A 119,769-nucleotide genomic window follows, 5' to 3' on the forward strand; every position below is an offset into this window, starting at 1 on the left:
GCTGAGAGATGAAGTGTAGAATCGTCTAGCTATTCAGTGAACCATATTATTCGCCGTTTGAGAGCATCTATAGTTTGATAATTAAAGAAAGTCCCCTGTGGGCGTGGCTTGAGACTCAAGGCCAGATAAGGCCCAACTTTCATACCCGAATATCTCCAAAACTATCAGCTTCAGAATAATCATTTCTGATACTTTTGTACTCAGAATTCATTCCTCTGTCACATTCCACCACAAAAAGAACTATTTTAGACTAACAAAGTCGTTCAATAATAACACCAACGACAAAAAGTGCTCGAGATAGAAAGAACGGATAACGTAGTTATGGTTTTGCAAGGTACCGATGGCAGCCACGCGGCGCGAGTGAAAGCGAGCCGCATTCTCTGTAAAAAGAGTATAAGCTGGCGGGTGCGGTACGGTCGGCGCGGTAAACAAAGCCAGCACGTGGTCGATCACCGATCAAAGGGATTCCTGCGACCGATCGAACGGTCCCGGGTCGATAATTCAGCGGCAACTTTTCCAATAGCTCAATTACGTCTGCATCGATGGATTTCCGCGGGATATGCATAATTCAACGTGGAAAGTCGAACCGGCCGCGGTTCCGCCAAAACAGGCAGAAACAGGTGAACCGTGCTCGAATTGAGATCGATAGACCTGGTCGCGGCGATTATTGGGAGAAATTGCCGCGCGACAAGAAGGCGTTCCACTTTTGGATCGACGTCCTGCAAAATGGCGCCTTTCGTGGGATTAGAAATAATCGGGGCTAGGTTTTACGGCGAATACCGATCAAGAAACACTTTCCTTTCCGTTGGGTGAATGAGACATTTTGATGCGTGTTTCGTCTGATGATTCTTTGTGATAAAGTCGAATAGATAGCTTTGCAAAAATGAAAGTAGGTAGAAGAAGAAGCCAAACTGATCTACCAGTAACAGTTGATGATTTCTATTTTCAACTTCCACTGAGATGCTGAGGAAGATATCTATGAGCTCAGACTAATTTATAACCAGATGGGATTTATAGATATCTGTAACTTGTTTAATTTATCACACCAGGTTTTCCAGGACAGGTGCCAAGCGATACACCTGATTTACTGATTTCGCAAATGGTAGAGGAAAAATTGTGTTGTTTTTAGAGTAGAACCTGCTGGTGACGGGAATTTTTAAATCCCGTTCACGAGCAAGTGTGTCCGAAACTGGAACAGTTGGGCGCGCGATAGAAGCACGTCTAGTGAATCCAATTACGTCATGTGACCTATAAATATAAACAGTGGAATCGATCATGAAAACGTGCATTTCACGGACAATAGGATTTAGAAATATTGTGACTGTCCACTAGTAGTTTCGATAGGGAAACGTTAAGCTACACGATCCATGTCTAAAAATGGCGTTAATCCCTAACCTAGGATCTAAATATTTGGATTAGATTGTCCACCATAAAATCATAACTAGCATATCCCCAGGTAGAATATATAGATTCACTAATAGTCCTGTGTCATTCAAATGTCAGAAATAATTTTTCTTAGGCTAACTCCGATAATATTGACGATGAAATATTCCCTAGGTAGTAGAGGATTGAAAGGGTTCACTGAACACTCTCACGTGTCTTTCAAGTGGCTTTGATAAATAATCACCTACAGTCAAAGGGACTGTCTATTGAACCTCGCGACTCTGCCTCCTTCAGTCTTGAATATAACTGACCTGGCTAATCTATCCTCGGGTGGTCGATGTAGAGGCTTCCTTGCGATCTTCTCGTGTTGTCCAAGTGTCTCTGACAAGGAACAGTCATCTTCAGCCCAGAGAATATGCTCTGAACTCCCAAACTTTAACTTTGACTCCTTCGATCCTGAATGTAACTGACCTCGTTACCCATTCTTCACTTGAGGATCCGGAGTCTACTCGATAGAAGACCCCTACGACGATCTTCCACACAATTGTCTACGACGAAAGACAGTCCGGCACATTCAGTAATTGGCTTTCAAACATCTCGCTCATCTCGACTACCAGCTGTGACTACCTCGTCCGTCCTATTCTAGGTTGAGGGGAGGGAGTCTCACTTACCAAATCCCCGTGTCGTCCACGGAAACTATTGATTTTAACGTGCTCTCGCACTTAAGCGCGTCGGAAACCGGAGAACCGTAGCGTAACACCCTTCCGAGCGTCACGGGTTCATCCGTACACCGACGATGTACACTCAGCCTCTCCATCTTTCTCTTTCCATCGGTCTCTTTCTCACCGTCGCCCCTCTCTGTCACTCTTTCGGCTTCTCTCTTTCTATCTTGTCGTCGTTTTGTTTTCCCTGCGTCGGTGCATTGATCGCATTACACAGCATTAAGGTATCAGTAAGCCTCTCGTTACGTCCGGCTCTCGAATGGCCCTAGCCAGTCTTACACGATGCTTAGATTTGCTCGCCGCGGTGTTGAAATACGTCGATTTGTTTCGTTCTGTTTCCCCCCCTGTGAATCCTCTGGCTACCCACTGGGACGCCCTTCGTCGCGGATAATTAGTTTCGCGGCGGGACGAATTCGTTGATGAGACAGTGCTGTTCTTCAATCACGGAGACATCTTGGTAGGCTCGGAGTGGATACCTTTGGAACTAGCTCGGTTGGTTAGGATTGGCGTGACTGGTGGTTGGGATATCGTCGTTATTAGGTATGTTGGATTTAGATGTCCGAGACTCGACCCAGGTTCATCAATCCCTCAAATCACCTCCAGATCGTGATCCTCAGCCACTTGAAGAAGGTTCTCTCTGAAGACACCCAGATTTGGACGTTCTTAATCCCTCGCTTCCTGAAACAAAAGAATCCAAGGGTAACATTGATGTTTATCCGAGGGTCCATTGGGTTAGGTCTTAAGGGCTACCGGAAGTAAGTGGGCCAGAGAATTGGACTCGAACTAGATCAATTTCGGAGCTTGCAAACAGAGGTTTTGGGAGAAGATTCCAAGTTTGCAAGACGAGTCTCCCAGCCAGTGTCTTCCCAAATAGACCTCTGATTTTCATACCCCACACTTTGACCACAGCCATGTCCACCTAGACACCCAAAACGTAATCGATCTAATCACACGTCATGGGATCAGCGCCAAATAGCGGCGCATTGCAGCGATCAAACATTGGTGACGTCTGTAATTTGGAAAATCCCCAAACCAACGTCGATCGAGTGACTCCCCTCGCGGAACTTCGTATAGCAATTATCCGATCCTGCTGACAGAGCAAGCTTTCGTTTCATCTTCGACGTTCGCAAAAATTCTAAAGCTGCGGAATCCTATAATGAAACTTCGCGGTTGAGGAAACAGACGCAGGCGTTATTGCTGGACGCCGCGGTCTTTCAAAGAGGAGGCGAAGCGTAAACGATAACGAACCGTTTCGCGCTGAACATATTTAACGCTACCGTGGCGTCGTAAACTTTTATTGCGACGGTGGATTTCGTCCGACATTAAGCGCAGATATTTGCGAGCATTAACGCCGGCCGTTCTCGCACGGACGAGTTCTCGTGCGCTCGATCCACTCGACAGCCATTTTTTCGAGCCCTCTATTCCTGCTCATCATTTTTTCTCTCGATGAGATACGTCGGAGAATCAGCGGGGATAAAGCGGAACGATATTAAATGAATTAGAACTAGGGATTAAAGTAGAAATGGAAGAAACGGTCGGACGCATTTCGGATTTAACGCCGCTGGCCTCGAATGTAGTTAGAATAAATTGTTGAGGATTCCCGTTACTTCTGGAATCACGAATTGCGGGATTTTTGTTCTTCTGACGATTTAGTTTTAATTTAGTATAAGAGGGGAAGGACTACTAACCTAGTTTAGCTTAACTAAAGACATCTATTCTATTTAAGTGATCAAAAATAATTAGATGACTCCTAAGTCACGCGACCCTATAAGATTGCTAACTCGGAGTCGTTGTTGCAGAAGACAGGCGGTATTGACAGTATCAGGAGGCGGTTCCCGGCTGACGGCAGGTGGTCCGGCGTCTCCCGAGAAACGACGCTCTTCGAACTCCGTCAACGACCTCCTCGACGACGACGACAAGCTTCTAGATGTCGTGGGACCGGACACGCCCCACCCTGGCCACCATCAACGCGAACGCGAGCACTCTCGGGACAGGGACGACAGGACCAGTGAAAGAGAAGGCAGCGAGTCCTCGGGCTCCGAGAGCGGGGGTGGGCCAGGTCCAACGAGTTCGGAGGGGCCAAGACCCGAGGTGTCGGTGGGCCTGCCGCTTCATCCGCCTCTGCTACCATACCTCTATCCGCCAGTACCCGGTCTGTATCCCGGTCCAGGTCCCCTAATACCCCCCAGTCACCTGGGTATCCACGGCGGAGTGTCGCCAGGCATGTTGTTCAACGCGCAGCTGGCCCTGGCCGCGTCTCAGCACCCGGCATTATTCGCGCACTACCATCACCCACTGGCCAGTCCGTTGCATCAGCTGAAGGGACATCGATACGCGCCGTACACCTTGCCAGCGCCATCTCACGGCTCGGCGTTCGAGACCGTCACCCCTGGCAGCAGGACCCTTAGTCCCAGGTCACCACCGCCCAGGCCCCCAACCGGCTCACCAACGCCAGCGGCGGGCCTGACGTCCAGCAGCAGCTCCGCGGGCGAGCTCAAGTCCATCGAGAACATGGTGAACGGGCTCCAGGAGAAGAGGAGACGCAGTCCCAGTTTGACGCCAGGGCACAGGGGCGACGCGGACGCTGGAGGGGGGAGTCCGTGACAGGAGAACGAGCCCGTGACCAGCACGAACGGCGACCCAGAAGACAAGCAGTTGGCTGAATCCTGTGACCCTGAGGAACTCTACGGCGACGAGAGGGAGCCGGACTCGACCTCCGAGCTGTCGTAGCAGGGAAGAGGGTCGATGGTTCGACCCGGGACCCTCTGTGCCCCATTCTGGGACGCTTCACGGCGCCCTGGGCCCCTCTGCGTCCCTCTGGGGGACAGGCGGCGACCTGGACGAGGGACGCTCGAGACTACGAAGTGCAATTTTACCCCGCGGACTGGGGACGCGTTCTCCATCGGTTTCTGGGACTCGGCGCTGGGCCTGGTTCCCTGTGAGTGTATATAAAATGGCCGGGGGTGGATCGCGCGGGGCCCGGGGTCCACGGACGCTGCATGGATTGCGAGAGTTGGTGGTGTATATTACTCCGGGGCACGGAAGGGCGGGACGAGCGTGGCTGGGGGAAGAGGGGAGTCAGTGGTGGGCAGGAAGTTACCCGTTCGAATCACTTGGGTCACCTAGCGATACAGGATTCGTTAATAATGACGACGATCTCGTGTCATTCGCCTCGAAGACTATCGGATGTCTCGTCTGTCTTGGGAGTCTTGGATGTCTCTTAACATTTCGCTACTTTTTCGGTTCTTTCGTTACGTTCGTCTACGTTCCTGTCGCTTCCTGGCTCCCAATGCCAGAGACTCGTCCAATTCTGTTCGTATAGTTGACCGAGAAATTGTCGGATAACACTCGAAGTGTTTCGAATTTTCAAATTATTGAGGAGCTTGCGAGAGTGGGGGTGAAGTGTCCCACGCTAGTGACAACGGCACGGCTGCGTTCTGCCCGCGTGCGTTTTAGGTGTAAGAGAGGGAGACGTTGCAATACAAGAGCACCTCCTAACTATTTGCAGCCCCTGTACATATGTACCCTAGTGATATTATATTATATTATATTATATATATATATTATATATATATAAATAACTACTCTCTGTATTAATTATTGAATATAATATTATATTAATTATTAGAGAGACGTAAACGACGCATAAACGCACGTTGCCTGATCACGCCACGACGCCCTCGATAAACGAGAATAAGGCGAGGAAACGACAAAAATAACCTCGACAGACGGCAAACTCAGTCCGATTCGGTCCACCGACCCGCCTTTCGGTTTCGAAATCACACCGTCGCGCGTTTTATAGGTTAACAAAGCAGGGAGTTGAGCGTCGTTCTTCGGTCCTGTGCCTGCGCGGATGGCGCCACCGTCACCGACGCCGTTTCTCAGCAGGCTCCCATGGACCAGACATCTCGAACGATCTCTCTCGTGGTGTTCATCGACACCAGAGCTGGATGCAACGACCGTCTCAGCGCCAGAGAAGTTATATAGATAGAGTAGGCAAGCCAGGCGCAAAAGTGTAACCGCGAACCTAGGAGAAGTGTCAGCGTCAGCTGTTAAATGCTCCTTAAGTCCTATGACTCCCCTCGCCAAGCAGTGCTGTCTTAATGTATGGACTCGCTGGTCACTTGCCCCATAAATTAAGGGGCTCCATGCTAATGCGTGCAACGGTGAACACATTTATGGTAGCATTGATCACTGAAATTTATCACTGCCTGTCTTGGCAGCCGTTAGATACTTTTTTTTTTAAATCTACGATATCTGAACGAAATAAATTTAAATAGAACCACAGATACTCTCGCGATTTGTTCTCTTTTTCTTCACGTTTTGCATTTCCACTACAGGAGCTCTGCTCTATCTATATCTCTTTGCTCGGTGCGCAAAAGACGCGCAAACTAGTGGCGCCTCGAGAAGACGCGGTGGCGCCACCGGTCCGGGCGCCAAGATGGCCGCGGCGCTCAGCTCTTGTCTCTCGACGTTGTCGCTTCGGAATATCAACACCGTACATCCCGATCCGGCGCCCCTCGGTACTGTATTTGTATAAAAGTTAGCGATCGATGTAGATAATTGCAGAAAACGCAGATGGAACGACGAATAGTCGACTTTTTCGGAAACGTAGAGGTTAAGTTTTAAGAAATCGGAGATTCGTGACTCCGTCGTTCTTCAAAGTCGAGGGTGCTTGACCCTGCGTCACAGCTGGACCCATCAGTCCCATTTGTCCTCGTGAATAACCCTTCGAACATTGAATACTTTGAACTCTGCTGATAGTTCTGAAAGCCCGAACGGAATTACAGTTATAGAAAAATTCATTTGGTCGATGATAGCCATAAGTGACGCTTGTGAATAAGGGTTGGAGTGCGACTTGCGTTCGTAGAGCTTGTTCTCAGCTGTGCTTGAAATTCTGGCCACGTTCGAAGGCTGTTCTTCGGTTAACTTTTCCCCCCTGCTAATCGATACTGATTTGTTTTAATGAATTTCATTTTTAATATTTTATTTTATCGTCGAATTGTTGCAATGAGACAAATCGTAGAATCCGCTATGCAAGTTTATCGTTTATTGTACAAATTGTAACTACGTCTGTCCAGTTCTGTTGTAGTTATTAGTGTCACTTTCAGCTGTAAACTTTCGTTAACATTGAATTTTTTTTTTTATATTCTCCTTGTGTAAATGTTAGATCACCGTGTTTTGTAATATTTTCTATGCAATGTTGTTCTGATTGTACAAACTACGAAATTGTAATGCCTTGATGGTTCTAATGTGTCAACACGATTATTATTAAACAAATTCCTTTTTTATTCGTGATACCTTCGGTACTGTCATTTTTATTGTATAAAAATGTGAATATACATAACTCTATCTGTTCCTACTATTTTTTTTTTTTTTAAATAATTGATGCTACTCTGCCAGTTGCAAATTGTCATTATAATGATTTTTTAAACTATTTTTTCCTATTTAAAATTTTAAATAAATACGATGTCTGTTAAACATGCCTCGGTATTATTTGTTTTATTTTTCGTTCTCCTCATTCTCTCATCCATTATTCTCTCGGCTCTACGGACTCGAATAGCACTTGAAAAATGATCTAGTTATCAAACGCGAAGTTAAATAAAATCAAAAGTCGAAGGGTCAAAAGCGTTAAAATCGTCAGATTTGAACTGTTGCTTTCTCCTTTCGAGAAAGGGACTCGGTCAATTCGAATCAACTGCTGTAAATGATTGAAATCATGTCGCGATCATGTCACAAAAACTCAAAACGGTTTCTAACTGAGATGGGCAGACATTCGTTAAAATAATAGATCACGAATACAAATTTTATTTGATCAAACATAAAGTATAATTTCATTCCACGAGTCATATATTAATTTTTATGCACCGAGTAACGTGTAAAAGGTTGCTCATAGTTTATTCCTTGTTCGAATTTTGTATCAAGATAAGAACTCTGTCCATCTCGCCCGAAATTAGTGATCGTTCGAGGAAAACCGCGGGGGTTCCCGACGAGACGCATCCACCTCCATCGATTCGAGCGAAAACGACGCCGCGCGGACGATTTTATAAGAGAGAACGTCGCTTCTTTTTGGCTCGAAACTCGAGAAAGGTCCAGACACACAAAATAAGTAGAAACGCCGGGCGATCGTGTAAAATACAACGGCAGAACGTGCGCTACGAGACTCGATAAGCGATACGACTGGGACGCGCAGCTCTCGGCGCGCAGACCCAGCCTCGTGTCGTCGAGTAACAGGGCCCTATTCAAGCGCGGCGAAGAAAACGACACGATTTTTTCTTCCCTACGTACCAAGAATCTTGCTCAATCCTCGAACTTTTCTGTTTTTCTTCGTTCTTCCTCCCCTCAACTCCCTCCAGTCTTCGTTGCGATTAATTTTCGAAGCGCGCTGCGTACGGTCCTGCGCTCGGAGAGGAGAACATGTTGTCGAGAGAAAAGCAATAAAGATTAAAATTAAAAAAAAAAAAAAAAAAAAAAAAATGTAACGCGGCGAAAATCGAAACGTTCGAAACTAACACGAGAATCCGTGATATTCCGTGGCTTGTATTGTATATTGTACACCCACCCAGCCTCCCACTCCTCCGCCCCTACCTCCCATAAACGCCCTCCGAGATCCACGTGACTAAGAATTATATATATATATTAATTTAAAAATATCAAACTGTCTTTTTTCTCTACCAGATCACATCAATCGCCTTTCTCATTCGTGTAAAAAGCTTCCAACAAGCGTACAAGTATTTTAATAAACAGTAGAAGTTCGTAGTTATGGTACGTCATCTAGTAGAGAGTAAAATGGGGCACTTCAGTAGTTCAAGCCAGCCCTGTTGAAAATAGGTTTAAGGAGATCAAGCACACAAGCTCGAGGTAGGCGTTACGAGTGGCCTCGTACCTAGAGGACTCTCGATCGAACAGTGCTATCGATGCGTCTGTTAGTTTCATCGACTTCTCAAGGTAAGTGAGCAACACCTGCTTCTTAGTGAAAAACGAAAAGATAATCGAACTCTTTGTAGACGTAAGATTTAATCCAATTCGAAAACAAAGAATGGTAACACGTCTATACTTTGAGTAAAGGAAACATACGTTACGTACCTAACCTTCAAAGCAACATAATAGTACAGAAAATAAAACGAATAACATAAAATACTTTGTACAGAATTTTCATTCTTTTTAATGAGCGATAAACATTACTTTTTCATTTTATTCGATGCTAAGGAACATGTATAGTTTGATAGCTTGGAAAAATCCTCTGTGGGCGTGGCCATAAAGTAGTGGGGGGTGGGTTGAGTTAATAAGAACTAGAATGAACGTGGAAGATGAAACGTAAAATTATCTACCTGTTCAGTGAACTATTTCATTCGCTGCTGGAGAGCATCTATAGTTTGACAATTAAAAAAAGTCCTCTGTGGGCGTGGCCTGAGACTCAAGGCCAGACAAGGCCCAACTTTCATACCCGAATATCTCTAAAACTACTAGCTTCAGAATAATCATTTCTGGTACTTTTATACACGGAATTCATTACGTTATCAAATAATTCATAATAATCGTAATATAAAATAAGTGACCAAAAGGGTATGTAAAAATTATTTCCCATTGCACTCATCGCTGGAAGATCGAATAGAGGAACCTGCGCCACCTGGTGTCGATCCTAGTAATCACGTGGTTAACCACGGGATCGATTCTCGAAATAATTACCGTAATAATCGTTGTGGCGCCGTGGACAGGGCCATTTGGGCCCGACGCGTTCGTTAAATAAACAAAATCCGTCAGGGCCTTCTCAAGGCGAGTCTCTCAATTTTTCCGGTCGCGTCCGCCATAAAGGCTAACGACTTAATCGCACGTGAACGTACAAATTGCATGATTGTATAATTAAAATCGGTCGGGCGTCGTGTATGCCCCACGCTTTTAGTCTTTTTTATCGGAAACGAGACGTTCTGCGGTTCCTTTTTCCCTCCTCGCCGCGAAATATATCGCGACGCTGCAAACAAGCGGCATAACGTGAGCATAAATAATTCATGCGCGCGCGACGAGACTCGTTAGCGCGCTTGGTTTTGAGGGTAGTTCGGCGGGAGTTATTAATTTCGAGGTTAGGCTTGCAAGATAGCCCTTTACGCATTTGTATATTTCATGTTTGTTTGTTTAATGTATTTATTATGCAGTTTGCAGTAGGGATAACGTTGAGAAAATATCATTTGAGAATTAATCAAGTTAAAATTTACATAGAGGATCACTTAGAATACTTGCCCTCCTTTCCAAAGGAGGGAGGAAAAAAGTCTGTCACGCGCGAGGAGCAATTATGAGCCTTTTCTGCGGCAACACGATGTATCTGTTAAGCGTAATCGCGAAATCTGCAAGCCGTTCACTCGTTCACCTGGGTGTTCCCCATTATGTTCGTAATTTTGGCGGAACAGCCTCCACCGGTAATCGATGTTGAAATTTTTAATGGTTTCCTCTCTTTCTCCCTGGCCATCGACGCAGGCTTCGGATAAAACACCAAAATGTACAAGAAAAATAAAATTTTAAATGTTAATAAGCAACGAGAAGAAGCTACAACTACAGGATACAAAACTTAACCTCAATCATATGATATAAAATTAGAGGAACGAGACAAACATGACACTCAAGATTCAAGTTACCCCCAATCGAGTAAAAATTTCAATTAGAAACTAAACGAGAGTGTTTACGGGTACATATATTTTCCGCTTTAGCAGCGCAAGTAACGCATCAACCAGGCACCATCGGGAAAAATATGGCGACGCGTTCGCGGATAGAAACGAGCGGCAGTCACGGCAATGCCTAATCTGGAAAATCTACGAGCCGTGACATTCCATTTTCATGGTCAATTAATGCAACGCAATCGATCCAACGTCGCTGACACCGTTCCGATCCTTTCACTCGCGTCTCGTGGCGATTTTGTATCGCCGCTGGACGATAATTGCTCGCCCGCGTCGTTGGCGCGCGTTTCCAACTAAATGGAATTAATTAATCGATGACTAAGCGAATGAGGGAATCGTGGATTAAGTAATTTCGTATTCCTTAGGCGGCACGCTGAGAGTTAGATCTAGGTTATGTTTGAAATGGGACTTGGTTAGATTCAAGAGATACATGATATTAGGACTGGGTTAGGTTAGGATACCTCTGCTGTAAGTAAGAATTATTTATAGCCTATAATATAAGTTATGAAAACATGAATACTGTCTGGACATGTTTATTTTATCTTCAGTAGAATAGGATTGGTAGAAAGACGAGAAATAAATGGGAACAAGTGAAAAATGAATGATAAATTTCACTTTTTCTACATCTACTCGAACAAATGGACAGATGAAGTAGATTCGACTATAACAAACGCAACCAATCGCCTAACCTTACATATCGGCATCGTTATTTACCTTTCTCCTGGTTCCACATTGTACGTCCCTACTTTTTACTTTGCAAGCCGCATACTGCGACCGAAACCATATTTATAGTCCGCAATAAATAGTCGGCACTATTCTTTCGCGAAGATATAAATCACTACCATAGAAGAATCAGGATCGAGGCAGCCTCGAGCAAATTGACGGACTTCGAGAATAGATACGTATCGGTCGACTTTTATGCCGCTCGTTTTTTCGATTTTATTCCGCGAGCAAGCAGCCGGTCTCGCGGTAATCGATTCGATCACGAAAGCTGCTCGTCTTTTCGTTGTCTTTAAACGCGATAGAGCCACGGCTCAGCCGATATTAGCATACCCCCTTGAGAGTGGATTAGTGCCTCCTTAAAAAGTCATTCGCGGAACGAACGAATCCCAGGGCGCTCGACGTTCTTTCCGTATCAAAACCTGCGTGGAAATTGTTAAATAGAAAATTCTTTATGCAAGAAGTTACCGCACAGATACATAAATATATAAAAGAATATGTTGGAAGGGGGGCACATGATTCAGCAATAACGTTGCCATCAATCTAACCTCAATTCTGAATCGTCATCTGCTATTTCTCGGGAATCAAATATAATTTGGAATAGACTCAGTTTCACCTTTGTTCACTTTCTATAATGATAAGAATATAAATTAAACATATAAGAAGTGAAAAATAATAGTGTTACAGTGAACGAAAGATGCGAGGTGGTGTACTTTTATAATTTAACCTCAAATGTTGAAGTAATTGGAATGAAAATCCTTTGGAAATGTGGCAGCCGTATTAATTTTCGCATTTCTGCGGTCTGGCAGGATTGGATAGACGTTTGGGTGGAAAAAGGAACCGCGTTCGAAGGGAATCGAAGGAAACACGCGGGTCGCCCCGAGGTCCTCGCCGAACCAATTTGTATGCTGATGGCTATCTCCGCGGAATAATTTATAAACGATATTAAACCGTGCTCTTTGGCCGGGGCACGCTACACGCTTGGTACCGGGCAGCCCGCCCCTTTAGAAGAGGGTGGAAGGGTGGACGTGAATTTATAGTCGGGAATGCAATCTGTCATCGCGTATCGGCGACGAGGATACGACTTCTGCGACTATTAAACGTGAAACCGTCTCGATCGATCGATCGCCGACGGAAAACGGTGCCCGAACTGACAGAAAAATAAACCTAACCGATGGAATTCAAACTCTATGAAACGAAGAAGCTCTTCTTATAGTGAAAAATTAAAAGACGAACATAAAGATAGCTTTTTCGAAAATTGTCAGTTTAAAAATGCCATGAGAATAAATTAAATAACCTATAGAGATCTAATAAATGATAGAATCGAGCATGGCTGAGCTAATGCGTTTCTGGTACACCGAAAATTTCCACCACAGGTTTCGTGAATATCAACGTCGGCGACTCCGGTGACTGGTCGCGAACGCCTCGAGCTAAAAGGATCAATTAAAAACCGTCGAACGAGCCCGAGAGGCTTCGCGGACGATCGGCTGGAACGAAGATTAGGAAGCGATCGGAATGCCCGGTGGCCTTTGATCGGCGTCGAAACGTGTCCGTGGGATCCGCCAGAGGGTTCGGAAGGGGCGGGAGGGGGCATCCGAGAGCCGAGGAGGACCCGGGCGGGGGCCACTCGACAGGCCGATAGCGACGAGGATTTAATTGACACCGGGAGGTGTCGCAGCACTAAACTATGCAAAGTGGCCGACTTGGCGGTCGGCTTTTGCCTTCTGAAGCGGTCCGAGCGGCCCCGGGAACCGCTCCGGAACGCGAAGGACCGTCGAAGATGCCGATCGAGCCGAGAAATTAAGGCTACGCGTCCGTGAAGACGTGTTCCTGGCCTGATCGATCGATCTGTCGCCGACGTCTGAAGCTGGCAGCTGGGTTACGATGGATTCACGGAGCACGGCGGAGATGGACCGTTTTTCTACTTGGATTTTTGAGTTATCGTGAACGTGGGAAGGAGAAAGGAGGAGGGGTGTTTTTTGACTGGTCATCGAAGAGTTTTGTGACCGAAGGTCGACACGAGTACATAAACCACTATCAATTGGACGGTCAAGGTCTCCGGCACCTAGAATACCGAACAACGCCTTGAATTTCAAATGCTACAACACAACCGACCCAAAGCACTCTGCGTCACGGACCAACAACTAGCGCCTCCATGCACCTAAAGCGCAAAAGACAATCACCCAGCCCCGTGGACCCATCGGATTCCCTTGATTCTCGGCAGCGTTCAGAGTGCTCTCCCGCGGGCCAAGACGCAGCGAAAGCGAAAGTAAAGGTTGGGGAGGGGGAGGGGAAGGAGGACGGCGAAAAAAATCCGACGAAACGACGGAGACCGCGAAACGGCGGCGGTCTGGAAAAAAATGGCGAAAAATGCGAACTTCTCACCGCGGTCGGCGACAAAGGGCTTCTCTCGGCTCGCAGATAAATCTTTCCGTCTCTCTTCCTCCTTTCTCGTTTAGTTGGAAGCCCCCTGGTCGGAGCCCCTTTCTGGTCCAGAGTAGAGCCCGGCCCCCCTCTTGCTTCCCCGCCACGGTTGGCTCTCATTTACACTACGAGCAGCAGGATTTACTGGCCGTAGAATACAATGCGGACCTGTCCGTGTCCATCCAGCGAGACCGGGAGCCATCCTCTAGTCGTGTACCTCTTCGCCGTGGCTATAGATATCCTGCACCGCTGGCCAGCGTCTTCGTCGTCGCCCGATGGAAAGAGGTATAATGGGAGCGGAGAGTGTCGGCCGCTGTATTTCGAGCGGATTTACGACGCCACCGACGCGAGATTGATGCTTGTCGCTGCTTCTTGCCGCTCGTTTTTCGGTTATGAACGAACGAAGAGGGAACCACCCCGGGTGATTAATTGAACCCCGTTGGGGATGTTAATTGACACCGTCAGGCACCTGGTCTCCGGCCAGGGTTCGGAGACGCTGGAGTTTCTAACGAGGTGGCACGCTAGTTGCCCACGCTTGTCGAGGGAATCCTCGCGGAGATGGGTAGATATTCTCAGAGTAGATAGGTCAGGAAGCTTCGAAGTGGAAGTGCTCTTAAGAGTTGGACGTCCACTCGAAGGAAAGCTGGCATCGCTGACATGGGTAGAGATAGATGGCACCAATGTTCTCGATTAACCTTTGGCGTGTATTCGAAGGCTAAAGCCTAGATCTGCATTCATAGCATCTAGATTCTCAAGGAGTCCAGTCTACATCTGTGTATTCTATGATGGTACCTAGATGCTCATTGTTTCGAGCGCTAGAACTGTAGAAGCCTAGAATAGATTTGCAGAGGCATTCACAATCTCCAGTTAACGATGCCTTGCACTACCCTGATAGATTTCATTTGAAGACACTGGAGTCCTCGGAGTCCCTTCTACCTATTAAGGATCTCCAAAATCCAAGCACCTGTTCTATGATGGTAGCTAGATGCTCATTGGTTCGAGCGCTAGAACTGTAGAAGCCTAGAATCGATTTGCAGAGGCATCCACAATCTCCAGTTAACGATGCCTTGCACTACCCTGATAGATTTCATTTGAAGACACTGGAGTCCTCAGAGTCCCTTCTACCTGCAAACCATCTCCAGAATTCGAGCAGCCATTCTCACCTGGACGCCAAAGTCACCTTCCTCCCAGGATGAGAGAACTGTACCGACGCAATCGGTGCCAGAAATGTAACAGTTTGGGCTCTTTGAGCAGGACGGCGGCACGGGCGCCCTCAAACGCACCGACAAACGTTGTCCCGCTAGAAACCCCTCCTTCTGCCAACCCTTTCTGCAGCCGCGGCGTACAAGCGGTCAGCCCGGGTCTCCCTGTGAAACTGCTATCGGGTTGGGTCGACAGGACCGTTTTCAGGACCAGGTGCAGATAGAGAATTGTGGTGCCTTGTCCTTGTTAGGTTCTCCTCGGATGAGGTCTTTCTTGTGGAGAGGGTAGCGAGATAAGGAGCCATGAACATGATTTCTGCAATCCTGTTGGCAACTTTGTTGTTGAGTTGGAAAGGTAGAGGGCATAAGGTGACGACGACCGGATTGTTCTAGCTGGTGATTTTCAGGTCTAGGATGGCTAAGAGGACCTAGCTTAATAGTGTCCTTCAGGAACTGATAGAAACCTGTTGAGAGAAGTGTTTTTGAGACCTGTTGCACATGGGGACATGAAACGTTGGATCCTCATTTGACGATGTTGGATTTTCTCTTCTTAAAAGAGAAAGTATTCGTTACAAAAACCATCTCTGCGCGTTTGGGTTTCTTTCCTAGACACAAGTCAAGAGGGTGCGTCCCATCTAGGCTTGTTTAGACAAAGTATGGGACCGATAGGGTCTATAGTTCAGTAACGAAATTCTTCGTTACTGACCTCGCTTTCATTCATTAGAGCTGCTTCTAGCGAACAGAACAGACGTGCTCTTTCGTGTGTTTCGAATAAAGTTTTTAAAGTCAAGTTAAATAAAAGTCTACTCATTCATCCCACCGCCTATATTCCAATAGACGAGTTTGCCTTCTCACATATGTCTATAGCTGTACACAAATTAAACTGGTACTCGAACCACCAGGACTTGCTAGGACTCCAACGACAAGATTCTCCATCTCCAAGCTTCCAGATCTCGCGAGATTCTCCATCTTCACCTCGATCCTCCAGCGAGGCTCCTCAAACCTCTCGCCGGGGCCTCGATTTCCCTCAGGAATAATCACCCGGCGAGTGCAGGCGACATTCCCTGAAATACCGGTGCCAATCCTGAACGAATTTACCACGGCGAGGATTTACCGACCCTCGAACAACTCCGAACGAAGGTGGCCAATAAAACCGCGAGTCGCCAGGCATTACTTTTCATCGTCGTTCGTGGCCCTCGCGTACAAAGTCCGCCTCGGTGTTTCTCTTCCCCTTTCACGGACGGATCGTGTGGGAGTGACTCTCCGCCGCGGCTGATTTGCGATCAATTTGCCCTAATTTACAATCGGTGCCCTCGGCGCCGCGGTGCCTTCAGCGTCCCCCTGGCCATGAAAGGCACGTCGGAGCGGGCCTTATGTTCCCCCGTGGAACTAAAGATTCATCCTGGCCGACGAGAAATTAATCGGATGGCTTGTAAACGTCGCTCGGCCTTTGCTGGCTCTACTCGAACGGGTTCGAGGCACTCCTCGTCGGTTCTGGGGGATCCTGATGGACGATACTGCTAGAAAAAGGTTGCTGGTGTTCTGCGTCTACGGCAAAGAGCCTGGGGAAGCCTCTGAAACCTCGACAGCAACATTGGGGAATCCCATGGGAGGATTACTTGCAGGAAGGCAAACTTATTTGGAAAAGAGCTACTAGGACATCTTTGTCTAGGCGTCACGAGATTCTACATTCTTTCAAAATTAGCCCTAAGGAGGAGAGGAGGAATTAATTCCAGGACGAGATCTAGTTCACACTCACAGGAACTCTAGCTTAACCTACATCAAACTTACACTTCGATTTACCTACTCGGACACCTGACCAATTAAACTTTAATGACACTATCACTCATGAATGAGGATTTTAACAGTTCCAAGGGTAATTAAATTAAACTCCGATCCCCGACACTTCGCTAATTAATTCTCCAGTAGATTCACTTTAATTTAAATGCTCCTGGAATTCATGGAAGAACTTCCACGATTCTAGAAATTTGTGTTCCACTCGATTTTTATAAAATAAGCAACAAGGAAAATACGATTTAAACGCAGAATAAGCGAACAGCGATTCCTCTTTCCTGCGATTCTGAACACGCACCGCAGGAAAGTGGCTTAAACCTTTCCCAAGGCCGTAAGAACGCTCCTAGGCTTGATTAATTCCCAATTTATCGCTCAATCAGCAGACCCACGGGGTCTCGAGACGTTTTTCACACCTCGAACCAGACGGTCGGCTTATTAAAAACGGCGTGGATTTACGACTAACGGTATCCTATCTGCCTCGTGGCGGTTTTATACGTTTCCAGGTCTGCTAGAATCTGCGCAAAAAAATAACGACAGGAAATATAAATTTCGCCGCGCGCGGTGATCGCCGGATAACCGGGAGACTGGTTTCGAGCGGCGATTCGGAATCTCCACTGTTTTAATTACTTCGTTATTTGTTTGACCGACTGAAGGCGAGCACGGGGACCCGTGAAAACCGCGCGAGAGTCTTTTCGGTGGTGAAAGGGAGATAAGAATTCGGGAGGACACGTAACGGAAGTAACTGTCGTTGACAGCACTTGGTAGCCTAAACGGACATCTGACAACCAACACTGCTCACGATTCTCACGTCTCTGCTTTCGAGATAGAATTTTTGCCACGGATTCAAGTAATGTAGTCATCCTTATTATTTACGTTTATTTTGCATACTTATGGCTTATGGATGTTTATTAGAATCAGATAGATATAAAAATCGATACTTTTCATGCTTTCAAGAACGAAGTCTTACTCCGGATTCAAGTGACGTAAATGAAAAATGGTTACTATCCCGCTTTCAAGTGATTATAGCTAAAAAAAATTCCAAATAGGAAAGTTTCAGTTCGAAGAGGTCATCCCGCCCGGAAAAGAGGTTAACCCCCATCTCCCTGGTTGATGTTCTTTGTATGGATCGTACCGGCGCACGTGACACCGGCTCTCGTTGGTCTACGTCGTAAAAGGAGCCGTAGAAGGCGCACTAATAAACGTTGCTGGGTTTAGTGCTCACTTTTCATATTTCTGTGTGCGATTTACATCCGACTTTTATCGCCTTTCTCCCTTCTCCTCAACTTCGTTTGCGAGCATCGTCTCTACTGATGAATTTTAATTTTTTGTTGCGTAAACGCCAATAGTAGATGCAACTAAGTGCGTATATTTACAATGCTCTAGCTTCTCGTACACTTCTTCGTTCCTCTTATGCATTGAACTTCCAAAAAATGAATAATCACGCTTCGAAATGGTTCAAATAGCGGCACCAAGGTTCGCATCTCAAACATCGACCCTCTATCCAACCAGACACAGGTCCCAAGAAGAAGCAGCACACCAAAATCTCTAATCGTCATCTGACTCGATCAGCCACCGGCTGCCGGGGGTCCCTATTAATGCCCATTTCGCCTCTAATCCGAGCCCTGATCTTTCAGAACGCGAATGCTTGCGCGGGCCCCGCAGACGAGGCAGGAGATAGAGCGCGAAAAGCGATGAGAAGCGTGTAGATAAAGGCGAAGAGAAACGGGAGAGATGGGATGAAGATGACGCCTCGTCGGCCGAGCGAGAGGGACGCAGGAAAACCGGGCGGCGGTGGGGGTAGGGCCCCGTAGTCGGCGGGACCGTCGCTGCGGGGGAGCCTCACACGCACGGGCAAACACAGCGGTCCGAAAAACCAACATCGGCGCCGACAAATAACTACCCATATTATCCGATCTTGTAGGCTACCATCTCGCCACGAGTCCTTTGTGAGGGGCCCTACGTTATGTATGGCGGGTCTCGTGGAACCGAGACGGTGAAATACAGCCGTCCCCCCTCCATGGATTTCCTCCTGGCCCGAGCGATACTCTGTCTTTCTCTCGCGCTTTCGGGGGAAAAGCTTCGGCGCAGACACGTCGAACGCGACGCGGGGACCGATTCATCGGATTTCGCGGTCCACTGGGCCTTTTCGTCGCCGTTTGTTTCGAGCACACGGTCTTGAGTAACGACGGCATCGAGAGAAAGTGAAAGAACGTGGTTCGAAACTGCAAGAATCGAGAGACATGTTTTTTTTTTTAATGCTACTTCTGATGCTAATTCTGAAGAAAAATATGAAATATCCCCAGAAGTCTCTAGACGCGTTCCTCTAGGGAGCTCGATCGCTATTAACTCGGCCGTCCTTCGGTTTTTCCACGCACTTATCTCATCCGTTTCGTCTAATCGCAATAAACCGAGAAAGGCGAGAGCCGTTAAGCACAAAAATATGGACACCGGCTCGGAGGGGTGCAAACGACGTGCAACGGCGGCGGATGGCGAGGGGGGATCGCGCCGCCACACACATGCTGCGCCGAGGCGTCCGTAACGTCTTTTAATCACGAAATGAGCCGGCTCTCTTCAAACGCCGAGGGGCCCGCGGTCCTCCGTTGGCCGAATTAAGTAAATCAATAAATAACGAGGATACCTCGGCAACACCTGCGCGCGCTCTCCTCGTCGGCACCGAGTAACAGGATTTACGGCGCAAGGCGCCGCGTCGCCGATTCTTTCCTCCCCGCCAGCCTCCCTAACCCCGTCCCGCCCCTACTATCCTTTTGCTGTGAGACAATTTTAAGAAACGCAAAATTCGGGAGTCCCGGTAGATGGTCTAGGAGAACTACGCCACGAAATCAAAACTATTTGATTAGGTATGCCACCAGTAGTAAATCCTAGTGTGACGGCAACGTAGCTGCATCGTCACTGACCTCATCAACTAACCCCAACATTGCCAATTAACAAGTACGGGGCACGGATTTGCTGCTTTTTTCCTCAAACGAATGAAGTTATCTTTCTTAAAAGAAACACAGTCCCACCGGTATGAAAACTGAAACACCTTGACTAATTGAAGTTAGGTTTAATAACATCGCAGCACCACGGCTTCTCATGCAATTATACACGCGTTGTACTTCGTTACATACTGTGATTTCATGCGAAATAAATGCACCAGCTTCAATTCGGACACATTGTAGCTGTAAGGGTGTTCCAATGAATTACGAAATTCATCGAGTGGAAAGAAGGGAAAATCATATGTACAGGTTTCTCACTCGGTACGTTGAACTTGCGATATAGTTGAAAATTTCTGAGGGAGAGAAGAAAATTATGCTAGAAAGGAAACGTTTCTCAAGTGAAAAATGGTTCGTTGATTTACAGAACGCCTATCATTATACTTGCATCATCCATTACGCTCCCGTTTAATTATTTAACCGTATCCCCGTACGCAAACGCGACGTTATTAGTATCGACATCAACATCGCTATCATTCGTATTATGACCATTACCGCCGTCATCATCATTACCAACATTCTCATCGCTATTAGAACTACTATCCCTGGCATTAACAGTGCCATCTGGGTGATTATCATTGACGTTATATCGACTCTATTATCGCGGCGATTATCGTCGAGGTTGTCGTCGTTGTAGCAGTTCGATGGAAACTTCGTGATTCGTTTTCGCGTGGAAGCCATCTTGGGGAAGGTTCGAGTTCGTTTCGAATAACGGTGTGAATTTTAGTTTCTTGAATTAACGTCCTTTAATGTCGCGACGTTTAGTGTCACGGCTTTAAGAATCTTTACGTCACGTGAAAACGGAATCTTAGGCCGCGACGATAATCAGGCCGTGACAATGAGCATCCCGATGCCTCAAGAAGGGCACGAGCGTTGCCGTTTTTCCTGCCATTTCCGCTGTCGGTTCCCGCGCTATTCCTCGACAATGGGACATAAAATGCCCGACAATGTAGTGGCCACGTTATTAAATTATGCTAGTTAGGATGTTTCCAGGCCGAAGCGGCGCGTTTAACATTCTGTTCATAGCTGCGTTTTGTCTCATCGAGGATCGCGATGCGTTGAGCCTAGAAACTTTTTTCCACGTGGAGAATTTCCCTCCTTTCTCCATCTTACCATCGTTGTTATACTGTCTCTGAGTACTGTTACTGTCTTAAATAATATTCAAAATTCAAGACAGCCAATTATCAATATGTGAGGCAGTCTAAAATTTACACACGTTTAAAGATCTTTGATCTTTCTAGCATCCTCTGCAGATGAGACAAAGAATAGGATAACTTGGTTTCCCATCTTTCCAGACCAATCAAGGTCCATTGTGAACGCCAGGACGTAAATCGCGATGATCGAAAGCTCCTTCCGCGAGATCCAAGTTTTCCTCGATAATTCTCATGATAATTATTATTTATGCGATCCGTGGTAGCCACCAACGCTATTCCTCGATCATTTTTTCACTCTTATCTTTATGTGTCCTCTTTGGCGGCGCCTTCTCAGCGACGACTTCCTGTTTCGCAGTGAGTCGTTCTCATTTTTACTAACACGCCCTTTGTTATTATCTTTCCCATAATTGTAATCCTCGTCTGCTATCAATTTTGACGATCGTCGCTGCGATTTATCATTCATGTCTTCGGCTAACCCCACACCCTTTGTATACAGTTCCTCCACTTTATCTCTTAATTATTTGATCGCTCTATTATTAAATTTGATCCTATTAACAAAAGGAAAAAGTTGCGAAAGTCGAGTTTAAAAAATTAACTCTATTAATTGCTCGCGCGATATCACCTCCTTCGTATCGATTTCTTATCGTCATCTTCGTCCAGGGTCTCATTACTGTCTTATCTGCATCATATTAAAATTAATAACGGGATATAGGAAGTTGTTGCAGCTGCTTCAGCCTGTACGTCTAAGTTTCAGCTCTGCTCGCGCTTGAATGACGTCTCATCGCCGATAAATTACGGCCTTTATGCGCGGCCATGACAGGGCCCCGTTGCTGAAGTATAGGTTAGGTTACAGCAAGGTTCTGAGGCACGACTCAGTGTTATTATATAATATAAAAATATCAATTGATCTTCCGCATTTTAGAGAAAGCAGTACGCCAAAATTCCAGGTGTATATCTATCGAAGTACAAGTTCTGGATATAGGGATGAATTTCTCCCTCGATATACGGAAGGGGTCCATTACCTAAGGATAAGTTACAGCAAGGTTCTGAAGCACGACATAGGATTTTCTTCAAACGTAGCTTGGAGTCTTTCTGCAAACGATGGCCTTTAGAATCTTCATTTTATTTTCTACCTCAATAGTTGAAGTGCAATAAACGCATACAAGCATTGGTTCCATCTGGAACAAATTTCTGCCACTCTTTGGGCCTTCAAACTTTCTCCGCTGCCAGTCTCGTCCCTCAAGTTCCACTCCCTTTTCCAAACGCTATGTCAAGATATTCCAAGAGTCAATCCACCATACTACCGTCTCTCCATATAGTCATGAATTTCTCCCTCGATATAAGCAATATGTACCACATCAGGAATTCCCACCCACTCTTCATGTTCGCCTCAAGCATTCCTCGCCATTCATTTCATTTCATCGAAAATTCCACTTCGCCACCTATGCCTCGCGTATCGACACCGCGCAGTCCCGTCTTTCGATCATAAACCGAGGCAACGCCGCGTTCCAGCAGCGTGGGGCACGGAAGCTGGTCTCCATGGTTGGAACGGAAAGCAAAAGGCGCCGCGACTAGCGACGACGGCGACGAATGCGCGCCGGTAGCCGCAGAGCGCCATTTCGCAAATTGAAATGGAACGGACGCGCGGCGTTTCTTTCCATTCGGTTTTTTTTCTCCCTCGGCGTTTAACCGTAATACGCAGCGCGTTTATCCGCGTGTACCGGGGGCCCTGGCAAAAAAGAGGAACTGGCGCGTACAAACGGCAAGGAAATATTGCTCGGTGTCGGCGCGCGAAAATTTATCGCCGCGCCTGCCGTCGTGAGCCGCCGCTCGCGGGACGTGGCGAAGGCGCGGGGAGATTCAGGAGGAAACTGGGCGAGGCTGAGGAAAGAGGACCGAGGGGAATAGACGAAATAGAAGTCAGTGAGAAGATACTGAAATCCTAAGAGGACGGTGCAGATTGTAACTCCAAAAATGGAAGAAAATATTATGTATTAAAGTGATTGTATAGACAGGAATTTTTGAACAACTTTATGTACAATAATTATTGATCGAAGTTATGTTCTATGAGTTCCCCCACCAAATCTTAAAATTCTAATATCCTCGCAAAGTTGGACAGAAACAGAGATATTCTCGCAATTTGCCCTCTTTCTTCATATTTTACATCTCCACTTACAGGAGCCCCGATAACTTTTCTGCTCTGTCTATATAATCTCTTTGAATATATGGCACGAGTACTGATACACTATGATACAGTATATAGCATAATATAGTACGCAACTTCATCATCAACGTTTTACGTCGCGGTCGTATAATTCTAACCTAAAATAATCTAGCGATTTATTTCTCCCGCGTAGCGTTTTCACGGTGCTCCAGATTCGTCCTCCTGGAGTATCGACGACCGATTAAGAATCACCCTGTACACCGCGGCCGCGAGTACGAAACCCTCGAAAGATATTAATCGCGAGCGTCGCCGCTTTGCATAATTTTGTAATGCATCCCGTCAGCAGCCGATAGCATCTTTCGCACGGCAAGAAAACGCACGTGGGTGTTTTGCAGCCGCGATCGACCGAGCTCCTACCGCGTTTACGTAAGCCTGATAGATTGGAATTATCCGCGAAATTTATGTAGCTCGCCGCGCGGCGCAAGAAAATCCCCCGCGTTCTGCATCGGCGCGCGTTTATTAAGTGTTGCGGCTGTCACCGCTGCGCCGAGCAAGTTGTATGAAGTCGTACCAGCCAGTGGCCCGCTTAGTATTGAATTTTTTAACGGCTAGAGGGCTTTCCGATCGCCGGACGATGTCTCGAGGACGTTCTGTTAACCACGGAACATCGACTGCCTCGAAAAACTCGGCGCGAGTCTGCTATAACCTAACCTGACGCTCGACTGGTGAGTTTAAGCTTGAGCATGGTTTGTGTAAATACGTAACTCTCACTTCATAATGCATTTATTTGCATTGTTCTTAATGTTACTTTGCCTTTTGCTTCCTTATTCGAAACATAACCTCAACACACTTCATCGATTCTAACCTATCACAAGCCTCCACCCAATTTTGCATTGTTTTACTACCAAAGTAAATCCTCGTGTTATTTATTGATCTTTCATTAGACAACTCTACCATGAAGGAAAAAATATAAAATACAAGCAGAGAGAGCAAGACGAAGACTGTTTTCCATCCCAACCCCGCCTCACAAATTATTAAGCAATTTCATTAAGTCAAGTAGTAGTTGGCAGCGTTGCAACACCGTGTAAACTCAGTAATGGATCGGACGCGACAATCCCAAGCAATGTTTAACCAAGTTACCACTCGAAGAGAAAAAAAATTCCCCAAATCTCCCTCGGCGCGTTCCGCGAGGATTCCCCTCGCTCGGGGATACAAATCGTCGCGAGTAAAATATGAAACCGTACTCCATCGCTCACGGAATCCCCGAGAGTTCCCTTTGCACGCGTCAGGATCCAAGGCAGAGCGGTTCCAAAAGTGAGCACGACTCATTTCGCTCGGACTATTTGTCGCGGCGAATCACTGCGGCCCGCAAAAACAGGGGAAAAAAGGAGGAGAGGCGACTTGACAAATACTCCGCGGAGGACGACGCCCGTGTAACGAGCCGTCTAAAAAGCAAATGGCCGCCACGGTGAAAAGAAACCACGCGGACATTGTCAACGTTTTGCGCGATAATTTAACGGGCCGTCAGCCGTCTGAACCGTGCCTTGCGGACCGTTCGTGTTTCATTTCACATTTTCGATTAGCCGAAACACGACGTTCCCTGTCCACTCTCTTATTAAAGCCTCTCTATTTCCTGTCAGCGGGAGTCTGTAATCTTCTCTTCCTCCTCTTCCCGCCATCCGGATGTTCCCTTCAGCGTGTTTGTTTTCTCCTATCGTCGTTTCATCCTCCGACCTCCCTCGTTTCCTCCATTCAACCTTTCCTGCCCTCCTCCGTTTTGTTTTTGTTTACTTTCCCTCGTGACCCCTTCGACTTTTCCCACAGATTGATTTTCTTTGACTCCGAACCGTCCGGATATTTCTCCCCCGTACAGGTTAACGTTCAGAATTCCTTGCTCGTACCCGATTAAGCGATCCTAACCTAAAATGCACGGTTAACGCGGACGGGGAATACAGGTATCCGGCAATTTTCGAAATCGCCTTTACCGGTTGTTAAAACTGATTGCGAAGTACTCGATAAATTCGCTACTTAGCGGGACTTAAGGTACAATCGAATTACAGGGGCTTAATACAGAGCGCCAAACACCTCCCACCCCTTTCCCCGGGGCAGCCGGAGGCTTGATCAACTTCGAGTCGATGAACCCCGAGGACATTCAAAAATCGTTACGAACTGTCTCAAAAGTTCGTCGCGGTGGAGAGTTCGGGCTTCGGGGGAACCTGCTCGGCCGGCTTTAAAACCAGCCGCCGCGAAGAGGACACAAAAAAAAAGGTCAGTCGACGGGACAGAACGCGATAATCGAACGCCAGCCGGAAGGTGCTAACGGAATTAACCCAGCGTTTCCTTACTCCTGGCTAATTTCTTGTGTGGTCCTCCCTCCCTCCCTTCTCCCCTTGGGCGAGGGATTAAACGAGTCGATAAATCTTGTCCGGGTTCGGAGCATGCACGTCGCATAACGGCGTGCTCGTGTCTGCATACACGCCGCCTTATATCGAGCCGCGTAATTAGGCCGAAAGACAACAGGTGAGCCCGACACAGCTGCCGGCTTCTTTCTGTCCTGACGTTCGGCTAGACCTTATCGCTACCCAGGATCGAGCGAGATGCAACGAACGGTAACAGGGAAAACTGCCTCTGGAGTGGCTGCTGAAGACTATTGGATCGTCGTCTAGAGGATAGAGGAAGGTTCGCGCGTGGCGATATTAGAGGAAGAGATGATGGTGATCATGGAGATTGAGGAACGAGGGTCTGAATCTGATGGAGAATTGGTGAATCTGGTGGAGACCTGATGGAGATCTACCTGGAGAATGTTACGTTAGGGTCTGCTGTCGTGAAAGACATATTAAATTCAAGGTAGGATATTTTGAGGATCAACATGACTTTGAGTTAGAAACTGGATATGATACAAGATTACTGAAGAACTGGTGCAGATCTGGTAGAGACCTGGTAGATCTGGTAAAGAACTGACAACACTAGATCTATCTAGAGAATGTTACGTTAGGATACATCTACTGTTGCGAAAGAGTATTAGAAGACACGTCAGATTCAAGATAGGATGCCTCGAGGATCAGCTGTTGAGATGGTACAATACGGAATCCACAGTTGGGACAATAACAAAAATGCCACGAAAGCAACTTCAAGGCGAAGGAATCGCGAGGAGGCCTTATGACTCTCTCAATGGCAAGTGGAAAAAAGTGAATGGAATCCCGACGCTGAAGAGGCGAGCTTCGCGGAAGGCCAATTAATGCGGCTTATTACAAGCCGGGGAGACTCAAAGTGTCCCGTAAAAGTTGTCACCGACCGTGGAAGCGACGCTCCGTTATTCTTGGGCCTCTGATAGCACTTGCAGATCTTATCAGGTGAGTAGCTTCACTCGAAGCGGACGCGGGGAGTGAAAGTTCGCCGAAATACGGTCGTTTAATTTTTAACGTTGGGTTAATTGACTCGAATGCGCGCGCTTTCGAATTGATTTATCACTGGTCACTTGGGAACTAAAATACTCGCCACGTGACTTACGCTGAAGATGATAGAAAGGTGGGGGTAGTTGGGCAATTCTCACGTAATGATTATAACGTTACCATTGTTAATGGCCTGTTAAATTCGAGACAGTTGGAAAGTGTCCATCCAAATCACTATATGACACACAAAAATCTCGATACCTCAAGTATCACATCAACTACGGCATTTTTCCTGGCACCAAGTGTGTTTATATCTAGGGTGTGATCCTGCAAGACAGTTCATCAGATGAATTCACCGACGGAAATCTTCTCTCCATCTCCCTAGTCGTCACGTAGTCGCAAAAATTGACACATAAGTCCTAGATGGCCGAGCCCCGAGTCAGTCGCCCGAAGAATCGGTCAGAAGTTGGTCTAATCGCTGCACGAATCTGAAGCCACCTGTTAATGGACCCCGAATCGATTACAAAGTCGACAGGTCCGCGCAAAGCTGCCACGAGCGAATTGTAAGACGCTGTTCCGCTGTCGGCTTAAGGCCAAGCCGATTATAGAACGGTTTTAAGCTCGACTGGCTAAAAGTCGTGGCAGAATCCTCCGCGATGATGGGTCCTGACAAATTACGCGATGAATGGTCCCATTTATTTCTGGAAGCTCCGAGGAGAGATGAAATAAAACTCATTCCATGGAGTATGAGGTTAGAACAACAGATTGGATGGCCTGCAGTTGAGATTGGTGGTGAAAGATCTTCCAGGAATGGAGTTTGTGACTATAAGACCTAGAAAAAGTGGATTACCACGAAGAGACTTCATCCCAAAACAGATGCAATGAAGCACCCACCTCCAACGTTACCTAGACAGTCGTCATACTCGAGCAGCGATGGAACAGAGAAGTTATGGAAGGATGACAACGATCGCCACGGGATGAGCTAGCTGTGTCGTCATCTCCAAGCTGTCCAATGAATAACGATCCTGTAAGACGTGTGTAAGGACGCAACAAATTCACGGTGGAATTGCTCGAAAGACGTTCGAATGAGGCAAAAAGGCACGCACGTGGGAAAGCGTTTTACGTAACGGAGATTAAGAGGCCCGCGATCGCGCGGAATTACCAGGATCGACGAGAGATCTTCGACACGCGAAGACGAAGAGATCGCGATCGAGAGGATCGATAGCGACCGGTTGGAGACCGCCGGGGCTTAGCTGACCAGGGCCTCCCGGTCGTATAAAGATGTCTGTAGGCCTTTCTCTATATAATCCAGAAGCTGGAAAGCCCCTTATGGCGGCCAGACACACTCGGTCGTCGTTTGTTACGTCTGCCTGCCCCCCTCTCAGTCCCTTCGTCCCTTGGTCGGTGCCTGGTCCGGATTTTCTGCGAGCTGAACTGCGGGGATCATCTGATTGCGTGCAACCGAGCGGAAGATCCAATTTCTCCAATTAAGCTTTCGCACTTTTTGATGGCGAGGGAAACAGCGACGGGGTGGGGGGCGTGGGAGGCGGAGGAATAGCAGAGGAGAAAACAGCGAGTGTAAGGGAAGAGATGGGTAGAAGATAGAAAAAGATGAAGAAAGTGTCCTGGAGCGAAGGAACGATACGTCGTGACATCAGTCGAAGAAGTGGCAAAGGAAACAGCAACAGTGGCTCGTGGGTGGCAAACGAATGACACAGAAGGAACGTAGAAGATTTCAATAAGGAGCGAACGAATAAGAAAATTGCGAGGAGCTAGAAACTGAAACGAATGAGATAGCGAAGGGAAAAGTTGTCGAAGCTGAAGGTTAGCGCAAGGAGGCGGGGAATGGCATAAAATGAAAGGGACATCGGGGAGCTGGGAGAAGAATAGGCGCAGGGAGTGAGAAAAAGGGGAAAGGATTAAGCCGTTTGTTAAAATCCGACATTAAGGGCGTCGCCGGTCGATTGGATTCAGCCAGCTCGCGTGACAATTGACTCACGTCATCAGCGTGATCCACAATCTCATCAAGAATGAGATTGCTCTGCAAAATTCACGACTCCGACGTTATAAAGTTTGCGGCTCCCAGACAGCTTGGAGTGAAAGGGGACTTCCCCGCGTCTTCCAAAACGAGGCGTCGATTTTTACATTGATAGACCAACCTCTGTAACTTTTGTCCATATCCAGTTGCATTTAGTACTTCTTACATTTTCTGATGTTCGTATTGAAGTTTCTTTTACAGTATTTGAACCACCATTGTAATGAGATTCAACTGTTGAAATTGGAAGATGAGACACTCGCTATCGAAGAACTAACCATCCCTTCATCACCCCTTATCATTTACATCTTGATTAATCTAAACTCGGCACAAGGTTCTCGATACAAATAAATTCCATAGTCCCTTACACCCACGCAAAGTTGAATGGTCAACCCACAGGGAGCCAACGAGTCACACCTATCCCCAACATTTCCCAAAAAGACCGTTCCCCGCGAAAATACCACTATCATAGCAGTAGACGTCATAAATCCAGCCGAAATTATCCGGAAAGCCTAATAACGATCAACCCCCGCAGAGGACACGGTGGCGCGACTCGGACACCCCCGGTTACACGACTATCACGGCTCCCCGGTATCGTAGATCACGGACAGGAATGACGCGACCCCCGAGCGGCTGAGACACGACAAAACCAGCACTAATTTCACAAACGAATAAACGCGAGCGTTCCGCGCGGCCCAGGGGTGGTCAGAAATGGTTCGAGCGTGGAAAACGACGACGGGGGAGGAAGTTCTGCAAAAGGCGGCCGAAAGACCGTGCCACGGGGTGAAGGGATGGCTGGATGGAACGTGATAACGCATGGGGTGATACCGATACACCCGTCTGATGGAGATGAGTCAGCTGCGTCGACGGAATGGACTCACCCTCCGTGGAAGATTCACCCCCGGACAGTGGGGTGCGACTGAACTTGGCCTGAATGCGGTCTACGTCTGGACGATCGATCATCTCGATCCTCGTGACGAATCTGACGATCCCTTGATCGTTTCCGTGGATCGTGGAATTTTACTTTATTGTTTGGGGGTTTTCTTGAATTCTTGGTGGATGAGGAATGAATTCTTCGTGATTTGTGGTGGAGCAGCTCTGTGTAAACAAATTTGATATCATCTTATAGTTGCGGTTCGCGGAACCGAGTGACCCAACCCACAGGCAGCCAACAAGTCACACCTAGCTTAGGTTGTCCCAAATGTTTCTTTCGTTTTATTAATAAGTAATACATACACAATATTTTATGTCTAATGTTACATTATTGAATCGTGTATGATTCATTTTGCTCCATTACAACATCACATGTAAGGAATTGGGTAGTCTATTTATATAAACACTACCGCACATAATAATTGAGTGTATAGAGTAATTGAGATAATAAACTTTTGGGACAACCTAATAGATAGAAGAAATTTTGGGATTATTGCATTGGTAGCTTTAAAGAACTACTTACATTGGTTTAGGATTACAGTGACGTAGCAACAGTAACGACCTCGTTCGAAGCCTATATGTGTCCACTTTAAATCCCAGAGCAGTGGCAATTGAGGAACACAAGAAAGATCCCGACCCTCTAAGATCAACACCAGGATCTCCGAAAAATGCAGTTCCAACGCGGGATGCTGGCACATGTTCGACCGTTTCACGGTCCGAGATGCTTCGATTCTCTCTCTGTCCGCGTCGGCCAGCCGGATCTAATTGCATCGGCTCAGAACGATCCCGCAGGGACACCGTAAAGCCGATCTCCAATCGGTCTCGGTAAACGATCTGTATTGGCGGGGACCGACGTGATCTTATCTCGACCGGTGGCGGTGATCTCGCTTTGGTCGCCGTATTCCCCGGCGATGTCTATCTTTTCGACACCCTTACCGATAAAACCGGCGTCCAGCGCGGCCGAAACCGGCCGATCTCTCTATTCGTGCCGTCGCGTCCCATGAGTAGTGATGGCCGCTCCGGTTCTCCGGCTTGCGAATCGATTGTGCTGGTGGTCCGAGTCGTTTTGCATATCGTTCGGAACTAGATGTTGGAATATTATTGGCTCCAAGTGTTCCTGCGTCGATAGCGAAGACGATAAAGATGACGGAGAGATGGTGGATTCTAAGAATTGGGAGGTTGAGATGTTCAAATAGAGATCGATAGGCCTGATGCAAATCCCTGGCTCAGCTACGCGTTTCGAAATATTTGCACGATTAAAAAGAGGTGATCTTCAATTTCAAAATCGAAATTAATTATGGCCCATGATTTTTCAACGAATCTCCAACTGACACAGACGCGCCGGAGACTGAGAGCCACAGTCTCAGAGTGTTCGTGATAAATATACTTTGGATTCTCGGTGCAAAACAACCTGCCTCGACTTCTGCCCCCACTCCAACGATCATATTCCGCGAGAATGACTGCGATCGCGTCTCCAGGGCCTGTCGTCGCGTTTCCATCGGGCTGGCGCGCAGCAAGCGAAGAAGGTCCTTAGTCGGCACGGAGATCGGCCTTAATTAACTCCGGAGTGGACGAGGGATCCAGCTCGTTTGCGGGGCCCGAGGACGTCCGGGCCCTCTGGGTGGCCCCTGGGTGGCCCACGGATTCCAGTTTCTCGATAATTGGTCGAGGTGTTTCGACACCCGACCACGCCGGCCTCCGAGTATGAGGAATAAATCGGGGCCCCTCTGCTCCCTTATGCCCCGACTGTCCCGGTGATTTAAGGGGCGCTCGCGGGGCGGAGTAACGGGGTGATGGAAGGGGTTGAGAGATTGTACGATACCCAGTGCCGATGACACCGCGAGAGGCGCCTGGTTACGATCGTTATGACGCCGAGAGCGAACGATTAATCCAGGACTGGTCGTCGCGAAGGTCTGGCCGAAGTGGTAGGATTGGGCCCAATAAACCCACTGACGAAAGGAAACTACATGTAATTCATTTTCCTAACTCTGAATTGCGATATCACGAGGGATGATAAATAACTATGCCTTTTATATCATATGTTCACATGTCTAACAGCAGTTGGGCCCAATGTGGAGGATATTGGGCCCGTCTGCTATTGCATTCAAGAGATTACTCCTGACTCGAATTCTAGTGAATATTTCTCTTGTCATTGGCCTACACTCTATCATTAGTTAAGGCCCAAGAGGAATAGTATCAAGCAGTTGGGCCCAATGTGGAGGATACTGGGTCTGTCTGCTACTGTATTAAAGAGATTACTGACCCAACACATGACTCGAGTCCTAATTAATATTTCTCTTGTCATTGGCCTACACTCTATCACTAGTTAATGCCCAAGAACCTGATCACTGACCCAAATCAATCCTAGAGTACCTGGAAACTTATCAAGGATTCCTGAAGAACCAGGGCTTAGCAGCCTGTTACAAGTGACGTTTTCGATACCACGGGGATCGCTATCGATAGATAGCAGTCTCTGAAAGTCGATTCATACAAGTTGAACAACTTTCTTCGATGCTTTTTTTGCACGCCACGCATTAATTGCTGATTAATTGCGCCAATGACGGTGGTCCGAGGCGGTTGTCGACGGCACGCGGACCATGGGATTTTCGTCGTCCTTTTTGCGAACATACTGGTCGACTAGGTAATTACAGAGTCTGGTGCCGTCAAGATTAACGCGCAGCGTCGACTTATTCCTATCTACTTTTACTGACGTAATCAAGATATTCATTGATCCCCCATACGGCCAATTACGTGTATCATGTAATTTGCTGACCAAGTGTTCCCACTAGGGAAGATAAGACTTGTCCGCGAGATACGCGCTGTGATCCTTCATAGGTTCGAACAGTTCTTGAGGAGGGTGAAAGAAGCATTTCCTTTTCCTGTTTGTCATTGGTGACTATTACGTCGTGCTATTTGCACTCGCCATTTCCCCAAGGCATTTAATTCTACAGCGTTGGTCTCGATAGCAACTACTATACTATAAAGTTAGAAACAAAAGGTTCTAGAGAAACCATCGATGACATTTAAATCATGCTAAGGATCTCATTGTATCGTCACGATTGTCCCCTAGAGCAAACCTTTGCTCTGCCACATTTTTTTTCTACCTTCAGTCCTGAAAAAGATGCTTCCATCTTCAGTTTCTCGTGACTTACCCTATATAAAAGTAATCCGGGCCTCTGGAGGCGCAACCTTGTCTTCCGCTGAGCCAAAACTCCTTCAACCAAAGGCTCCCCAACCCAAGGAGAAGCAGGGAAGATGCTTGGCATCAGCAAGGATGCGTCTCCAGAGGATGAGAGGCGCGGGTGTCAGATGCATTCGAGATAAAAAAACGCGGTCCGTGCACGGTTTCCGGTGCACGTACTCCCTCCGCGAGGCGGATCCCCTTTCCCTGTGCCGCACGAAAACCGAAAACGTGGTGAAACTACGAAATGTCCTCTCAACTCTTTTCTCGGCCCGATAAGATCGACCGTGGACCCTGCCGTGCATCCCCGAGATGAGTATTGTGCTGGGACAGCTAGACTGCCTTGGGCATACCTGGCCTGTGCCTGGACGTCGATCTGACCTAGCCATATCGATAGAAACCGTCAGCGTGTCGCTTTTATGAATTGTTTCAGCAGGTAGATTTCAGTTTTAATGGGACATTAAGAGTGCCGAGGAGCGATATACCGCTGCTCAAAGCTGTAAGCGTTATAACTCATTAAAAACTCAATTTTGGTTTATGAAAAGAACGTCGATATCTAACGCACATAGATTTTTTTGTGTCTCAAAGGGTTAAATATGAATTTAGTTAGTCAGAGGCATTTGTTGATCCCCTATAATATACTGGGAGAGCAGGAAAAATTGCTCTCGGTTGGAAGCCAGATAAACGAGAGAACTCGAGCCTACTTTCACGTACACATTTCACACACCCAAGCAGGTGTTAATGGCCCCATCTCTCGATAGAATCTTCCGCGCCATTAGCTCCTCAAAATTCTCTCCGGAACGACAGGCCCATTAACATCATCAAAATTCTTTTAACACTCAGCAGACCCTAGACACTGGACACCTAAAAACACAACGCCACGACAGTGCCTGCCTTCGGGGATCTATCAATCGAGATCCCAATCCTCCTTGTCCAGTATCCAACCCTTCGAACCTCCCAATTTCATGGAATACCTCGTACACAGCCTTCCATCCCCAATACTTTCGCTATCCCTTAACCTTAAAGCGTTGCGCATCGACTCCAGCGAATCTAACCTGTAAACCAGCCCGAAGCACTCACCGCAGCCGGCAGTTTCGCCCTCCGCGAACGACGAGGAAACAATTCGAGCAATTCGGGACCGGGATGATCGTCTGAACCATGGACGGAGGGGGAGTGGGGGGGGGGGATTGATAACGGCCCCCCGAAAGAGGCAGATAAAATTTGTGGCGCGGTTGGATCGAGGAGGAAGTTAATGGCGGCGAAAGAACGACGGCCAGAGGGCGACCCTGTATGGGGGTCAGAGGGGGGAGGGGCAAGAAATTTGTGTGAGTTTTTTGTAAGATTCATTAGAAACGTACGGGGGCTAGTCTGCACAGGCGGTCCAGTCGCCTCGTAAAAGTAATCTATAATTGGCTCGTAAAACAATAAACTCTATTAAGCGCGGGCCGAAGGCGCGGTACAAAGGATCGTGGAACAGGCGACGTAATGGCCGCCCGTGTACTTTAATAACTAATAACCGACGATCGTGTAGCGTAATCAAAATCCTGACGGACCCGCGGTGTCTCAATGCTGCGCCGATAGAATCGAGCTCTTGGACTCTTGACTCGAAGATTTCCAGAACAACGGATACCAAGTGTTCCAACTGCGATCCAACTACCCCGAGAAGCCTGCAACTGATCTGTGTTGAGTACTATTCATGGACGGCTTTGACGGTCTTGTTAGTTTACGCGATGCAGTCCTTCGTCTCGATGCACGTTCGGAGTGGAAACTGGGTTAAGTGTAATCCATTTGTCGTGGAAACTTTGGTGACGAGGATTGAGATATCTTAGAGGTCGAGTGTCCGCGTCGGTCAGGCAACTTTGGAGATAAAAAGAATGGGTGAGGATGAATTTGACGGAGGATTGATACAGAGGGATGTTACGAGGAGTATCGACTAGGGTGATTTAGGAACTAGAGCACCCTGGTAGCAGTAGTTAGGCAGGGTTCCGGATTGTATCAAAAACTATCAGGTGACAGTTTGATGTCCTCGTAGGTTATTCTTAGGGTAGCTCTTTAGCTCCATCAAAGCGCTGATGCACACGTTCAAACTTATAGCAAAGAAACAGGATATGGAAATTGGGAATTGATAGGTTTCGATTCATCAGCATAGCTTTTGGAAGGTGGCATCGTCCCCTGTTTGGAGCCCTATTGTGACCCCTCTATACCTCGGTACCTATATTAGCCTATCAAATCTGACAGGCAATCTCTATCACCCTATACTGTTAGAAACCTGGAACCATTTAGGATGAGCTTCCAATCTAGACCTTCGTATCCATTCGCTCATTACGAATCATCCTTAAACACATTGCTACCTACATTCAAAGTACCTGCACTCAGAATTTTTGCAGCAACAATGGGGTAAGGGGAAGCATTTTGACGTTGTCTCGCAAGGCTCCCAGGGAGTGGATCTAAAAGCACTCGCAGTTCCTTCTTCCTTCTCGAGATAACCGTTGGCCCCCCGTCCGCTTTCCTTCGCCTTGTTGCATGCCTGCCGATACGATCCGACGATTTGGTCGGCCAGCGAAACCTTAAGCGGCCGTTTATGCGAACGAGAGGAAGCTGAAACGGAGGAAGGAGCACGGGAACCGGAATTTCTCCGAAGGCCGCTGTGACCTTATACGAGGCTGCTTCGATCTCTCGCAATCAATTAGATTGTCGATAAAGACGACACGTTCCGGAAGCAACTTGTCAGCTTTTTGTTTATTCGGCTGCGTCCGTTCCCCGGATTGCAAAATGGAACGACTTTGGAAATCATTCCTCTCCATTATTGTCAGCCGCGAGATCCTTGATCGGAGGGACTGGTGCTGAACCTGAATTCATGTTCGTCGATGCCTCACCGATTCCTGTACAGCACAGGTAAACCTGACCCTCCGATTGCAGTTCGAGGTAGATTTCGAATAACAGTAGATGATATTCATTGTCTGCCTTTAGGTTAGGTTACGCTCGAGACCTTTAAGTTGTCACTACAGGTAGCCTTTAATTCATGCGACTGCCTTCATCCAAATGGATGTTTATTTATTTAGCCAGATCCAGAGTGGCATCAAATCTGCACAGAATGTCACTACAGTCCAATCGACCTGGCCTAGAAGAAACCAAATGCGCCTCTAAACAAACCTACCCAGCAACAATTTAATTAATTCCTCTTTCTCCAGCGACATGCCGGCAGCGGGATCAAACGGATGAGGCGGATGTCAGGCGAGGCAAAGCCGAGAAAACGACCTCCGAGTCGTTATTACCTGTCCGACCGGCCAGTGGAAGCACGTCAGCAGTCAGAGGATCCCTCTGGAGCAGGTAGCACACGTGAACGTGGTTTTCGCGAGGGGGCAATGGTGTCGGGCGACACTTGTCTCTTCGTGAAAAACTGGACGTTCCTGGTCGCTGGACATTGGCGTCGATACAGGTGGCTCCCACTCCTTGCACTCTGCTCTCGGCTATTTTTCAAAGACCGGGTGCAATTGTGATCGACGTAGTGAGGATTTTCAGTCCCAACCTCATTTGCTGAGTATTAAAGAAACCATCCTTGTGAGAAGTTCCCTTTAAATATTAATGTTAGATAACTTGTGGTTCGTGGAATTATCTGAAAAAACAACAGTGCCATCTATGAATATTAAATTCACCACATTAATGCAATCTTCATGACAACAATAATTTCTTGTTACTCTCCCCTTCACTGATAATGCTCTCAGGATTTTAATACCCCTCTACAGTATCCCTACTGTTCATTAGAAAAAATATACACCTAGATGCCGCCATATTCGTTCTACAAATAATCCCAGAAAGAAAGAAATTTGTTACACCGAATCCAGGAATGAATCACAGCACCGACCATCGCAAAGACCGAATTAATCGGTCTTGTTGTTTATCACGGCGCCTGGCATATCGTCGCAGGAGTTCATCAAAAGTGCTAGTCGAGAATTCGCCGCCAATGGGGACGCTGAGCTCCATCCATCAGCGGTGAACGGTCGCCTTCTGGCATCCTCTACCGGTGCCCCCTGTACCCCTTGGCCTCGTTGGACCATTCCTGTCCTCATTCCCCGTCCACCATCCTTCATTCCTCCTGGGCCTTAATTCCAGCCGCGCATTCCCCGTTACGTCCTGCCTCTCGTTTTTATCGCGCCGCTGGATTTTCTTCTCGACTTTTTCCTGGTTCGCGGTGATACGGGCGCTGGCCATTTCGGCCACGGCACTGGGGGCTCCCAACGGAGTGGGACTACGGATTTTGTAACGCGAACATATTCCTCGAACGGACAGGTCAATTAAAAGGGAGGCGCAGACGACGCTGTATTCGAGGAAAATTCCATTGGTGGCTCGATGATATTCCTTCACACTTTTATTTTGAAGCCTTTATCTTAGATTTCATTATTATTCTCATTGTTAATGTCCTGCAACTCTATTTAAAAAACATAGAATCTGTGTTAGTGAGTTTCGGTGAAGAGATGGATGGAGGAGTGATGGGGGCAGCTGTCCAATGACCTTGAGCGGCCAATCAATCCTGCCTCGACTCTCAGACGTTCAATACCGACAGAATGCACAGTTTTCCACCGAATTCTGTTCTTTTTTAAGTCTACCCCAAGTGCGATTCTTTTCATTTTATAAAAGAAGATCCGCCTTTGCTACACACGATTGAGAAATGTCGAGCAGCATGAATCTCTGATGGGAACTACGTGTTCTCATCCAACAGTACGTTACGTTGAAACGATTAGCTCGATCGTTTCTCAAAACCATCGAACCGATACGCCATTAACGGACAATTTAATCCCACTGTTCGCGCGCCAACAAAGCGAGAGGGAAAAAAGAAACAGCAGCCGGACTGTTGCAAGCTGTAACGATCGCGATCGCGGGAAACATCGCATTAAATCAATTACCGAGCGAACGAGTTATTTCAAGCGGTCGACGACGAGCAATAAAAAGAATTATCCGCGGGTATAACGCGCCGCGATGAAGAATATACCGTACGGTAATGTAAAATTATTCAATTTCTACCGATGTCGCAACCTAATGAATTGCGTTAATATTTCCGACGATAAATTCAATTAACGCGCTCGCGCTATCGAGTGCAACATCGATACACAGCCGTTGATTGGCCTCGCATCCTTTGAATAAAATTAGCAATTCGCCGGTCATCGAGAGACTCAAACTTCTCGCGTATATTGAATCCTTTTTCGTCTTTTTTTAATCAATCAAAAGTTCATTTCCATAAACTTCAAGATTCGTACAAAATCTCAACGAATTCTAGCGATGACAAAATTTAATGTAATTTATTTCGGTCTGGTATTTCCATATTTTAACGCTACTTGTAATACCATTGCCAACGTCGGAATGAAAAATAGCAGCGAGCAAAGGCTAGCGATCACTGCTAACGGATTCTAAGCGTATACGAGTTTTGCACACCGTTAATTATCCCCCGTGAGAAAAAGTGATTTACGGTCGCGAGGTATCAGTAATTCATTAGAAATTAACAACAATGAATTACGCCAACCTGGCCTGTTGCAGAATTCGTTTAAAAGGGAAATAAAAACAAGGAACACGCGTCGCGTTTGCTGGATAGAACGCTGGAAAATCACGAAACGTGTTTCACTTTGTGTGCTAACGTGTTCTTTTCCGCGGAAAAATAATGGCCCCGAGGGGTGCAATTTGATTCATAAGTAATTTAATAACAACGTGCGAACCTCGACGCTTAGAAACTTAAATGGCCGTGATGTAAGAGGTAATAATGAGAAACCATTTTGTTCCCTCTTAATAACGCGCGCCGAGACATGGTATTAACGTCTTTTCAACATTTCCCGTTCGGTTTTAATTAGTTTCGATTTCCCCATTCAATTAACTTCTTTTCCCTTCTGATTGCACGCGATGTTCGTTCCGCGGTTTCTTCTGAAAGTAAACATTTTCAGATCCATTTTTAATATTCCTTATTTACCTTTGTGGCCACTAATGATAATAATAATAGCGTAGTCAGTGCGATGGGACATGTGCGAGAAATACATAATTTATACGAAAATTTTTCACAGGAAGAAAAAATGAAGTAACTCCAATGCGCATATCGTGTAATTAGGATGATTTTTGTTGTTTCAATCGTGGCATAATTACAGATCTTCGAATTTGTAAGACTGATTAGAAGTAAGTCGTTACACGAAGTTATTTGTAGTACAGTATCATCCCTTGCCTAGTTCCCAACGAGTGTGCCAACATAACTGGGATTAAACGCATATTATTACTATTAATTCAACGTTTGTTTGTACATCTACTTCGTACCAAGTCATAATCTAAAAATTAAAAAATTTTATTTCTACTTCTACCTTCATTGATTTCATTTACCTTGATTGCCTGTGCTATGCAATAACTTTAAGTTGAAGATCAGTCTCTGAATGTACCTCACTTTTACGGATCTAGTTATTTTTCTATATATAATAATTTACACTTTCTATATAATATCTACACATATCTCATTTTCTATATAATATCTACACTGCGCCAACGTGTACAATAAAGACATCCCTCCGTAACAATAACCATCGTTGTTGCTGTTTCAAAATGGTGGCTCGAAAGTCCTCACTCCCGAAAATTCCGGCCCGGAGCACTTTCCTCGTGGAAACAAACGCTCCACGTTCAACGCAAACTTCTCGTTAGACACACATTTGCAATGCAAACCAGGAACGCGTCGTGCAAATGCGTTCCTCGTTAGAAGAAGTACCGAAGTGGCTCGCTCCTCGTTACAGGAGACTTTCGTGCCGCTAGTTTGGCCAGCCTGAATGGCGCGGCGAGGCGGCCGGTCGAACAGGAAGCCCCTTAAAACCCTTTGCGTGTCAACGTCGACGGAGAAACGGAAAGAAGGGAAGGAAGATACGGAGGAACGCGGTGTCTCCCCCGAGATTTCGCTTATCGGTTACTCGGTTACAGGAACGTGGCTGCCCAGGTGAAAAAACTCATATCTCCGTTTGGGTGGCTCGATCTTAGCTCATTCTGACCTCGGTATCTCCGATCGGAAGAATTATTCAATCAGAAAGGCACGATATTGTTTACATTTTATTATAATAAATGATAAAATGCTTAGAGAAGGAAAGGACTCGTCAATCCCAGAAATGTAGATACAATTACAGGTTTGGTAGGTTTTGATTTCCACATGATCTAACACCGTTTCAGCACTAGCTACGCGACTCTGAGGATTCAAAGAAAATTAGTACAATTAATTCGAAAGAAATTACTGCCGGTACTAGTATTATTTTTCATGGAATGTTTATATATGGAGACTCTCTCTTATCTGAAGAGGATGGACTTTAATGAACCTCTAAACAAGCTCTTCGCTAGCACGTCTACGAGTGCGTTCGCGGTCTCGTGGGTGCGATCGTAAACGAATTAAAGGTTTCCAAGCGGGTTGTAAAGCGATACGATTAGAACGCCGCTGTAAAGGGCTGTAAAGGCCAATTAACACGAGGCGAGAGACTAGAGACTATAAGTCACTCGAGCTGTTCCAGCTGACGCTGTAAAACTCACGCCCAGCGCTTTCCAATCTCTTCGGTAGTTAGATTTGTTTGCTATAAAGATCGAGTATTACTTGTTGCTATTATCACTGATAACCGAATCATGGAGGTTACAACAAACCTCGAAAATCAATACAGTGCATCGTTCATACATCGTGAATTAAATTCTTCTAGTATTTAGGTCATGGTTCCCAGACCTGATCTGTTAAATTAGTAGAAGTTTTCATTTGATGCAACTAAAATTAAATTCCTCTAGTCTGTAGGTTATGGTGCCCAGACTTAACCTGTTAAAGCAACAGAATTACGATAACATTACAATATATATATAATGCATCATAGAATACATTAAATGTATTAAAAAACAAAATTCTAAAGCCTCCTTTGAAAGATCCTTTATGTTTGCAGTGGTGTGAACGCTTCGAGAAAGCCATAAGAATTTATAATCGACTCTAACAATACCAAAAAAGCAAAGTTAGACTATTTAATGTAATGCGATTCTTAACCTCAAATTTCGCAACGATATGGCGCAGGGTGCGAAAGGTTAAAACCTCCAATACCCATACCTAACCTCGACAGCCAACCTAGTGACTCGTACAACGCACCGAGAAGTAAATCCTTCGACTCCCTAGTTTTCCATTCATAGTCCCCCCGAAAAGTCCATTTCGGTGGCACGTAAAGCGTTTCGAAACCCATTCACGGCCACCCTTAAATAACAGCGACACCTCGGGGCTCTCTAGCGTCCGAGAGGATCCCGAGAAACGCGCGTGCACGTTTTTTAACGAGGATCCGCGGCGCAGGACCGGTCACGGATCCCGAGGACATGCAGGCGTCCCAGCAGGCAAAGGGTGCCTCCGATCAGGGCTAGATAAGTGCAACGTCGTTATTTAGAGGGTTTCTGGGCGATGACTCCTCCGCCACGAGCCGGGAATTCTAATCACGTCGCATTTGACGGGTTCTCGCGACACTCTGGTGCACGTGGAAATTTTAAATTGCAAGGGCCACGGTTATCGGGACAGGAAGTGTCCTGACTCCGTGATCAGGGGTGATAGGATCTTAGGGGACCAAGGCACGGGGTTGAGATGATCCCGAGATAAGAGAAGCTTTGTGTTTGAAAGGATTGGTTAAGAAAAGAACTTTGGATGTTATTCTTTTAGTTATATTATAGAGTTCCTATCAATCAAACGGTCAAACCTACCTTCAAACGGTCGTTAAAACTAGACAGAAATCTTATTTTCGTCCAAATTCATGGCAGAGCAATGTTGAAAATGGCTGCAAAAATTTGTACAAGCTTTCAAACATGCTCAAACACGGAAACCAGAAAGTGCCATGTTCTCGGTCGGAAGCATTCCTCGGTGTGCGCGTTGAGGCGATCGGAGAGGCTCGTCCAAAAAAGGGGTAAACGTCCCAGAATCATCATAATGGACCGTTTTTTGCGGAAATTAGAATGCCAGCCATAGCCCTCGTCAATTATTCGAGAGCACGGCCACGGCGGACAAAGTTCGAACGAACGACACCCTGCGTGTCCCGTAGTAGTCATTACGCGGCCTTTATGGCAGACATTTAGTATGCTTTTTAGCTGCGGGTTAACAGCTGTGCATTTCACAGCTACGTGGCTGGCGTGCCGTGTATCCTTCGTCGCGAGAATGCACGCAATCGGCAAGAACGATCGCGCCGGAGTCTTGAAGAAGCGGGACGAGCTGTCGAAGAACCGATTATTTTCGCTCCTTTACAACTTTCCTCGAACAATTCCGCCTGAGCACGTTGGCGGAGGTCAGTTAAACACCCGGCTGATCGCAGCGCCGATTAGGAATGATAATTGTACCCGAGCACCGGTTGTCGGAACAAACAATTAGACACGCGCTGTACATGGTGTTGGGGGACCAACTTTGCGCGGAACGGCACCTGGAAGAAGCGGACGCTGGATGGGTCTAATAAATCCAAGGGGCGATCGAGAAGACAGACCTGTGAAATAGATCACCAGCTTGAAACTCAGCCGAAGGAAACACTACCGAGCGCTGGGGTCAGTGGAAGACAGAGGATAGAGGGATTCTTCTGGAGTGGAAAGAGCATCGACCCCGAAAAGAGGGAGACAGAGTCGATTAGAAGGAGATTTATGGGTTAGCTGGTTATCGAAAAGGAAAACACCAAAACAGCTCCACTCCTTAAAACTCCTTAAAAGAGATACCTAGTTATCCAAAATGGGGGATAGTTGGATCCGCAACTAAACCAGCGCATTCCCAACTAAAAACTTTGATCGAAACCAAGACATTCAGACGACAATCCCTAAAAGCAGAGCGTCTCCTTACAGGGCCGTCCAGAAGAAGGCCTACAAGCCAGCTGGTGATCGTAAAACCGGGGATCGGTAGCGCGAACCGATACCTCGCAGTTGGAGCCCAATCCATCGCGGACCAATATGTTTCCTGAAGAAACGAAGGCTTCAGGTGCCAATAACGCCTAAAGAGGAGCAAGACGCACTCCTGGCGATCCCCCGAAAACAACCCGTCTCCTTAAACGTCCAGCAAAAGAAGCTCTATGTGACCGTCCAAAAGGGGAGACGGGATAGCTCAGGACGGATACCACGAGTCCGGGCACAGGCGCGCACTTGATACATGTTTAACACTATCGGTCGATTTATCATCACTTCGATGAAGAGCGGAACCGGTCGCGGAGCTGCTGGAGGCCCCCGGTTTCAAAGAGCCACGGAAAGTGTCCACGGACCGGTCCCGCGTTCGAAGCTTTTGCGCGCCGCTCCCGAAGTCACTTTATTAAGCATAGCCGTGGACGGGGTGGCGGCAGAAGTGGCGGTCGGAGAAACGGCAGAAAAAGCGAAAGAGAGCCGCGAACAAGACTCGGTGTGAATCTCATCTTTTATTCAGCCTGGCGGGGTTTGTGTGCGTTGGACTCGACGCGGTCCAGGCGGCTGTGTGAGTGCTGGGAACAGAGACACCGCGCCACTTAGGGTGTGAAACCGGCGACGTGCCATCGAGAAATCCGACTGTACCCCCCTCCCCCCTTCTCGGCCAGGTTCCCGTCGATTGAAAGAATTCACCGAGAATCCCGGTCGCCGAGGCCCGGCCATAAAGTCGTTGTCGTCCTGGTATGCGGACCGCGTACGGACGTCAAGACGCGCCGGACTTGACACCGTTGGTCGCCATCTTGCACGAAATAGCGAGCTTTGCACCGGAGACTTCGAGAAATCCTCCGTCAGTTCTGAACTATGAGTGCTGGGAGCTAACCTGAAGCTGAAAAAACACTCGGTGGTCGATTATGAGGTGCAGAACTTAATTTCGTCGTTTTTTAAGGTTAACTTAGCTTCTGTTTTTGAATTTTAGTATCTTCTTTGTCACGCATTCCAAGAGAGCGATTAGAGTTGCGACGCCAAATGTTGAGGGAATGTGTTTTATTACCACGAGGACACACTGAATTTCGTATGAATTGTAATGTCCATCAGGTTGAGACTTAGGTTATGTCTACAGATTCATCGTAATGGAGCTCACGTTAAAAATTTGAAGCCTGGTATGTTAACACAACAAAATCGCGAGTATATTTCTAGACCAAATCTTCATATTTCGTGTATCGGGTTTCAATTTAGGATGCACCAACAATCTACATGAAAGGTAAATATTCTCGGCTACTGTACATTGTCACATTCACCACTTGATCATCGAAAAGATCCTCTCATTATACCCAAGGACTAATGGAGAGGTTCGGAGCGCCTTCAGGAACCTATGGCTCGATAGCGTCAGGTAATGGATCCAGTCGTTTTTTTCTTTCTCGTGCTCGCGACAGAAGGCTCTATCGATCAGAAGGGAAATTAGGGGTTTCCCTGACCAATTACGGTAGCCCCGGAAACCGGTGCATCGTAACGCATCATCCCACGGAAATTATTGCCGCGTTTTAGAATCTAATTGGCCCGTCAACGTCTCGTTATCTTGTCTCCGTGTCTCGGGTCCCCCTTCGTCGGGGTTCCTTTTTTTCGGTTCGGGGAAGATACCGTGACAGCTGGTACCGCGATCTGTGCGCGTGGATTGTGATTGACGGTCGCACGAAACTTTGTTCTGCTTTGTTTCAAAGATGTCTATCTACCTGGGGTGGAAAACTTAAGGTAAGCCAGGAACTGGACTGGTGTTTCACATCCTATTTGTTCTTTAAGCGTCGTTACTTGGGAAGGAGGATCACGTGGGGACCTCACTGGTGTCTCGATGACGTAAATATTTGAACACTAGGGCTAACTCAGGGAACTTGGATGGACACTAATCAAAGAAGGAACATCTAACAACCAAACCCAAGGTGGACATCTTCCAAAATAGAAATTGAAAGATCAGATTACCAACCCAAGTCAGACTCAAGACATGGCTTATCAAACACATGCAAACAATCATAAGTTCTGGCCACAATTAAAGCAACCCAGCTGTCCACGTCCCCTCGAGCGACTTCCCAAACGTTCGAGTCATCGGTGCTGTCTCAATCGAATCGCAGATCGAGACCTAACGTCATATTCGACGGTCTGTTAGCATGGCGATATGCAGGCCGCGTCTAGGACCTAATTGGACCGTCAACGTCTCGTTAACCTGTCCTGCTCCTCTGTTCCGGTGACAGCTGGTACCAGCGTCCTCAGCGCAGTTTTCAGTCGTTAAAAGGCAGGGCCACGATCTGCCGGGCAAATTAAACGTCCCACGGAAAGTCTGTCCTCGTCCTCGCTCCCTTATTGATTCGTAATGGTCGCTCCCGAACCTGGCGTGTCTCATGCAATCTCCCGATATTGCGAAAGGACGACGGAACGCAGGTTAGATTCGGCCGCGAGGGGCGGAAACCGGTTCCCGAAGACACCGAATTCGAACCCCCGCGGGGTGTCTTCCGACCTGAAGGATCCCGGGCATCGCGTTCGGCCACGAATCGGTGAATCCGGACCCGTCGACAACGCTGGCGCTGGATTATCGATGACACGACGTCTATTTGCATAATGACCGCCGCTGCATAATTAAATGGGACACGCGCGTATTGGCTGTTTATCGTGCCGTTTGCTGGGCGCCAGATTGACGATACTAGGAGCAAATTGGATCGCTGACAGGGGGCGAAAGACCGATGGGATTAGCAATGGACGATGACGGTTTGACGAGGTTACGAAGTTCCAGGCTTTTGGAATTTTGCGGGTTTAAAACCTGAATTCGTTGGAACCTGGTGCTTGGACAATTACCAAACTGACGTTTTAGCTTTGGATAAGGAGTGAGGCTTCTCGAATGGAAATTGTGGTCTGGTGGAATCAGATATCCTTGGTACTGGGAGAATAATTGTACCTTTTACAGGACCTGACGTACCCCCCACTCCTGACGTCTCGCATCCATTTTCCTTGGCACCATCTAGAGCACCATAAATTCAATCCGCAGCGTGTAATCATCACAAATTGATACAGTACGCTGATAAAAGCCAGGGACAACCACTGAAACCTCTTCCTGTAATCAATTTGAATATTTATTAAAATAGTTAAGATGTTGTAGGCGTAACGTCTAATCTCCAGTTAGAAATTCTAATGACCAGTCAAACTTGTAATGTGTTCGTATATCTATGTGTATCTATAACAAACGCTAAGCGTGTTTTGTTTTGTCTTCTCGCTGCGTGACCACCGCTGTATTCACTAAATATATATAATATATATTTCTTATTATATTAATATAATTACTGTGTTTGTCATCAACCATCTCAATACATCATAAAAATAATGGATATAACTCAGCTGGCTTGAAATGTACCTACCACCTTCATCCCCCCAGAAGACTATATGCATGCATCTACCTGAGCCTATCATAGACAAATACAGTGGCTAATGGAGGTGCAAATATTGATGGCTTTTAAGATTCCCTGCCTCAATCAAAGCACTAAAACGTGGCTTATCTCAAGCAACCCACGGCACACGGAGCTCTCAAAATTCTCACGTTCGGCCCCACTCCACGAATCGTGGGCATCGTCTGCGAGCGGCGTCGGAACGCCTCGGAATCCCGATAACACGAGGCGTGCCAGGTGAAAATCGGCGGACACAGAGCTTTCCGGCGAAGCGTAATCGCTGCTGTCTGAATTACCGACGTCGCGCTAATGGCCAAATTAAGCGGCGTTTCTATACGGAATTACGGAAGCCGCCGCGCCGATATTTCAAGCATTCGCCGCCGTTAAGGCGAAGTAACGAGGCGAGATAAGGCGCCCCACCGTACTTAAAGGCCCTTGAGGCCCTGCTTAGGGCCCACACAGAAGCCACCGCCAGCTGACTCCCCACCACCGAGGCCCCGCTTCGTGCATCTCCGTTGCTCGCACCGCCGCCGCCAGTGGCGCTGTCCTCCTCCCTTTCGACGGACCGGCCGAGTGTGTGGGGCCACGCATTTATTTGATGGTGTTTCACGTTCTCCGCGGAGAAATTATCGCTACGAGGTATGCTCACTTACTGTGACCAACCGCACGAGCAGCGATGGACTCGAGTCGCTCTCGAGCACGCATTTTTGTATCTTGTTCGGTTCTTATTTTTTGGAACGGTCATTTGTTGGCAGCGAGACTTTTACACTTGGCATAACAGTCTCCAAATCTAATATCTATAAGTCTCCAGAAAGGCTACAAATCTAATATACTTGCAATTTTCATGGACCCCAGTGCTTAGGGATTGACTGAGTCAATAACCGGATACCTCGAGTCAAATTGTGACTGCTGTATGTAACAAATGAACCCAACGTTGATACATTCGTAAAAATAATTAAAGACTGAGCGTGACAAGTATACTTGCCACTCAATCTGATCAACCTAGCGCGTCGAGGCGTTTAATAGTGGCGGAAAAGATCACTCCAACGACGAATGGCATTAAAATCGTTCAACGATCGGTCGGAGGATTAAGATCGCGTTTCGGTGCGCCGAACACGGGGGCCGTTTGTCTGTTTTCCGGTCAATTTAGACCGATTACGTGTGTCGACGCCCGAACCAATACTCCCCCTCTCTCTTATCGCTAATCCCCACCACGATATTTTTCGAGGCTTCTACTCAGGATAATTATACACGCTAAGGGATATACCTGTGCGCGGAGCTTGTTCGTTTGCCATTAACGCTGCCGACGTAATCGTTTCCGGGCTGAGAATTTAATGCCCCGCGCGTTTCCTCGCCTCGTACACCTCCGAGTTTCGCGATGAGCAACGACGACGTCGATACCTCGGTTCGAGCATAATATGATTTTTTATTAACGATAATGGGCAACTAATCCGGTGCCAGTCTGACCTAACCTGAAACGTAGCTGGGCGAGTAGCTAGAGTTTTCTATATGAAAATGTTCAATGGCGAATAAAAGGTAAACAACTCCTGGTACGTTATTGAGTCCACACTAATTGCGACGTCGAGAATAAACGCTTATCTCGATACTTAACTTTTGATCCACTGGTGTGCAAAAACTATGATTGTGGAATTGAAACTTATCTCAATAGCTGTTGGATGGAATAAAGTCGTTTGTAATGTAACCTAGAATCGTCTCTATTGGACGAACATGCATACCAGACCACAGATCTCAATAACGGGACCAAGAAACTCTCGTATCATTTTTTTCTACGTATAATATTTATGTTTCTAAACGTAGTTTTTAAACCTAGTCTAGAAACGTACGTACCGAGCCGACATTCATACAGAACCTCAGATTTCCATAAGTGAAGCAACAAAGTTTAATACCATTTTTTCCGAGCATGAATATTTATATTTGAAAATGCAGTTTTTTCCTTGGACGTCATACAATATCGAATATATGGAAGTGAGCGCTCATCACGGTTCAGCTGAGCTCGCGACGTACAGAGACAGAATACGATATTCCGACATAAATATTAATTTTAGAGAACGAATTCATTAGGCTTTTTACTTCTTTTATCGATACCTATGACACAGCATCATTATTTCGTCGATAGGAGGACTTCAGAATTATTATCGTCAACCTCACTTAAAACCGAGGATCACAGGTTACGCTCGTTCGAAAGAGATGTCGTTGTATCGGTTCAATTACGGACTAAATTCGCTTCTGAAGTTCTAATTAGTAACGTTCCGGGCCCTGACACCTCCCAAGGATTCAAAGAAGATCATCAGGTGAAAACACTTTTAAGAGACGTCAGACGTCACCAAAGAACAGTGATCCGCCCCCAAAAACACAGGTACACTTACACCTCCGCCACCCCGAAGTGTTAATATCAATAAAATCCCAGCTTTTATTTCGGCCGCGGCTTATTAGCCGGCATTAGTTGGACAGTTTGATCGGCGGTCGGACGGTTATCAGGCTCGGCAATCGGGCGTTCAGGACGAAAAAAAAAGAAGAAGAAGAAGGAGGAGGACCGTGAGCAACGGGGCCCCGGGTGTGCGATGCGGCGAAGGATTAAATTTCATGACGACCGTCTACTAATGACTCCGTCCGACGAATTGGTCGATCGAATCGATTATAACCAGTCACCGACGAAACAAAGCAAAAAGCCGCCCAGGACCGTTCCGTTCGGTCGAGATCCACCGGAGAGGTCCAGGGGCCCGCCTCGCCGCGGATCGTAAACAGGAAACAACCGGACCTTTTTTCGTTCACGGGGCCAGGGGAAGGCCGTCGCGTCGGTGCCCCGGAGAGATACGTTTTTCTGACCAATTTGCAGCCATTAACGCTCGTCCCGGGGCCCGACCTTTCGCTTACACGCGCGAGAATTATACTCCCTCGCGTAGGATGAGGACCGTTCCCGACGACAACCGGGAATCGACCGTTCGCCCGTCACAGACAATTTAACACCTGGCTTAAATGGTTTGTTAGCGCATAATATTGGCCAGTCGACAGGATACGGGGCATTACAATATGGAAATGACGGGGACCCACCAGCCGCGGCATAGGACGTCGTACACACCTCGGGCGCGGCCAATTTCTGTCACTTTAATCCGGCTGGGGTACGAGTCGCGCGGACGCCTCGAATCGCCGTGCTGGACGCATCCGGGAAATTGGGGGTCGAGCGTGTCGACTTTGCAGGGACCTCGCGGGGATATATGGCCACTTAACCCTTCGCGTTGACACTTTATTTTGCTAGATTCTCGGTGGACGTACGGAGGCCCTTGGCCTGGTCGGTTGGAGAAATCGGATATGCTGCAATATGCGATTACCCTAGGATTCTATGTGACATACGTGATAAGGAATTCACGTCGAACATGAAAAAGCACAAGTCAGACACGTTGAATGAACGTGCACAGGGAACCCTTTGCACAAACGACTCGAGGGGTGACTTGCTCGCCACTAGGTTCAAGCAAATCGAACAGCAACAAAATTTATCTAGATTTAATTTCATTGGAACTCGAAGTGTCAATGAAATGATCGCTGGTGAAACAAAGATGACCTGATTCTCGAATCCCAAATTAGAGATCTCATAGAATCCTAAGAAAGCGTCCAGAAAAAAATGCCTCGAGTGCAAATGGGTACCTGAGTGTCCCACGATAAATCGTAGGACAAAGGGTGTAGGGAATCAGAGATTGAAAATACGATTCAGTCAGAGAAGAATTTCAACTATAACCCCTTTCCCGCGTGGTCATCTTCTTGTAGGGTCGTTAGAGGCCCCGGTCTTGCGAGTATGGTCACGATTCAACAGTTTCGCAATGGCTGGCGAGAGACGACTCTTTCCCAGTCTATGAATTTCTCACAGCAAGACAGGAAGGGACACCTGGAGAACGGACGCGGGCACAGGTGAATCCGTGGCGTTGCCGCTTCGACTCCACGCCGGAAGCCACTTCCTGCGAATCGCCACCAGTAGAAATTTCGCCTATTATTATCCCCCGATGGCCGTCTTCGAAAAAACATAGGGAGACAACGGGAGCAGGAGGGACGTGTGGGAGTCCGAGAGCTATAACATCGAGGGGTGTAACGCGAACAGGGTGGCCATCCGTTACCTGGGATGGGGGATGTTCTAGGAGATCCTGTAGCCTCCTGGCACAGTAGTACCAATATCATCTGAGCTCGCGCTGGAATGTTTACTATTAGGTGGATTGGAAAGTAATGCCGTTTTTGTCATCTTAAATACTTGTTTATCATTTATCAGCTCATTGATTTTTCTGTCATGGAAAATTTGCACACTAGGTGAGAAGGAGCTGCTGACAATGAGGGCGATTATATAATGAATTAAAGATAGAAATTTATTGGAAAGTTTGAATTTAATGTAAAAGAAACGACATTACTTGTCGGTCTACCTAATATTTTGGAACAGTATCTCAGTGTATTCAACTCTCATGAAATGTGTTCAGTGGAAAAACCCACATGCAATTATTAGGTGTACAGTGGATGTAGAATGTATTCGTATACCGATCAATTTCCGAAAAAACTTTTGTGTGAAATTGTAGTTTCTTAACTTCTGTTTTTATAATCAATGATATTTTACGTATTCTCGGAAGTCTCTAAGATAGATGTAGTCCAAACAACATTTACTAGTTAATATAAATTGTGAAATTAACAAAAAAATTCGAAAAGCGGTAAAAGTATAGAAGCAATAAGTATTTGTACGATTCTAATGACGAACCATTTACAGTAGAGTTTGTAACGTAAACACGTTAATTTATTGGTCCGTACGAATTAGAAATCAAGTGTTAAAAATTCAACAGTTGTGCGAATACTTATTGCTTTAACTTACATAAATAACTGTATTTTTTGTAATCTATTTTAGAGATTTCCGAGAATATGTAAAATGTCATTGTTTATAAAAAATAAGTTAATAAATTACAAAATACATAGTTATTTTAGAAATTGATCGGTGTACGAATACTTTCTACACCCACTGTATATCTGGAGAATATGCCGCATGAATGAGAATCATTTTTGTACCCTCAGCAGCATTTTTCTTCAACTCAAGTGTAAAAAGAATACAATGTCTAACGTGCTCTTTCTGAAACGTCATGGTGCGAAGTATTGTTTTTCGAAGTTATATACCAATTAGGTTAAAGTTACAGCTAATACCTTAAAGTCACTGAACTTTTTGTACACCTAATACATGATGCGATTATAACGAAGAAATTGACACCGCGAAAGGATATTTTGAACGTAACTGAATCCTTTGCTAGTTCGAGCCACAAGAAAGAGACTAGAGTAGAATGTGAAGAATGTTAACCTAAGCTATCCACCGCCATATTAATGGAAAAAATGACTCAGGAAGAGGGTACGACTCGTCTTGTTATTACGATTCCACGAGCCTGAAATCTTCCTCGAAGAAGTCGAGTTTCCTTTGAAGACAGCACGTGCACGCAATTTTCCCGATGCAGAAGGCGACCGAGGACGCGCCTTGGGTGTCACGCGCCGGCGAGCGCAACAGCGGACTGACGGATCGACAGGCTTCCTCTTCGCCTTTCTATAAGTGATACCCTTCGTTTCTCCCGGCGTTTATGCAACACCAGAAGCGAAATCATCGGCGTGTCGCGTTCGTCCAGCAACGATTTGACATATGGGACACTTCCTACCGCCGTCGATCTACCGTCATTATTCCGCGTCTCGGGGTGCAGGAGCGCGCACGCCAATAAGCGTCACGCTCGCCTGCCGGACGTGAATTGGATTAACGTCCCGAGGAGAAATTAAACGGCGAAAACGAAAACGGTCTGCGGTTTCGTGCGCACGCGTCAGATGGGTAACTTTCGTGTCAATTATATTCCGTTTGGAAATTTTTGGGTATGCGGGCCATACTGGGAACCTGAACAGTGCAAGATAGGGACGGCTAGGTGAGGTATTGAGCATTTACTGATGGAGCACTTTAGGGCAACTTTACGATACCTAGGTGAGGCACCAACCGTTAGGTATCGATGCGTGAATTCTTTGCAGAACCGAATCGAGGTCAAATAAATAACATGTGTAGCGTGTCTACAGCCTTGAAGACTCTTACCATTCTGGCCCTTTACGCCTAAAATCGACCCCTGCCGACTTCCAAAGTACCACCCCGGAGTCCCACCATCCAAGAAGGCCTCATCGTTCAGCAGTAGTTACAATCCGAACTGCCGATTCGAATTGGTAACAAGTTTCGCTGGACGAGCCGGACCGGGAGGAGGGTGGCAGGAAGCGATAGCGGGACGCGGGGGTGGCGGTGGCGAGCCATAAATCTTGGTACAATCGAGGGTGTGGTCAAACGCAGTGTCGAATGACCGTGGTCTCGTCTACAAATCCATAAAGGCCTCGCCGTCCACCCCTCCGCGGTGCAGCCAGGCCGTGTGCACGCGCGCACGGTCCGTTGCGCGTGTCTTTGCACGGCGTAGGGACAAACGAGCCTGCGGGACCGCTGGTCAAACACACGGCGCACCTCTCCTGGTAATATGTTCTCGTCACCGACAACGACTGTTTTCCCCTTTCGCGGAAATTGCCGTTTTTCGGTGATTTATCGTCGTCGTCGTCCCCCCTCCGCCATCGCGGCAGCGCTACGGTGGCGTTCTCGCGCAACCGAGTTGCTCTCTGACCGTTGGCGCGGATACGAGACCGACGGCGAGGATTAAGGAGGAAGAGAGCTTCCTGGTCCCTATGCAAAACGGGGATCGAGGGTCGGCGTGGGAAGCTCGGGGATTGGCAGTTCGGGTTGGGTTTTCCAGCTTGAGAGAAGACCGGAGTTACAGACACGGACGAAGCGTTTTTGTGGACGGTCCAGCGAACCCGCTTTCAAGTGACAATTTTGATCTCGGCTGGGAGTGCAATGGAATCACCGCAGGTGTTTATGTAAATGAATGTTTGCATAGATACGGATAGCAGAAATGAAATTTAGATGAAAGTATCTCTTATGGTGTAAACAGCGTAACATGTATTTTATATGTTTTTGTATTAATGTATAGTCTCATACAATGTCCTAAAACATCAGCCTAGTAATCTGTTGATATTAAACATATTTATTTTATATTTTGTATACATACTACAATTACATATTTCTTGATATTACTTTATATATTTTTGTATTAATGCATATTCTCATACAATGTCCTAAAACATCTGCAGCCTAGTAATCTGTTGACATTAAACATATTTATTTTATATTTTGTATACATATTACATTTATATATTTCTTGATATTATTTTATATGTTTCTGTATAAATGCATATTCTCGTGCATTGCCCTAAAACACCTGCAGCCTAGGAATCATGTACTGTTCAGTTTATTAATGTGCAGTCGATAGACCCATGCGAGTATCTCGTCACTTGAAAGCGGGTATTGATGTAACTGGTCTCTAACTGTCACCCGAGTCCTGACGGTTTCATATGGATTTAAAGTACTGACAATTTTCGTAAGGATTGCGTAGAGTGGCACATGTGTGTACACGTATCGATGATCCCCCGACTCTTGGATTCTGACGAGGGGGATCCTGCAGGGACGATTGAATGCCACGCGTAGGGGACGATGAGGATATTAGGAGTATAGGGGTTAGGTACGGGAATAAGTAGGGTCGATTTCATTCCTGCTTTCGAATTGTAGATCTTGATGACAGGAATGAAAAAATATCAAGCATTTCACCGAAACTAATAAATCTCGGTACGATGTTCTTGTTCGATAAACATAAACCATAAGGGAAGGCTCTTGATATGATTCTGTACACTTGTATTAGGTAGACTGGAAAGTAATGTCGTTACTTTTACATTAAATTCAAACAGATTTTTAATAAATTTCTATTTTTAACCAGTTATGCAATCGCCATCGTTATCAACAGCCTTTTGTCATCTATTGCGCAAATTTTCAATGCCAGATCGATAAAAATCAACGAGTTGAGTGATAAACAAGTATTTAAAAACGACGTTACTTTCCAGTCCACCTAATATTATAATTCACAATCAAATTCAAACTATGAGAATTAGCGAAGGTGGATCGCAGTAGGTGGCAAAATAAATCAGAGGCCCTGAACCTGAGACCTCCCCTCCTTTTTCCATAATTATGCTCGTGCAGGGGAAGCAGTTCTCCTCCAAACAATTCGACTTTTCCCTGTTACGCGATACGATTAGCTTTAAGTACCAATATCCCATTGAGACAATCTACCGATACCCATTTCACTCTTCAGCGTCCGACAAGCGATCTGGCTTATCTCCGGGAAATAATCTGTTCATCCACACCGGGGGCTAATCCCCGGGGTTGATCCCCCTTAAACCCACGGTCCACAAACCGTCGGGCTAATCTGTGCGTCCGCACGAACGATCGTCCCCGAGACAGGAGGAGGAAGGCGCCCGGCGACTTTCGGGAAAGTTTAAAAGACGAAATCGAGCCTGTCCGCGTTTAACTGTCCGGTCAAGAGGAAAATTCTTTTGGAAAGAGTCTCGTCTCCGCGAGGGGGAACACGCTGATTCGTGCGGTCGTTTCGGGCTCTTCGTTAATTTCACATTTAATACTCCGTTCGAAACAATTAGGGGATCGTGGCTATGGGCGACTGGGGGTAATGAGCCGAGCATCGAGGATGACAGAGGCGGCGAGGCATTATACCTTCGGGCCCCAAGTCCAAATGGAATTTGAGGACCCCAGGAAAAAAAAAGAACGTTTGCAAATTTAAGGGAATACTTATTGTTAGTGCGAAACAATACCTGATTTATTCATTCTTAAAGTGTAATTTACTGAAGAAAAGTTTAGTTTATGGAGTATCATGTATCATTTGCCTTGTATGTATTGCTTTATTTTTATATATATATATATAAATGTTTACTTGGCTACAGTGGTACCACCTAAGTCACAGGTGGCGCCACTGTGGCAGCTACCATTTTTTTTTTTTATAAATGCTTACTTAACCAACCTTACTTAACCTTTCCACTCTCAAACTACGAATTGATGAAATAAAAAATTCACACGTATCCAATAAATATATTTTTTAATACTCTATGTAACAAGCGTAATCGAAATAGGAGCAGCTGGATGATTGCGCGATGAAATATAACTCAGATACGATGTAAACGGTACGAAGCAGGCGGATTGCGTCAGGATATTTATCCCTATTGAAATAAATAATCGCAGTGGAATAAACGTCCTGGCCAATCCGGTGTGCAGGAAGTCCTTTGCGCGTCCATCCATCGGACGGATCTTTTCCCGTTTCCGGCGCGTCGCTGGTAAATGGATCGGCTATTTCCTCCAAGGGGGAGATAGGAAGGGATCGCGATTAACGAACGTCGACAGAAAATTAAATGATGCTAATAACCATTACAATACACGCCGCGTATTAACGTCGCCCCGTCCCTACGTAGCTCTCGACTATAATTGCTGAAATCGCACAAAGAATTGCGAATCCGGGCATTTCGAGGGATCGATCAATTGCCGCGACGATAACGAAGAGCCACTACAACCAAACCGTCTATTCCATGAAAACGCTGCTGCAGAAATTTCCTGAAATTTCTTAGAAATCGTCAAATTTTTCTACTTTTAAGATTAAAATACAACAATTATCGTTCCATGTTATTAGATTAATATAACCTAGTTCTGCTACTTTGGAGATAATGAATAACCCAAATCCACTGTTTCGAATGTCCACGATCCTCCCAATTTCACCGCCATTAAAACTACACACGGTCGATGTCGCAAGTGCTATAAAATATTTTTTCCCTGACACGTCGGAACCGTTACGAGTCCCATTAGAACCATTTATCACGAATAACAGGTGTACCTCGTCCCAGTATTTTTTCCTCCTACCCCATTCGACCTCTGACCTACCGATTCGAGAAGTCAACTTGGCTCGCATTTAAGGGCGCGGACGACGTGACGTTTTCCACCCCCTCCAGTCCATCCTTGTTCCCCAAGGTGCTCGTTACGATCACCATGTGCAGGCGTCATTCGGGCCCTCGTCTGTCCCCGAGCCTAGCCCGACGAAATATCGATTACGGTAATTACGCTTATCTAGGTTATCGCTCGTGTAATCGATCTGGCTACTAGGAACCTCACTTAACGCAAAAACTTTACTATCTGGTCGGCTGGTCCGGGGAAAAGCTGTAAAACGTTTTATGCTCCGCCCGCGAGGGGATGCCTTCGTGGCGGCGATGGAAATTTTTGGAGACTGAAAGAACTTTCCGAGTCCCAAACATTTCCACGACTGGAAGGAATCTTTCCGACGAGATCGACGTCGCGAAATTGTAAGAATAAATAGAGACTTTTACGGAGGGAAAGAAATATAAAGGAAAGTAGTTGTATTTCTGAAGGTTCACATGTGGGTCAACTGTTACTTTATGTAGCGAAGCGGAAGTTGAAAAATGATAAAACTAAGTAGGAAAAAGACACAAGGAAATGGTATTCTGTAATGCTTCCATTATTGCATCAGAGTCGTGATAAACCTCTGCAACATCGAGCTAATTGAACGCCAGAGCTCGTGGAAACATCCTCCCTCTTGTAATTCGATCTGTGCCAGCTCCCTGAAGAGCCAGTGAAAGATGTACAAGTTACCGTGACCAACTTATCAACGAGATCAGCCACGGTTCCAGTTGCTACGTCTCCCGTACGCCACGCGTCAAGGTTTTCTCCGCGGTGACACGAGTCACCCCATGTTTTCCACCCTTCGATCCCTCCTCCCTGCGTCGCACTGACCCCTGATCTCTTCGTTGAATCCTGCAATTAATCTGGAATCGGATAGGACGTCTTCCCTGGCGGAGAAACTCGCCGCGAAGATATCGAGGAACTACCGAGAGAGCAAGGTGGAGGGTTGATCGTGCAAGAAACGAAGCCGGGGGACCAAGAAAGAGCGAGGAAGGGATGGGGCGCGCTGGATCGAGTCGGAGAGACAGAGACGGGGGTTAAGTCATCCCAATTCCGTCGAAGAAAGCGGGGGGTGAAGTTCACTCGAGTGAGAGGGCGGTGATCATACAGGACATTGAGCACCGTGACGCCGACTGCGCCAAATTATAACTTATTTTATGACTTTTTTGCACCGGCCATTTAACCTGCTCCGCGGGTGGGGCCGGGGGTTGCCATGGGGAGGCACGGTGTCCTGGCGAGAAATTCGGAAATGAAATCACACCCTAATGACTTCCAGTTTTCTGGGGAGGGGGGACATCGTTCTGGGAACAGGATACGTTGGCACTTTTTCATGCAAATTACGAGATACGCGCGCGCGCGCGTGTGTTTTGTCACTTTCATGAGAACGTTCGGAGGTGACCTCTTTGGGAATAAATTATTTCATTGGAAACGAAGATTCAAATTAATGTAGAATTTTCTGTGCTGATACTCCGAGACCTTTCTTTTAATTACTGTAAAGAATAACAAATAACAGAATTATTTCATCACGATTTTATAGGGTTATCCAAAATAGACTATAGGAAGTTTGTTTTAAATAAAATAGATACCCTTTTTAATTTTATTAGTTTTTTTATTTAATTATAAGGTATTATCTATGACAATTATGTGTGAAAAACGATATCTGTCAAATGACCACCACGACCACGTTTACAGACATCAATTCGAAAATCAAAAATTTCGATAGCATTTTGGCATATTTGCTCGTTTAATTCACCAAGTTCATTTCTAACGTTGTTTTTCAGGTCATGAATTATTGCTGGTTTTCTGGCATAAACTTTACTCTTCAAATAACTCCAAAGAAAAAAATTGAATGGGGTCAAATCATTGAATTTCGATCGCAATAAATTGATGTTTTCACGCGTTGTGTACGCCGTAGCTCCGTCTTGTTGAAAATAAACATTACTTATATCGATTTCAATTAATTTCGGTCATAAATAATTAATAATCATTTCATTATAACGTGCACCATTAACTGCATCTTTATTCTCGTTTTCGAAAAAGAATAGACCGATTACGCCTTTCGACCAAAATCCAGACCAAACAATAACCTTTTTTGGATGAAGTGATGTTTCTTCAATGGCTCTTGGATTTTCATCTCCCCATATGCGACAATTTTGCTTATTGACGTCTCCATCCAATGTGGAGTGAGCTTTATCGTTGAAGATGATGTTGCGTGAAAACAATGCATCAATTGAACGATGTTCTAACAATCAATTATCGCAATTTCTGCGTTGGAAATGGTCACGTTCTTTCAATTCTTGAGTTAATTGAATTTTGAAAGCATGCAAATGTAAATCCTTATGCAAAATTCGTCACAAACTGCCATAAGAAATACTCAATTCTTGAGAACGACGTGGAATTGAAGTTGATGAATAATTAGCAACACTTTCACGAACAGCAGCAATGTTTTCATTCGACCGAACTGTTTTTGATCTGCCAGACTTTGGTTTATCACGAACAGATCCAGTTTCATGAAATTTTTTAACCAAATTTCCAATTGTTTGGTCTGATGGACGGTTATGTACGCCGAAAAAATCATGCAATTTACGATGGGTATGTTTTATTGAACATTGACTTTCAAAATAAATTTTAATCACTCGCTCTGCAATCGTATACGACTCCATAGATAAAATTGTCTATCATTGTAGGTTAGAAATAAAAGAAAGTGACAACAAATAAACATGGCGTTTGATAGATGTTCTCATTCAACATCCTAAAGGTACTTTTGGATAACCCTCTAATAAAAATGAAGCAAGATTAAAGAAGATGCACCGACTCAAGTAGAAGTAATATAATACAAAAATAATATTAATTACTAGATTTTCAGTATAAGAACGATGTGTTCCAAGCGTGGGTGTATTGCATAAGCTTCCAGGGGGGCAAGGAATGTCTAAAAAAAAAAGTCCTAACAACGTTTCGATAGAACCCTAAAGGCGCCTACACTCGCGAGGTCTCCATAAACGGCCTCCCGCTGTCGCGATAATGAATTAATAATAGGTCCCGGCCGATTATAAAGAGGCAGGAAGTGATAAAGTATGAAAAATTAAACATTGTCCAGCGCGTGACGAGCGGCGATCGCGTGTTGATACGAGGCGAACGCGAAACTCCGCTGTTCCTTCGCCCATTTACTCGCATAGGCGTAGAGACGGTTTGTCTCAAAAAACGCGGACACCGTGACGGAGCGGGAGTAAACCATAACCTCACAAATACTACACCATATTGAATTATAAGCTAATTCCATTTCTTCATGGCTATTAATATTTCTATTATTATCGGACTGCGGATTTTTATGTATTCATGGAGAATTTAAATTTGCAAGAAACTACAAAATGCGCACAGTATGCAAAAACTAAAAAAATGTTGAAAGTAAAGTTCATATTACAATATTTGCAGAGTAAAATAAAGACGCATTTAGATTCAATTTTTGTAGGTACGTTTGGAAAGATTTTATTTTGCATAAAAATCTGCAATCTAATTTCTTATCGTTCAGACTACATCTGTAACGATGAAACTATTCCACGTATTGCAGTACTATTCCACGTTCTGAAGTGTGTTTCTCAAACTTCACCTTCTCAAAGCTTCTTTTATGAAGAGTCCCAAGATTGAGAAACGCTGTTCTGAATTATTGCAGAACTTTCAGAATTCACACAAAATGGTAGTCACTTCTGATTACGGTTATTGATAGTTGGAATTATTAATGTTCGCGAATACATGAATACTTATCAACGTGCGACTGAACGTAAAACTGTTGCTTCCTGAATAAGTCGTCGCGGCCATTACTTGCCGTGCAATTATCAAAGCAGCGCCTTGAAGATCGCATGAGGAATAAGATAAGCGGCTGAATTAAATACTTTGTTAAGAAATGCGCGGGTAATTGCATCGCGATTACTAAATCAAGCTGGCACCTTGTGTCTACATGAAATTAACCACGTCCCCTTAGAATCGAGAATTAAACAGTGGAGTCGTTAATCATTTCTGAAATCAACACCTAGTATCAGAAGAGGTTAACAGCATGAATGCAATCCTCGTGTCCGGACTCTTGTTGCAGATATAACTGATTTTCAATGTGTCACAGTATATATTACATATCTCTCGATTAGAATCGTTTACTTTTATTTCATTTTTGCATCGTCTTAAAATGAGCTTCGAAAACGTAACGAGTAGATATATTTCGAAACAAATTGATCGATGCAAATGAGCATTATAATAGAAAAAAGATAGGCAAGTGGGACGTAGACAGAAATTTATTTCGTCGTTAGAATTACTTAAAAATGTATTTTTCATTTTGCATGCTTTGCATAATGCATATCTCTTCGAATGAAACATGCATGAATATATTGGATGCTTTTCGCGTATCTGGCATATATATATTTCCTTAGAAGTAGAAATTGCCAGTATTTTAATTAGGGCAAATGTGGAAGGAAACGTTCTTGTATTACACCACTTTGTCGCGTTTCGTTCGTTATAATCCATTATAATGAAATTATTTTTAGAAACTTCCTACCGCCTAATTGAAAAGGAAGCCAAAGGGGATCAGGAAGGATGATAACGCGACCTTGTCGCTGGAAACGAAACAAAGCTTCCGAGGCCGCGATAATTTCCTAACCTCGTTTAACGACGCTAACTCGTCAACAATGTTTCCACGCTGGCAATAATCGTAAAGGAAAAAATGTCCCCTAAACGCCCCGCGGAATCTACACGCCACGGACCAAGGCACCACGCTGCGACTACACGTCCCGTTTTATGGCCGTTTTCTCGTAGAAACTAAACTTATTACGCGGCAGGGGGGCGCCGCGTTTCCACCCCTTGCCGACGAAGGGAAGCTTTTTATTAAATCACACGTCTCGCGTGTTCCTCGTCGACCGATTAATTTGCCGTAACGCTTTCTTTTGTGGCGTCGGGCCAAACCTATCCATATTTCATGGCCCCCGCTGCCCCCCCCCCCTGTTTTCACTTTCTCTGCGAGCATGAAGAATGCCAGACGCGTAGGCGCCTCGTTCGGTGACAACAGAGCCTGAAGAACGTTTGTACTATTTGATGGGACCTCGAACGGTGTACTTTTCGACGGCACTCTTGATTTCACCCCCATTTTTGGGGTAAATTGGAAGGTGAGGGAAATGTCACAGCACAGGGTGATTCTTCGTTCAAAAATGAAACGAAAAGGTGCGATAAATTTTTCTTGGACGAGGCTTGGTTGTCAAGATAACGGACTTTGAATGTGGAAGGTGAAAGCGCGGTAGGTGGTGTCCGTAATACGAGCAGTGGGGACCTTTGGTACTGGTTTTCTCAAGAAAGAAGCTTCGTACAAAAATAGTTCGTTACATATTTTCTACTCATTTTTGTACGAAGAATCAAGCTACATCCGTTTGAATGTTGAATTTTTAGATGTGTTTCTAGCTTCTGGCGAAGACTTTAATTATTCAGTTATTACTCACTGCGATATCGTTTGTTCTGCGTCATACTGGTGTTCGCGTTTATTACACGTCAATTCAGCGACGACCAGTGTACACCGATGGAACCGTTTGTCGTCGAACCTCTTGTCGAGGTCGAAGAAACAGAGACAAGGGTGGTTCCCGATAGGAGGAAGGACGGGGTTGAAGGAGTTCTGGAGTCCTGCAAGGGACGGCTAATTCCACCGTGATCGCATCTGATCGATGTCCCTCGAGTGCCCCCGTGGAAAAGTTATTGTCCTCTGCCTTCCTTCCAGCCTACCTTTCACGATAGGACATTTTCCAGTTCCTGGTCGAATTTCCCTCTTGCTTCTCAGGGAACAGTGATCGATACACGCGACCTGGGAATGACAAAAGGGCAATCTCAATAAATTTGAACGAAAGAGTAATTAATTATATAAAAAATAAATAATCTACGTATAACAAGGAATAGTATATGATTCAGTAGAATCAAGGTTCTACGCATCGAAAGATTGGCTCTGCCATAAAACTCCACGTCTCCCGATCCCGATTTCCAAAAACCAATGCCTCGGAGTTCCGCCCTTTACGGTTCTCCATTTCACCGAATTTTACGTTCCTGATTTTGGGATTCTACGTTCACGGTGTTTTACTGTCCCCAGCGTTCCAGGACTTTATGCGCCGGTATCTTTCTTCCAAAAATATTGGATACAAACTTTGACTCTTCCGATGACCAGGAAGGCATCTCTCAGAATCAACATTTTTACACACCCCTTTTCAATCCCCGGACTGCGGAAGCGACGATCGCCAGGAGCGAGTCTTCGACTTTAAGCCAGGACAAAAGATCCTCGTCCTGGCGTGGCTGGCACGGGCGTACACGGACAGTTTCCCCGGGTCCCCAACCAGCATGATTCTTTTATTTTACTTTCGGCCGTGCTCCTGGACACGACGTACTCGATTTGACCCTCCGTCCGCGTCTATTTCAACCCCCCTTGATAGAAACAAAGAGGAAAAGTCTCGAAGAGGAGAAGGAGCGGAAGGAAAGGATACATGCCCCCACCCCCCTGGCCCCTTTCCCCGGACGAAGAAGAAGGTCGCATATGGTGCCCCCCTCTAACCCCGAAAGTTTCGCCGTTCGTAGGAGGTGGCTATCTTGCCTATCGCCCTCCTCCCTTTACCGCACCCCTGGACTCTCTGACCTTTTATCTTATCTCACGGCCGATAGATAAGCACCGACGATAAAGTTGCCGGACGAAATGAAGGCACGGCGTGCGGATGCAGTCGCCATTCCTTAATTAAGTCCCGACGACCGTTTGTTCGGTTTATTGGCTTGTTTGCCCGCGTACTTTCTCTCCAGCGACGAGGATGCTGCCCCCAGGGGAGAACACACTTCGTCGCTCGAGCGTTTCGCCGTTCACGAAATTGTTTCTTCTATCGGGCTTCTTAGCCTTCTTCCTTCCCTCACCTCCTCGCCCATCCTATCCATGGTAATGAATGGCGATGAATTTCTTTTTGCGGGTTTTAAAATTGCTGCTACGCCATCAATTTGGTTTTCAATCTTGTCAACTCGATGGCATTATCACGATCCGTCTGGAATATCCTGTTCTGGAATGGAAGGCGGCGTCCGGAAACTTGAGCAAGGTTGCAATTGAGGATATTCTTAATTTCAAAAACGTTGGGCACCATCGGAATGTATATTTATCTTAACGAATCACCATATTTGAATCCGTCGTCTATTATTCGAATATTATTCGAATTTGTCTCTGGTTCGGGAAGGCCTTGTCGCTCGAGAAATATTCCACTATAGCGGGGGAGGGAGGTGCCGGCTGCTCGCAGGCATAACTAGCAGTTATGCGCATTACGACGGAAAGTCATGTCGCTCACGTCGAACGCCCGAGATAAACAAGTCGCGGTGTGGTGTGGGGAGAGTTCGAAGTATCGAGACACCGAAGGTGACCTTAGCTCATTTCTACACCTTTCCAATTCTATGCCGATTTCGATTACATAATTAGAATGTAATTTCAGAATTCTGGCGAGGAATGACGTAATGTGTAACAGTATTTTCTTCAACAAGGATTACATTCCAAATTTGAAAAGTTACTGCGCTTTTTTACGTCTGACCACCGATTACTAATGGGGGAGGGATAAAAACGGTGTAGAACGAGAGAAGGGCATAGGCGACCGGTAAAAGAGATACGAGACAGAGAGCAGCCACGATGAAGCACGAAGGAGGGGTTGGAGCAGAGAAGAAGACCCCATTACGTATTCCTCCGGCATCCCTCTTGATCTCCCCGCATTTTTATTGCACTTGCCGCCAGTAAGAATATGTTTTATTTATATTTCATATTTCTCTCCGCCGCCGCTGCTGCTGCTCGGTTTCGTGACCACGAGAAAGCTTGATTCCCCGGATTCGCACAGGGTGACCACGGGATACCGCGTGATCGGTGAGGGGGATCTCCGTTCCTCTATTTATTTTTTTCCTTCCCGTCTGCCGCGTGCCCCGTAATTTCGTCACCCCTATTTTTCGAACTCCCCCTTTCTCGAATCAAAGATATTTTCGGGGATTCCGTCGAATTTCACAGAGATAAGAAGACGCGACTGTGTCATACAGGCCTTACGTATACCTCGCGCTCGAGTACACTGCCATTTTGTTTCCTCGCGTTCGAAGTGAACATAAAAATAATTCCTTAGAACCTAACTATATGTTCTATTTATAGAAACAAAGCTCGTTTCGATCAGGTTTCTAGTATCGTCGTAAAAAATTCCTGAAGGTACTCCTTTTTGTGACCCAACTCCTTAATCGATGCTATGAGTTCCCTCATTTGCGGCGAATGTTTTGTCACGTGATTCGAGTGGAATATATTTTTCTAGACGGAATAACAGTCCTCCGCGGAAAAAGAGTTAAATCTCGTCGAAACGTCGCGCAGCCAGCGGCGCGTAAAGCCCGTCCGGTGCTTTGTGACTCTCGCGAGGGGTGTTACACGCAATTTGCCCGCACTTTCCAGTAATGACTCCGTGGGACCCTTCGACATATTTTATGGGCATCGTGTTGGGTGTGCATAACTTACAGTCCAGTGGTTGAACTCACGGACAACGCGATCTCTCGAGTGTGAAACGACGAGACGCTGGAAAGCGAATCGCAATCGTAAAACTGTGACACATTGTAGTTATTTTACAGCCGCATTAAATACAAGAAATACATGCAACGAATTCCAGTTTTAACTTGTGAGTTTATGGAATCGCAAAGTTAACTGTTTGAAGTTTCGCGCTTTTTTCTGCCAGCGCTATATTCCTCTTGTTGCCATGCGGATTGACTCGTCCAATAGGAAGAGACGTATCGTTTAACAGGTTCTTCTCATCTTTGGAAATTCTCCCTGTAGCTCCAAAATGATATATTAATATTAACTTCGTCAAAATGTGCTTTCCAACCCTCTGGAAACAGTGTATACTTTACTTTTTTTTCGTTCTCTATAATTATGTAACCTTTTAAGCGGAACAAACACCAGTAGAATCGATGAACCAATTGACCGATGACAGACAGATTGACCAACCTGTGCACTTTGCATTTCACACGAATTTCCAATTTGTCACGGTGTTTCTTCGACCATCTCGCCTCCAGCACTCGACGCGAAAGCGATTAAATAACACCAGCGGTCATAATAACAATAACGACGATTGACACTTCAATAAATTACCACCCGTGCACCGCTCACGGCGTCCAATTAATCAGCCGAAATGCGGCCAGGGTGGGGGCTATCGCGTGACGTCATCAAATGATTTAAGTCAATCTCTCCCTCGAGGGAGTTTCGTGCCGAATCGTACACTTTTTTGTGTAACATTTCTCGTTTCATGTTTCGGAAACTAATCCCAAAAATGAAAATGATACAAATAATCATAGTGTAGATACATGCTTTGAAAAGCAATAGCAGTAGCAAAATAACGGTGATTTTAATTAACATAAAACATCAGCAGTGAACTTCGCGTTAAATATAGTTCACAACTGCTTCTATTTGAGTATTTCCGCGCGCCAAACAGATGGCACCACTAGTTTGAACAAGACGTCTCTCAGAATCAAGACAACCCTAAGACTTCCTTTTCTATCTTCAACAAAATGATGCTGCTTCGTGGGAATCACTCGTCTTGCATAACGTCAAATATAATCGAGTTTACCTCGACTACATCGCTACGTACCCCTAATCAAGATCTCATAACAATCCCAAAATGTTTTCTCCTCTTCCACGACGCGATGCCACACCGTGAGAATCGGCTACCATAATCGCAACCTTCGTAAAAATGAATCGACGGGCAAGGGTGAGCCATTGGTAGGAGTATTCCTGCCGTGGCAGCGTGTTATCATTAAGATATACATCATAACCGTGTGAAAACGCGAGGATTCCTCGTCAGGATCGTTCGGCGGTGGTACGTGAGCTGAAAATGCTCACCGAGCTGAGTAATTTCATCGCGTATACGTGACGCGGCTCCTCGGACGTCCTACGCTCCTGGCGATGAGGAGGACGCAAGGCGTGTACTCGCTGGACCCGCGCGCACACACGCGCTGGCAGACTGTACGTGTGCGTGGGAATTTCGGATAATTTGATAAGGATTCATGTCAGTGCGAGATGCTCCATGGGGCACCGAGTGAAATTCCTTATTCCAGACGCACGCGCGCCGGGATGGCTTTTAAATTCCGTTGGGCCCCTTTGATGGGGGCCGCTTTCGAAACTCCGGCACAACAGCCACGTAAATCAGAAGTTTGATACGTTGGACCGACCAGGAACCATAAATCACGGGGCAAAAATTATATTCCATCGAGGAAACGTGTCTTCTCTATGAAGGTCACCGGTACAACTTCGGTATTAAGTCCAGCGAACTCGACCGTTCCACCTGTCCGATTCTGTTCGTCTGAAAAATTATGGTTCTGCACAGGGATCTGTTAGGAATATGATTCTCGAAAAATGATCACTGAATCTCGGTTTGACACGATGACGTTCGACGTCTTGGACGGTTAATAATTGCAAAAAAATATTGTGTAAATAACGTTTACGTTAGAGTTCCAAAGGGGTAGTTTGAAATTCGCGCCCCTTCTCATGACACGATTTTGTGATTCGTAACCCCGGGTCCACACTGCGGCGAACACGAACAATAAAATAGCCTAAAAACGTTCACAAAGGTGTTCCTACTGTCGCTAACATCTACGATGTTCGTACTCCAGCGAGACATGTTATTTTGTCAATTCGGGCGATCCACATCCACTCCATGGTTGGAAATGCTCGAAAGCAAACGACAGTTTACGACCACCCGCTGGCAGATACTCCAAAGGGATAATATACGTGACCGTAGTTAATATTAGTTCTTTAATATTCATCCAAGTTTTTATGCTTTTTTTGTTGTATCTTGATGAAAATATATGCAATATATTGGCGAGATTTTTCTGATAAAAATAATATCAAACACGACGCAATTCAGACAATTTTGAGTTTCGCTTATGATAAGTAATATGTATTTTTATAATATTAACACTTGTTTATACTACCCAGTGACAAAGGAGGTTAAGAAATGGCCATTTTTGACATCGCCTGGAAATGAAAAATTCATGCAGAATCTTTTAGAGTGTCTCCAAAAGAACAAAAAATGTCGGTATAAAAATATTGCATCTCGTAAACGAAACTTAAAGTTGTCTGAATTGCATCGTGTTTTGTGCCAATTTTATCAGGAAAATCTCGCCAGTATATTGCATATACTTTCATCAAGATACAACAAAAAATATACAAACTTGGATGAGTAATAAGAAAATAATGTTAACTTCGGTCACTATCTAAACTATCAAGCATTATCTTTGCACTGAGTGCAGAAAATAATGTTGTCAACACCGCTGTTAATGACAATCGAAAGGTTATGGGCACGCATTTGCAAAAAAAGGGGAAAAATACATCTAGTTTCTGTCGTTTACATAATGATACGAAAAGAAACAAGCTTGCCTTAGTATTAAAAATAATTTTCGATTAATATTTACTTACATAATATTTACTGACATACCTGAACAATCCTTTTCTATTCTGCCTGTAAACATTTCCCACGAGTGTACTTTCCGTTCGTGCCAAGATCGGTAGCGAAGCTGTTATAATCCCGTTCTTGTCACAGCAATAACAGTTCTTCCTTCTATTCACGTTACTATTTACTTCAAACTTAATTTACACACGTTCTTCTTGCTACAGACAATCTAATTTAGATAACAAAGTTGTATTACAAATGCGACGAACACAGTCTGCGAAACGTAACCTGCTTGGACGCCACCTTCACATTAATGAACTTCACGCACGTGGCGTTGCAGTCACGTGGTCAAACAGAGAGTTGCGAGAAATAATAGAATTAAAACATACTTATTAGTAGATTTCTATTGTTGTTTGTTGCTCCTGTTTCTCAATCTGAATAATTTTGAGCTACAGTAACGTTAAAAAGAATATTTAAAGTAATTGAAAAGTCCTTACGGTGTTATTTATCGATGACAGAAAAAGCGGGAAACGTGTGTGCTATTACCGGGTATCTGTCACCTGTTTTATAGCTGTTTAATCGTTGCTAATTGATGCTCGTAATTTGTGTAATTACTGCGGTTATTGCATTTGTTATTTACACAGTGATTAAAATCAAGATTGAAGAGCGGTTTGAGGAATGCAGGTATGTTGATTCTACACGTGACAGCGTATGAGGTTATGTCAGATTGTAGCTGACTTTGCACATGATGTTTTAATGTTTAACTTGCATGACGCTCCACGAATTTTCAATGAGAGCTTTTTAAAGTAAACTCACGGCAATGTACACACATATTTCTGTTAATAGAATGAGCAGATTGAGCCTAAAAAAGCATGACATGTCGAGTGAGGGCTCTCCGTGTAAAAATAAGTCAGTGCCCAGTTCAGAGGTCATTGTTGAAATATCATCTGATGAGAGCACTAGTCAAAATATTTGCGACAGTGATTTGTCAGATCAAGAATCAGTTATGAATGAAGTTTACAACAATGAGACTTTACATAAGTTTCAAAAGTCTACTGATAGTGTATCATCCGATGAAGATGTAGTCGATACGGTATTTCCATCTACTTCAAGAGGGCAAACACAAACTTCAATGTTTGGATGGCCTAAAAAAAATATAAATATGGAAAAGGGCACTACAATGGAACACAAAGTGTGGGACTCCTCTGATGACGAATCAAACATATTTGTTCCTACTATGAAAAATAATACTTCAAAGAAAATTGATTTGATCACAGATGATGATTCTAATTCTTCGTCTCATTGTAAACAAAAAAAAAAATTTAAGGGGTTCAAAAGTGCTGAGCCATCAAATACAACCGAACTTAAGGAAGATATTTTGCCTGATGTAAATCATGAGATAATGATATCTGGAATCAAAGTAAAACTTCCTGTGAAACCTTATTCGTCTCAGGTTGCTGTAATGAATAAGGTAAGAAATTATTTTAATTCCTGTCGCTGAATTGTAAAAGTAACAGCAATATCCTTTATTGATATGCTATTTTAATATTTCCAGCTCATACAGGGTTGTGTAAAGAAAGAAAATTGCCTACTGGAGAGTCCAACAGGAAGTGGAAAGACGCTGGCTCTTCTTTGCGGTGTTCTAGCATGGCACGATCATCATATTGGTGAGTCAATAATATTTTCATGTTATTAAAATGGTGTATCAATTTAAAGCATATATACTTCATTAACATCATGATTGGAGATAATCGTATTTAAGCATTACTCAGTGTAGAAAAATATATATTTACATAAATTAATTACAAGACTGGTATCACCTTGGTAAAACTTTAACTATGCTTAAAAATATTTTATTGAAAATAATTCGAGCTGCATGGAGCAGATTTACTATAAATTGTCGCATCTACTAAGGAGATTATTTATCATTGTGGTGCCTCCTGTTAAGTTCCATCTATGATCACGTGACAGTCAACCGTTACGCGGAATTGCGAGTGGTTGGCAGCCGTCACTTCCCATCCGCGAAATTTTCGTCCGTCTCGCGAATTTTCCAAATTAGTTGCGAGCCCCCCGACCCAGCGACGGCTTTATTAAATTCCCGTCGAGTTCTTCGACGTCCTCCCGTCAGAACTTTAAAAAGTCTGCCAGACAATTTCTTAACGTGTCACGGCGACGTCCGCCGCGGTAAGATGCAAAACGATCGCGTCGAGTAATTCTTGCGTCTAAATTGGCCGCTGCCTCCTCCTCGCGGAAACTTCCAACGCGTTCAGAAACTTTCCTCGAACTTACTTTTCTCGCTGTGGTCCGCGTCCCCGCGAATGCGACGGAAATTCTTTAAAATTTTATAAACACTACCACGAAATCAGAAAAACTTAAAAAGCCCATGTAATGTTACAGCGTAACAGTATCGAGCTTTATTAATTTGGATAGAATGGATAGAAGCTATAAGACTCGAAGTCTAATTTTCCTTGATCAATCCTGTCTCTGTCTAGGTGAAACGCATCAAACGTATAATCAAGAACTTTCATTCGCGGACAAGGATATTAAAGAAGTTCCCTGTTGTCCTCCAGGTGAACCGGCTATTAGGCATTCTCAACCGTCATATTAATTTAAATTATTCAACCGTTCGCCATTTCCCTCGCGCTGGTTTCGTGTTCGTCGGCGTGCATGTCGCTAATTGCCGTCGATTCGCGCGCAATTTCTAAACAATTAGATTTCGAAGTTCGCGTCGCGATGCTCGTTCGTGGCGGTACCAGGTCGCGGATGGCGACGCGGACGTCGAGGGGGGTACGATAAGTCTTTTTGGCGAAACGCTCGACGGAAACGTAATTTCGCGGTATGGCTGCCTCGATAGCGGGTACCCGGTTATTATTTCGCATTTGCATAATACTTTCGCCTCCTTTGTCGCAGTGGTTGCGCAACGGGAATGATAATTCTTCGGGTCTGCACGCCGCGGCCCGGAAGCTCTCTGGCGGAACTTTAGTTGCGTGTTCCGCGTTACGTGGTCGCGCGAAAGATGGCGACACTGTCTTTCGCTTTTCCCGCCACCTTTCACGGTTTTATTTTAATTATGAGGAGTCAATGAGGAGTTAGTCTACACTTCATTATATCTTATTACAGATAAGAGTGTACCGTCACTGTTGAGTTTCTCGTTAAAACTGAATCTACCGACATTTCATTTGCACCTATTTCTTAAAGACACCCGTTTTAATTGAATACAAAAATATTCCACTGTATACTAAAGTTTAGTGACATTTCGTTTCATTTGCACCTATTTCTTAAAGGCACCTGTTTTAATTGAATACAAAAATATTTCACTGTATACTAAAGTTTAGTGTTAGTAATTTTTCTATTTTATATGTTAAACTGCTCAGGTAGGGATGGAAAGTTTTATACTCATCCTTTAGTGTTTATCAAGGAGATATATTTTTTGGAGGAAGCGTACTGTTAAGGACAACCTACGTATGTGACGCTTTATTTCCACAAAGTGTACTTTATGCCTGCGTTATTCTTGCAGAAAATCGCCGTAGTCTATGGACAATGGGGTAGTTTCTTATCGAGCACGAGTCTCGTTCCATTGTCTCCGAAAATTTTTTTTGAGAGTGCCAATGTTAGTCTCGATGATTCAAAGAATATCACCGCATCCAATCTTAATATTCGATCTTCTAACGGAAATTTCGACCTTTTATTCGAAATTTACATTTACACAAGAATTTTATTCTTCTGGAAAACGCGAAGCGTCGATTGTCGTTGCGGAATCACGGACGAATCCCTCTCCTGCTACCTCCCCCGTCTCCTTTTTCGTTCTCCCGTGTCCTCAACGATCTGGAATTATCGGGGAAACCCTTTTCCGCTAGGGCGATCGAGCCTGTCCCTCCCCCACCTTCGTCGAGGAAGGAAATCCTGGTATTAATTGGTAGCTTTCCGACGACAGCGTGTATCATTGCTGGCCACAGTTCTCGTGGCTCAACTGACGGTCCGTGAGGGCGAAAGTAATGGCATTTGCATGGAATACACTAATTCCCGCTTTCATGTTACGAAACCGGATCCGCTGATCCATCTCAGAGCGACTTTTATTAACAATATTTTTCTAGAAAAAGAATGGAAACGAAGAAGATAAATAAAAGGATCGGAGTTACGTATAGAAAAGTTTCAGAGAGAGGCATAATCGCGGCCTAGTTTGATTCCGTCGCTCGTGTCGCACGACACTCGATACGCTTTGTAGTACGCATTCGTAATTAGGCGAACGGGGGCCTCGATTAGCATTAGTCATGACAACGAAACGGCTCGAGCACGATATCCTTCTGTTTTCCCCAGTTATAATTCGCTTTTTATACTTTAAACCTGGCACTGTCACGCTCCGCTAGTCGAGTGGTACTGCTAGCCACCGAAACTGTAAACTTCGTGCTCGAGAGTGGAATATATCGAGTCCTCGGGAAACCAAATAAAAAAATGTCGCGCATCGATCGAGAAACTCCCAGTGACCAACGGCGCTGACTTGCCTACCCTCCGATGTCTCAATCGGATGGCCGTTTGTCGGTGTAAACAGTGCCTGGAAGACCGCGAGTCGCGCGGAAAGTGGAACTGCAATTCAACTTTTGATAGATTGTTAAGACTTCGTGACAATTATGTTTGACTTGGTACTTTGGCAGACCTCAATAACTCGTTTCCCGCAATTACCCTAGAATTCGCAGAAGTGAAACGTAGGGGAGGAGCGTTACTCTGAAGCACCTTGGAAATGCAATCAAACTTTTGCGCGATTCGTCGGGCTGAGGGTAGGACAATGCGACGATTAGGGTGGGCACGATCCTCGACGGGAAAGTAGGTGGTTTGAAAACAATTTGCTTTGTTAGCTACCACTGTTCGGCAATTAACTTGGGTATTTTCGTGGAATGGTGCATGATCGAGTAGCGAGTGTGGTTCCAAGGAGTATCGATAGAAGTGAATTCTGGTAAGAAGATCCAAGCAGGAGTGAATGAGATTCGTTAGTTGGATATTCTCTCACCGATGGAGCCACGCACAACAGCATCAGGGGATCCATCATGTATCCTTGAAACCGAGTAATCATCAAGGACCACCCTAAACTACATGAAACACTCGAATACCATCGCCATGTTCCTTCACCTGACTAGCCAAACCAGAAGAGGACCTCTCTACTTTATTCTATTCACCGAGAAAAATATTATAAGTTTTCGTTAAACTCTAGTTGGAAGTCTTCTCACCGATGGAATCACAGCATCAGAAGATCCCACCTCATTCGTTCCCGAAACCGAGCAATCACCGAAGACCTCCCTTAACTACGTGGGACGCTTGAACCTCGCGGGTACACGCGAGAAGCACCGCCGCCATCGAGTTCGAAGAGTAATAGCGAGCTCGGAGCCCCGTGTGTGTCGGTTTTCCAGTTGGCGATGATTTACGATCGCCTCGGGGATCGAGCCGCGCATTAATCAGCGATCGCTAAAAACCCTGGGACGTGTCCTGCGCAATTACCGTGGAATCCGCAGAACGGAATCGTTCGTAGAAAAGGCGGAGCGTGATGCGTCGCGAGCGGCGTAGACAACGGAGTCGGTGGGACGATCAAGAGGGGGTCTGGGGAATATAAATTTCGAAAGTTTATCGCGGAATCGCATGCCGGCTAATGTCACTTTATTACAGCGGCGGATAGACGACGTCGACGTTGGGAGACAGTGGTTCGCCCCGAACCGAGTTCGAAATAACCGGCGGTCTGAGGAGGCCCGTTGCACGGCCGGGAAACTTGGCAACTCGGTAATAATTATCGGTGAACTACAAGGCGGAATCGTATCTGTATACGTACCGAATCGTCGTCCTCGTCGTCGCCGTTAATCGTCTTTTATGCCTCAGCATGCGACAACTACGAGGACTGTGCAGCTCTACGTGCTACTCTGTGACGTTCTGACATTAATAATGGGCCCTGGTCCCGAGACTTCCGCGCCACGGAGGTACCAATCCCGGTACCATCGTCGAAAATTGTTCCGTTGAAGCACAATAGCCAAGCGAAAGGGCTAGGTCGAATTCAACTACATTCGACGTTCTAGGGTATTCCCACCACTCCGAATCACGTGGGACGCGCCTTCCACTGTTGTCCTAGAACGTGGACACGAGGTTTTAATGTAAAAGATGCAGCAATTTTATACCTACCATTTAAAACTGATCCTAGAAGAATTCCAGTAGATTTCCCTGATATTCGCGAAGGGACTAGGTCGAGTCCATCTGTATTGGCCGCTCAAGACTACTTCCCCCACTCTTACTTGCGTTATTCACTACTTTTACCTTCGTACAATGTTATCCCGTATTTACAAACATCACTATGCACAAGTTTGTGCGAAGTACAATAGATTTCCCTGATATTCGTGAAGAAACTAGGTCGAGTCCACCTTTATTGGCCGGTCAAGACGATTTCCCCCAGTCTTACTTGGGTTGTGCACTACTTCTACCTTCGTACAGTGTTATCCCGAACGTCTAAACATCACTATACAAAAGTTTGTGCGAATTCGTGACAGATGACGTCGTTGTATGGGGGTGAGGATAGTTTCACAATGGCCTTGAGCAACCATTTGATCTCGGCCCAACCTTGTCAGTCATTCCTGGACGTTTGCATTAAAATTTTTATACAGAACAATGGTACGTTAATGCTTGAAAATTCTGAATTTGAAAATCTAGAGATACTCATTTTACGATTAAAACGAATTAAAATACGAACGAACCAGAGATCCAGCAAACGAAATTTTTATGAAATCGACCAGGCAGCGAGCCATACGAGAGACTCCGTAATGAAAACAGCCGGAAACGTTGACGCCGAAACGTAGGTAAAACTGAAATCCGTTACCTCTGTAATGGAATATTTCAACGGAAACGAAAATATTTTTCTCTGCTCGGTTTTCAGGTAACACAACATTTTTGTGTGGGGGGGATTACGTTACCCCTCCCGATGGAGGCGGGTATCTCTGGGAGAATTTTTCTGGAAAAGTAACGACGAAACGCGAAAGGACGACGAGAAAAAGTGGTGTGCGCGAGGCCAGTGATTTGGAAACGCAATTTTTTGTTAGAACCGACGGTATATGAAATTTTAATAGAGGCAACGTCCCGCTCCAACGGGTATATTTTCTTTGATATTATATTCATTTTATCAAACGGAACACCCGCTGTATTGCTGTCAGTCGTGACTGCTCACTTTCGCACATTCAGTGGTGATCGAAACGCAGTCTGTTCAAAGCATCTAGTCCGAGAGTCCGCGACATAAAATTTCGGCTAATTTCATTACAAATATCCTTTTGCTATTTGACTGTTTTCTACTAAAGAATAAAAATAATCCAAGGCTGGCAGCGCACAAACCGTGCATCGCTCCGCTAGAAAATCGTAAACATGCAAGAAATAACAGTATCTTTGACTGAAATCATTATTACTGAAATTTTTAGAATGTATTGTTGACATACCAAATTACATAAAAAAGTTGGTCTGGCAGAATGTAAGCGGTGCTAAATGCGTCTGGCAGTCAGAAAACCTTGTCGGAAAAACGAAGTAGTTTCACTGAAATCATTATTTCTGAAACTTTTTGTATAAACAATATGTAATACATAGGGTTAAAAAAATTTGGTCTGGCAAACTTTGAGTGGTGATAAATCGGTCTGGCAGCCGTTTAAAAGAGCGAACACATATGTGCGCCGTGCAATTTCATGACTTATTGAAGTTAAGTAATAATAATAATTGTATGAAATAAAAATCATCACAGCAATATTTTATACATAACTAATGTATATAATGTTTAAAAATAATTATTACTTGATAGTTTTAGAACAACAGATGTGTGTTCGTTCTTTTGGCAGACCGATTTAACACCATTCAAAGCTTGCCAGACCAAATTTTTTTAACGCTATGCATTACATATTGTTTATACAAAAAGTTTCAGAAATAATGATATCAGTTACTTGATAGTTTTATTAGATGTTTTAATGAACTACTTCGTTTTTCCGATAAGGTTTTTCGACTGCCAGACTCATTTAGCACCGTTTATAATCCACCAGACCAACTTTTTTATGCAATTTGGTATATCAACAATACATACTAAAAATTTCAGTAGTACTGATTTTGGCCAAAAATCAAATTATTATAATACGCCATAGTGACGCGTTGCACCACTGAATTCATGCCAGACCAAGCATTTCTGAACTAGGGAGACATACCATCTTCGGAAAACAGGTTCATTTGTGTAATGAAATGAGTCACCCATTTCTGTCACGGGCTCTCGGACTAATTCTGTAGATCCTAAAATGTTACAGCAGCACGTCCAGGCGATACCTTGATGGTATACTAAATTATGACTTGGGTTGGGTCGGTCAAAACTAGTCTAAATTAGGTGTCTAGACACTTCTATCTAATCCTAAAGCGAACCTGCACTTCCACACTGATGCACTCCAAATCGATAAGATTCATTCCTCCATTCCATTTTCGCAAAATCCAGTTAAATTCAGTTCAACAGCTTAAATCGTACATCTGACTCCGAGTTAGATATCCAAAAAATGATAACTCTATTCGACTACAAAATGAGGCTCCGTTCCCAAACCAATAGCGGCCATTTTCTTCAACTACCCTGACGTATCTCACCGGAATGAAGTCGAGCCCAGGTGTCTAAATACGATCGTGGATATAGCAAGCCTGCTTCCACATATCCCGATCCACTTCTTCGCCACTTAGCTTCTCAGCCCCAATAATCTCGCGATCGTCTAGCAGCGAGCACGAGCCCCGAGAAATCGGTTCCGATTTAACATCGCTGCGCGAACCGCGAAAGGAGCGCGCGGAAAAAGGACGAGAGCGATCGGCGGAGTGAGAAGCGAAAGAGAGAAGCGAGGAACGGTAGTTCAAGAATGGTGCAGGGCTACCCGCAGAGCACGCTACTTGCTGTGGCAGCTTCACGAAGGAAAGACAAAGGAGGGCCCACGCTTTCATCCGTGCCGACATTAAGGTACCTACCGTATACGCCCTTTTGGGACACAATAAGGTCCGCATGCGGGTCCAACGGATCTCACGTCTTCTACGTACGCATACGGCTTTCTTCACAATGAGAATCTCTCTCTTTCTCCTCGACTCCCCTTCCATCCTGTCCTCCCTCTCCCAGCTCTCCTCGCGTCTCTATCGTTTGATCTCTTTTCTGCCTCTTGCCCTCCTTCTGCTCCCTTTCGATTTTCTCTCTGCTTTGTGTCTTCTTTTGCTTTCGAACTTGCTTCGGTTCATTTTTTTTTTCGCCACCGCTGTCTCTTGCCTCTCTATTCCGAAGCGTCTTCCGCTTTGGTGCTGGCGCGTCTCTCGCGCTCGAGACTTCAGCCTGAAGTACCTTCGGGTTGTCACCGATGCTTCCTTGGGAATTATTTTTCAATCCGGAGGGATCAAGGAGATTTTAAGTGGCACAGTTTTAGGATTCGGTTGTCCAGAAAATTCGTGGCAATTTTTAAGAAAAAGCACATTTGAATTTTGATGTATATTCACTTACTTTTGATGTATATTGACTTACATAGGTACCATTTTCTTTCACCTTTCCCACCCTTTAAGGGATGCATTCATGTTATTCGTTTTCAAGGTACTCGTCTCTAGTGATCTTCATTTCTTCAGATCATTTTATTAAACAAGCTCATGGTCAGTTGGGTAGTTATTACTACAATATCTCTAGTTTCAGTGACGTAGCCCTAGAAGAGAAGGAGAAATGTGAAGTTTCGAAGGAATTGAACACCCTTTTTTGCGAAAAATAACTGCGTCCCTTGGCAACGGTTGATCGTTATGCAAGAGTGTACGTACCTATTGATCGATAATAGGATGCAGAATCCTCGCGGGAGCAAAAGGTCCGCGGACAGGTCTTACCAGTCCCGGATGGTCCCGAGTAGACGCGGAAGATAAGGGACCCCCCAAAGGTATGGCGTGCGCCGCCGGTTCCCAACCAGTCCTGAACTTCTCTCTCGGGTGGTCTCCAACGTTCTCGGGCCCCTCTGTGCCCCTTCTTCTACAGGGCCCCCTCTGCTCCTCTGCGCGGCCTCTTTTCCTCTCGATGTTCGTCCTTCGACGGCGATTCGCTGGTTTCCGCGGCCTGCTTTCTGCCCTTTCCGGTCTGCCTTCGACTCCGCGATCGCTTTTGGCTCGATAAATTATTCATTCCGCCGTAGAAGATGATTAGAAGTTGCCCTAATGTCCGCTAGGTGTCCAGGTGTTTAACTTCTGCGAGGATGCGACTCGAACACTGGAAATTACCACATATATATCCTGTAATTTGCCGTACAGGTGAAATTGGTGTCCTTATAAGAGATAGTTCATCTGTTTTGTTTCGATGCTCCATGGATCAGTGCACGATTTACTGTGCATGATAGCTGGACTTCGAAGTTGTTCAACTGACAGCTAGATGTCTATCCATCAAGAAGAAACGTAACAATTGTGCCAGTAATAGACACGTATAGATCATCCTATACCCACTTGTTGACACCTACTTAACTAATAGACGCTTTACCGTTCAGGTGAAGTTTGTGTCCATAGAAACTCGATAAACAGAGCATTAGTTGTTACTAAACTTTGGTGACTACACCTTCCACGAGCTTGAATCGAGCCACGATAAGCTGGGTGGTAGCGTGATAGAGCACAAAACGTTGCGCAAACGTTAGATCGGCCGGTGTCCTCCCCTCCCCTCGCTGCTAAAAGACGAAGAAGAGCATCCTGGCCCTCCTTTTTATTGTTTCGACTATCGATTTGATATATCATCGGTCCCGCTGGACGAGGAACTCGATCGACTAGCCGCGATTGCACGCTCGGTTGCCTCGCCCAGCCAGGAGACACCAGGATCTCTCTCTACTTCCGAGAAAGGATTCGCGATTCAAAAAGTGCCGCCCCTTGCGAATTCCACACGACCCTGCGATCTTACATAATTCCACATGCCCTGGAAGATCCCCCGGCGTCCTGGAACCGCCCGTTCCAGGCGCTCTAAGGCCCGGGCTAACGATCCCAGATAGCCGGGCCCCAGTTCCGACTAGGATCGCGCAGATACGGGGCCCCCGAGCCGATTCTTTTAATCCGCCGTTCCAGAAACTCGTGCTCCAAGTCGCGGGACCCCCTTTGTTCGGTGGATCCTGTTGTGTGCGACGAAGACGCAAACTGGGTTACGCGATAATCAAAGTGACGAGGATTTCTGTGTAGAACTTATTCGAGTCGGGGGACAATCGGGCTCGTTATAACGTGACGTTGTCAGCTCGGAAAAAATGGAGTTCTACTGTATACAAGTAGGTTTGGTTGTGTTTGATTGTGTTTGGAATCGCATTATATAAAATAGTCTAACTTTGCAAACGTGTCTTCTTTGGTATTACTAGACTCGATTATAAATTCTTGCGGCTTCCTTGAAGCGTCGACACCGCTACAAACATAAATTTGTTAGACTTACGATGTCCCCTTGTAGAGTACATATCCGATTGCAAAGGGTTAATTTCGAGTGGCGTCACCTGCCACTTCCATCAAGACTTTATGCTGCCTTACTTTAGTTCTATCAACCCCTGAAATATTTCCGAACACCCGAACGCGAAGCTTCGCAAAATTGGGAGACTGTCGACCGGATGATGTTTTTTGTCAGCAGTTTTCGAGCGCGTTGGACATGACGTGGGGCGACGAGAGTACAAACGACACGTAGATAGGCGAACGAGAAGCGACGGCAAAAATTGCGGAGCACCCGGCGTCAATTGGCGAAAACGGGCGACACGACACGCCCGGGGCGCCTGGCGCCCGCAATTTACCTGCGAAACATTTCCGGCCGAACGAAAAATGCCCGAGCACGGCCGGAGCCCCCCTACACGATCGATTCCACGTGAATTACATCAGGGAATGCGCGGTCGAATTCGTCGAACGACCGAATTCGCTCGCCCCCGGGTCCGGAGGATTATTCAAGGCCAAGAGTCAATTTATCTCGCTCACGGTTCATGCGCGTCATTTTTCATTAACTCGGACGAGCACGCCGTGCCCGTGGACGGGGAAAACGGACCAATGGCGCCTACAGAGGCCAAAGGATCCTGGCTTTATGTAAATCAGTCGGCCAACCTCGTGGACGGATTCGGTTGGTGGTACACTTAGACTTTGGGCGTTGGACGCAATGGTTTGCGTTATATTCTTATTGGACGTTCAGAAATTAGGATGGGACGATATCCAACGTTAGCGGCATGAGAACATTGGAATGCTCATTGATAGATGAATTATCTGAGAGTGCGTATTGATATCGAGCATCTTCTTTTCAATTCAACACCTGGTCTTTTATTAAGTATTAAGATGAGAACTAGGACTACCACTTACTCCAAAGAACATGCTTTCATCTGGGGAGGCTTAGATAGTATCAACTCTATGTTTTCTATCCTTCCTGGACGCAAAGGGCAGTCATCGATCATCTATCATCGCAAAAAGGGCAAAATAATAATTTAGCAATACCGTCTAGTATCAATAAATGGAACAGAAACTAAATTTCCATTTCTTTGGTCGCGAATAAAAAGAACCCCAAACCGTGCTATTCCGATGGGTGAGCACTGTTCTCTTTCGACTGTATGTGTTTTTTTTTTAAATGGTAAAGAATAAAAGAGCCATCGAGTACCCAGCGAGATTGTTTCTCCGGTAGTTTTCATTGGACGTTTCCAATCGACTCGAAGCATCGATTCACGCAGAGGTAGGACTCAGTTTGTCGAATTATCGTGGACGATCGTTTAGATAAATAAATTCTCGAATGTTCTCGCGACGTTCGATCGGGCTGGCGTCAATCAATCGGCTTTTTAATCGTCACTGTAACGCCCAATCCAGCATGGAATTTCGAGCTGGCTTCGGCCGCCACGCAGAAGGGTTTTCGACCGCAGACAGCGAATTCCTGTTCCCGGAATTAACCGAATTGAAATTTCGATCGTTGGAGGCTCGCCTTTCGAGCGGCGAGCTCTTGATCCTCGCGATCGGTGCGCCCCATCTCGCCCCCGTCCACTATCACGCGTTTGCTGTGTTCAACGATACAAAAATGGTCTTTTTCCCCGTGCGATTGCACGTTACCGTTGGTAAAGGGAAAGTGGAACCATTTTTATTTTTATTTTGCACGGGATTTACAGCGTTTTAGAGTGAATGCGTTTGGATAACAGCATAGACAGCTGCGATATTGCGTTCTGGCTTAGGTTAATTTTCCCGAATTTTTCTGTTTGCGTGCTGTGTGAATTTTGAGGTTAGGTTTTGGTAACGTTTAGCCTACACCTCTTCGTTCACTTTATTCTATACGTTGGATTCGTATTTTTGGTATCAACACGTTCAATAATAATAATAGTAATTTGTAGATTAAGTTCGCGACCAGCATTCATTCAAAATATCATCCAAATTCACAATTTGTACTGAAAATTTCCGCCATTTCTTCAAGAAGATGGCGGGTCCCATGTCGCGCCACTAAGAGTCCCTGGTATATCATTTTAAATACCGATCATCGCGATCCTGAAAATTCCAAAGACATATGGCTTTCGATTCCACGACATCTCCACAAATTCCTCAGTTCCTCTGATCTTCTCGCATACACGTATCCACACGGTGGTTCCATTCTCGATTATATCCGGCCGGTTCTTTCATTATCGAGGTTCTCCTCGCGTCCCTGTTCGCGGAAGTTCGTCAGAAAGGAGCGGAACGAGGGAAAGGAGGGGCGATCGACACCCTCTCGAGCGGCTTAGTTAAGTGCAGAAACTTCTCCCGGACGCATTCTGCGCCCCCGTGCGTGCGTGCGTGCGTGCGTGCGTGCGTATGTACACTTCTCCAGCAGGCTATACAAATTTATGGCGTGCATACGCACAATATGTGCGCACACGGCGTTAAACAAAAGCGGGCCGCGCTCGTACGTGCACGCACACGCGCCCGCCGTTGGTTTTTGCGCGTGCGCGCGAGCGCTCACACACCGTGGTCATGAATATGTATGGGTCTTTTACGGAAGATATGCGCGTGTCCTTTTTCCCCGACGTCGCGTGTGCGTGTGCGTACGCGTTAAGATCAAAGGATGCCGCCCACCTTCTATCCGACCACCTCCCCGCGCGCGCCACCTCTCCCCACTCCCTCCTTTTCTCTCCGTCGGCTAATCGCCCCCTCCCTCTTTCTCCGATCTTCGCTCCCCGGTTCCCCCGGCCCCTCCTTCGCGCGTAAAATCTCGTCTCAGTTGCGCTCGGCAGCCCCGCGAAGTACTTTCTCTTTTCGTTCGTTGCGGTTTCGCCTACCCCCACTCCATCACGCGTCTTCCCCTCACGCCCCTCCGCGTACCATAGCCTGGCACTTTATTCGCGCGAGTGTACATTACGCGAGCGTATCCTCATTTCCAGTTCTCGGTTCCCTTCGTTCCTTTCTTTTTTTTTTTTTTTTTCTTCCACTCCAGGCGGCGCGCGTGATTTTCTACCGACGAGCGCCGCGGCGAAATTTATTAGCGAGCGACGCCATAATCGCGGCCCTCCCTCGCCGAAAACCAGGCCGAATGAGCGATCGAGGACCACGACGTAGCGGTACGGCGCGATTTTCGAGCGACGAGTCGATAGCTCGGCTGAAATGAAAGAGGGTTATTTGGTTTTTTGTTTTTGGGAGTTTTCGAGCTTGGTGAGTTTTTCCTAATGCCTGAGGATGCCAAGAACAGCATGATATCTTAATTTCTGGGTCTTGCTACTCTTGGTCTATGTATGCAGTTTGTAGACTGTAATCCTACATCTAAAAGTATATTTCTTCATTTTAGAGTTAGAAAGTATAGAAATTTAGTCGCTCTATTTTACTTTGGGTACTAGGGTAATCCTACATCTAAAAGTATATTTCTTCATTTTAGAGTTAGAAAGTATAGAAATTTAGTCGCTCTATTTTACTTTGGGTACTAGGCATCAATGTTCACATGGTTCACATGGCTACTACGTTGCTCAAATTAGCTCTAGCTATTGATGTATCTACCGATAGTCATTGAAATGATGCTAGATAATGAAGGAAGGCTTAGAAAAAAAAGGTTTCTTTACTTCAGCTTCGATAGGTCTTCGTGAGTCTATTCACAGTATTAAGTAAACGCATGTATACTAAAGTCTTCTCAAAATGTACTTCAAGAAAACTTTCAAGTACTGGGAAATTTGCAAAGCCAGCAATGGAGGTCGGAGCATGAAGATCTGCAATAAGGAGGTGTATGTCGAAGCAGCAGTCTATCGTCAGCAAGTGGAATGATGAGAATTATTGGAAACAATACAACTTGATTCGAAGATCTCAGGTCTCACGTAATGACCCGGATATCCTAGATCCTGAAAGATCCATCTAACTATCACTCTCAGAAATGTGCCTAAATAGTGTCCAAATAGTAGAGAAGTCAAAGTCCTCCACGGATACATACCGGAAAGAACAAAGGGGTCGGCACAATCTCTGAGTTATACAGCAGATTGTTGTGTGGAATAGACGTTTAGCAACTGAGGGGATGGCTCGATACTTCCCTCGCCAATAGCCAACAAAACGAACGAAACCACGAGTTTCCATTCCCCAGTCGGTTTCCCACGACCAGAAGCATCCACCGTTCCTCGAAGCCCGACTATTCCACACGGGAACCTCGTGTCCCTTCGACCATTTCCATTCCTCATCGGCTGCGTCCAGGATAGCCGCCCCGTGTAATCGAAGCGCGAAACGGCTGGCATTAAACGAGGTGAGAAAATTCTTTGGCGGCTAGGTAAAGATCAAGAAGGGAGGATTCGCCGAAGTGTCTGCGAAGCGGAAGAGGCAGCCAGCGTTCAGCGAATAATGTGCCCACAGCGGGGAAGAATCCTCCATCGCGGCGCGGAAGCGAATGCTAATGAATGACCCTTAATTCTCTTAATTGGTCACTGCGATCGCGGCGATCCGCGAGGCACTCGCGCGCCCGTACCTCTTCACAGAGCCGCTTTCGGCCTCTGAAACGCTTTCCCACACTCGGCTGGTCGCTGTCTGAACCGCGATCGATCCCCTGGCCCCCTCCCCCGAGATTAATTTTTCAAGGCCACGAATTTCCTCGATCCGTACCCAGGCATGACGGCGAATGTGTCGGTGGCGCCATCTCGGCGCCACGCGTCGAACCTCGTCGCGGGTTCGACTACGAACTGAACTCAGGAACCTGCGTTACCGAGCGGTCGAGGGGTCGATAGCCGGGCTACGATTAATCGATTGCAAAGTGGAATTGGTATGAGAAAATTGTCGAATACACGTGGTTTAACGTTAATTCATTTTAATCCTCAGTAGTGAAATATACAATTAATACAGAATGGATTGAAATGTGAAGAAGAAAGTACTTGAAGATGGACATTTAATTACTGTTTCGTGCAATACGAAGTTATTGCATAATTTATGTTGGATCTTCATACAAAAGGAAATCTTTGCAAACGCACCTACAGACATTGAACCTAAATAGAAACTTATTTTACTCTGTAAATATTACATTACGTACTTTACGTTCAATATATTTTTACATCCAAATTTCTTATGAAACCATGAAAATTCTATTTATTAGTCAGGGGCAATGAAGTTTTACATGAAGTAAGTCAAGTATAATTTGACTCATGCGATTATCACACACTCTGAAGGACAATAACAATAAAAATTGTTACGACTCCTATTAAACTACCCAGTCTGTCTCTAGAGCTTCTCCGTAACCCGGAAGAAACTTTTCTAGCGCCCTGTAGTGCATAGGGTTATAGTTGGTCTCTGTTGCGCATGTGGCCGAAGGGGTTGAAGGGGGTGGCGATGTAAAAACGGCTCGTCGTGGGCGTTCGCGGTGCATCCAGTAGGAGGAGGCACGCCGTCGACGACGAAGACAATGGAAATTAAAAAATGCGACTGGAAAGCACGGGAAAGGAGGTGAGAGCCTAGTCGAGCGGGTTCCTCCAGCGGATTCCGTGATACTACCGTGGAAAACAATGCCGCCTTCGCGTCAATGCGCCCTCCAGCGCGCCGATGAACTTCCATGAAAACTACGTTCGAATATTTATCCCTTTCCTTCGTCCCCCTCCCCCTTTTGTCTGGCTTCGGTTTCTGATCCCGATGTTTGGGGGCATATCAGGAAACTTTCAGCGGGGACGTTGAGTCGATTTTCGATCCGTTTAACCCCCTGGCTCCGGGAATTAGATGACCGAGGATTTCGTGGCTCTGCAATTAATACTTCGAGGTTCTTGGTGGGAGGATCGGTCACTTGAAAAGGGTTAGAGTTGTAGGTAGGAATAGCAGGAGTTGGGTGACTTGATCATTCTTGGGATTGCTGTCTTTTCAAGGATTTTTGATGGAACTGATATATATTTGGGGGTGTCGTTGTCTCTGATTAGGTGGCACTGGCTTAGGGTACACTGGGTTTTGAGTATCCTCTGTTTTGAGGTACCAATGCTTTGGCTAAGGAGCCTATATTATCACTATTTATCCATTTATTACATGATTCTATTATTTGGATATTTCTTAAGTTCTGCCAGATTATCGTATGCTGAGAATACTCTGGTATGTCCCAAACTATGATGTGCTTTAGCTAAGTAGCCTACGTCACCAATCAAACGTCTATTGTACGATTTTGTTATTTGGGAGTTTCTTAAGTTCTTCCAAATTGTCAAATGCTGATCATACTCTGATATCGAAGGTCCCAATGCTTTTGTCACGAATCTATCATCATCATCATTTGCAACTGCCCCCTTATAAATATCTAGTAAACACATACCTACTGAACTCGAGTAATTAAATGATTTATTAATCTCAGGTTCTCCATGTTGGCGAAAGGAGCGACTTTGGCGCGTGATCCTGTGAATAAGCTGCGAGTGAGATTTAAGAATAAAGAATTGTAATTAGTGATACCCGGGATGAATGGGGGGAAAGGGGGAAGTTTGTTAAGGAAGGGAGGGTTTATTGTTGCACGTTCGCAACGCGCATGGTGCATAATACAGAGGGTAAGAACGCGCGGATGCTTCGACTCATCCTCGAGGGTGAAGCATCATCAAGAAAGACGCAACGATGCAAGATCCTTGCATGGGTTGTTGCGCCGAGTGCGGGGCACGAGATTGTCAACGCAGGAACAAGTGTTGGCAGTGTATGTTCCGAGGTAAAAAATTAACATTTTCCCGACACCTTGATTGGAAAACCTATTGGCTATAGATTCGAATAAATGGAGGCGAGAGAAGGAATATTATGTCTGAATTTTATTTCCTTAAAAAAAAATCAACACAACAAATATATTTTCCAACGTTTTTTAATAACCTTTCATGAACTGTACACTTTGATAATATGGATGGATTAAAAAAACTTAAATCAACCCTTCGTTTATCAACCAACTATACGTAACCCTCTAACTTCTTCACAAGGGTATTTCCAAATATATTTTCCAACGTTTTTCAATAACCTTTCATAAAATGCACCCCTCCATGCTAGTATAAATGAAATAAATCCTTTGTTTGTCGTCCAACCGTATTTAACCCTCTAAGATTTCTCTGTTTTCAATGAATTGAAATTTACATAGACTCCAAGCTCGTTTTTAAATACAAATTTGAAGAATCTTATTTTATTTCAAGGAGATAAGTATCCAAGTACCAGGTTTATTATGGCCAGCTTGAACATGGCTTTTCTCGCGGGTATCCGGTTTCGCGAATTCGGACGATCGGGCTGACCACCGTCAGGAATATTCTACGTCGCTACGAATTTCGTTCAGTTCGGTCTGACTCCCTCTGGGTCTATGTCGTGGCCTCTTCATCGCTCTCGCGTCGCTTACGTGTATCCCGTTCCCTCCCTTCCACGTGTAAGGCGAGCATGCACGTGATGCACTTCATGTACCGAGTGAAACCGCCCCGTGCTACGGCACTAATTAACTGATTCTCATTACGTGGCCGCGCTATACGAGGCTGCGTTTAATGAGACCACCGGTACGATGCAGGGCTTCATCGGGGAAAGGCATTCGGCTCGATGGGAATTTGTTATGATAATATCGATCGGTCGGCGCGACCAGGGGACACGACCAGTTTCATTCGCGTCTAACGAGATCCTCGTGCTTCCATTTTGTTCCGCGACGATGGAAAACGAAGCTGCGTTTCCTTCTCCTCTATCGCCGCAAAGGGTTTACTAGACATTGTTTGAACAAGAAGAATTTATCTTTATTTATCCTTTACTCGAAGGAAAGAGTTCTTGATGGAGTTTATCGGTTGGTTGCAAAGCTAAAACTCGTGAAAATGTTTAAACTCAAATAATTTAACATTTGTCGTAGAATGTAATTTTTTAATCTATCCTATCCAGATCTATTTTATTTTCAAAAAAACATCGAAAATATTTCTTTTAGTTCCTTAATAAAAAGTCCTGTCACTTATTTCGAGGTGACGTGGCGACTACTGTAATTTAATGGTTTTTTAATTTTATTAATATCTGCTAGTTGTTACTGATTTAAATTTAGGGGTCTTCGAGTTTACCTAAATTCATTCAGGCGAATTTAGTATCGGTACTGTACGCAATTCGACACTGCAATTTTGACTAATTCCAGAGACTGATGCCAGCAACGAGGAGGAACATTATATGAAACTGCTTCGACCCCAATTAATCGACACACGGGCATGCGGAATATTTCCTCGCGAAGGTGTTGCGCGCTATCGGGTTATTATTTGCAGAATCCGATACCCGGCAAAGTATTCGCGATTTGTTTATTCATCTATCGACGAGTAATTTGAATTGACGCGTGAATCTGCCGGGGAATAATTAATCGGAAATTAAATGAACGTTTAATAAATCCGGAGAGGATTAACGCCAGTGCCTGCGAATCAAATATGAATTTGCCATATACTATTACTGTTTGCATTTCAGTTTTCGAATATTCATACGTCGCAGATGCGGAAATTATTTGTATCACTTTATGTCGTTATCGTAATGAGTGCTGACGAAATAATTTACAGGAATTCTTCCACTAATGGTACAAAATGACACCTAAAGTAACAATTTATTTTCGCCTGTGTATACGTTTGACAGTTGTAGCCTGCGACTTTTGCGATGCTAATTTTTCTTTGTTTAGACATTACATTTATTGCATAGTGTTGTAGCTTTTACTCTTTTTTATACCATAGTGAAATGAAGCTTGTGAAGAAGTTGGAGAATACAATTAAAAAATTGGATCTTGCTACGTGAATGACACACTAAGAGTATTATAAAGGTTTATTCTTATATTGTTTAATTTTCTTTCTTTAGACATTACAATTATTGCATAGTGTTGTAGTTTGTTACTCTTTCTTATAACATAGTGAAATGAAGCTTGTGAAAATGTTGGAGAATACAATTAAAAAATTGGATTTTGGTACATGCCAATCCAATAGCCAATGTAGTTTTGGTTATTCACCAAAGCAATTGCAAATTAAATTTTTAAAAATTGCATGTCGTGCCAAGTGGTAAGCCAGAGTCTCGAGACACTACCAGCGTCCTCAGCTCACCAAATCAACTCGAAAACGCCCAAAAAATACCAGTAAAGGAACAGCCTCCCGAAGGAATGTCCTCGTAGACTCCGAAAGTTCCAATTCACCCGTAGCAGAGCTATCCGTGCTCCGCATGCCTCGAATACCTATGCCATCCTCCGTACTCCAGCTTTGAAGACCCAAATCTCCCTGCGGAGGCTCCGACGCGAGATGTCCATGTCCAAACACGTCGGTCAGGAAGTTCCGATCGATCGACGGGATCGGCAAAACTCCCTGGAACGGGTCCTCCGCGTCCTCCTAACCGGATGCTGGCCCCTAGGAAGAGGCACTTCGGATCTTCCCGCTGGCGGATGGTATTCGCCGTTCGACTTGGCGTTCTTTGTCGAGGAGCCCCGGTGGACGGTCTCCATCACACGCAAAATGCTCGTGTACATTGTCTTTCTAGCCCAGGAGGATCCTGGATTCCCATTGGACGAAAACCGTCACAGCCACCACGCCCATCTGGCCTTCTATAGAGGCTCACCTATACCTTCGGAGGGACTCTTTCTCTCTCTTCGCGGGTTTCTCTCTCCCCGCGAAGAAGGGGTTCTCTGCCGAGGCTGTCCAGGTGTCTTCGTGTATGTGTGTGTGTGTGTGTGCGCGCCAGTGCACGCGTGCACGCGTTCCTTGCACATGCACCGTCGCCGCCTCGCTAGTTTGCCCTCTAGCCCCAGGTCTCACGGAGCGTCCTACCCTTCTTTTCTGCGCGCCGCTCTGCCTGGCTGCTTGCTCTCTTGCCGCGGCGCTCCTGGTCTCTTATTCGGTTCCGTTTCCACCCGGAGGGACGGAGAGGGACTCCGCCGAGAGCGACGGATGAAGAGTGTAACCGGGACTCGGGCTACCCTCGCGAAAAAGGGAGAGAGAGCCTCCGACTATTAGCGAGGGCTCCGATCCGACGCTGAACGACGGACGTCTACGGGAACAATATTTATTCCTTTGTCGCTCGCCGGCCAGACTCCTCGAGATAACGAAATGTATTCGTTGATCTCGAGTGGAACGACCGGGACGGCTCGAGGACGCATTTGAATAATTTTCACCGCGTCCTGGACACCACGGGGACGATAGGCAATTAAGCACGGGCTGATTGGCCTGACGATTTGGGGGGATGGTCTTGTGACTTAGCCGAAGTCTGCAGGGCTTTATTTTTGGGGGTTCCGGATTTGGTATTGCAATGCTTAGCTCTGGTGGAGGGTTAGCTTCAAGATAGAGTTCACATTTGGGATTGGGAGCCTTGGGGTGCACTGATGAAGAGTAGACGGGCAAGGGAAAACTAGGGTTTCATCTATTTTCGAGTAACGCGATATTACTGGATTTAGATTCGTCACACTTGTTTTTAGTGTTTGGAGTCACGCTTTCCCTGGTTGGAACTTGAAAAATAATTGTTCCCGAACTAATTAATGTTAATCCTTTCAGATCTGAATTATTCTTTTCCTCGTAACTTGGGCTGAAAATTAGTATGGACAAAATGAAAAAAAAAAATCATAATAGTGTAGTTTTTCTCAGGCATTTGACCTAAACGATAGCGTCGGTAATGTATGAGTCTTATTAAATGTTGTGTCCTCAATTGTGGACGCCAGGTCTGAAAGGGTTAATGGAGAGAAAGCCTAGAGAATAAACTATGTCAGTTACCGAGTTTGGTGGGGAAAGGGTAGTTGGTTGCTGAGGTATCGTGTGACCTGAGTAATGAAATTTCAGGATTTGCTTGACCTATCTGTAGTTGGAGACCCCTTGCCCAGTTTTGGAGTGTAGCAACACTAAGTCTGAGCTTGCAGACTAGACACCTGGGGCTTGTACTCTTAAACTCCAGCCGCTTGAGGCTTGGACTCTTAGAGTCCTGACTCCCGATTTCTCAAACATCACATTCCATTACAAGGAATACATTGCAAAGAATTGACGTCATAGCGTGACTCTATAAAATATTAAAAGTGCATTTGTTCCCAACTTGTGGGAGATTCCAACCCGTCACTGGCTCGTTCCTATGAGGGACAAGGCACATCTAGGAACACTGATGAGTTTTTCGAGTGGCAGCCAAGCCGTTTGTTGTTGAACACATGTGAAGGAGGACGAAGCTACTTCGCTCTTTAGACTTCCGTCTAGCTGACCGTACTCATTACTCCATCTTCTGGAGAAAAGTGCGCCTCTTCTTCATCCTCCAGTGGCTCCTCCTCGTCCCCCTCCCTCGCTCTCGCGGTTTTTTTCCAACCCCTCTGTTCTCGCAGGTCGAGTCAGATAGGGCTGGCGAAGTTAGATGAAAACTCAGACATTAGACGCCACTCTTGACGCACGATATAACGGGTGTTGTGGAAACGAGACTCACGCCATCTTGGAGGTGTTTACCTTCTACTCGGGCTCGACTGTCCGTAACGGGTTATCGCTTGGTATTTTGATTCGATTTTTACAGTCGACCCTTCTCGCACCTTGGATTTTATTTGATTTGACTCTTTTTTTTTTTATTTAATAAGCTTAACGTCGCATCAACATCATGGGTTATTAGCGACTTACAGAAACAGTACAGGGTTATTACATTTTGTTAAAGAACTCAATAGTCTTGGAGAATTCTACTAAGGTGTCATGGTATTTGAAAGAATAGTTGGCTTCACTGGTACTATTATGGATGTTTAACTTCCTTCTGATTTCGTTGTATTTGGAGTAGTCAAGGATGATATGATTAATAGTGATTTGAATGTTAAATTCGTCACAATTTAATGATTGGCTTCTGTTGAGTAAGTGTGAGTGAGTAAACTTGCTGTGTCCACTTCTGACTCGTGTTATTGGCATTTGCTGCCTTCGGTTGAATTTTGGATTCGTTTGTAAATCAAAAAAACTTCCTATAGCTGTATGAACTGTACTAGCTCTATATGTTCTCCATTTTATTTTGTCTCTTTGATTTGAATGTCTAGTGATAATTGCAAGCAATAGTGTCTTTGGTATACAGAGCATACGAACGATTGTAGTTTAGACTTGCATATTCAAGATTCAACTAAGATAATGGTAATCAAATTTTCCAAAAAACTCGAAAATGGCGTCACTGTAGAAATAAGTTATGTGTCGTTTAAGGCCACGCTCCAATAAACGAGTGCCAACCCGTTCAAAGAAAAGAGAATAAAGGATGATCCAAGGATCTACCGACAGAACGTGCCTCGAGAGGGGGAGGCTGGTTTCGAACGAGAGGCCAGAAAAATAAGAAATACGAAACGTGGACCGAGAGCGGGGGGGTAGTTGATGAGGAGTTGTACAGAAATGGTCGGTAAACGAACTATTAGGCGAAGAGGAAAAGTTAGAAGTGGGTGGATCAGTTGGGAAAACTGAAAGAGTCAGGAAAACCAGCAGGAAGTCGCGAGCTCTGTAGATAAGAATTAAATCGAGAATGGAGGTCATTGTGTGTTTAAAAAAAGGTCGAAGTTACGATACACGCCTGGTTCGTTTGAAGAAGTTTGACGTGGTTTGAGGAAGGATGATAATAACAGAAGAGGCTTACTAATGGAAAAAAAGAATACCACTACCGTATACAATTCTCCTTTTTTAATAAATTTAAGTTCATTTGTACTTTGTTAACCCTGATCAAGCACTAAGTTCTTCAGATTTAGTTTGCACAAGCTAATGGTTGACACCGTCGGAAGATCGACTACACCTGGTAACCTGATATTCACTAAGTCCACCAAAACACAGTTTCACGCTGGTACATTCGATTGACTTAGGTTAGGTCCGTATTAAGTTTGACGTGGTTTGAAGAGGCATAACTCTTAATACAAGAGTTTTATTAACGGAAAACGATAGAGAAGAACTATCGCCGGAACCAGACACTTTCACGTAGGAGAATAATTACACCTAGAAATAGAAGAGCCATCCCTATCAACGCAAGCAGTGTCACACAGACGAGTTTCATTCAAATTGATTCCTTATAAATCTGAGTAATAATATCAACCCTGAAACGAAGAGGAGCCATCACTGGCTCGAGTGCAAACGGTTAATTTGCTCCCCGTGGGCAACGAAATTCATTTCGTCGACTTACGATCCCACCCCTGCAGGACTAACCATTGGTCGGTGGGAAATCTGGACGAAACGTCCCGTGGGACACCCGAGACGCGTATCCCTCTTCTCCATTACGTGTATACACCGTAATCCCGCCGTCGCTATATCGCATCGCGTCTAATTCCTTTAATTAAACATACGGGGCCAGCTTTTGATCGTTCTTAATTCCGTTCCACGTGCACGTTCGGGGTGACTCTCAGGACGATCGCGACACCAGCCTACTCTCGCCAAACCGACTGTTTCGTAGCATCCAAAGGCTTTCATTCGACGTAGGAAAAGGGCTGCGCGAGAATTTTTCGTTTATCTTCCCGTAGCTAAATTAACAGCTGGTATTCAGAAGGGACCTGGAAGATTATTCGCGACTTGTCCGTCTGGTTCGAAGAAGATTATAATGGAGTAAATTAAGATTGAAGACTTCTGACTTCGTAGGCTCGCATGCTACACGTGACGAAATTGTGGGTGGCAAGTCTTGTGTCTGGTATTTCTTTTAGTGCTTCAACTATACAGCCGTAGTTATTACACTGAAACATTCTTCTCAATTATTAACTAGTTCACTCTTGTTTCGCTTTCAGCCTTCTTCTTTCCAGTCTCAAACAAAAATACAATCTATAAATATTCGTATTTTGTATTCGTAAATATTGAAGAAATTTGTATACATTAAATGATTGATTATATAATGTTTCATTGTTAGACTGTGGATCTTTATGCAAAATAAAATGTTCGCGAACGTCCTTACAAAAATTGAATCTAAATAGAAATTGATTTTATTCTGCAAATATTATAACATGATCTTTACTTTCAATCCTTTTAATATTCTTGCATATTGCTTGCAGTTTGTAGGTTCTTGCACACTCAAATTTTCTATAAATGCATAAAGATTCGCAGTCTATTCATTATAAACATATACATACGTAAAGTTTAATCAGGAAAACGTCACACCTATCGTTTAATTTGGACAAAATTTTTCGGTAAACATAGAGGGAACCACTACTTATGGAACTGACCATAAAACATACCACTTGTTTAAAAAACAATTCCCAACCTTCAGCTCCTCAAACCCCCCAGACGAGGTCCAAATTTCGCCCGATCCCCGATCACTTACGCATCCGAAATCGCACTCCCACGCGCCATTAGCTCCCGACCACCCGCTTCTCTCCCAATTCCCAGAAATCGTTTGGAAACCGCAGATCGTTCTCCGCTGGGATCGACGATGGTAATCGGACTCGGGCGTTTCCTCCGAGATCTGTCGCGAGTGAATCGTATCGAGATCGATCGCGACGGAAACGGAAAAAAGCGGCCGTAGAGAACGGGGCCACGACGGCCGCGATTCTCCGGGGTTATCCCGCTAATCTACAGTAAAAAGTTGCTCCAGGGTTCGACCTCTTTCCCGGTTCCCGAGGTATTGTGCCCCGGGGCCCCCACCGGGTCAGGTCCTCCTCCTCGAGTGTTTACGCAATAGACGCTTTTGTCCATCGAACGATGAGCATCATTGTCTGTCCATCTGTCCGTTCGTCCGTCTGTTTACCGAACAGATATCCGCGCGCGTGGGGCATCCTCCCCTTTTCTCGTCTCGAGGCGAGACAGAGACGGAGACAGAAGGGGGCCTCCGCTCTCGAGAAAGATGTACTTTTGTGCTTTTATGAAGGAAGCAAGCCTCGTCCCCCTTTTGTTCTTTGTCCGTTCCCGAGGTTTTCGTTTCCGCGAGGGGCACTGGAAGAGCTGCGGGGGGGAGGGGGAGGGGGGGGGGTCAGGCTGCGGAGGATCCTACAGGACCTTGTCTCTTCCTCTCTCTTTTTTTCCCATCCGTCGCTTCTGCTGGGTCCTCCCTTTCTCTCCGGGTCCTCCTTTCTCTCTGGAGGCTCCTTGCGATCCGACTCACCCTTCCCGAGACAGGTTACCAGCGTTTCTCTCTGTGTATCCCGCGGCCGCCCTGGGGTCGGAGGGATCGATCCAGAGATCCCGTTTTTCTAATTGGATAGAGCCGATCTCCGCCGCCAGGGTTTCCTCGGCCGTTTATCGGGCCAATAAAGGGATGGAAGTGGTGTGTTTTTTAAACGGGACGAAGGGTTTCCTCCGATGGGAGCCAGGATCGGCGGATGATCGGACCAGCGACTTGCTCCAGACGACGGGAAAGGTCTCCATACGGGGAGAGTTGTGGTCGCTCGGAGGAAAAGTGTTGTAGTTACAGAGGAAAGAAGAATCGACGTTTCTGAGAGATATAGGGTTATGTTGAACGATAGGAGACGAGTTACTGCTACTGTTGTTTGTGGAAGGATTATGGTTACTGAAGTCAGGTTATAGGCAGCAATCGAAGAAGAATTATAACTAGACTGGAGATTGTATGCATTATGGTCCAAACTAACATGATAAATACGTGGTAAACATAAAGAAAATTATATTAATTCTAGAATATATTCAATATACATTTATTTTATGTATGTTGAATATATTACTATACGCCATAAACGTATAAAATCCGCAGTCTAAATATAGCCTTGTTGGACACTGTTATTCCAATTACTTTATTCCAATGTGCTGCAGGTCGTACTGCAAGTAATAACCGTAAACGAGGTCACTAAATAACAAGTAATGTAAAAACTAACTAACTCCGTAAATCTAGTAAACGTTCCATTTAAAATATTAAAGAAGAACGAATTAGTGTCGCAATTAAAGAAGAACGATACTAGAACTGCGATACTTATTTGACAGTTCTTTTAGAATAATTTTCATGTAAACGAAAAAAGGTTACCGCGGTTGCGTTAAAATAAGTCACCGATAGAAATGAAATCGTGCGGTCGATTGGTGTAAACAAAGTCCATCGCGCGCACGGGGACATAGAATATCACAGTTTTAACATGATCAAACTTTGTTGAAACTGAAAAATGCGTGGATTAAAAAAAAAAAAAAGAAATGAAATGAAATATAAACTGAATCGGTCAATGTGTCGCGTGAAACGTTGACGGAGAAATCATATTTTTTCGACGAGTTTTTACAATTTCGATACGCTTTTATCGCGTTTCCTCTTGTTTTAGGTCAACTTTATTTTAGTAATCATTTCTGGGCACCACTAGAAATACAAATAATTATACAAATAACTTATTTAAAATATCTGTTGAAAATGTTTGAATTAAAGATGATAATAAATACTGTTTATTTTATAGAAATGCAATAGCCTAATAATAATTTTTTTTTATTATTATTAATGTAGCCTTTGAAATCTTTTACAAAGTTTCATCTATACAATTTCCATGTTTTGTACAGTAATGATATAACTAAATATTGATACCATACAGTTGTTTCTACGTTAACAGTAATTATTATCCTTATTTTTCATTGATTAAAGGGGTTCACCCTGTGTGATAAAACGTGGTTAGTTTTACAGGAGTATATTCACGTTCCTTTTTTCGTCGAACCGATATAAATTGAGTGGCGTTTGTCGCAAAGGGTACCAGCGTATAATATACCGATATTTTTCGTTTTTCTTATTTTCCCTGCGCTGATGGGTTCCGCGAGCGATAAATTGAATCCACTGCCTCAGTTTCGCAAAATAGGAAGCGACGGTATCCCTTTGGTAAAAGCGTGCGGCGCGTCAAAGAGTAAAATGTCGCGTGGACGCCATTACAGTGGCCATATTTACCCTGATCGTCAACCCTCTAGGGGGTTTCTACACTCATGGTGCCCATATTCGCCGCGTAAGTGCTGTACACTCGACGTCAAAAGTACGCGACTCACCCCTTTCAACCTATACAGCCATCAGGAACAAAAAATTACTACGAAACACAATACTGCAAACAGTACAAAATTATGAAGAAATTAGTTGCTTCCCGTGGAGCACTATTTTTATTCGCGTAGATGCGACAAGGTAATTCAGGGCATTTAATTGGGTGTAAGGTAGAGATAGATTTTTAAATGTAATAAATGTCAACGACGAATTCCGTCCTGTGATGAACGACCTACGGTTCATTTCTCTGTGAATTATTTTCATTTTTCGTTCTCTCCTGAACCTAAAGTGAGAATTTTGTACCTAGAGATTCGTCTTCCCAAATTTAATTTCTACGGATTACTTAGGACTCGTTCGCGCACAATCTACCACAGCGAGTCATCGATGACGAGTAAGCTCAGACAAATAATTCCTGAAGAAAGATCTGGGTCTCAGAGTTGGTGTCCATCCAGCGAGAGGAACGAGGTCACGCTAGCACTCGAGGTCTTGGCGGGAGTAATGGTCGTCCGTCATTTGCCAGGGGGTTTGTTTGCGCCTGCTGTCCCGACTGATACTTACCAGAGTCCCTATTATCGCGATGGCCGCTTGTTTCCTTCGCGGCGGTCTCCGTGAAGCGAAGGTAGCAAGAAAAAAAAAAAGAAACGCGGGCGGTAGCAGCGGAGAAAAGGAGTCGAGAAAGCTGGTTGCTTGTTAGCAGTAACTTGTTAGTCGAGCCACTTCACTAGAAACTAGAGGAGGAGGACTCTTCTTCGCTGCCTCCCGGCACTCTGGAACCAGCCAACGCGGAAGTCGCGAGAAGAAGGAAATCCTTGGCTTCTTTGCGGCCTCTCCCCCCCCCCCTCCCCCCCCCCGTCCACCGTGGAAGATTGCGAGGAACACTGATCGACGAGTACCCGGAGAGCCCAATGCTCTCATCGACGGAGGCCTGAGGGCTTTTGTTTGAATGACCTCTAACCTTTCCCCGTCCACGTCCCCGGGCATTGTTGTTCTCCGATCGCGAGCTTTCTTAAGCGCCTCGCGAGGGAGTCGCCAAGTTTGTACACCATGGATTGTTACGGAGACCCCCGGACGAACTTTGCACTCGATTGTCCCTGGACGGACGATTAGCGGCTTGATTGACCTCCTGGGTGGCTGGACACAGGTGGGATTTTAACGGAGGTACTTTTTGAGAGGGTTTTTACGCGGAGATGTCAAATGCTTTGGGAGCAAGGAGCGGATAGTTGTGATTATTTTCGAGGTAGGACTGAACCAGCTGAAGATTCGTTTGCAATCCTAATTCCGATCAGCGAAGGACTGAAGAAGGTGATTTCATTTCACGTATCTCGAACGCAATCAAAGCAATACCCAATTTTATAAGAATACAGGACGTACAATCCAGTCAAACATCAGGCAACAAACAAAGAACCTAGATTCCCTCGACCGATCCTGCAAAAGCTATGACAAACCACTGAAACAGATATATTCAAGAGTCATGGCAATATCGGCAACGTTGGAAATGTTGGCAATATTGGGAATATTGGCAATATGGTAATATGGTACCCTAATTTTTTACGACTAAAGGACATGTAATTCAATCAAACATGAATCAACAAAGAAACATACCCTCACCACTCCTGCAAAAGCCACGATAAACCACTGAAATAGATATATTCAAGAATCATGGCAATATGATAATATTGTACCCCAATTTTCTACGACTAAAGGACATGCAATTGAATCAAACATCAACCAACAAAGAAGCCTACCCTCACCAGTCCTGTAAAAGCCATGATAAACCACTGAAATAGATATATTCAAGAATTCATAACAATATTGCAACATCAATTTGTACCTGACTCATGTTTCTCTACTTTCAAACAGTATCAATCACCTTACTCGCAGAAGTAGATCAATCGACCACCCCCAAGTTTCTATAAATAAAGGATATACAACACATCTGAATATCAACCAACAAAGAATCCCTCGATCAATCCTGCAGCTGCGATTGCAAACCGCTGAAACATACCGAAGAACAGTGTCCTAGTCGTGTCGTACACTCGTCCGACATTTCGACGAGCACGGCCATGTTCCGCGTATACGCGTAATTGATCGTTCCGTTGCGCGATGTTTATGGCGCGCGTTGCACGCGTAAATGGACTTAACGCGATAAGGACGCGATCGAACACGACGGCCAGATGGACAGGGGCAAGCAGAACGAGCACGGGGGATAGGTTAAGCCCCGAAGCTGGGAATTAGCAATGCAACTAGCCGTGTGCGAGCATGTGCGCGCGTGTGCACGCGCCGGTTGACCAATCAAAGCCTCGCGGCACTCTATGAAGCCTATCAGATCCCTTATGTTTCCCGGTGGTTCACCCCCCCCTCTCTCCCTCTCCTTCATCCCCCCTGCGCGGCTGTGTCGAGCCGCGAGCGAGTGTGTACGCGGCGGACACGTGCGTGTGGAAGTAGCTGCAGCCCGCCCTATTAACTGCCCTGTCCCTTTGCACCCTCGATTGAATTTCCATGTGTGGAATTAATTGCACACCGTGAACGGTTTAAAGCTGGATGGACGCGGAGTGGCCGCACGCGTGGACTAACCGACGTGTAACTTTGTTTGCCAGCGAGTGGCCTCCGGTATATACGGGATGTTTTGGTTCGCCGAGTCACGAGGCTTTCGAGTATCCTGGGTCCCCCCCCTTTTGTTTTCCCGCCGTTTTCCCTTCGAAGGAAGGAGGACTTGCTATCGTCTCTATTCCCGTGGACTTTCACCGGCACATTCGGTCATTCAGTCAGCAGGATTTTTCGAGTAATTTTACTGCTTAATTACGAAGCGTGGTCTTGCACTGTTTTTCATTGTTGTTATTTTTTGGGGGTTGGTACTTTAGAAGACCTGAAATGGAACTTTGTAGTAGTTTGATTGTGGATCGCGAAGCTACCTCGGTTATTTGGTGTTTTGAATTCTTTTAGTCGAGGCACGGAACCACCCTAACCGGAATGACAAGAATTGAACTGTCTAGGAAGTGTCCGATATAGAAGATACAGCAGACATTCGTCAATTGTGTATCACAGGAACAGTAACGCAAACCCCGATACAATACTCTATTCATTTTTGGGCATTTCGGAAGAAGTATTGAGTTTCGCTCGCAATCGTCGATGAAATCTCACGTAAATACTGTTGTCGGGGAAATAATAGATCTCCAGAGAGAATGGTCTGCAAGATTACGATCATCGATCAGTTTCTGTGGTAACAGTATTCTTCGAAGACCGGGACAGAAGTACCACTATCATTTACAATTCTACTTCTTTAATAAATTCACGTTTATTTGTATCTTGTTGACCCCGATCAAGCACTAAATTCTTCAGATTTAGTTTACTGCTTGACACCGTCGGAAGATCGACTTTACCCGGTGAGGTGATAGTCACTTACAAGTCCACGAAAACACAGTTTCACGCTGATCAATTGAATCAGGTTAGGTCTGTATTAATACTTTAGAAACAGCCTGCAGTTTAAAAAAGAATTTTCTATATTCGCAGAAATCGATAATATCGACGTATAAACAGGCTCCCTGCAAATCAAGTGTCAAGTCCGAGTTACGTTTTGTAACCGATGACTTTTCCAGCTCGGTCAGGAGCAAGTTCGTCCGTCTTTCCACGGAACGTCATCAGCCGTGGTCCCGTTGATCTCGTGTCGGCAATGCTCCAGAAAGGAAGCGGTCCTAGCATTTATTTTACATTTTTTTGTTCTTCTTCATGTGTTTTATTGTCGCACGGTGTTCAGCCCGAAGTGTGCTGAAAGCGGTTAGACGGTTGAAACCGGAGAAGCCGACGAAACGCTTGCTCACTCGCCGCTTGGCGAACAATTCGAATTTCAAAGGGCCAACTGTCGCTCCCTTACCTGACTTTGCCTGCAAAGGAAATCCGCCTGGGAGCCGGTACCTCGCGATTTTTTAATTTCACTTAACCCCCGTCTCCGTGGATCGATCCTCCTTAACCTCCTCCTACGTGCAATTTTTTCGCGAGATTTTCGTGATTTTTGAAAAAGGCAACCCCAGCGTCACCTAGGGGGTATAGACACAAACAAAAACAATCCGGAGCACCACACGGGAATTTGGTAGTTAATGGGATAAAAAAAAAAAATATCGAAAAACTATTTTTGTGTATCGAAAAAGAAAATAAAAAAATTTGTTTCGATACTAAAAAAGTGGAGGTGAAGTTGCCTGTGCGCTGGCATTTGTTGTCGATCGAAACAAAACGTATCTGGAAAGGGACAAGGTCTGGGTGCCGTTGGGTTTCGTTTGGTGTATAGTTCATGGCAAATATTTGCGTATATAGTGTTTACAGATCCGCCATACTTCGTTGTAAAATCATGAAGTGTGCTCTCCTCCCTGTTACTTTTTATTTAGGTTTCCGACTGCATATATGAACCTTTCTCATATAGATCTAATTCAAAATTCCCTATTTCTGTCAATCGCACGGACTAGTACAACCCTGCTACAGAATTTTTTTCTTTTTCATTAAAGTTTCGTACCCGAGGCACAGAAAACGTTTCTTTTTCGAAACGAAGCGCAACATTTCCCTCTTTTGTTTTTTTCCCCCCCAGTGTTCATGTATTTTTCGTGGGGGTTAGCCGCGTTGCCGTCGGCGACAAGGTATGCACTCGCAGAGCAAAGGCAATCGGCCGTAGGCGAGAGATTAAATCCTGGTGCAACCGAGAGTTTTCGGTAATTTCGGCCGCGGGCTTGTTTGCACACCTGAGCCCCGCTCTGCCGTCGATATAATTCCGTCGGAGCATTATTAATTGCTCTTCCACGCGGGACACCCCGCTCCCTACCGTGGAGATTTATTAGACCGTGACGAATTTTGTATGAGAATCGACGACGAGGAGTCCATTTTGGAGCATCCTTTCTACCGCTCATCGATAGTTTGTTTCCAATTTTATTTACTTCCATTTACTTCAAGGTGAGTTCCGTGACTATTTCCACAAACTATTACCATCTTCAAGAGCGATTCATCGTACAGAAATGGATCGAAAAGTCCCTTTTCATTTCGTAATAGCAGGCTTTGTTATCGAGGCAATTAAAATTGTCACGTGCGTGGTCGCGTGCGCACTGACGTATGCGCAGCGCGATCAGCTGATAGGGATACAAAATGGCGCGCGTCAAGAGTCACGCCAGTAAACTTTAATTGCTTATATCTAAGCAACGAGGCTTCAGATTGCAAAGTGCTTCGGCACTTTTCGACTTCTTTCGATACGAGCCATTGTATCCATGTATTCCACGCTTTTGTTTAACCGAAGTACCATTCAAAAGAATCGACGATTTCCAATCGTTAAATGTAAATCGGTCTTCCTGAATTTTTCATTAATGAATCTGTATAAATTTCTTTGGCCCACGGGCAGTGCTTAAAATGAAAAACATCGTTCGAATACGTGAAACGAACAGTAAACGATCGAGTTTTTAAAGAAATTCGTCGATTCGCGCAGTGGAAAAAATTCCAGAAAAAAAAGGCAGGGTATTGCAACGATGGAGAGCCATCGACAGTATAAATTATGACTTTATTTACGACGCCGGACCACAGAGAGACCGACCCTTGTAAACAGTGGTCGTGGCTTTTACAATATTTTGCAAACTCGCAGCTTCGTGCGAGTAAGCGAAATAAAAGATTCAGTCGGTGAAATGGATACAACAGAGAGAAAAAAATATTCCTTATTGAAACGTCTATCGATGGTACCGCAAATTTATATAATCGAGATGTTTCGCTAACAGCTTCGATAAATTAAAATATGCCCAATACGGGAATAATATGGGTTTATTATTAATTATTATTACAAATAAAACCTTCCAAATTAGCAATTTCCATACTTACTCAAAGGTTAAAAAGTGCTCTATTTATCGTAATGTCAGCTCGTGTGGTTTAGCAAATGGAAATCGTGTCGGAAAATGTAACAGTTACTAAACTGTTGGGTGCTTTTCGATCTCGGTTTACGCGCTCCTTGATTACACGAATAATCCGCGACGAGTCAAGAATTTTCCGATGATCCGTCGTAAATTGGATAGCAACGATTGCTAATTATATCGAATTAACCACCGCGGAATGGAGCGCGTAATTAATTAAAAACTTTTGTGATGAACTCAATTCGCGCGTTAACGCGACCTGTTACCAGGAAAATACGTTACAGCTCCGCGTGTTGCGTTTCGAACTATCGACTTCCGGTTTGGTAAATTCCTGCGCGACAAACAGTAGTCAAAAAAAGTATCGGAGCTGGCTTTGTTCGAATACATTCTTATTTAGAAGTAAATAATCAATCAGAATAATAATCACTTGAGTATAACAGATTTATTTGAAGAAAATTGTTTGTGGTATAAACTTTGTTTAAGTTCCACTCGAATAACTTTTTATTCGACTAAATTTTCACTTGAATAGGGAATTTTGTGTGTCACACACAAATGAGATTTAATTTAATCGCGAAATTGCGAAGAAATTGAGCCCACTTAGAATAATAAATAAAATTCTAGCTCGGCGAATAAATTCGTAATTCCCTTCGCGTGATGGCGTCGAATCGCCACCGCCTGCAGCCATCGCAGCGTGCATTTCTGTCGAGTAGTATGGCGAGTGAAAAAAAAAATGGATGCTGAAGAGTGGAAAGGAAACAAATGTAACTCAACGATTCGCGAAAAGTTACCCCGAGGCGGTCAGTTTATTTCAGTAACAGAAGAATGAACATGACGATCAGATTCCACTTAAAACAGTACACTCATCTCAATAACCAACAACAGTCGACGTAAACAAATTAGATGTGGAAATTAATTCTGTCCCTGAATTTGTTTGTCATTTTGTTAGGTGAAATCACCATGTTTTGCAACCTAACGTCCAACATAATAAATTTATATACGTAAGTCTCAATCTGATGGACATTACAATAAATTCATGTGCATGAATCTCAACCTGATGGACATTACAATTTATCGATACGACGATGTTCAACAGCCAAGAAATGTTATCGTTGTTCTTCTATCAAATTACATGTCTTATCCACAGTACACCTAAAGCAGTATGTCTGTTTCTGTTAACCGACAACAATTGACCTTTGTCAGGGTGACAAATTACTAAAAAAATACAGGTTGTCATTGGCCACCTCGATATCACTACGTCTTTGAAATCCTAACGACCAATAATCATCACAGAACCTGAAATACAGGAGATCGCGTTTCAAATATGGTGGTCGAGATCCATGCTCAACATCGTACCACGTCGTAACACCCATCAACCGATGAGAACAAGCGAGCGAGCGCAGCCTGTCGTTAAGTACACGAATCGACGTCCTGGTGGTCCTGGAACTAGCATAAACGCAGACGGAACCGTCTGAGCAACGTTCCAGAAGGACGACACACACCCCGAAGCCTCAGACGTCGCCCGCCCGTTTCCACCTAGCCCTGGATGGTTGAAACGCGACGAGGCGGACCGAGGGAAGGAGCCAGTCACCCTTGGAGGAGCCTTATTGTAGCCTGGGTGGCGTCGGTTCATTTCGAAAGTTCCGCTATCGAGTGCCGAGCGCGGCGCATCGCAGCTGTGCGACCATCGTGGCCCCTCAGATTGGATCACTCGGTAGATTATTTGGCTTTATGGTGCGGGGAATATACTATGCCAATATGACGTGGAGGGCTTGTTCACAGCGAGGGTGGTGGTAGCCATGGAAACGCCGGCACCCGTGAGTGTCGGCTCCAACGCCACCCGAGTCCCTCATCTCCCTCCTTTCTAGCCGATCCCCCTCACCCCCTCCACCTCCCCACCCCCCTGCCGTGGCCGCCACCCCCTCGCCCACGCCCGCAGCAGCCGCCAACCCTCTCGGCTCACCCTCCTTCCCAGCACACCACCCCGACAGCCCCCCTCTGGACCGTAGGGTGAAAGCCACCCCTAAACCCGGTCCTGTAACGGATCTCTATGTACTTCTGCTTGTGCCTCCCTCGGTACCGTACATACACCTACATGTATTATACGTTATGCGCGCCCCAGAGAGGGTCGCGGAGGGTGGACAGGCTCGCGTGTGGGTGCATCGATCAGCGTACATGCAAGAGACGCGGTCCCTCGTACGCGTGTGTGCGTGCGTGTGGCGGAGGCTGTACAGGTGGGTGTACAGGCAGTCGGGGTGCCTCCGCGATCAATATGGTGGACAGACGCACCGACACCCTCCACGGGAAGGCCAACTCGATTTACGAAATTCCGTCCTCCCCTGGCGGCTCGCCCTCACCCCCGCGTGCCCTTTCTTCTTCGGTTTGCGCGGACCTCTTCCGCGCGACGCCGCTTCGAGCCGAGACGAGACATGGAGGATTTTTGGTGGACGCCGGGGGTTGATGGCTGTTGCTGTCCACCAGCAACTTCTTCTGGGGGTACATGTAGATTCCAACTTCATTTTCGTTCAATTTTCATCGTTTTGAGAGTTGAGGCTCTCAAAGGTGGATTTTTTTCGTTTTTGGGTCTTCTTCTGGGGATTAATATCCATTTTAGTTAACTAACTAATCTATCTGTGATGATCTATGAAGTTCATTTCCATATTTAGATCGCTTTCTTCTCAATGATGTTCTCAATCATTTTTTCTTTTTGGGGGTTGCTAAGGGTGCAATCAAATAGCGACATTGTTTGTCTCCCATTTCCTATGATTCGCTTCCGACATTGACTTTATTCTCAATTCATAATTTATCGACTGGTGCAACTTCAATTATTTAATGCTTTCTTTTTATTATTTATCATAAAGTTATATTACTTATAACGCGCCTGCAGAACGGCGGAGAACTGGCAGGTATAATCGCTACGGAAAAAAGAGAAGAAAAGCGTTCGTTTACCAGGAGAAAACATTCCCTAGAATTTTCTCAGACGGATCTCCGGAATTTTTATCTACGGTTTTTATTTTTCGTAGAGAGGACGAATCGAATGGGAGAAGAGTAATAAATGAACCGTGAATGGACGAAATTCGCGGAGCGATTAAGCCGGATTTAATGAATGAGATTTTATTAAAATGATGGGAATTCATTGTGCTATAAAAGAGCGTGGACTTAAATTAAAAACAGGAATTATAGGAGAAGCGACTGACAAAATGGGAATGAAACGCGATTGAAATATAAAAACTGACCATGCCAGAGGAGAATTACTTCGTTAATCGCAGCAGTGGCGAAAATTAATGTGATAGGAGGAAAACAGTTTGTTTATGATAATGAAAAACGAGAAAATTTAATCGTCGATAATCGGATTACGATTTCCCATTAATTAAGTTTAGCTATTGTGTACACCGGTTAATGTTTTCAAACGACCAACGGGTAACTGACTTTCGCTATACTCCGCCGTAATGAGCGTAACAAGATACAGAATAACGTAACGAATTTCTTTCTTGCGGATTTTTAAGGGTGTACATATTTATTCGGGGTAGCGAACAGGATGCGGGGAATAATTAAAACGCGAATAAACGAACTTCGCGTTCATTACACCGTGGCTACTTAGATTTCAGTCCGCTTAACGAGATGTAAAATGCAAATTATGCGTTTGTGTCCAAAAAACTAAACGTAAATAAATGTTGTATACTCGAGGCCAAAATATTTATTTATACAGTTATAAAGATTTCTTCATAGTGTCAGAATAATTTTAAAACTGAACGCAATTCGCTAAAAAAAAAATTTAAAGGGCCCCCCAATATTTACTCACGATGTACATATTTGTTATTTAGTAGTCTTTTTCGCCGAATATTTGAAACTTATATTTATTCACAATTCCACTGGTTATTTCTACCTTGTAGTGTTATAATAACTTAGAAATCAAACTTTATTCGGTAGAAAAGAATTAATTGTAAAAAGGGCCTCGCGACATTTTCAGTTACACGAAAAATGCCGGAAAATAAATATCACCCCGAGGAACAACGCACGTTCCCGCCAGCTCTATCCCAGTGTCCAACGCGGGGGGGAGGGAGGGGAGGGGGGGGGGTTTGACTATATTTTGACTTCTACATCGTTCGTTCTCGCCCCGCGAAATATAATCTCGGGGATCGCGCACGGCCATCGAGTAGCAATATCCTGGAGTAGACACGTGCAATGGCGAACAAAGCGATTCGATTTCGGTGATAGCGATCAAAGAGTAACTTTGTTCGTGGTTCGCCGACTCCTGTATCCCCGTCGTCGAAATTGTTTCTCGTTCTAGCCAGCTACGATCCCGTTCTCCGCCCTCCTTGTTAGTTTTCTGATAGAATCACGGGAAGCAAAGGACCCGAGGACGAATGGGATCCTTTCAAAGAATTCGCGGAATTCAAGGGGGGTAGTCGCTTTCTTTTCTACGAGAAGCAAGCATTTTTGGGGAATTTATTCCGACTAAACGGTCGAGTCGACCCAGTCGATCGTTTCCTCGTTCACTTACCGTGCCTTCGTAATACGGAAAATACTTTTTTTCATGTCGGCGAAGTAAACAATCTCGACGATATCGTTGATCGAAAACGGAGTTGTACCTTCAGAATGAAAAGGGTAGAAGAAATATTTCTGTACTGTAAAAGATTATTTTCGCAGTTTATTTAAAATTTATATGTGGACCGAGTGGAATAAAAGAAAGAAAATGTCAGAATTTTTGATGGGTGTGGAGCTAAAAATTTATTCGTGGAGAAAGTTTTCATAGAAATGAGTGTCAAGCGTAAACTATGATGGGGTTGTCATTTCCTAAATATTACGAAATCAGAGAAATTATGACTTAAACTCATCCTGCAATAATCATTTCGATTTTTATTCTGTTGATAAAGATATTTACCGTGGTTGTGATAAACGAAACACCCTGTACACGTGAACCAGGCTTCCTGATATTGACAGCAACGGACGGACCTTACTACCCTGTCACAGTGTCGGGGGGGAGGGTTTCAGCCTTGTTGTACCCTGGCGGTGACACGCTGCGCAGATGGGTGTAGTGGATACTTGTGTGTAACCAACCCCCAACCCCCTACACCCTCGCCGTACCCTCACCGCCCCCGGACCCTGTGTCAACCAACGGTCCACGCGTATGCGTGGAGCGGCGAAAGAGCGCGCGTTTCCGCGACGAGCGGCAATAATTAATGAGAAACTAAATAAAGGATCCCCGCGTCCTGCGATTTACTGCGCGTTAGCGAGTTCGCGCCGCTCGTGTTTCGAGAACGTGGCTCGCAAACTTCGCACCTTTTCGTTTCGTTGTGCTTCCATCCATCCACTAACCTTCCCGCGTTTCGCTCCGTTTCGATCCTTTTCTAACCTCTTTACATGCGCACCACGCTCATTTCACATTCCTTCCATAGTTATTCCACGCATTACCCACTTCCAGGGCTTTCACATACTTAATATTCATTCGAGGCTCATTCCACACATTTTCGACGCATTCCATCCACATCAGGCACTCATTCCACACATTCCTCATACAATTCATGTATTACTCCACTATTTTCACAGATATTTCACACTTGTTCCATTAATATTCCATGCATTCCCCACTTCTAGGACTTTCACATATTCCACATTCATTCGAGACTCGTTCTACACATTTTCGACGCATCCACATCAAGCACACATTTCACGTACATTACACCCATTGTTCACTATTCCCACATACATTCCATACTAATTCCCTATTCATTTCACCCATTACAGACTCGTTACATTCACATTTTACGTTTTCGAAGCACCATAAATCCCCCAACTTGCATACCATTTAATTTTCATATACTCCCTTCATCATCCCTTAATTTCATCAACAGTTCACAATAACCAAGAAGCACTTTTCGTCTTCCAAAACCATTTCATTAGACGTAAAAACATCGTACTGACATGGTCCTGACTCGACCACCCTTCGCCAACCCCCTCAATCCTCCATCCGCTATAAAAATCGTCCAAAAATCAGTCGAAAATTTTCACGGAGAACCCCTAGCCGAGTGCAGTCGCCTACGAGAAACGGCAGCATAGCATCAAACAAAGAAAGGGGCCCCCAAAGGGGATGGGAAAAACGGCATCGGGCGGAGAGGTAGAGGAGTTGAAAGAAAGGAACGAAACAATCGCAGGACAAGTTGGCATCCCGGTGGAAAAGTTTCCCTCTAGACAGAGAGCCGCTGCCGGTGGCGCGAATCGTTTTCTCGCTGCTTTTCCCGCGGCTGCATCGTTGAGGGTTGCAAAGGGGGTGGGTGGGGGTGGGATTGGAAGGGTTGCGCGGGGAGGAGGAGGGAGGGGGTGGAGGTTGGCGGAGGACGGTGGCTGGCGAGGCTCATTTTGTCGGCGGCAGAGATGGTGCAGTCTCTTCTCTCCGTCTCCCTCCCGCGCTCCCCCTTCTGTCTCTCGTCCTTTCACCCTGTCCCACCCCCTCGGGCACCGTATTTTCTCTCTGTTCACATTTTCACCTGTCCCGTCACCCCGACCACCCGTCTACTCGCGCCACCGTCTGTTTTCCTCTCCGTTCGTCTTCCACGCTTTATCTCGTCGCCACCCTTCGGCCCCATGCGCCATTGGGAGGCGGGGGTGGACGAACCAAGAGGGTTGGAACGATGGAACGCCTGGCTGGCGACATTATTAGACGCCCCCGATGAGTCGGCGAGGCCAGGGGTGGATGACGACGCTGCATGCTGGCGACGACGCTCAGCTACCGCGAGACCCCGCTTAGGGGGTGGGTTCCGTGGGGGCGGAGGGACGCTGGCGGGTAATGGGAAGAAAAGACGGCCGCGCAGCGTGATATCGCGCGCCGGATACGCCCGGGAAAAAGGCAGCCTCGCGCAAAAAGGGCGCAATTTTCGCGTGCGTTCGCCTAACCATCCTCCGGCTAAGGGGGATTAACCCCTCGTCTAGCATCGCAGCGAAGAAAGGTCGCGCCGTTGCGAGAGGCTCGAATCATTTCCTCGTTTTTTTAGATATTCTCCCATTTTTTTTTTTTTTACACGCATCTTTGTCTCGGGGAAACTCTTTTTCATCTATCGAGGGTGAGTCGAGACTTGAAAGGGGGTTAGGTGGCGATTTTCACATCTAGTTGGTACCAACGGGAATTCTATTGTTAATTCTCGATTATTATTCAATTATTGTTACTCCTATATATTATTCTACTGTTACTATTATTATTACTTGTGATATGTTTAATTGTTAACAAAGATGCGACAATTGGTCAGCAAATTTCTTGACCCCGAGCGTCAATTATTACAGAACGCAATTATTCCACGCTCGCTGAAGTCAATGATTTCCACTTCCATACCGTTTGGACGGGATGAACGCTATCACAGTTGATTTCCAATTAACTGTAACGCGACTGCGCTCGGTTTGGTTTCACGAAATACTGTACAGAAGGTAGCTCTGTCAGCCTCGTGCCTCGCAACTCTCGTTCCTCCGTTTGAACTCGATTCGTCCCTTTATTCGATTCTCGATTCGACGATCGATAACGCTCTTCCGACATATATAATTTCAACTTTGGGTTCCTTGAATTCTTGCAAAGTAATATTCGCACATTACTGGAATTTGGGTATCCTATAACAGCAATCCATTTTCTTTCTTACTTTCTCTTGTTTTTGTTTCTCTTTTTGTCGTTTTTATTTTCATTTCTAATAATTATCAAAGTATTATACGAAACGGGAGGTATTTCCAATTCGTAAAATAACGAAGTAAAACAATTTCCTCTCCCTTTATGTGTACCCACTCGAACGATTAAAAAAATATTGTTCTAATACCGAAGGAGCGTTTCCCGTTCACTTCATTTCCTGCACGTTGATCCAAATCGTCCAGCGCAGCGTGGAAAATGGTACATCGAGATCCAGCGAATCGAGCTTTCGTGTGAGTGCTACGAAACAGATACAAGTAGTCGTATCACGTCGCTGGAACCATTTTCAAGGAAAAATGCATTCTTCCTTCCCGTATTTGACGCTGTACTCTAATGCGTGTCGCATCCGATTGCGAGCAGCATTTCATCGTGCTCGAAACTTTCTTCTAAACGAACACGCTCTATAAATTTCTCGATTCCGAATTAACCACGGGTTTTCCGACTCGAGGGACCATATCAGCGAGTTTCTGAAGCAGGGAAATATCGATGGACTAATTTTTATTGAAATGAATTTCGGTGGATTAACAAATCGTGAACCTTAATCACTGATAATAACTGGACTTGATAATGATACTGATAGATGGTAATAGGATCTCGTGTTTGTTTAGTATACAATGTAAGTTACTAATTTTGTATTGAAGTTTAAATTAAAGGTGGGACAGCTCTGGTTTATACGTTTTAGATTTCAACGTTTTTATTTTCTGAGGAGTGTCTAAGAAAGGAAGGGTGAGAAATGTTATTGGTTAATTTGTTAGTAGTCAACTGTTGGTAGAGACTATTTACCTTATTATTATAATGTTTTTTTTTAATTATTTTATTTAACCACGTCAATGATTACAATTTAATTATAATTTATTTAACGTGTTATATTTCATTAATATCTTGACTAATTTGAGGAATTCGATTGTGTTGTATTATCTGACATTCTTCGGTTAAATGTTTTACTGTAAGTTATAATTTTTATAGATATGTATCTTCCTAAAAACAAGTATTTTCATTCTCCCATAAAATAGACTTCGGCTGGAAGGGTTTGGTCCCCCGAAGTACCCAATTTGTACGAACTTCCCCCGACTCGTGCGTAGAAAAATTAATCGGAGGCAAAGCAGGAGCCGTCTACATTGCAATTTTCACTTACCAACCCCCCCCCCCCCTCCCCCAAACCTCGATCGCCGTAGGAACAAAAAAAAAAAAAAGAACCGCCGAAACAGACAACCGTGAGATGGGGCATAGAAAAGGAAGCAGGGAAACGCAGAAAACCGGTGGAAAAAAATGGAAAGAATGAAGAGGCAGATAAGGTAATGAGGGAAAAAAAATGTGGCAGAAGTACGAAAGAGGGTAGGAACGTGGAGGGAAGGAAGGGGTTCTTTTCATGCCGCCTCCTCTCGCCGAGGTTTTCCGCAGGAAGAGCACAACCCCCGGTTGCGTGTGACAGCCATTTTAATTCCGAGCCCCCGGGGGGGTTCCTGATTTTCATTCCCCATGATGGAACATCAGCCGTCCTCCTTCTTTCACTCCCCCGACTCACCCTCTCGCTCTGTCTTCAACCTCCCATCGCTTCTTTCGCTACTTCCGCGTCTCTTTCTTACGCGGCTGCCACGCCACCCTCGCGTCTCCCTCGGTCGTCTCCATCGTTCGCCCCCCTCTGGCTGTGTCTTTCTCCCGTTCCCTTTCTCAGGGGGTGGCTGAAAGGGGAGAAAAAGCTTTCAGAGGCAGCTCCGGGGGATGAGGGAAGACCGGATGAACACCGCTGTGTGTCGGCTATCTCGGCTGTCGCATCGCGAATCGAATAAAAGCTGAGGGATGAACCGCGCTCGTTTCATTTCGCCGGTGAACGGCCCTGCCGCGGCCTTTTTTCTCACCCCGGGGACACCGCGGGACCGGGTCCGAGCGATCTTTCCGTGGAATTTCAATTTGTGGACGCGGAGGACCTTCGGGGTGTCCTCTTCAGATCAGAGATGGGGTAGTCTATAAATTGGACTTAGGTTTAAGTCGTTTTAGCTATTTGGGATGAATTTATAAGTTCGCGGGAGGGGGGGGCGGGGATATCGAGCTTCTTAGGGACCTGAAGAACGCCTTGGAACTTGGATCAACCGATTTCTTAGCAGGCCCTTAAAGATTGAGCATGAGAGTTGTACTATGAAGTCGAATTGTTTACACTAACAAATTGAGAAGCATATCTTGTCAAGGTTTTAAGCTTCCTGGTCACCCGGAGAGTGTACTAACTTCTCAAACATATCTTGAAGAATCATCAAAGTATCATTTATATTCAATCAATAACCCAGACCTAACCCAGATAAAATAAACGAGCGAATCATTTTCCAGCAATGTCGAAGGGGTTACTCCACAGAATCCACCTTTGGGGAACTTTGGGGATTCCAAAAATAAAAAAGTTCGTCGGGACACCCGTTAGAAGGTCCCCGCATCGACGATTGTTACCAAGTCGTCGAACCAATCTTGCGAAGGGTGCGTGCGTCCTGCAGACTCTCGGTCCCGCTCCACCCTTCGTTCGCCCCACCCTCCTGTGGCCCCGAGGGGATTGAAATTAAAATGACAATGAGGGCAGATCCAAAGGGAGGCTAAAAACGCGTACCCTTGCCACCGTCCAATCAGCAATGGGATCCGTTGGACGCCATGGCGACCCCTTTCTCCCTTGCACTTATCCTTCTTTTTCTCTCCCCCCCCCTTTATTTTTTCGATTTTTTCTCTCCTTTCCGCGGCCACCCTCTTCGTGCCCGCAGAGGGTGATGAAACGGACAGTGCCCGCGAAATGAAAACGTTTAAAGCGTCGGTGATCTTCAGTGAAGTTTACAACCCCTTTCGCGACATTACTTGAGGAGGGGGGGGGGGGGGGCCACGCACGACGGAAACAAAATAGACAGAGGTCCTCTCCGCGACCCCTTCGTGCAGATAGGGGTTGGCAGCCGATCGAAACGGAATGCATAATCGAGGGGACGAAGGAGCCTGAGCTGAAGGATGCTTCGCGATTAATATTCTAATTACTGGAATCAAGAATAAAAGTATCGGGGGGAGGGATGCCCCTATCCGTTGGCTTCCCTCGAGGCTGCGTTTTCATATTTTTTTAAAAGGGGACGATGATTGTCGCGGCGAGCCGAGTAATTGAGACTCGGTTTCAAACGAAATCGATAGTTCCGCTTGTAAATCTCGCTCCACGTGAACGTTTCGTTCGTCAATGCTTTTTATTTGTTGCAAATTAAAACGGTGGAAAATCGTGTTCTTGTTGGTTGGGTTGAGATTGTGTTTAATTATTAGCGAATAATAAAAGCACAAAGGTGTACTTACTATCGATCGAAATGCCCATTTAATTTACAATAATCTGTTAAGTATAAAGAGAGGAAAGTTGGGTCATTAGCAGAGCTCGAGAATATATTTTCTAGTCTCAACCATAATTTGATTAGCTTTAAATGAATATTGATTCTTCTCTGAAAAAAGAAACTAATATAGACCTACCTTTGTTAAAAACGTATTTTTTAATTAAGGAACAGTTGTCAGCTTTCAGCTATATTTTTTAAACTGTAATTCTACGTTTCGCGCTGCTACGTTTTACCTCTGTAGTTTGAGGACAGTATAAATTGAAAAGGCAAATTAAGCGCAATTACGGCGCTTTGAATGTGGACCACCCGTTATTATGCAATTTGAGTGCACTTCCGGTGTGCGTTTTCGGCGGATGGAACATTTTATAGGTAAAAGTACGTTAGCAGATTTGTGCCAGGAAAGTAGCTTAAATAACCCATTTAGAAAAAGTGAATTAATCACTCGTTAGCAACAAATAAATAAAACCAGATACCTTACAGGCTCACCAGTAAGAACTGATTCATTTAAACGTGTCGATTTTTACTTACGCAATAACCATTACGATTTTACCTCTCAATTCTATTTAATTTAAAAATTACCATTCAACTTCTTAATTTGTATGTAACATTCTTCTTTCCTTTTCTACCCCATTATGGTTTCCCTCGAGATATTAGCATTCAACTTTGCGAATAAATATTCCACGTGTCCCGTTTCGTGGTATTGCTCGTTTTTAAGAGCATCGTTGTATTTAAAGTTGGCGAAGAACAGGAGGGACCAGAAGTGATTAATTTTCAGTAAAATCGAAGTACCAGCGACCAGCATTTTAATTTCCGTCCCATTTTCCGCGTTTTGACGATCTCCAACCTCTCGGTGGCTCGTTCTCCAACGATTCTTCAACCCTCCTCCATCGTCCCGTCCTCCAGGCTTCTTCCATTTCCTCCTGTCGGTGGATGCGCGCCATGCAAAGCCGTAATTAGTGGCTTCGCGTGTAATTATCGTGGAAAAAAGGGCTCTGAATGCCCGCAGCATTCAAGCTTGGCCAGGATGAGTCCTTCGCGATGGAATCGCGACCGAGCACCCTTGAGACATGCGCTTTTCCTTCCATCCCCTTTCCCCTCCGCCCCGCCATCAGCGCCTATACCTTCTTATTCCCGTCGCACGTTTCGAAAGCGATCGCATTTTCGACTGTCATTGCTTTTTCGAGGACCACGATCGCCCATTTAACCCAACGGTTCTTAACCCCCTTTTCCTACAACCCCTTTCGCCGGTGAATTTGATCTCATTCTTCAAATTCTACGAACTTTTTCCTCGGCTTGAATTTTATTTTAAGAGGATTTTATGTTATACTCGGACTCGTATGCATTTTATAATTAAAATAGAATAGAATTTTATAATTAAAATAGAACGATTATTGTAATTTCAGAGCATCGAACAAGGCAACATTGAAAACATTGTATGGAAGGGAAAGAAATATTGAGTATTTCCTTATGCAGCCACCGATTCGGCCGGACGTTCGCCATTTAGGGATCTTCGACGTACCGCCATTTTTTCCTCCCTTTTCGTCGGTTATTCCTTCCTTCCTGTTGGTAATCTGAGCTCCCGGCAAAGGGATCTGTTTGTCTCCGAATGGTTCGGCTTCTTTCTTACTTTTATTCGCGCGGAGATTGATATCGAACCGTAGTCGCGAAAAAGTTGGAACGTTTCTTAAATGGAAGGGGTAGTTTCACGCGATCGATCGCCGGTGGAGCGACATTTTTGATCCTCCTGGGCTCCCGGGATATTTTGTTCGTCATTCGCCGGGATGGTTTTCGATCAGGGTGAATTTTTTTTTATTCGCGCGACATACTTTTTCGATTCGGTAATTGGCGGACAACAAAAGATATACCCTTAGTGGAAAAATTTCGTGTGCCATTTAAGAATTTTGTTGGTTGGTGGGTTGAAATCATTTGGTGGATGCTTATTAACGTTTTACGATATAGATATTGTTTATCGATTATCTCTTGAAGATGACACGTGTACAGAAGCAGACTAGGACGAAATTATTGAAACATATTATTGATAAGGGTGGTAAATGATATCGGTTGAAATAAATGAATGAAATAATGAATTGTATTATTGTAGGGAACACTGTAGGTGGACTATTCCGTATAATTTTTTCGTGGAAAACATGCTAACAAATTTTGTGTACTATTTATTCTTCCTACTGCAAAATCAAAAAGCATATTGTCTGTTTCTAATTATAAAACAAAATTAGGATTCAAAATGTTTGTAGAATTCAAAGTATTTAAACTGAATTCCCAATTGGAAAAGTATAAAAATAACAAGAAATCCTGTTTCAATATTCTCGAGTAAAAATACAGTGAAGATGAATACACCTTACCGCGACACGATTAGGTAAAAGAAACGTGGATCTAATAAGTCCTCAGTGATTTGTTTACTTTCCCTGTAAACAGAATTAAGTATTATTTTTGAACGAAGAAGGGTGGTTATTAGTCGTGAATCTTTTGGATCGGCATCGATGGCGATCAGAAAGGTAGCTGCGTTTTAAGCTGCACGGAGCATGATGGCAACCCCCGATCAACGGGCCAGGGGCAGGAGGAGGGCTGGCCGCGGGGGTTTCGAGGGCTCTACGGGCTGCTTTCGATTCATTGTACAATAATATGACGGAAATGTCAGTCAATTAATAAGCATACCGAACCTGACTAATTTCCGCCTTTGTTCGTTCCACGACCGGGATGGATGAATAAGTGGCCATTATGCGGCTTTTATGATTGGTCAGATCCGTATCACGACAGCCGGTTCCGCTTTCAGAAACCCGCGCCGGCACATCGAAACTTCTCTGCGGCGAACCTTTTTAACCGCGTGCACGTGCCGCGGGAATATCGTTCTCGTTTTCTTCTTCCTCCTCCTCTGCAACGTGTTTTTTTTTTTTTTATTTCGTTCCTGCCCCCCTCTTCGCGCGGGCTCAGACTTTGCCAGCATCCTTACGCTTTGTTCCTCATCTTGCGACTCACGAACGGTGCGCGAAATTTTCTCAACGGATCACAGGACGATTCTTTTTTTTTTTTTGGATAGAGGAAAAGTGGGACTTTTCGGAGAGGGGAGAGTTGAGAACATTTTAAAGGGAGGATATTGGTAGATTCAGATGATGGTCTGTGACTTGTGGGGCACGCAGTGATGTGATGTAGTGATAAGTGGTGTAATAGTTGGAATAGGTTAGTGTATTTATATTTATTTTTGAACTAGTTGTTGGTTTATTCAGTGTTCTTAGTTTTAGAAACAATGGCAAGTTCAAGACCGTTGCAACTACTATGCAACCACTGTCAGACATAACCTCAACTATAACATGTCACCTTTCAAACATACCTTCAACTTTAACATGTCTTTTTGCTGACATAACTCCCATTTTCACTCGCTTCCTTTCAAAAATAACTTCTTTTTAAAAAATTACTATTTCCAAAAGTAGTGAACTGAAGTAACTTCAATTTTAACACCTTTCCTTTAGAAATACCCTACACTTTAACTTCCCCACTTCCATAAATAACTTCCCTTTCCGATATCCCTATTTCCACAAGAAATTCCAAAAGCACCACGAGCCTCGCGAACCTCTTGAAAATAATATCCCTTACCGTACCTAATCCAGAGTCCGAAAAGGTGTCCCTGCAGTCCCAGAAGTGGCCACGTGATCGGAAGAAATCGTCCCTACTCGTAGCAAACAAAGGGAAAAAAGTGCCCTGTGTTTCACGGACTCGTGACTTCTCCCTGATCCTGTCCGTAGATTGTCATCAGTCGAAACTTATCCCCGTTCGAAAGGTCGCGCGCGTGTTCCAGTAGCACCCTCTCCTGCCAGCCAGAGCCCTCTGTGCTGGCCATAGCGTGGGAGTGGGGGGTGGAGGGGGTTCGCGCAAGGAGGAAGTAAAGAAAAAGAGACAGAAGAAAATATCCCAGGGCGGGCCCGGTTGAAAAGATCTCCGAGTTAACGGGCATTATATTTTTCGTACGCTGGGGATTATGGGCCTGTCAGAGGGCCTAATAACTGGTCCACGGTGGGCCATCTCACATCTTGATACGGGAAACGGGACCCCTCTACAATGTGCGCATTAAATACTAATCGCAATGCGCGCACGAGCACGATCCGCGCATTGTACTAGCGCGCTGGGAGCATCAAAGGCCGCCGACAGAGGGAAAAAGCGCTCCGCACAAGAGAGAACTGCTCGCGCCCGGGCTTGTGAGACTTCTTCGAAGACCAGGGAAGAGTTTCTATATACGCATCGGCAGGATTCCACCTTCCGCGACCCCTTTTGTACCGTTGCTCAGCGCCCTCGAATCGTTCGGAGATTAATTTCTTTCTTTTCTTCGTCGAGGTTCGGCGGGGGCGGAATTACTACTTACTTTTTCTCCCTGGACGAGGAGTGCCGGGCGCATTGAAAGGCTTGCGGGAGGATTCACGGAACGGGGGACCGCTGGGAGAGCTTATTGACGGATTGTTTTGTTGATTCAGTATGATGCGTGGCTGTGGGAGTCGGCTGCAAGGAGGTGGACGTTTTGTTGATCGAGGAACAAGAGCGGAGAGGACGGAGGGAGAATTTTTCGATGCAAATATGGTAAGTGGGCGAGTTGAACGTTGAAGAATATTTAAAAGATTAGTAGTAGACATGTCAGGTTGTCGCGAACTAGAGACGAAACAATAATAATGATAAAAATCTAGTTACCTCTCTTACGTTGTCTCACCTCATTCCTAGCCCTGTGACAATGTAACAGCTCCACCCAAAGTCTCCACAAAAATTCCCTCGAAAACCACCCCCTGCTCCGTGCACTTACCAAAAGCGTGCGTCAACCATTCCTCGGGCAATAAAAAACCACGAGAAGAATGGAGAAGGCAACGCGGTTGACCGAATATCAATCGCGAACACTTCATCCCAAGTGTCTCCTGGCTGGCATCCCATCCCAAGGGGTCCGTCCATTGCACCCGCTGCTCCAGCCATGAAAGGATTGCGAGATGGCGGCTGCTCGATTCTTGGAGGGCTGAGGCAATTACGCGGATTCGTTAATGACGATGACGTCGGGTTTTCGCTGACGCCGGGGTATCTTGCGCCTCCACTTATCCGTCGTCGTAAGGGAGCGAGATATAAAAGAGGGCGTGGCGGTGGCCAGGGGATGGGGTGGGAGGGGGGGGGGAGGGTGCAGCTGCGCCACGTATCAGCCACCTATATCCTTGTCCGGCTCACCCCGGCTTATATTGCTGGGGGGATAATACCACGGGGGTGCCGGAACGGTTTCATTACACGGCTTCCCGAGGGATAATATCCTCGGATATCTCGCTGGCCGTCCCCACGGGCTTGGAATTCCGTGCCACCGACCCTCCTCACGTCACAGACGAACCCTCCGCGGCGGCCCCTTCTTCCAGAACCTCGCAACCCCTTCCCGAAACGATGGAGGAGATTGCATGGACGTTCCTGTGGCGAGGGGTCGGCTAGATGACGGAAAATGGCCGATCGAGCTCGTGCAAATTGAACGATCCCCGAGTTTCGGGCCAGCCGCTTCCACGAAAATCTGATCTTGTATCGTCTCTACGGCGCTGCTCTGGCTTCGTTTTTTTTTTGTAAGTAGTGTATGGCTCGAAGTGACGGTACTCTCGTTTCAGTTGGTTCGGACGGAGGTTTGTTTGAGACTTTGGTTGTTGGGACGATTTCAGACACGCGTAGGTCTGACATTTGATAGATTTTGAATGTACGAGGTTGAGAATCTAGGCTTTTTAAAGTAACTCGTGGTTTGGAGTTACACTACTCTTGTTTTTAGTTCGTTTGAATGGAGGTTTGTTTCAGACTTTGGCTGTTTGAACGTTCTCATGCACGGGTAGACCCAACGTTTGATTAATTCTGACTGTACAAGGTTGAGAACCTAAGTTTTTTAAAGTAATTCATGGTTTGGAGTTACACTACTCTTGTTTTGATAGGTTTGAATGGAGATGTGGTTGAGACTTTGGTTGTTGGAACGGTTTTAGGCACAGATAGCTCTAACATCTGATAGATTCTGGACTGTACCAGATTAGGTCAACAATAACACTTTGACTTTATCTCCCCTACCTTCTACAACCAGAATATTAGTTTATATCTTCATGTTAAAATAAAAAAAATGAAACAAGAAATTAAAAATGAAATCACGATAATGTAATATTAAACTGAAATGAAATCGAAATGAATATAAAAGGAATCGTAAATTAAAACGAATTGATAAATGAATAATAATAAATTATGTAGACTTAAGCATTCAAATTTTATACGACACCTCCCTCAGTTAGACTTTTACCAAGACGCCATTTTATCCTACTATCGTGTATCGCTTCTCCCAGTGGGGTATTCGACCTATTTCGTTGATTGTCGAATAATTTGAATGGATACCTTTTAGTATAAATGAATGTACGAGTGTCCCATAGATACCGATAGGCACTGATCGATATTTTTAATAGTTTCTCGTATAGGGGGTAATTTAATTGCTTGAGCTCGAGTGTTTACGATCCAAAGTACACTCTGGAATTGCATATTATTTACTGTAATAAATGGTAGCAAACAATCATTCCAATTAACACACATTTTTACAATATTTACTGTCTCATAAAACAATTAAATTCTAGTGGTCCTCGAACTATTATTTTATTAATATTTTACTATTTCTGAACAGCCTTCAGATAAACTGGATTTATCGAAGATTAATGATCTAACCTATGACGAAATTTTTAACTCGTCTTTTCGTTTGTTTCAGCTCAAGTCAAGAAGGAGTTGGAAGCTATAGGAAGCGGTGAGTCACTTAATTATTACTTATACAGGGTGTCCCAGCATCGGTGGTACGAGCGAGAAAGAGGCGATTCTATATGAAAAAACAAATCGAAAATAAGAAATAAAATTTGTTCATTTGAGGTTTCGTTTTCGATAAAATCGATTTTGAATATTAAGCGAGTACGGGTACACTTAACTATGGCCTAGATAGATGGATCTCGATACAGACTTTAAATTCACTCTAAATCCGTAGGCAGAAATGAGTAATACAGCACATCATCTTGATACTAATGATATGAGTACTACTTATAAGTGTCATGTATATAAATACTACTTATAAGTGTCATATGTATAAACATACATATCGGGATCCATCCATCGAAACCATAGTTACGTGTATGCGTACTCGCTGAATATTCAAAACTGATTTTCTCGAGAACGAAACTTCAAATGAACAAATTTTATTCTTTATTTTCGATTTCTTTTTTTTTTTTATGTAGAATCACCCCCACCTCGGTTGTACCACCGAT

At 45.2% G+C, this 119,769-nt stretch overlaps 2 protein-coding genes across 2 annotated transcripts; both read left to right on the top strand.

Moving 5' to 3' along the window:
* The first annotated feature begins 2,660 nt into the window (after positions 1-2,660).
* Positions 2,661-8,155, top strand: LOC128893422 (optomotor-blind protein-like). Its single transcript, XM_054154329.1, has 2 exons — positions 2,661-2,860; positions 3,905-8,155. The coding sequence occupies exons 1-2, from the start codon at positions 2,661-2,663 to the stop codon at positions 4,707-4,709; spliced, it is 1,005 nt and encodes a 334-aa protein (XP_054010304.1). The 3' UTR covers positions 4,710-8,155.
* A 59,297-nt stretch (positions 8,156-67,452) lies between these two features.
* LOC128893423 (uncharacterized) lies at positions 67,453-119,338 on the top strand. The gene is made up of 4 exons (XM_054154330.1): positions 67,453-68,087; positions 68,250-68,874; positions 68,959-69,070; positions 119,226-119,338. The coding sequence occupies exons 1-4, from the start codon at positions 67,996-67,998 to the stop codon at positions 119,336-119,338; spliced, it is 942 nt and encodes a 313-aa protein (XP_054010305.1). The 5' UTR covers positions 67,453-67,995.
* The last annotated feature ends 431 nt before the right edge of the window (positions 119,339-119,769 follow it).

The sequence above is a fragment of the Hylaeus anthracinus genome, unplaced genomic scaffold, assembly GCF_026225885.1.
Source record: "Hylaeus anthracinus isolate JK02 unplaced genomic scaffold, UHH_iyHylAnth1.0_haploid 27493, whole genome shotgun sequence".
Classification (NCBI taxonomy): domain Eukaryota; kingdom Metazoa; phylum Arthropoda; class Insecta; order Hymenoptera; family Colletidae; genus Hylaeus; species Hylaeus anthracinus.

Bases quoted from the DNA above. Each gene is read 5' to 3' on its own strand.
- LOC128893422 (XM_054154329.1), top strand. From the start codon at position 2,661: ATGTCCGAGACTCGACCCAGGTTCATCAATCCCTCAAATCACCTCCAG. The intron at 2,861-3,904 runs GTAAGTGGGCCA...TCGTTGTTGCAG, and splicing joins GGTCTTAAGGGCTACCGGAA to AAGACAGGCGGTATTGACAG.
- LOC128893423 (XM_054154330.1), top strand. From the start codon at position 67,996: ATGCTCGTAATTTGTGTAATTACTGCGGTTATTGCATTTGTTATTTAC. The intron at 68,875-68,958 runs GTAAGAAATTAT...TAATATTTCCAG, and splicing joins AGGTTGCTGTAATGAATAAG to CTCATACAGGGTTGTGTAAA. The intron at 69,071-119,225 runs GTGAGTCAATAA...CGTTTGTTTCAG, and splicing joins ATGGCACGATCATCATATTG to CTCAAGTCAAGAAGGAGTTG.